This window comes from Artibeus jamaicensis, unplaced genomic scaffold (genome assembly GCF_021234435.1).
Source record: "Artibeus jamaicensis isolate MK-2021 breed Jamaican fruit bat unplaced genomic scaffold, CSHL_Jam_final scaffold_1689, whole genome shotgun sequence".
NCBI classification, from domain to species: domain Eukaryota; kingdom Metazoa; phylum Chordata; class Mammalia; order Chiroptera; family Phyllostomidae; genus Artibeus; species Artibeus jamaicensis.
Window position 1 is genome coordinate 6787353 of NW_026522029.1, and position 136329 is coordinate 6923681.

The 136329-nt window shown below is 50.2% G+C and overlaps 7 protein-coding genes across 10 annotated transcripts; 3 read left to right on the forward strand and 4 right to left on the reverse strand.

Moving 5' to 3' along the window:
* Positions 1-10482: 10482 nt before the first annotated feature.
* On the forward strand, positions 10483-14090 carry ADORA3 (adenosine A3 receptor). Its single transcript, XM_037152545.2, has 2 exons — positions 10483-11351; positions 12992-14090. Exons 1-2 carry the CDS (start codon positions 11005-11007, stop codon positions 13596-13598), a joined length of 954 nt encoding a protein of 317 aa, XP_037008440.2. The 5' UTR covers positions 10483-11004; the 3' UTR covers positions 13599-14090.
* Positions 14091-26957: 12867 nt separating this feature from the next.
* On the reverse strand, positions 26958-37556 carry CUNH1orf162 (chromosome unknown C1orf162 homolog). 2 transcript variants are annotated; one of them, XM_037152546.2, is made up of 6 exons: positions 37440-37556; positions 33813-33891; positions 33007-33055; positions 29877-29974; positions 29537-29586; positions 26958-29293 (listed from the first exon to the last, which is right to left on the reverse strand). In XM_037152546.2, exons 2-6 carry the CDS (start codon positions 33847-33849, stop codon positions 29162-29164), a joined length of 366 nt encoding a protein of 121 aa, XP_037008441.2. In that variant the 5' UTR covers positions 33850-33891; positions 37440-37556; the 3' UTR covers positions 26958-29161. The 2 variants fall into 2 exon arrangements, with proteins under 2 accessions (XP_037008441.2, XP_037008442.2); XM_037152547.2 differs by lacking the exon at positions 37440-37556 and adding an exon at positions 37132-37344.
* Positions 37557-45118: 7562 nt separating this feature from the next.
* ATP5PB (ATP synthase peripheral stalk-membrane subunit b) lies at positions 45119-56905 on the reverse strand. Its single transcript, XM_037152426.2, has 7 exons — positions 56765-56905; positions 56452-56488; positions 52529-52674; positions 50137-50300; positions 49693-49818; positions 46428-46607; positions 45119-45526 (listed from the first exon to the last, which is right to left on the reverse strand). The coding sequence occupies exons 1-7, from the start codon at positions 56802-56804 to the stop codon at positions 45449-45451; spliced, it is 771 nt and encodes a 256-aa protein (XP_037008321.2). The 5' UTR covers positions 56805-56905; the 3' UTR covers positions 45119-45448.
* A 127-nt stretch (positions 56906-57032) lies between these two features.
* Positions 57033-63770, forward strand: WDR77 (WD repeat domain 77). The gene is made up of 10 exons (XM_037152425.2): positions 57033-57272; positions 57519-57704; positions 58673-58814; positions 58999-59048; positions 60289-60359; positions 60497-60551; positions 61029-61100; positions 61845-61953; positions 62386-62454; positions 62978-63770. The coding sequence occupies exons 1-10, from the start codon at positions 57158-57160 to the stop codon at positions 63135-63137; spliced, it is 1029 nt and encodes a 342-aa protein (XP_037008320.2). The 5' UTR covers positions 57033-57157; the 3' UTR covers positions 63138-63770.
* A 5983-nt stretch (positions 63771-69753) lies between these two features.
* OVGP1 (oviductal glycoprotein 1) lies at positions 69754-79464 on the forward strand. The gene is made up of 11 exons (XM_037152392.2): positions 69754-69778; positions 70322-70351; positions 70766-70970; positions 71964-72020; positions 73461-73626; positions 74068-74192; positions 75427-75535; positions 75625-75810; positions 77306-77422; positions 77827-77962; positions 78953-79464. The coding sequence occupies exons 1-11, from the start codon at positions 69754-69756 to the stop codon at positions 79462-79464; spliced, it is 1668 nt and encodes a 555-aa protein (XP_037008287.2).
* Positions 79465-91792: 12328 nt separating this feature from the next.
* Positions 91793-103877, reverse strand: PIFO (primary cilia formation). Of its 3 annotated transcripts, XM_037152557.2 has the most exons (7): positions 103801-103877; positions 103096-103300; positions 95436-95578; positions 94698-94796; positions 93826-93956; positions 93034-93151; positions 91793-92032 (listed from the first exon to the last, which is right to left on the reverse strand). In XM_037152557.2, exons 2-7 carry the CDS (start codon positions 103262-103264, stop codon positions 91964-91966), a joined length of 729 nt encoding a protein of 242 aa, XP_037008452.1. In that variant the 5' UTR covers positions 103265-103300; positions 103801-103877; the 3' UTR covers positions 91793-91963. The 3 variants fall into 3 exon arrangements, with proteins under 3 accessions (XP_037008452.1, XP_037008453.1, XP_053511856.1); XM_037152558.2 differs by lacking the exons at positions 103096-103300; positions 103801-103877 and adding an exon at positions 95815-95877; XM_053655881.1 differs by lacking the exons at positions 93034-93151; positions 103096-103300; positions 103801-103877 and adding an exon at positions 95815-95877.
* Positions 103878-105695: 1818 nt separating this feature from the next.
* Positions 105696-120186, reverse strand: CHIA (chitinase acidic). The gene is given in 9 exon segments (XM_037152556.2): positions 105696-105757; positions 105760-105948; positions 106678-106759; positions 106761-106823; positions 106925-107044; positions 107470-107655; positions 118440-118563; positions 119051-119175; positions 120028-120186. Coding segments are annotated over 9 exon segments (1107 nt in total). The 5' UTR covers positions 120184-120186.
* Positions 120187-136329: the final 16143 nt, after the last annotated feature.

The window sequence follows — 136329 nt, forward strand, 5'->3', positions numbered from 1 at the left end:
CTCGCCAGGAAGTGCGGGCTTCGCTGATGCAGGGGCACCCCCGCCCTGCGCGTTGGGTGGGAGGCTGTGCTCTTCACTGGGCAGAAATGCTCTTCTGAGTTCACTAACCTGGCTGTTCAAATAGAGGAAACAGATGCCGCTTGGGCGGAAGCCCCGGAGAAGATGGGCTCCTGGCGGTGGCTTGCTGATAAGGACGGGCCAGGGTCCCTGGGGGGGGGGGGGCTCGCGAACTTGCCTCTGGGCCTTTCTGAGCCACCCTCATCACCCTCATCGGCACTTGGCTCCTCCACACACTCCTCCTGACTGACAGGGAGAGGGGGTTATTTTTAAGCTGATCTTTGTGACTTCCTTTGGCTTTCATCCTGCTCTCCTCTCTCAGAGGCCCTGGCAGCAGCTTCCTGCTTAGGCCGCTCAGCTGGGGTGACGCCAGGAGGGTCCGGGGAGGGGAGGGCCAGCTGTGCATGGACGGTGACCTGGTGGAGGAGGGTCCTGAGGTCGGAGTCCAACCCCGACTAATGTCCTGGTGGGACAGTCAGGGGACACCCAGACTCAGGCTCAAGTCCAGGTGGAGACGGCGGGGCAGGGCCCCGATCAGTCACCCTGGGGGGGAGGGGTCCCATGAACCTGCGGATTCTCTGGGTAGGAACGGCCCTGAGCACAGGCATCACGGGTGGTCCTGACTTGGGGGGCTGCCCTTTCCAGGCAGGGCTGTCCTGAGAACAGCTCCGCTCCGTGGTCTGCGGCAGACACCCTGCAAGGAGCACGCCCGGAGTGTGTGCCACCAGCATCCTCACACTGTGTCCCCGATGAATCACGCCGACAGTCCCTCTGCTCCACCCTCGCCTTAGAGCAGGGAGCTGAGCTGACCGCGCTGCTGCTGCTGTTGGGGGTGTCCAGGAGACACACCCCATCTCTGTCACCTCCGGCTTCCTTCAGTGCTTGGACCGACCGTGGGGCCCCTCGAGTGTGGCCCGAGCCCAACAGCTCCTGGCAGGAGGGACAGTCCCGGGTTGGCGGGCACCATCCCCAGCTCCCACAGGGGAGCGCGCAGCCCCTGCCCTCTGCCCATCTCCTAGGCTGGCCCAGCAGCTGGGGCCTGAAAATGCCCATCCACCGGGGATTCCGGCATCGGTAAAGCAGGGCTGGGGGCCAGCCCGCCGCAGTTTAGGGTACTTTCTGTCTGAGGCACAGGGGAACTGAGAATCAGTCATCCCCAAACCAGGGGCGTCCTGGTTCCAAGGCCCTGGGAAAGCGGGGCAGGAAGAGCCAGTGTGTCTCCCACGGGCCAGGGCCAGTCCACGCCACGCTCAGAAAGGCCGGTCCAGGTCAGAGCTGGGCCTTCACAGTACAGGCTCCTGCTTTGGGGGAAGAGCAAACCCTGGGGCCATCTTCCTGTTGAATTAAGGATTCTGGAGTCTCCGCCTCTGTCACTCATTAGTGGGGACTGGCCGCAGGACCCCAGTACCTGCTGGGGCAGGGAAGCTTGGCGGCAGAGTGAATGGCTGCTAGGCTGGAGGCTGGCTCCCCGGTTCATCAGCCTTGGGCAGGCAGGACCCAGGGAGAGCCCGCAGGAGGGGCAGTCGCTATTTCTGTATGACTGTAGAGGAAAGTCCCGGGCCCACACGGCACATACACATGAGCATGCATGCATAGGGGGCCTGGTGGCGCTTTAGACTTTGCTACTGACAGGCTCCATCTAGTCCCTCTTTGGGCCTTTGTCAGCATCTGTGAGATGGGGGGCTGGACTTACTGCGTTCTAGAGCCATTTCAGCTTCGACACGGAATGGAATATTTAATATGACATTTATAGAAGGCTATGTGCGTAGACTCCCTTCATTTCCAAGTAAAAGGGAACAGAAGCGGGGATCTGGCAGGAGTCTCAGGGCCTGCTGGGCTGAAGCCGTGCCCTCCTCCCTCCTCCCCGAGGTCCTGGCATCTTCCTCCCCCAGCTCCTTCTACCCTTTCCGCAGCCTCAGCCTCGCCCCCGCCAGCCTCCCCGCCGAGGTTTCCAGTTTGTAGATGGCCTGGAGTTCACAGTGGTCACTTGCTCCACTTGCTCCGAGACAACAGCCAGCATTATTGGCAGGAGAGGGAGAGGGTGCCAACTCCATGACGGCACAAAAAGCCCTAGTCATGGGCCCTGGGGGGACGGCGGGTGGGGCAGGGAAGGCAGTGACCCAGGGTCCTGTGGCTCCAGCTGAAGTCTCGGTCACTGAGGCAAGGTCCAGCTTTCTTGTGGGAATGGTCAGAGCAGGCCAGTCGATGTCTCTTGAAGGGACAAGGAGAGATGCATGTGATTCTTGCCACCATGGACGCCAGGGCTGACGGGAGCCTAGCCCAGTTCTGAGGCTAATCCCTTGACCTAGGACAAATTCTATTTCTCTGTTTCTTGGAAATCAGGAAAGATTCTGGGGTTAACGGAAGACTAGGTGCAGCTAGGTGTTTAGGGTTGAGAGCAAGTACAAATACATGTAACACCGATTAAGTCGCAGGCCTCGAGTGCCCCCGTGTCTGCCCTGAAGCAGTTTGGGCAAGAGCTGGTAGCCGTACTCGGCAACATTCACATCCTGTGCAGAAGGGGCCCCTTAAGAGTGAACAGTGCCCCGTGGACTGCTGGGACCTCCAGAATGAATGACGCATAAGAAACAGGAACTATGACGATCACTGGGCATAATCTGGTGCTTAAGATGCACTGGGGTTTTAGCCTGTGGCAAGTGGGGAGCCCAAGCGGCTCTCAGGGGCTGGTGACCTGGGCCGCATGTCAGAAACTGAGTGCCATCAGACCTGGGCTGCCTTTCCCCGGGCTCACACAGGAGCCTTGAGGGGTAGGGAGCACTGCCGGGGAGCCCATCCAGCAGGCCAGCAGGTGGGTACCTCCCCAGTGCTGACAAACCACTCACAGTGGGGAAGCAAGTGTGGAGAACTGAGAGGAAGATGTTACTGCTTCCCCCAAATCTCCTCGGGACACTACCCATTTCTGAAGCCAGGAGTAGGTCGAGGGGGGGTGGGTGGGGGGTATAACAGGAATAAAACCCCTCCAGCAAGACTGAGAGTCAGGGCTGAGGAATCTCAGGACCCGGCAGGCGGGCGCTTCCTTACGGATTCCCAGCCATTTCTGTTGGTAAAGAAACCTGGCTGCTGGCTGCAGGCTTGACTTTGACTAGCCACCCCGGGCATCAGTCATCTCTGGTGCTCTGATTCACCCCAGTCACGTGTCCAGGAAGCCCCATGTCAGACACAGGGATCTGAGGCAAGTCCCCCGACTTTGTGAGCCCCGTTCTGTCATGTGTGAGATGAAATGGGCCGGCGAGGCCCACAGGTTGTAGGTCCTGCAGGCAAAGCAGCGACCGGACAAGTGAGGGGACGGATGGACCAGCTCTGCCTGTGAGCGGCGTTAACACAGGGGGTGGAGTGCGATGGTGGGGAGTGTGCGGGCGTGAAGGTGTGCGTGAGAGGGTGCCATCCTAGATACCTCACAGAGATGAGAGGCTGAAATGGGCTTCATTGTGTAAAAACGCGCGGGTTAGCATCAGGTGTCCCTCCCAGGGTCCCTCGGACCAGCCCTTGACTGGCCACGTGCTCTCTTTTATCCATACTGGTCTGGGATTGAAGTCAGATGCAAAAAGCTATTTTTGGTCCAAGAGGGTGTCTTTTTAGAGCTCTCCCAATGGCTGGTAGAGAGGTGTGGCTAACATTCCTACCTACCAGGTGAGGAGAAGCAGACTTAGGACAAGGTGCCATATATTCCATGAGAACTGATTGCAGCTCTTCCACGTGTCCAGTGCAGTTTGAGCCTGTTGCCACTTTGGGGAGGAGGAGGGTGGGGTGGGAGGGAGATAGAGAGAGAAATAAAGCATCTTTTCTTACGGGGTTTACAGAAGCTGTTTATGAGCCAGTGGGCGTTGACTAGCTAGTGGGAGAAGCAGTCATGTAAACCAATAGCTACAAAACGGTGTAATAAGTGCTCAGATAGAGAACCGTGCAAGCTGGTGGGGGCACACAGAGGAGGAAGCTGCTAACGTGGCCTGCTAGTAATTCCAGTCCTTTGTGGAAAGAGGTGGTGTGTCCACAAATAAAAATAAAACTCCACCCGGGGGAACCACAAAATTCTGCCCTGTTCTGCACCCTTCCTGAGGGTGCATTTACTGGATATTACTGGGTCCTAATGGTTCAATGATCATATTAGAAACTTTCCTCAAAGGGCTCACCCAACTCCAGAGGGTGTTTTTAGTGTCATCTTGGGTTCCTTCTTTTGCCCAAACTGACCCTCACCCTGGACCACTTGTGGAGGAAAAGCTTCTCACCCCGAAGTCATGGAGTGGTGGTGGGGGTGGGGAAAGAGGGGCAGGCAGACATCTTTATGTAACAGCCGGGACTAATCAACCTGCAGACATGCCTTGGGAATAAATGCCAATGCCCCTTCTAGTGCTAGTTCTACGTGTTGATCATTTCTGTCCTGCCTGCTTCCAAAAAGGATGGGGAGCCACTAAGAGTGAAAGAATGGGGGCACGATAGAATCGCTATCAGACAGGAGCCAGGGGTGGACATGGGGCAGACTGATGTCACCAAAGCAAAGCGTGACTGCGGGGGCAGCACAGCAGCTCCCAGCCTCGGGGCTGCCCAGGCAAAATCAGTCCAGGGCCCCCTCGCAAAGACTGCCACAGTGCGGACTGGTTAATGAAGAACAGCAACCTCTGCTGCGGCACCAAACTCTCCAGAGAAATTTATCCTCAGACGCTTTCTGTTAGTGATGCAGTGACAGAGAGGGTCCTCGGCTGGGACACAACGCTGAGACAAACTTCAGACGGCAGCTTTCCACACTGCCCTTTAATAGACGACAGAGAGAGTAAGGTTTCAGCGGGGAGCCGAAGTGTTTGGTTTCATGACGCCATTGTCTGACCGCGGACTCGATGCCCGAGTGGCACACGGAGAACGTGCCGGCAGAGGTGGCTGGCTGCTCTCCGCCGGCGGAGCCACAATCTCCGTGGCCTATCTTCGACAACAGCTGGAGAGCAGGCAGGTGACACAGGAACACACCGCCCCCAAGAGCTGGCCTGACCTGTGGAGCAAGTCTTACCCATTCGGACACAGAAGAATTACTGCCCCGAGTGACAGTTTGGCTTTTGGCACAACTGGCATGCGGCTATTCTCATGGGCCTGGTTGGAAAGAGCCGCGGCTTTGAAGTCAAGGTCGACTGAGTTTGGGCCCCAGCTCTGCCCTATTGCTCGGAACCCATCACTCAGTCATCACCAAGCCTCAGTTTCCTCACCTGGGAAATGGATCTAGTAACGGCTCCCTGCCAGGTGGCTATGGAGTTGTGCATGAAGTGTGTGAAGCACTGGGCAGCCCAGAGGGCCTGGCACGTGTCCGCTGGCCTGCTGACAATGGCAGCTCTCATGAGGGCGACTAGCAGAAGTCACAGATGGCGTCAAAACAGGGGAGGTGACGGGAGGCGTTGCACACAGGTCGCTACCAAATGTCGTCCCAGTCACTAGGTGGAAGGTAAAAAGAAGGGGGCCAGCACATGGGCCCGTGTGTGCACTTGGGGTCGGCAGTTTCTCTGTCCAGGATTCGTCCCTGCCCTCGGAGTGTGGGTAAAGGGCCAGAGCAAGAATGAAGTCAAAAGGATGGACTGTGGCACTACCCAGGAAGAGTCTGGAGGGTGGGCTTGAACTGAGGCAGTTGGCAGCCGATCCTCGTCTCCCTTGCCCTTAATTCTCACTTTTTTTCATTTTCTGCGATGCCTGAGGTCGCCAGCCAAGGAGGGTTTAAGAGGATGCCATTCAATTATCCTTTAGTGCACGTCCTGCGTGCCAGTGGACATGTGCTGCCATCTCCTGGTCACTGCTGAGCATGGCGCCCAGCAGAGACACCAATAAACTGTGACGCTGATGCCTAGAAGCTTATACTCACTGTAAGACTCGTGTAGTTTGAATACCCCCTCACTTTCTGAGTGCCTAAAGCCTGGAACAAATTTTGAGTTAGCTGAACCCTTCTCTGGATGCTCCACTAGGGCCTGGAGACTTGGGACACACTGATGGGGGGAGGGGGACAGGTCTGGTGACCGCGCCCCTTTACCGGCAGGATTTCCTGTTACTCCGAGTGAGGGAGCCCTGACCCTCCCCTGCCCCGCACACTGGCTCTGAATCTGCTGAACTCTGCAGGTCTCAGGAGACCCTGGCTCCTTGGCCACAGTTGGACTGGCTCCAATCACTGGGCCCTAGTAAAAAGTCCCCTGGGAACAGTGGCTCCAGCTCAGCCCCTGGAGGAAGCCATCTGAAGGGCCCAGCCTCTTCCGTCTGGTCTGACCTGTGGCTGAGGAGGGAGGGGTGCTGGGAGGAGGGGAGCAAAGGGCTGGCCACCTTCCTGGGCTGACCCTGGGCTCTGGGTCTTTCTAAGACTCTGCAGTTGGCCAGCAAGCCTAAAGCTCTGTAAAGCTAGGAGGCTTTGGGGAAGTCGCCACGGAGCCAAGAGGAAGTGAGCAAACTGATTTTGTGCAACTCTGCAGTCCAGGAGAGCCAGCCCCGGCACGAGGGGCCACCTTCCGCCTGCCGACATCCTGTCTGGGCAGCCACCTGCGCCAGTGGCAGGGCTCAGGGGCCCTTCCTTAGCCTCCACCCCCCTCCCCCAACACTGCCTCCTACCGCTTTTGCAGGCTGGTTGCTGGGGCTTCCCAGACTTTTCTGAGAAGCTGCAAAGAATCAGATGAGTCTCTGGCCAACCTCTCACAAGACATTGAGCAGAACTGCAAGGTGAAGGCTCCAGCCTTGCGGTTGAATGGATGCATCAGCCCAAGGAGACTCCTGGCTGGGGTTGGGGACAAGCGAGGCCTCTCCTGAGGACTCCAGTGGCCTTTCCTGTGATTCAGGCCCAGATCCTTGCCTCCTCCTCGAAGTTCAGGTTCTTCTAGAAGAACTGAAACAGACACAACCCTCCTTTTAGATGGGAACATCCCCTGAGAAACGTTTCCCTTATAATTTATTTTATTATTTTAAAAAATCATTTGGACACTTTGGTCCTATGAACGTTTCTCTTTCTGGCCCAGGGCTCCCCTTGGGGGCCCAGCACCACCAGTGGCCTGCTTGTGCAAGTGTCTGTGGGCTCCCCCCTCTCTTCCCAACTCATTTGAGCTGGGGCTGGACCTACTTTACACTTGTGCTTGGCTCCCACGGTCCAGGCCACTTCTTTCCCAGACATAAGCTGAGAACCCCCTACTGATAATACAGCAGCATCAGATCTGGGGACTCTGGTACCTGTGGGAACTTCTGTGGTCACTTACTTTCTCAGAGCAAAGGCTGTGGTTTGGGACCTGTGCCCTGTAGCCAGGAGTCTGGATGTGAATGCCAGCCAGCTCTGCCGCATCCTGGCTGTGCAAATGCCCGGCAAGTCGCTTGACCCCTCTGAGCCTTGGTTGGCTCAGTGGTAGTGACAGCATGTCTTTTATCAGAGAGCCTTGTATAAGAACTTGTAAGGACAATGCGGAGCGCAGTAGCTGTTACAATGGAAGGTGCTTCCTGGGTCCTAGCGGCTTTACAGGTGTTGGTGCCTCTGCTGAGTGTATGCCCCTGGCTCGTTCACTTCTCATTAATTAGACGGAGCCCTACTACCCGCCAGGCATTATGTAGGGACTGGAAATGCAGACATGAAAAGTAGACGTCCCCGCCCTCCAGAGCTAACGGGCTAAGCACGGCATGTTGGGAGCCCAGAAGGGGGCGGTGTCTGGGGCCCTTTCTTCAAGGTTGGGTTTCGGAACAGCCTTGTTTTCCAGGCAGAGGCGGGGGAAGGGCACCGGCACTGGGGAGAGGAAGTGAGAGAGCAGCCTCAAGCCACAGGAGTCAGCGGGGAGGACTGACGTGTCTGGGGGAACCAGGTGACAGCAGGCTGCAAGATCTGGAGGGCCCCACCCACCATTCCCAGAAGCCTGGCCTTCACCTGGGGGGCAACGCACAGGCTATGGGCGGGGCTGGCCCCTGGGGACGGGCTAGGAGGTTGAGGTGGGTGGTCTTCGAGGCTGTGTGAGGGGATGAGGAAAGCCGCCTAACCCAGAGTACCTGTGGCCTCTCCGCTGCCCTTTGCTGAAAAGGACAAAGGACGTTGAAGGCCCCATCCCGGGCCAAAGCGACCGGGAAAGACTCTTCTCCGACCCCCAAAAATCACTGCCTACCCCCCAGAAGCTATGGGCTTTGTGTACTCAGAAAACGTAAGGAAGGGCTTCCTTTGTCCATGGGAGCAGCAGAAATCCCAGGTGAGAAGAGGGGGCTTGGTCAGTGGCCCCAGGTGTGTCCCTACCTGTCCTTTGTCCTGTGGGTCATTCTCTCCCCAAGGGCTCTCCTGTCCCTCAACACTGCTCTTGTGACTGCTGCTCGGACACAGACCCTGGCCTTGGCTTCCCTCACTCAGCCAAGATGGCTGTTTCCAAAAGGACTGGACTGGGCACAAAGAGAAGAAAGGAGCAAGAAGCTGAAAACACAGCAGTCAGGTTTCGGCCACAGCTGTCACCTGGGTCCCCCGGGCCTCTTCCAGTGGCTCGCTCCTTGGCTAGGGCACTTCTCCGGGCCCTGCCCCCTTTGCCCTCCTCCCAGCTCCTGGCCCACAGCCAGGTGAGGGCCACGGCTGGGTGTCTTTCTAAAAGCAGGAGCTGTCCATCCTGACCAGCTCTGGAGCACTGAGGGCCCACACTCCACTCCCCCAGCAGGCCCCTCCTCCCTCAGCCACCCCAGGCTGGGCTGAGAGCACACCCGAGGCGGCCGCACCCCCCAGGAAAGCTGCACCTCAGCAGTGCCAACCCCACCACCAGACACCTCGGCTCATCCCTCCAGCAGAGGGTCTTTTGCTCACAACGTGCCACTGGGTGGGAGGGTGCATTTCTTAGAGTGATTTGTCCAAACTCGAAGATGGCTAGAGCGTGAGAATGACCGTTTCCTGAGCCCGTGGCCTCTCAGAAATCACTCTGTGACTTCCTTCTCGGGAGCAGAGATAAAGAAAGCTGTTGCAGGAGAGACATGAGAGGTGGCCGAGCTGGAAGCCGCTGTAGGGTTGGGGGCACAGTGAGCGCTGGAGTGTGGAGCCTGGAAATGCAATCGGAGAGGCCTGGGGCAGGTGATCCTTCAGGGAGACGGGGCGAGTCCCGCAGGGATGAGCAAGGTGCTCAGGTAGACCTGGACCTGCCTGGGGGGCGGCGGGGATCAGTGGCTGAGGAAGGAGCAGAACCGCCAACGAAAACCCCGGCAGGCCCCAGCCCGGGCAGCTCTAAGACCCTGGAACGGCACTTGATTGTTGCTGAATTTTACTTTTGGTGATACATAGCTTGGTGCCTTCAGGTAGACATGACAAACTCCCAAACCCACTGTGTGGGCTTAGGTTCAACTGTTTCTCTCAATAACCCCTTTGGCCCTGGCCGGGTAGCTCATTTGGTTAGAGCGTCGTTCCAATACACCGAGGTTGAGGGTTTGATCCTTGGTCAGGGCACAGAAAAGAATCAACCAGTGAATGCATCAATAAGTGGAAGAACAAATTGACGTCTCTCTCTCCCCCTCCCTCCCCTTCCTTTCTGTCTTTCAAATCAACAATAAATAAAGCCCATGGGGCGGCACTGAGAAGCAACTGAACTAGGTTGCCCTCAGATAGCAATTGCTTTTGAGGGTCTGGTTCCCGGGAGGTGAGACCAGGTGAGCAACTTCAGAGAAAGCTGCTCTGACTTCCAGACAGAAGACACCTGTTGCTGCAGGGTGGGGGTGGGGTTTGGGGCATGAGGGGCGGGGGAGTGCCCTGAGATCACATGCACACAGTGCGGGTTCCCTCCTTTCTGCACGGCCAGTACCCTACTGTCCTGCTGAGCCTCGCACAGATCTGACGAGTGCAAGGGTGTGCTGGGGAGTGGGCTGAGAAGAGGGGGTGGAGGGGTGGCCGCCATGATGCCTACAGGAGGTGCCGAGTTTTTGCAGCTCTGAGCGGAGAATCTTAGCTTGTCACTTTGGCAAAAGGTCTTCCATGCAAAGGCAGGGTTCCCGCTGTGCCCAGCAAAAAGTGGGTGCTTTATAAACAACAGACATTTATTTCTCATCATTCAAGAGGATCCAAAGTTCAAGATCGAGACACAGGTGGAATCCGTGTCTGATGAGGACCCACTTTGTGGCTCATGGTTGGTGGGAGGGGCGCGGGATCTCTGTGGGGTCTCTTATAAGGACACTAGCCCCATCGTGAGGGCTCCATCCTTTGACTCAATCTCCCAGAGGCCCCACCTCCAAATACTGTCATCTTGAGATTTCTGTTATGAATTTGGAGGCTCACACACGGTCTGTCTCTATGCTACATGCACCGGGAAGAGTAAATTCTGGCAAAAGTGAGAAGCCGGCCAGCAAAATCTATTTCCTATTCCCTCTTTGTCTTGGAAATTTTTGCTACGCCAGCAAAAAGCCAGGCCATCACGCCACCACGTCACCAGTGCTCCCAGCTCCTCTCCCCGCCGGTGCTGCGCTAGCCTCCGGTCTGATTGGACGAATGGAAGGCTGGGCCCTCTCCCTGCCGCTCACACCCCCTCCTCCACTCTTTCCACCTTTTAGCTGAGCGCTCCTGGCTCAGTGCTTCCTCTCGGCTCATCTCACTTCCTGAAACACCCCCGAAGAGCCTTGCTTATCTTGATGGCGCTTCATTAGCCCTCGGGGACAGGCGAAGGCGGGGTCCTTAAGCATATCTGTCTGGGGAACTAAGTGCCACAGCTCTTTCAGATTCAGCCCACGTAGAAGTGTCCTCCAGGCTCTTGGAGGGAACCTGGGATGTGTGGCCGGCAGGGGGACCAGGACTGATTGCCCCGTGATGGGCTCTCTCTAAGGAGAGGGGCCGTCGGAGAGAACGCCCCAACAGAGGCGAGAAGGAATGGGTAAGCTGTGAGTCTGAGACGGCCACTGCCGCGCCTGGACCTCCAGCAGGAGCGGGCACTTGCCGGCCCACACGGATCCTGTTTGTGCGCCTGTCACCTGCGGAGGCTCCTCAGGGGAACCAAGATGGCTGTCAACAGCACCGACCCGCTGGTCAGAATTTCCTACATCACCGCGGAGGCTGTCATCGGACTGTGCGCCATAGTGGGCAACATGCTGGTCATCTGGGTGGTCAAGCTGAACCCCAGCCTGCACACCACCACCTTCTATTTCATCGTCTCTCTAGCCCTGGCTGATATCGCTGTTGGGGTGCTGGTCATGCCTTTGGCCATTGTCATCAGCCTGGGCATCACCATCCACTTCTACAGCTGTCTTCTCATGACCTGCCTGCTGCTGGTCTTCACACATGCCTCCATCCTGTTTTTGCTGGCCATTGCTGTGGACCGGTACCTGCGGGTCAAGCTCACAATCAGGTAACCTGTGCAAAGAGGGGCGGTGTGGGGCCGAGAGAGAGGTGCCTGGGAAATGGGGCTTACAAAGTCCAGACCTCAGACTTTTTGATGAAAACACATCCAAATTGACCTCTGCACTTCAAAGAGGTTCTTTTCACCATTTGGTTTGTGAAGGGTTTAGCCATGATGAGCTGAGACTTGAGCACAAGAAACAAAGGAATCCCACCCTCCCCCAAAGAGCTAAAGGCATGGCTGCTCTATCAGCCAGAGGATCTAAAGGTGATAAAAGCCTACCACAACTTTAGAGAGAAAAAAAAGGCTCTTGACTTTCAGAAATGATAAGACTCCTACTAGATAAGATAAAGAACCGACAGATAAGAATAAGAGATAAACTCACAGGTCTGTTCTCTGCAAATGTAGGTTATTTGAAAGTTGTTTTAATTTTGCTTCCTCTTCCACGTTGATAAGGGGGACAAAAAAGTTCTCCCTTGCACAAAATAGTAACACTCTTTCCTGTGGCCAAGTGAACAGACAGATTGCCAAATGGAGAAATCCAATTCCCCAGGTGTCCTGACTACATCGGTCTCGTGTTTCTCCTCTCTTCTCTTGGGGACATAAGGTGGTGAGGGAGCTAGAGGAGAAGTTTTGATACAAACAAGCCCCAATTCCGGATCTTGAAATCTGACCTTGGGCACGTGGTAGAACTTTCTGTGCTTTAGTTCCTCTCTTTGCGCAGTGGTTGAGGTGCTCTGGACCCAGCCTTGTCTCTTCTCAGTCTGGGCTTCACCACTTCTGTAACTTTGCAAGTAACTTGTACAAGTTACTTGTCTGATCCACTTCTCTCGCCTCTAAAATGGGGACAATGATCACACCTTCCTCATCACAGTGAGCGAACACATGCGAGACTCTTAGAAAAAAAAATGCCCGGCACACAGGTCTCTGCTCAAGAAATGGAAGCTGTACCATTTATGTTTGCTATTGTCATCAGTGAAATGAAAGTTATCATAAAAAATGTCTCCGGTTTATTGTGTGTTTTCTGCTTGCGGTCTGGAGAATGTTGTCAGGAAGGGTGATTTAAGGAAAAATGAGGACTCTCCCTGAATGAGGCTTTGATGGACCCGGAAGCATTTCCACATGACCTTCCCAATGCCACGCATTCCTGTCACTCACACACCAAGTGTGGGTGTCAGTGCAAGAGCAGAAGCAGGGCATTCAAGGGAAAAGGGGGTGTGGGGGAGGCATAGTATAACTAAAGGACATTGGTACCGAAAAACAAACACAACAAAGAAAACGGTGCAGGCAAACATGCTTTGAGATCATTTCCCACCAGGGAGGCGATCCCAGGAGACTGAGGTGAGCTGACCTCCCAGGAATTGAAGAATTCTTGGGCTAGAAATGGACTGTGAGTAGAGCATGCAAGCACCTGAGTCTAGGTAACTTCCTGATCCATTACAGATCGTACTTCTTTCGAAAGGTCCCCCAGAGAAGTTTGCGGATTTTCCTTGAATGATTGTCTGCTCGTCTTATCTTCACATCCAGCAGACTTTTGTGGACATGGTCAGAGAATACCAACATTCTCCCCTGCTCCCCTAACCAGCTCTTCCCCCACCCCCTCTCTTAGCAAATGCTGAGAACTCACCCACTCTCTTCCATTCAAACAGATACAGGAGGGTCACCACTCAAAGAAGAATATGGTGCGCCCTGGGCCTTTGCTGGCTGCTGTCATTCCTGGTGGGACTGACCCCCATGTTTGGCTGGAACAACAAAACATCCTCAGGGTTGCCCGGAAATGTGACCCTGCTTCCTTGCAAATTCCTCTCCGTCATGAAGATGGACTACATGGTCTACTTCAGCTTCTTCTCTTGGATTTTCATCCCCCTCGTGGCCATGTGCGCCATCTACATTGACATCTTCTGTGTCATCCGGAACCGACTCAACCAGAGCTCTTCGACCTCCAAAGAGACAGGTGCATTTTATGGGCGGGAGTTCAAGACAGCCAAGTCTCTGTTCCTCGTTCTCTTTCTGTTTGTTCTGTCCTGGCTGCCTTTATCCATCATCAACTGCGTCATCCACTTCAAGGGCGACGTGGTACCAGAAGTGGTGGTGAACTTGGGCATCCTGCTGTCCCATGCCAACTCCATGATGAACCCTGTCGTCTACGCTTTCAAAATAAGAAAGTTCAAGGAAACCTACTTCGTGATCCTCAAAGCCTGTATGACCTGCCAGCCCTCTGATTCCTTGGACTCGGACGTTGAACAGATTTCTTAGTAGTTGTCCCTGAAAGACGACTGTCTCATCGGTCTTCAGATTCGACATCAACACACACACTTTAGGCCCAGTCCCCCCGGGCCGAGGTCTTTCACATCCTTGATTCTTCCACGGGTGTCTCCAGGTGATCTTCTACTACCCTCGTCCCCAAATTTGATTTCTTTTTTTTTGGTCTTTTATCTCTTACTCGGTTTTCTGATGCCTGACTTAAGGAGCATGTTATATTGTTAGTATTGCCTGTATCCTTCCTTCTCAGACAAAAGTCACGGAATCCAAAGGATACCTCTTCGACTTCACAAAAGCCCCCTTCAGGCCGCGCCCCTGTGTGATCAGGGCACAGCTCCACACCACGTAAAACTGAGCAGAGAAGCCGGCTCCCAGCAGAGGCCTGGGAGCCAGTGGGAACAGAAGGAGGGAACGCGGTTGAAGCGGGTACTTAAACTACCGAATTCGCGTGTAAATGTGTTTGAGTAAATAAAAGATGATAGCCACCTTCTGTGAAGCTCTCTGATGAGGGTCACAAGGGCTTGCAGCCTGCTGGCCACCTGGAGCCACAGGCGTGTCCATCTGTTTGAATCCTGGGCACCTGGCTCTTTGCTTCAAAAGACTCTGCTCCTTCTTTACCTGGGCTGATAGGAGAGCACTTGCCAACTTTGTGGTTCCTTCATTGATTGAAAAAGAATGATTCTCCCTCTTGAGCTAAGTCCTAATTTCTCCTCTGGTGTTGCATTGTAGGAGGACTAGTGAGGGTGGGGCAGAAAGAGACGCTGCATGGTTACTCTCCATTGAGCGTTTTCTGTGTACTGAGCACTTTGCACACATCCATTTTGCAGACAAAAGAACGGAGGCACAGAGGTGCTGGGTACTTTTTCTAGAGTCACACAATTAACGTGTAGGAGAACCGGGATTTAAACTCACCCCTGCCTCATAGGAGAACCCCAGCTTCTCACCACCTGTTCTCCAACATGAAGAGGGACTTGGAACTTCTCCAAAATCCAAACTCTCAAGTTCACCTAATGTACAATTAGCAGATGCATAGGCTCATACTATTTACACATCCCAGGACTGCTGGGATGTTGTTGTTGTTTGGGGGGGTGCCTTTGTTACTAGTGTTGGTCTCTCACTAATCAGGACCCCAGGCAGGCATAGAGTTTAAGTCACATCACCCAAGCACAGAGCGTGGCTTTGGAGATTCAAGGTGGCATCTCTGGTGTGGTCTATCCAAAATTGCACCTGTGGACACTGATTCCCAAGACAATAAACATGAACTTGACAAAGAGCAGAAAGATGGGGACTTCCATTACACCACGCCCAAAAGGACAAAAGCACTGAGATGAATAAAAAATTAATTCATAGCCAGTCCTGAAAGTTTATCCTAACTGCTGTCTGAGGTGGGAGTCTGGTAACCCTGTTCGTCCGGTTAAAGTCTCAGGGGAGTTTTCTTGTTCCTCCTCTTGTCACCCCAGGAAGAGCCAATACTTCCCATCTGGAAAGTTTAAGTGGGTCACCCCACCCACTTCCTGGCATTACTCGCAATCATATCTTGGGGGCAGAGATGAACACAGCCCCCAAGTTCCTGTGGGTCCCTGGGAATGGGGGTGGCTTTATTCCTGACACTCCCCTTCAACCTTTTGGGGGATGTTTTTCCTTAAGAATTCCACCTGCTCCCCAGCTTTTTTCTTGGTGGTGTTCCCTTATTTGAGTCAAGGAATTTTTGTGTCTAGTTAAAATGTCCCTCCAGGACCAGGCACCTGGTCCACCCTGGGGCTGCTGGTGACCCTGGCCCACTGTTCCGCCCAGAAACCGCTTTGCCTAGGGGGCAACTTGAGGGAAGTTCTGGTTCGTTCTCAGTTTCTGGTGATCTTCACTCAAGCTTAATTTATAATCTTGAACTTCGTTGCTACAGCAACACTCAGCCGCGGCCCTTTCTGGAAACTCGATTTAAAGGAATCACTTCCCCGAGAACAAATCAGCAGTCTGTCCTGCGTCATCAGATGTCACCCTGAGAGCCATAGGCCCTGAGTTTCAAAAACTCAGTGTTTTCTTTTCTCCCTTTCTCCTCCTCCCCTCTCTTCTCTTCCGGATGGAGTTGATTTTTTTGTTTGTTTTTTTGTCAAATGGGCATCTCCTGAGCTGAGGTGCTCCACCTGTCCAGAAGAAGCCCTTAAACTGAAAATGTCCTTTGGGGAGAACTTAAAAAAGATGAACCAAGAATCACGCGTGAGGAGCTTGGGTAGAAGTGGTGAGTTACACCCAGGTTTCAGGTTTAGAGATGACGTCGGGGTTTCCCTGAATCTCCTCTCCTGGCCAGCTCTCCTCTGCTGAACGGGAAAGGGCGATGTTGGACTTTCATTCTAAAGGAAGAGAGTGAAAAGCCACCCTGACAAAACCGAGGTTGCTTCCTCTGCCCGCTTATGGCTTCACTGGGACAAAGATACATGTTAAGTAGCTGGGTTTATCTATCCAGTCTTTAAAAATCAAGTCAACTATGAATATAGACTAAATGAGAAAAGGCTATCTGTTCTGAGTTCACTGCAGCCGGGGAGTCAGCCTCGTCCCTTATGTCTGGGCGGAGACTCCTAGGTGGTCAGGGGAGTGGGGACGCCCTGACTGGGGCTGATGTCCTGGGGAGGCTGCTGTGGCCGGCTAACTACAGGGGGCTTCCTGTAGTTAGAGGGGCCAATTTGACTTTCTCTGGTCGGTCCCAGTTTGGAAGCAGGACAAAAAAAGAGGGAAGCTGTCCGTCATCATCAAGTCCTGGCCGTGGGGCTGGTCGTTTACAGGGGTGCTGTTTGGTGGTCTGGGCTACTGGTGGACAGGATGGCCCGACTTCCTGCTGGTCTGGTGTGCAGCAGGCTGGCGTCCTGGGCCTCTTCTGCAGATAAGGGGCTGGTTTCCTTGGCTGGCCGTGGGCCTGCTCACATGTTGCAGGTCTGTTGGGACACATCTGCTCCCCACAGCTTCGTGGTCCACCCCCAACCCTGCCCCCAGCAAGGTTGCAGCCTCCACTCCGGAGTCAGGGAGGTTAGGTGTCTCCTTACGAGCCTTCCTCTCGGCTAAAGAGGAGTTGGCCCCCATCGTGGGGGATGGGCCACACGGATGGCCTCTGGGGACACCGGAACAAACGCAGGCACAGCAGTGTGTGGGAATGTGTGCCTCTGGCGGTGTGTGTGGGCAGGGCTTTGTGTCAGGTGGTCTTAACCCCAATGGGAGTCTCCATTCCTGTTTTGGAGCCTGCAAGGAAGCCCAGAATTTTCTCAGTTGCCCCATTTTATTCTGTAGTTTGTGTCCGTGAATGGTGTCCCTCCAATGAGGTGCCCTGTGCAGTGCACGGCCTGGACACTGTACATGGTCACACCGCCTGGACACCACACACGGTCACACAACTGTACACCATATGTTGTCACACAGCCCGGACACTGTATATGGACCACTGCCTGGATTAACTGGTTGTTCCCTTGTCCCCGGTTTCTCCCTACAGGACAAAGCCTTATTAAGCTCAAAGAAACCTGTTTGCCTTAAACAGACCCAGGATTCCCGAGACCCCTGGATATAACTCGGCCTTCCAGTTGAAGGCTTGTTTCCCCCCAGTCATGGGGGTCTTCGTTCTGCTCTCCCTGGCGGTCTTCTCAGGTGAGGCGTGGGGAAGGACCCCGTCAGCTCTCCTGACCTCCCAGAGGCCTGTTTGCCTCCTCCTCTCCTACTTAGTAGTTCAAACCGCCAAAGGAGTGGGACAGGGAAATAAAAGGAGGTGAAAATCAATCTTGTCCAAAACAGTTGTTCTGATCTCCGATTGCAGGGTAGTGGGGAATTTCAAACCCTAGGCTTCAATGAGGGCTCTGTGTTCTCTCTTTTGGTTTAAGTTCCTCTCATCCCCTTACAAAGATTTGTGCAGATATATTAGGATGGGACTTTTCTATTTCTGCCCACTGCTGACTCCGAAGACGGCGCTGAGCTGGCCCTGGCTCTGCAGCCCTCCAGCCATGTGGCCCTTGAGAGTTGCTGCACGTCTCGGCCTCAGCGCCCCCACCAGTAAGCTGAGCGTCACACCATCTTCCTTGTGAGGCTGATGTGAAGACAAAAGCTCATATGCCATCCATTGACCTCAAGGACGTGAGCCTGCTTCGTAGGATGGTTCCACTCACCATAAGCTTCCCTGGGGGCAGCATATGAGGGGAGCCGGGCCCACATCTGGAGGCTGAGACGTGGACGGGCTGCTGCCCCCACCTCTTTTCCTCGGTTGGTCACTTCCCCAGCCACGGTCAAGCTGGATGTGGTTTGCATGACTTCCTTGTTGTGCAATATCCTGAGACGACAGAGATACTCCAGCTGGCCTTGCAGCCAGGAAATAAGAAGTTCTTGCTCCCTAAGGACAGACAGAGCCTGACTCCCCATTTTCGCCCCATGCAGCCAGCAGACACCCCCGAACCTTTCCGCTTTCATTTTCAGGGTGCAAGGTGGAGGGGGTGTTGGGAGCAGAGATCTATGAACAGTGAGCCTGAGGCTCCTCAAGCCCCCTGCTGAGCTGTGGTGGGAGAACTCCACAGTTTCTGCGGAGGGGGACCCATATTTTATGCACCCTTCACCTGGGGTAGAAGACCCCTCCAGGGCTGCTGCATTAATTGGCTGGGCCGACTGCGACAGACACCACAGACTGGGAGGCTTAGACCAGAGAAATTCACCTCCGTACAGTTCTGGAGACTAGAAGTTCAAGATCAAGGGTTTGGCGGGTTTGGCTTCTCCCAAGGCCCCTCTCTTTGGTTTGCAGACGGGGCACTTTTCCTGGTGTCCTCCTCACATGGTCCTTCCCTCTGTCGTGGGTCCTAATCTCCTTTTTGAGAAAGACAAAGGTCAAGCACAGGGCCCATTCTCACAACTCCATTTCAACCCAGTTGCCTCTGTAAAGTCCCTGGCTCTAAACACGGTCACATTCTGCATTACCCGGGGTAGCGTTTCGACACACAAACTTTAGAGTGCGCTTCTCAGCCCATAACAGATGTGGCCCCAAACGGGCGAGGATCAGCCTCCCAGGCTTTAACTACTTTTCCTCCAGGAGGGTGGGAGCTACTACGTGTTTAAAAGAAAAATGGCGTTTTCACGTGTACGTGTGTGTGTTGTAATGACTTTATCGGGGTGACATTGGTTCATAAAATCATACAGGTTTCAGGTGTACAATTCTATAATGCATCATCTGTATGTTGTATTATGTGTTCACCACTGCAAGGCAAGTCTCCTGCTGTCACAGTTTATCCCCCCTTTACCCTCTCCTCCCTCCCTGCGTGTGTGTCTTCTGACAGAAGCCATGGTCATGGACAACAAGGTCAAGGAAAGCTTCGTGCTGGACACAGCGTCTGCTGTCTGCAGCTACGACGCCCACTACAAGGACCACCCCAAGTACTGGTGCCGGGGCTACTTCCGGGACTATTGCAACATCATCGCCTTCACACCCAACAGCACCGGCCGCGTGGCCCTGACGGACACGGGGAACCAGCTCATCGTCACTGTGTCCTGCCTGACCAGGGAGGACTCCGGCTGGTACTGGTGTGGTATCCAGCGGGACTTTGCGCGGGATGACATGGACTTCACGGAGCTGGTTGTGAGCGACAACAGAGGAGCCCTCGCCAGTGACTTCTGGCCTGTGAAGGGTAAGGGGCGTACTGGGGGTCTTCTTGGGGGTACCCCACAGTGGTGGCTGTTCACTGGGAAATGCCCGCTGAAGCCCGTGGGCACCAGCTCAGGTCCCTCCAAGGTTGTCTGCTCTCTTCTTTGCTCCAGAGTATGGTGGCTGCTGGTGGTGCTGGGGGTGAGCTTGGACTTGGGGGGAGAGGTAGCTGTCCGGGCCCCAGAGTGCTCCTGGCACCGGGGGAGCCCTGTGGGGGCCAGCAGTGTGAACGCTTTGTGCTGCTGGTCAGGAAAGGCGTTGAGGTCGTGATGAAGCCCCTGTGCTCCTTGGCCGGCCTGGCAGGTCTAGGATATTGTAGACTGGTTTCTTGAGATGCAACCGCAGTGGCAAAAAGGGACCCAGGCACCCCCCCAAAACTGCCCGCTTAGACAATTTCAACACTGACAGGGACACACATCCTGTTCAAAGGCCTGCAGTTCACACCAGGGGCTGCTGGTGGGTGTCGGTGGGCGGAGGAGTCCGCCCAGGCCAGTCCCTTGCTCTGGAGCCCCAGCAAAGCTAAGGATCTCCAGAGGCTCGCAGAATTCTTCTGTCAAATGCCAGAACCGTCTGACACCAGAAAGCCTTTCCTGCAGGCAGAGAGCTTATGGGAAGCACTGGGCTTTCTCTTTTTTTCTTTGACGGTCCCTCTAAATTTCCATTTCTAGAAGGGGTGCCTTTGTCTATCACGACCCAGAGGACCGGGCCAGGGGAACACGAGCCAGAGGACAGGGAAGGGGGGTGCAGGGGGGGGGGTGGCTGCGGGCAGGCTCCTCCTGGTGCTGGAAACAGCCCTGAGCCCCTCGACCAATGGTCCCGTGTTCCTCAGGCACCTCCCTGCACGTGCGGTGCCCTCCGCGCCCACGGCCTTCCTGCTTCCTGCTTTCTGCGGTTCCTCTTTCCTGTCGCGGTGCAGCCATAGGCTCAGGATGAGAGAGGTCCCACCTACATGTGCTCCTCAGTTTAAGTGAAACACAGACCCCCCAGCTGGCCTTGGCAACGTGGGTGCTCATGATGGAACTCCTCCCAGTGGGTTTTGGTAGCTGTCAAAAGCACAAGGTGGCAATTATGCCATCTATGGACCAGCTCCGTAAGGATAGGACTGGCCCTCTGGTGCCTCTGGTGTCCCCTCCCAGAGCCTGCAGCCTGGGGCTCTCTCACCAGGAGCCGCTTCATTGCCCATCTGCAAAGGTGCCCCTCCTCTTGGCTTACAGAGCCCAGTCAGCGGCAGAGGGCGTGGCTCAGTGAGCACAGTGGGGGCTGTATTTCACCCCCACTTGTTCCCTCGGGCGTCACCCCTGTGTGGGGACACACCGCTGTCCTTGGTGTCTCTGCCTGACCCAGCATTCCCCGTTCTCTGCAGACCGAGGGAATGACAGACTGAGGTGAGGGATTGGAGGTGAAGGGTGGGTCTGGGATGGGGCCTCACTCGACTCTCAGCAACTCCCTTCCTATGCAGACCCATCAGGGAACAAGAGCAGAAGCTGCAGGGCTTCCAGAGTTATGCACAAGGCCGATCACTCCAGGTGAGCAGTAACCTAGGAGACGAACCCACTGGGCAGGGCGTGAGGGCCGACCACCCAATGTGACCACTGGCCTGCCTCTGCCCCTCAGCTGCATGTTGTCCCCCACCGCAGCTCGGTCTCGTCCACGTGACCAGTTGGTTCTTTCAAAAGGGTATAGTGGAGGGCTCTGGGTCAAAAGCAGCAGAACTGCCTGTCCCTGTTTTCATGAGAAAGGAGAGCTCATCGTAAGGATGGAGCATCGTCTCATAAATGCAAGGGAGGGGATGTGGCCGGTGGCCCTCAGAGGCCGCCGGGGGCATCGGCAGGACTTTCCCAGAGCCGCCTATCTGCTGCTCCAGTGGTGTTTGCCCCTCCCCAGTACTGCCCTTTATGCTTTTTTTTTTTGCCCTGGGAGAAGATAGATACCAGTGCCTAACTGTTGATTTCATGGCCCCCCTTCAAAGGCCGAGCCAGTCTGAGACTGGATTCATCTACTCCAGGTCCCAGGTTCATTTCCAAAGAAGGGGGTCAGCCCCGTGCAGCCGGACACCTCACCCGGGCCCAGTGAAGTGTGCTCTGGAGGGTGGGGGCCAGGCGCTGGCTGGGCACAGGGACAGGGCAGGGGTGCTGGTCTCAGACAGGGGGATCCTGCACCGAGAGCCAAAGGTGGTTCCTTCCAGGATGTCCATCCTCGTCTTCTGCGTACTGGTCACAGCGGTGGGGATCATCTCCATAATCAGTCATCTGTTCCAAAGGAGGAGAAGTCAGAGAGCCAGGAGGGGTGAGCAGCAGCTGAGGGCAGGGAGGGGACGTCAGAGGGACAGAGGTACAGCTTTCCAGTGATGGAGAGGGACCCTCCTCTTGTTGGCTGGACTCTGCCTCGTGGCAACCGAGGCACCGGGAGAGGGGACAGAGAGGGCCCTGCACCCTTCCTAAGCAGAGGGCTGTGCAGATGAGGGAGGAGAGAGGCCCTGAGACAGCCACGCCGCTCGCTCCTCGTCCGCAGGGCGCCTGCCTCCCGCACACACACTCTGGGAGGCAGCCCTACTCCCCGAGTGAAACCTCTTGTCCACCTGGAGGGACTAGAAGCCAAGCCTCTTATCAATGGAGCTTCTGGGGCCCCCGGGGGAGCACACCTAGAAAGGTCACCCTGAGAAGGTCAGCAGGGGAAGAGGACGTGCCTGAGGGCTGTGACCCTAGCTGCAGGGGGAGCAGGCTCTGAGCTGTGCGCCTTCTCCCGCCTTCGGGTGATTACAGGTAAAGGCCTGAGTAGAAGCCAGAAAACCAGCCAAGCTTCTCCTGTGATCCCCACACCTCTGGTAGGTTGGCTCTTCTGCCCTGAGCCCTGTGCCCCAAAACTACCTGAGCTGGAGGGGTCCCCATTCCCAACAGAGAACAGGAGCCTACTTCAGGAGGGGCTGGGAGGGTCTGTCCACCTTTCCTTTGGGGCAGCATCCAAGAAACCAAAGTCCCCAAGGCCACCACATGGGGATTCTGCTAGCCTCTCAAGTGGACACAGGGTAGGAAGAACATCAGACACGAATACCACTGTTTGGCCAGAAGTTTTTCTTTCTTTTTTTAAATGCTCAGAAGCCACAGAAATACTTGAGCAATGGAGAGACCATAGGTATAATTACAAAAGAGACGCCAGCCCCCTCTGGCTATGAAGATGTAGAAAAACAATATTTCAGAAAGTGGGAAAAACAGACCTCGAGACTCTTGTTAGTGAAACATGAAGGCCTAAGGCCAGAAAAATCTCAGACTCCAAGCTGAGGCTGACAGACCTCATGCTTTCACTGTGACAACCTGACCCCGTGGCCATAGCGGGGACCCCTGAGAAATAAGAGCCCCGGCTCCCCCAGCATTCCTGGTCTTTTGTCCTCTAATTGGGGAACTGTACAGGTGATGAAACATCACTTTTCTCTGTTTTGCCCGTGGGGGAAACAATCGTAGTCCAGCTTTTTGCAAAAACCATCGTCACCGAAAGCACGACCTTTTTAACAGCATGGGAGACTGTTTTACTTCTCTGACCTGCTTTCTTCTTCCGTCCTTGAGGACCTCGTTCTCATACTCCCCGGGATTTTTATTCATATATTCAATTCCTCCGTTTAATAAACGGAGACCATGCTAGATGCTGGGGCTACAAGGGTGAGCAAAGGAAATAGCATGTGTCTCCATGGAGCTCATAGTACAGAGAGGGAGGGAGACAGGCTACCACACACACACACACACACACACACACACACACACAGCAAAATCGTCACCAGAGTGAGTAAAGGAGAGACACGGAAAGTGGTGGCTTGGGACCCGACCCTACGCCTTCTCAGCGAGGAGTGGCACAGCCTGCGCTCCCGTGGCCCACTTCCTCCCACTCAGGCTGTGGAAGCGTGGCAGCCTGAACCCAGGTCCCGCCCGGCTTTGACAGTCCTGGGCTCTGAAAGAGCCCCGTAGCCTTCATACCCCAGAACTCAGGGAGCGCTTGGGCACCAAGTGCTCCTACTGACCGAGACGAGCTCGGACTTCAGCCCTAAAAACGAACGCTGGTCCCTGGAAGCCCTGGTGAGAGAGGTGGCCGCTCAGGCCACAGAAGCGCTCCGCAGGGGCAGGCGACGGATCTCAACTCAGGTTTTCCTTTTTTGTTTCCAACGAAGTAAACCACTCTTTGAAGCCCCTCCCGTGCGTGTCCTGACCCCAAAGGAAGTGGCTCAAACCGGACAGATGTGACTGAAGATTTCTTTTATTTAGTTTATAAGCAAAGTGAGGCTCCAGTAGAATCACCATGACGACTGGCCCACAACCGCAGCTAGGTAAGGACAGCGGTCGCCAGAGCGGCCACAGCAGGCCACGCCTGAGCAAGGCCAGTCGGAAAACACTGGAGGGGGGCAGAGTCTCTGTCAGGGGGCCCTGGAGACCACTTGCATTTCATTTGTGAGCCAATAAATTTCTAACCGCTGTTGAATGAACTCCAAAGTATGACTAACTTCTCCCAGGACGTCACTGGAAAAGTATTTCTGGAGCAGTTTCTTTTTAAAGTACAATATTCTGATTTACCCCCGAATTGGTATTAGGGGCTGTCTTACCCAATGCAAGGGAGGCAGGCTAGACCGCGCCTCTCAGATTCTCTCGGGGAAAGGCTGTCCTGTAGGGAGTCTGCCACCAGACTGAACACATGCTGCTTTTGATCAACAAGGAACCGAAGTTCGAAAACTTGAATGAAATCTTCATTCATATCAGGGAACACAAATCAAGAGCGAGGCATCAGCCTCTGGGCGGGGAAGCGATGTTCCATTGTCATTAACACCCGAATTACCAGAGCACTCAGCTCCCACTGCACACCTACCTCCTCTCTCCCCACGTGGCCGCTCTCCTGCCATTTCAGGGGGTGCCCAGGGTCTCCCCATGCCGCCTCTGCTACCCTCGTTAAAACCCTGCTCTCCTGGTCTCTCCTGGTAGGGTGCTGGCCAGTCTCGGTGCTCAGGATACTCAGGTGGCCCTTTGGCCCGAGCAGAGCTGCGACCGGGAGTTTGGTCCTGGCTCAATCCTGCGCACACTCTGCACGTGTAGGTCCGGGCTGTCAGGAAGCCCTTCGTGAGCACAGGTCTGCAGCATCCGCCCTCAAGAACCCCTCTCTCCGTAGGCAGGGAACTGGGAACTCACAGCCAGTCAGCAGCCTGATGGGACAGGGAGGGAGTGTGGACCTCGACCCAGTCCTACGTCTTCCGAGTGTCCACACAGCCAGTCCCCCTTCCTCCCAGAATCTCAGGTCAAATGTCACAGATGCTGTCTTATCCCACAGCCACAAAACACGCCCAACCCCTCGCCTTGGGCCATGTACTGAACCTACACAGAGGAGCCACCAGCCCACGGGCTCCGGCATAGCCTGGGCTGGGTCGGGATCTCCTGCAACCCCAGGCCAGAGAACAGACAACCATCTTCCCGGACACACAAAGCCTTTTCCAGGTGCTTCTGGAAATGACTTCTCTGGCTTGTTCCGCTTCCGTGATCCTGGGCCTTGTTTCTTCCCTTGCCTACAAAGACCTTTTCAATCTATGGCCACTCATTTCACTCTCCAGCAAGATTAGTTGCACACTATTTCTCGTGACAGGGAGAAAAAACCGAACCTTGTAAACATGGAAGACTATGCTGCTAAAAATGGGACGCTTCCAGAAAACAGAGGGCAGAACCCTGAGCCTGCTATTTCACGTACAAGTAGACGGCCATGGGACAAGGCCCGCCCCCTCCTCTCTGAGCTGTTCGTAAGGCCCTGGCTCTCGTCTGGAGAGCTGGCGTGGCTTCCAGGGTCAGGGTTGGTAGAATTGTTTGCAGAATTGTTTGCAGCCGGCCCAGAGTTTGGGAACAGCTGAAAGCAATGGAGGCCTCTAGCTGGGCGCCTCCCACCACCGGCCCAGGGAGGAGAGCGTTTTCCGTGGGGCTCTGCTGCCCTCAAGCGGTGGCTGCTCCGCGGTGCTGCGGCCTCCGCCCGAGACTCTCTCCCCACTGAGCTTTCCCCTGCACCTGTTTGCTCCCACAGCGGGCTCGCTCCATCCAACCCCAATTCCCCTGTCTCCTCCAAAGCCAGCTGTCAGGAGCAGCTGCTCCATCTCAGAGCAAACACGCTCTCTTGCTCGTGTGGGGACTCAGCCCGTCTGGGTTTTCGTCCACTCCACGTGCTCTGGGGAGGCCGGGGGGTGAGGTGGGGGGCGGGCAGAGCCCGGATGCCAGGAACCTGCAGTCAGAGGCTTTGGTTTCAAGTTCGTCCTGCCACTCACTAGCTGGAGGTCTTGGGTACATTACTGCAGCCCTTTGAACTTGAATTCCCTTACTTTGACTTTTTAAAACATTACTGATCGTATTTTTTAGAAGAGGTTTGCGGAGGATGCTCCCTGATCCCCACTCCCGATTCCTTCCCTGGTGACATTCCTCAGAGACACCCCATCGCAGATGGGTGACCTGTGTGCTGTGGAAGTTGGGGGGTAGCAACTGGGCGAATCTACTGTCCTTCCTCTTTCTTTTTTAATCGTTTGCGTGCAGCTCACAAAGAGCATGTGACCTCTTCTGAAACTCGTGGGAACTGCCAAGCACTAGCTGGGTGGTGGGGCAGGGAGGGACCTGCTTGGGTGCGGCTCCGTCAGCATGGGGTGAAGCCCACGTGTCCACAGCACCAGCACGCACGGCCGTCTCACGCGGGGACTCAGTTTACGATAAACATGACGCTTGGTTCTCGGCCTGCCGAGTCCTCTCATTTCTCGGTGGGTTCAGAATTCAGATGGGGAAAGGCAGCACCGGGTATCAGTCCCCGAAGATGCCGGACAGGCCAGGGAGGGACGTTCGAAGTTGCAGGAGGATTTCAAGGGAAAGCCGACGTCCTTGCACCCCGCCCCTGAGCCCCTGCGTTCTCAAGAGGTTACAGGCGGTCACTGAGACCAGTTCACAGTGTTTCCTTCGGGAGGCATGCTAACCGTACAGAAATACGAGTGCGCACGCGCACACACACAGGCATTTTCTACTTGAATAAAGAATACGCAGCCCTGGCTGGTGTGGCTGAGAGGACTGAGCGCTGGCCTGCCGACTGAAAGGTTGCCGGTTCGATTCCCAGTCAGGACACATGCCCAGGTTCCCCAGTTTGGGGTGTGCAAGAGGCAACCGATCGATGTTTCTCACCCTCTTTCTCCCTCCCCCCTCTCTAAAAATAAATAAATAAATAAATAAATAAAATATATATAAAGAATATGCAGAATCCCGTTCCATGGTGTGCCCCTTTCATTCAACAATCCCACTTGGAGAAGTCTTTTTTCTCACAACCGAAGCAAAGAGCTGCTTCCTCTGCTTTAATGGCTACCTCGTACTCCGTCGGCAAGTCCCTCCTCGACAGACACTGAGGGTCTCCTGAGTCTGCCGCCATCTCAGGGAGTCGAGTGTGATGGGTAAAAGCACCGGCTCGAGGGCCAGCTGACCTGGTTCAACTCCCAGGCAAGTGACTTTGCCCTGTCTGTGCCTCCATTTCTGGATTTGAATGACAAGAATAATACCTGTAACCTGGTTTTGTGAGGACTCCACGAACACACGCCAAACACTGAGATACTACTGAGAGTGTCCCAAACCTCCCTAGGTTTTAGCCGATTTGCTGTAATGAGAATCCCATGGTGCCGAGGGGGGAGGACTGTTCCTCTACCCTTCGACAGGAGACAGATGAACGGAAAAAGTCAAATTTAATTTTGTGCGCACGGGAACCCCACATGCATGAGAGAGGCACGGGCCCCGCACACCTGAGAGGTTCGGAGGCAGAAAGGGGAAACCAGGAATTGGAGACACCCGGACAAAGGAGCGAGGTAGGGAGCCTGAGGGTGTCAGGGGAAGGCATCGTCCGTAGGGCGGTAGGAAGAACAGACCTGCAGTAACTGGATGTTTGCCCTGCCACAGAAATAGGTCATAAAAAGTTATTTCTGGTGACAACTCTCCTTGTGAGCACGGGCTTTCCTTTAACTTCTCCAAGGGAGAGGTGAATGCAGGGTCTCAGTTACCTTCAGCTCGAACTAATCCCCGTGCCAAGGAGTGCACCCCAGGGCCATCGGCTCTGAACCCTCACAGATGACTTGCCACGTGTTTCAGTCGGATACGTTCTTCGAAGAGGACTTGCAGATGGTGTTAGCAGTCGCCACGTTGCCTCCATGGTAGTTCTGCCCAGCTTCTCCCTGACCCAGAACGTGCGTGTGCCTTGGCTCCCCACAATCTTGCCCCGTTTGTCAGCAAACACGGTGAATTTTGCTGATCTCATTGATGGAAACTATCTAAGTGTATTTCCCATCACTCTTTCTCTTATGATGAAATGATTAGTTGAGCATCTCTTCATATATGTAAAGCCATTTATATTTCCTTTCCTGTGTAACCCCAAACCTTCTCCTTTGTCCCCCTCCTTTTTTAACTGAGTCCTCGAAGTGCTCCTACTACACTAAGAAAATCAGCCTTTGTCAATGAGATGCTTTGCAAATATTTGCTAAGCTTTTCCTTTGTCTCCTTTGCCTATGAAAGGCATTTCCTAGGTCAAGTTAATCAATCTTTTTTGGTTTCTGGGCTTTGTGTCATATAGTCAAAAGGCATGCTTCATTCTGAAATTATTTTTTAAATTATTTTGTATTACCTTCTAGTACTTGAATGATTTTTTTACAGTTAAAATTTTGACACAGCTGGAGTTTATTTTTGTGTAAGGAGGGAATGAGAAATAGGTCCAATTATATTTTCATCTACATGGCTACCGGCTTGTCTCATACCGTTCACTATATAAACCATTTCCCCCAAATATTTGGGTGCAATTTCATCACATCTGAATTTTGCTACACATTTTGGTCTATTTCTGGTCTTTTTATTCTATGCCATTGACTTGTTTATTCATGTACTATTAACATATCACTTTAATTTGTCTCCCTATGCTTAATAAAAATAGGACTTCCAATGAACTGTTGGGGCCAGGCTTCCCATATTACTTTCACCTGTTTACTTATTTTTATAAACTTTTCTGGATTTGCTTTTTTGGGTTATTTTTAACAGAGTAACTTTAGAGTCATCTTGCTGAGTGAAAAACAATCTTGTTGGTATTTTCACTGGGACCATCTGTGGAATTATCCATTGGGCCTCGGGGGGATTAATAGATTAGTCTCTGGTTCCCAGCAAACATTGCTCTGCAAACCTCAGGCTCCTGGAAGGAGATGAACGTCCGCATCTGAACAGTGCTGCACACCGCAGGGACCTCCTGAGTGTGGAACTCTGGGATATGCAGAGGGCACGTGTATGTTCCATCTCATTTATTCTCACCCTAAGAGGTGTTTTCAGGTCTAAATAAATGTAGCCTGGGGGTGGTAGAGGCTGAGACCTGTGCCTGGATTAGCCCTGAACTTAAGGACCATCACCTCTGCTAGTCCCTTCTGGCTGGGGACGAGCTCCGCAGGTTTGGCCCCAGTATTTGGAGGTAACAGGGAGATATGATGAAGAAGGAGCCAACATTGCCCGGGGTTTGATTTTATTTGTAATTCTTGCTAGACTGTTCATTTGGTTGCCTCCTCCCAGGTGGGCCCATGACACTGAGTGAACACTCTTGGTCCGTGGAGTCTGTGCCGTGTACTTTGGGAGGGAACGAAGGGAGGCAGACTTGGCCTTGAGGGGGCTCACAGTGCTGTCAGTACAAGTGGGAAGGCCAGCAATCTTTTCTTGAGCCAAGCAAAAGCCTGGCCTGGAACACAAAACTGCAGGCTGGGATGGCCAAATCGCACCCAAACAGCTCCATCTGCAGTTTCACCCAGACTATGGTTCCAAATTCCTAAGAAGGGAAAGTGATGTACGAAGATGACGCTGATGAGAGAGGAACAGGATCCAAGCCTTACTGGAAATTCAGGGTGAGCTCGTCACACGATCTGAGCGTAGACAACAGTATCTGTGTTTGCTGGATAGTTTGCTCTGCACTGGTCTGTCGTTTCTTCCGAAATTTTGAAATCCATGCCAGCAGAGGTGAGTGCCTTGTCTGGGGTGGATGGAAACTACAGAGAAAGGGAGAGGACGATGAGCTAATTCACCTCGTCTCTTTGCAAGCGAGAGCCTCTTTAGAAACAACTTGAAAGCTTTGGTCAGAGAAGACCCAAAGAGAGCAGAAGAAGCCCGCAAAAAAGCACTTGCCCAGCGACCACAGAGCAATTCCTAGTCTAGCGGGTAAGGCATAGCACAGAGGGAAATTCCAATGGCAGCGGGTTTTCGTGGTCACAGAAACAGCACAGTCATCTTACCTCGGCCAGAGAATCTGAGTGAGGATCCAGCGCCTGGCGACTTGAGTGACCTGCCAAAGTGCCAAGAAGAAAAGGGACAAATCTCACTGGTGGGGTCTGGAGGAATGGGAAGCCTCTCCTTTCAGTCTTGGGTGCATGGGTGGGCTGGGAGGAGATGTTGGTGGGAAAGGTGGAGGGTCAGGAAGGCAGGTGAGAGGAAATGGAGGGACTCCAACCTGCGGTGTGCAGAGAAGGTGAGCTGAGCAGGTTTTACCCCCTCCTTTCTGTTTTCCACTCCAGGCCACCTCCATTCTCAATGGCAGAGAAAGAAGCGCTGCCCCATCTCCCGGAAGCCACTTACATTTCCTGTAGCACTTTATGATAAGGAGGACAATCGTCATCAACAGTAGTGCCAGTAGAATCCCACCAAGAAAGGCTAAGACCAGTTGGAGTTCTTTTCTGTTGTGGCAAAGAAAGGGAGCAGATGACTTTCTGGGCTCCTTGAAGACCGTTTCTAAAGACCCCAGTGTAACATTTCCCTTTTATGGGCAAACCCCTGAAATAGCTTTCACACTTGCCACTGGTTTTCAACTTTTTGGTTTCAGGTTTCAGATCCGTTTGAGGCCTCAATGAAACCTATGGACTCTCTTTCCCCTTAAGAAATGTTCATAGTTCTCAAACTATTCCAAACAATTGAAGAGGAGGAAAGGCTCCCAAACTCATTATATGAGGCCAGCAATATGAGGCATGAAAACCAGACAAAAACACTCCAAAGAGAGAGAGAGAGAGGGAGAGAGAGAGAATTATAGACTGTAAACCTAGATGTAAAAATCCTCAACAAAATACCAATAAGCTGAATTCAGCGATACATTGAAAAGACTTTATCCCATGATCAAGTGGGATTTATTCTTGGGATGCAAGGCTAGTTCAATATCCACAAATCAGTTAACATGATACACCACAGAAGCAAATGAAAAAGTCATATGATTATATCAATAAATGCAGGAAAATGCATTGGACAAAATCTAGCATCTATTCATGATAAAAATTCTCAGCACAGTGGGGATAGAGAAAACATACTTTAACATCATAAAGGCCATCTACGACTAACCCACCTATAACATCGTCAATGGTGAAAAGCTACAAGCTTTTTCTCTAAGATCAGATACAAGAATGTCGTCCACTTTCCCTACTTTTATATAACAGTATTGGAAGTCTTAGCCACAACAATCAGACAAGAAAAAGAAATAAAAGGCATCCAAATTGGAAAGAAAGAAGTAAAACTGTCATTATTTGCAGATGACTATATAGAGAAAACCCTAAAAAATTCACCAAAAAATAATTAGAATAAATGAACTCAGTAAATCGCAGGATACCAAATTAATATTCAGAAGTCAGTTGCATTTTTACACACCACTAACAAACTATCAGAAAGAAAATTATGAAAATCCCATTTAAAATTGCACCAACAAGAATGAAATACCTAGGAAAAAATTCAATAAAGGAGGCAAAAGACCTGTGCTCAAAAACTGTAAGGCGCTGAAGAAAGAAATTGAAAAAGACAGTAATAAATGGAAAGCCATACCATACTCATGGATAGGAAGAATTAACATTGTTAAAATATCCATACTACCCAAAGCAACCTACAGATTCAGTGCAATCCCTACAAAAATACCACTGGCATTTTTTCACAGAACTAGAACAAATAATCCTGAAATTTATATGGAACAACAAAGGACCTTAAATAGCCAAAGCTGTCTTGAGAAAGAAGAACAGAGTTGGAGGTATCACATTACCTGGTATTAAACTATACTACAAAACCATAGTGATGAAAACGGCATGGCACTACCATAAAAACAGACATATAGATGAACAGAACATAATAAAGAGCCCAGAAATAATCCCATGCCTACATGGTCAATTAATCTATGAGAAAAGAAACAATAATATATAGTTGGGTAAAGATAATTTATGCAATAAAGGATGTTTAGAAAACTGGACAGATACATGCAAAAGAATGAAAATGGATTACTTTCTTCCACCATATGCTAGAATAAACTCAAAATGGATTAAAGACTTAAATGTAACACTCAAAACTATAAAACTCCTAGAAGAAAACATAGGTAGTAAACTCTTTGACTTTGCTTTTGGGAGTAATTTTTTGGATATGTCTCCTCAAGCAAGGGAAACAAGCCAAAAAAATGAAACAAATTTCACTTAGTTTGGGACTACATCAAACTAAAAACTTTTTGCACAGAGAGAAAACCATTAAAAACAACAATGAAAAGCCAACCTACGGAATGGGAGAAGATATATTTACTAGCGATACATCTGATGAGAGGTCAATATCCAAAATATATAAGACACGCATACAACTTAACACCAAGAAAAATGGACAGAGGACCTAAGTAGACCTTTTTCCAAAGAGGACATACAAATGGTCAATAGACATATGAAAATATGCTCAGCATCAGGGAAATTCAAACTAAAATCACAATGAAATGCCACCTTACACCTGTCAGGATGGCTATCATCAGTAAACGCACAAATAAGTGTTGGTGAGGATGTGGAGAAAGGGAACCCTCGTGCACTGTTGGTGGAAAGGTAAATTGGCGCAGCTACGAGGGAAAAGAGTATAATGTTCCTCAAAAAGCTGGAAATGAAACTGCCTTATGACCCAGGGATTCTACTGCTGGCAATTTATTTGAAGAAACTCAAAATACTAATTTGGAAAGACATATGCACCCTTATGCTCACTGCAGCATTGTTTACAGTAGTCAAGATATGAAAGCAGCCTAAGTGTCCACCGGGAGACAAATGGATAAAGAAGACATGACATACGTGAAGCCTGGAAAGGAGAGGCAGTGGAGGGAGCAACTGTCATCTCAAAATAAGAGCAGTCACAATGAGAGAGGCAAGCTGTGGGCAGATGTTTATATCACGGAATGTTAGTCAGTAAAAAAGAGTGAAATCTTGCCATTTGCAGCAACGTGAATGGACCTAGAGGGTATCATGCTAAGTGAAAAAAGTCAGAGAAAGAAAAATAGCGTATGTTTTTACTTGTATGTACCCCCAAAAATAAAAAATAAAACAGAAACAAACTCATAGATACAGAGAATAAACTGACAATTGCCAAATGCGAGGGGGTTTGGCAGAATGAGTTGTAAGTCATATAAATGTCTAATTACTATGTTGTACACCTAAAACTAATATAATATGGTATGTCAACTGTAATTTTAAATATATATTCATAGGTGACCCCATACAGCAAGTTTTATTTATAAACCTAGGAGATTCACGGGTCTCTTGAGTCTTGGAGGTCCCTAGGTTAAGGAAAACACTAATAAGGATAAAAAAATGATTTAGTTCTTCCACTCTTTCTGACCCTTTCTCCCCAGATGTCCTTCCCCAAGTCCCTACAGCTGGGCTGTCAACACAAAATCAAGCACCACGTGGTACAAGGTGAAATGGGTGTGAGAATGGTCACTTACTTGGGGTAGTCACAGGTACAGGGTGCAGCAGTAGTTGGTGTGGTTTGGGCTATGAGAGAACATGAAGGGAATGAATTAGTGTATCTGCCACTTTCCACCCGCCTTTCCAGCTTAAGTGTCCCAGGTGCCCCACCCTCTCCAAGCACCCAGCAGAGATTAATGTTGTGGGCTAGAACCCAGCAGACGGAGAGAACATTGTTCCTTAGATCCTGCATTCTTTAACGTGGAAATTAGAACCAGAACTAAAAAACCACCAGCCACACAAACAAAGGAAAAGCATAGTGTTTCTATAGCCCCATATGTCCCTTTGATAAACAAAACCTCTGTGTCTCCCTCAGAGCTTTTAATAGGACTCTTAGGGAGATATGCTCCCTCTGCTTTAAGCACAGAATCGATCTCAAGGCCAGGAAGTCAAGTACGAAAAGCGAATTCCAGAACTAGTGTTTCTCCAGACCCTTGGCGATAGATCTGACCTTGCTGCTTTCTTGGTTTGTTCATTCGTTTGCAGGGAAGTGAAAGGACCCACAGTGAGTTTTCCCAACACCTACAGCACAAATGGGGTGGGTGCTAAGGGACATAAACTACATTTCCCCAAACTACCCAGCTGGTCTAGTACCAAGCACAGAGACACCCTTTACTCAAACGTGGAGGGTCCGTTCTCTCTGACCCCCTTTTCACTCTTCACCACAGAGAAACAGGGCTCCTCCAACTTCAGAAATGCTGTGTTATTACAGCACACTTCCCAGTCACTGCAGTTCCTTTTAACTCAGCGGGGAGGCAGGTAACGGTTTCTGTCCTGAACTTACCAGTGTTGCATTCAGGTTGGGATGAACTTCCTCCCATACTGTCTTCCCCTGAAAATGAAGAAGGTCCCTCTGAGAAAGCCTGGAAGAGAGAAGAGGCGGTGGAGGGGTTAACTGCGATCTCAATATACGAGCGGTACCAAGGAGAGAGAGGCAGGTCACAGACTGTGGTGTGGCTGCCTCAGCTCAGCAGCCCGTCCTCAGCTTTGCAGGACTAGAAGTCTGATCTTATCAGGGAACCTAGAGCTGACTGATTACTCCAGAACCAACTCCCACCGACCAACTCACAGGCGACGGAGGTATGAACTGAGATGACAGAAGGAACATGTTGGTGTAACATGTCGCATTCTATCGGAACACGTAAGAAAGCCAGTTAAGACCACACTCCTGAAGTAAGGATGGGAGAAGACAAATGGGTACTTTTTAATAATTTTTAAAATATTTATTTATTTATTTATTCTTTTTTATTGATTATGCCATTACATTTGTTCTATTCCCTCCTCCATTCCCCTCCACCCAGCACACCCCCTCCCCCACCATTCCCCCCTTTAGTTTATGACCACGTGTCTCAAGTTCTTTAGATTCTGTATTTTCCCTACTATTCTTACCCTCCCCCCATCTATTTTCTACCTACCATCTATGCTACTTATTTTCTGTACCTTCTCCCCCCTTCTCCTTCTCCCACTCCCCTGTTGCTAATCCTCCACGCGATCTTCATTTCTATGGTTCACTCCTGATCTAGCTGTCCTCTTAGTTTGCTTTTGTTTTAGGTGTGGTTGTTGATAACTGTGAGTTTGCTGTCCTTTCACTGTTCATATTTTTTATCTTCTTTTTCTTAGGTAAGTCCCTTTAACATTTCATATACTAAGGGCTTGGTGATGATGAACTCCTTGAATTTGGTCTTATCTGAGAAGCACTTTATCTGTCCTTCCATTCTAAATGAAAGCTTTGCTGGATAGAGCAATCTTGGATATAGGTCCTTGGTTTTTCATGACTTGGAATACTTCTTTCCAGCCCCTTCTTGCCTGCAAGGTCTCTTTTGAGAAATCAGCTGACAGTCTGATAGGAGCTCCTTTGTAGGTAACTGTCTCCTTTTCTCTTGCTGCTTCTAGGATTGTCTCCTTAATTTTAATCCTGGGTAATGTAATTATGATGTTCCTTGGTGTGTTCCTCCTTGGGTCCAACTTCTTTGGCACTCTCTGAGCTTCCTGGACTTCCTGGAAGTCTATTTTCTTCACCAGATTGGGAGAGTTCTATATTATTTGTTCAAATAACTTTTCCACTTGTTGCTCTTCCTCTTCTCCTTCTGGTACCCCTATGATTCAGATGTTGGAACATTTAAAGATGTCCTGGAGGTTCCTTAGCCTCTCCTCACTTTTTTGAATTCTTGTTTCTTCATTCTGTTCTGGTTGAATGTTTCTTTCTTCCTTCTGCTCCACACCCTTGATTTGAGTCCCAGTTTCCTTCCCATCACTATTGCTTCCCTGTATATTATTTTCCTTTACTTCACTTAGCATAACCTTCATTCATTATTTTATGTAATTTGCAACCAAATTCAACCAATTCTGTGAGCTTCTTGATTACCAGTGTTTTGAACTGTGCATCTGATCAGTTGGCTATCTCTTAGTTGCTTAGTTGTATTTTTTTCTGGAACTTTGATCTATTCTTTCATTTGGGCCTTTTTTTTTTTTTTTGCCTTGACCAGCCTGTTATGTACTGAGGGGCAGAGCCTTAGGTGTTCACCAGGGTGAGGCAACCCACGTGGCTGCATTGTGATGCCATTTGTGGGGCAGGGGTCCGAGAGGAAACAGTGCCGCTTGCTCCGCTCTCTGCTAGATTTCAGTCACTTTCCCCACTTCCCACCAGCAAATTGGGCCCTTCTGGTGCTGATTCCCGGGTGGGCTTTTATACGTTCTAGGACCCTGTGGGTCTTTCCAATGAGCTTTCCTGTGAGGCTGGGAGTTTCTCCCACTGCTGCCTCCACCCCCACAGGTGTTTTCAATCAGTGGTTTGAGGCTTTATTTCCCTGCGCTGGGGCCCTGGGTTGTGTGATCCATCCCGCTCCCCAGTTGTTCCTCCCGGTTTATCTACACATGAATGTGGGATCACCTGCTCCACCAGCCACCGCCTGGCCTGCCCCAGTCCTCCAACCACCACCTTGCTGTGAGTCCTCTCCCCCTGGCCGCCCATCTCTGCCCCTCCTACCGGTCTGGATGAATGTGTCTTCTTTAACTCCTTGGTTGTCCGACTTCCATACAGTTCAATTTTCTGTCAGTTTGGTTGGTTTTTGTTTTTAAACTGTTGTTGTCCTTCTTTTGGTTGTGCAAGGAGGTACAGTGTATCTACCTATACCTCCATCTCGGTCAGAAGTCCTTAAAAAAAGCTTTTTATCACAGGCATTCTCTCATGCCACTAAGAATTTTCTGTAAGCATTTTTTGTGGTGACAGGTCTTTCTGTTACAGTTATGTACTACAGTTTGCTTCCCATCACTATTTTCTTAAAAAAGAAAGAAAATAGAAAAAAAGAAAGCTCCCCACCTGTACATCTTCTTAACCAGTTCCCTGCTTGTTCATAAATGTCTCCACTTGTATTATTATTTATATTTCATTACTTTATAATAAACCAATTTTAGGAGGCCACGATTTTATTTCATACTTAAGTAAACCCATGGTAAGAATTTTTGGCTCTGCTATATCATTATATTTCAGGGTGATTTATTTAGACAACAGAAGCCACCAGTTGTTTAATTGTCCAGCTCTCAAAAAAGAAGCCATTTCCAAGTCCCCGGACATGGGGGAGGTTGGGAGCAGGACCGCACCACCACGGAGCAGCAGCAACAACTTCATACCCAGTGACTTACAACGCGACCCAACTTTTTTAGTTCATGCATTGGGACACTAAGAAAGACACAGATGGGAAATGTGTGAGAACTCTGAGCCAGGAGAACAGAAAGCCACCATGCATAGCAGAACCAGCAGTGGTAACAATTTTTCTAGCACTTTTTTGCATTTAACAATTGATGATGCTCTGTAAAGCACCATAAAATATTTATGTAGCATTTTAAGTATATTGAAAGGCGCGTTTATGCTAAGCAAACACAGTATGAACTTATCTTACAAACTGGTACTAGACCCTACACCTGGGGAGGTGGAAGAGAAGATCTCCACAGGTTTCTGGAAAATCTTAAGCTTCGCAACAGTGGCTCTGAATTTGCAACTGTCCCCAAAGAAAGGTTACCACAGCTGCCTTAAAAAAAAGTCGGGCCACCCCACCCTGAAAGACAAAACCATTACCCAGCACCATGGGGCAACAGCTACTTACAAATCCAGGCGGAGGGAAGAAGGAAGCACATTGTCCTTGAAAAACAATGCTCACGCACTTGACAGAAGCATAAATGCAAATAGAAACAATGCTATATATACTTTGCCACACTCTGTCCAGCACCGCAGAAACTTCCTGGTTGCGTTTAAATTCACCCACTCAGTGCAGCCATTCAAACCCAATCCTTTTCCCACCAAATAAAGTTTAGAAGACAAAACATGAGAGAAACTACTAACAATTAGACGACATTCCTCTTTGGTGAATGATTACTTTGCCTAGATTAAAAGCAATGGGGTAAATCTATTTACCTTTACAGAAACCGTCCAGTCATGAGGAGACACTGCCTAAACTGAACTTGTACTTGCTTCCGCTGCTACTCTTATTTTTCAAAAATGACTAAGTAACTACTGTCACTGTCGTGGTCTCATCCAGCTGTGTTGCAAATCAATGAAACTCGAGGGCAGACTTCCTCTTTGAGGCCAACAGTATTTTTTTAATCCCATAAGCAGGGAATTTCTCTCATATCTTTTGAAACATGAACGTCAAACCACAAGGGATCAGACAAATTTATTTCTAGTTCAGTACATGTTGAGTATTTAACCACATGCCAGGTACTGGTGTTGGGGGCGGGGTCAGCCGTATGGCATGATCATTGTCATGAAACATCTTATGGTGTCATTTACTCTAACCGCGGAGATGAGGTGAATAATAAAACACAAACTGAACATCAGTGTGAAGAGTTAAGCGCTGCCCTGGCTGGTAGATCAGTTGGTTGGAGCAATGTCAGCAGCAAAAGTTGTGGGTTTGATCCTCAGCCAGGGCACACACCTAGGTTGTGGGTTCAATCCCCCTTCGGGGTGTGTACGGGAGGCAACCAATTCTCTCTCTGCCTTCCTCTCTGTCTCAAATCTATAAGTGTGTCCTCAGATGAGGATTAAAAAGAAAAAGTTAAGCGCCAGCTGTGCGAACGTTGTGTTAAGAGTATGGAGAGCCCTTCCAAGAGAAGGCAAATCATTTATAAACACCTATTCATAACACGATATTAATAAACATACTCATTAAGTAAACACAGTGAATCATACAGCGGGCGGGGCGCTGTGGGTAATTCTGGGAAGCCCCTCTCGGACCCTACCGCCTCACGGAGCAGAAACCAGCCAGACGAGTGAAGAAGAGGCTAATCACAGGCTGCTTTACTGCCATGAAGAAAAGCAGCCGACGCCATCCATACCTGAGAGCAAATGGGAGAGACTCTAGATAAAATGATGAGTAGGGAAGGTCTGTGCAAGGAGCAGACAGGTACGGGGACAACCAGAGGACAGGACAGAGTTGACCAGGCAGAGAGCCCGGGAAGACAGAGGACAGGGCAACTCCCAGGGCCTAGCAGAGTGGGTGACATCAGGAGCGGCTGTGGGCGGACAGACCTGGGGCCGGAGCCTGGCCGGGTGGGGTGGGGATGGAGGGAGAAAGAAGAAAGTGTGCCAGGAGTGCCCCAGGCCCAGGACTGGTTGCTGGGTCTGAGTGATGTATTTCCGAGATCTCAGCACCGTCCCAGGGTGGGGCATTTGTAAGGGGTGGGAAGGGAAATTCAGTTTCATGGGTGGAGTTCAGCCAGACGGTTGGAGGTCTTTCAATCCAAGCAAGGAATATATTTTCAGTGTTAATAAGGAACCATTAAAGGATTCTGAATTGGGATATAATAAACATGGCCATTAAGGAAGACGATACCACATCACAAGATAAACTGCGGGTAGAGAAAGAGGCTCGGAAATCTTCTAGGAGGGTAGGGCAGTGTTTGAGGTATTTAATGAAGGCATGAGCAGCGGTGGGGAGGGGCCCCCGGGAAACCTGCCGGGAGACTGGAAGTGGTAGAACTGGGCACTTGGGTCTGGGAAGGACGTAGCAGATGAGTCAATGACGACGCCAAAGATTTTGAATCTCAGTGGCGGAGAGAATCCGCTTTTTCATTCACTCCACAATGAGCACATATTTTGTGCCATGACTGAGTCTAAGTTCTGAGGATGTCACAGTGAGCACAAAACGGCCTGTCCTTCCTTCGTGGAACTTACAGATGCAAAGGAGGCTGTGACCGCACCAAGACGTGGTGGGTGGTAGCCGTTCCGTGAGCTGTGAAGGCGCAGGGCCCCCGCCTGTGTGCGTCCGTGACCCAGGGAACCAGGGCGGGCTTCCTGGAGGAACATGAGCTGAAATTGAGTTGCGAGTTGGAGTTTCATTGGGCCAAAAGCAGCGGGGGTCACAGTGGGTGATGACCACACGGAACAGAACATTAAAACCCCAAAGTCCTGTGTCAGAAAGGGGAACAGGTAGTCCAAACAAACTAGTGAGAGGGATAGTTTTTCAAGTACAGAGTGTGCCGGAGCGGTGCGGGCTGCTGGGACGTGAAACACGGAGGGGAAGAAGCGGAAGAAGCAGGAAGGGGCCAGTTTCCTCAAAGCTTCTGCCTTCTTAGAAGAGAAGTGGGTTATCTGCACCAAAGACACTTATTTAAACAAGGGGAACATGATTGAACTTGCAGTCTGAGAGCACCCCTAAAACTGGGGGCAAGAACAGGTTGGGAGGCAGCCGGAGCAGCTGTGGAACCCCTGGCTGAGGAGGGGTTCCTGCCGTGAGCCAGTTGGGGGATGCGAGGAGCCTGGACCAGCCACAAGCAGACGCAGGCAGACGCAGGGAGAGAAATTCATCTGAGCGACATCTAGGAGAGTGGTGGCAAAACAAGGGAGGAAAAACTGTCAAAGACTGTGAGCAAAGGTGTCACCAAAGGGCAGGAGGAAGAGGAGCCAGAAAAGGAAGCATCAGATGATTGAGAGTGAGGATTAACTGATGAATCGATGTTCACTGAGCACCCACGCACAATGCCACGTTCTGGGGTACGTAAGCGTAACAAAATGTCATAGAAGTGACATCAGACGTCTCTACAGGATGGAGTGGGACCCAACAGAGAAGGGGCTCAGGCTACCCAATAGGGAGGGAGAGTGGGTGTCAAGACAAGCATCATGAAGATGACATTTCGATTGCATCTTGAAAGATGACTCACGTGTTCCAGGCAGAGGAATAGCGTGAGCAAAGGCCTGCTTTGTCACGCTCAGGGAAGTGCAAATACTATTTCACCATTGCTGGTGCTGTGGGTTATGAGGGTGGGGAGGGGATGGGAAATGTAAGAGATAAGAAAGGCCGGAGAGGAGGGCAAGACCCTAAACGAACTTGACCTTAAAGGCTGCAGAGAGAGTGCGGAAGAGCAGTAACATGATCACATTTGGGCTTAGGCAACAGCGCGCAGGGGGAACTGGTGAGGGCCAGTCAGCAGGTGGTTTGCTGTTGCAGCTGTGACGAGAAGTGGGGGTGACGTGACCAGAGGCCGTGGCCGTGGGGAAGAAGAGGCAGGCGCACTGGCAAATGCACTCATTTCTTAGGTGTGAGAAGGGAAGGGAGACAGAGAACTCGGGATAACTCCTGGCTTTCTGCCTCATCTCATTGGCTGATAGAGAGAATGTGGGGGGAGGGGATGTAATGAGTTTGCTTTTGGACACAGAGTTTAGGGTCCCTGTGGGACACTGTGCCAGAGACTTAGCCAGGGGGGTTGGACGCGCGGGTCTGGGGCTCACAAAAGAGAACTAGACCTGCACAGCAGACACTAGCGCTCGCCCCTAACCAGTGGTTGGCTCCTCTTGTCACAGAGCCACCTGTGGTTGGGCAGTACCACGTGACACATTCTGCCCAATGGACGAGGTGTGAAAGTCATGGCTATTCTTTCTAGTTGAATCACTTCACTGCTGAAGCAAGACCTCCTCTGACCCCTCCCCTGCAGGACGAGCATGGAGATTCGTGATGAGGAGATGAGGTTGAAAGCTCTGAGGCTGGGCAACAGGGTCACCATACAGGGGACAGCCTCTCTGGAGAGTCACCAGAACCTGGACTGGATTCTGTACGAACAAGAAATAACCTCTCTCCATGTTGCTCTGTTGAGATGTCGGGGGACAGTTTCTTAAAGCACTTAATCTAACCTCTCCTGCTTAACACAACTCGAGACACAGGTTAGAAGTCATCATTATACATGTGACACGTAGAAGCCTAGGGAGTGGACGAGGTCATCCAGGTACAATTTGTAGAATGAGAATAAAAATCCTTAGTCCAGAACTCTGGGGAACACCAACATTTAGGGGGGAGGCAAACCAACAACCAAAAAAAGTCGCCTAAGGAAACAAACAGTGACAGTGAGCAAATGCGGTCAGAGGACAGGGAGGAGAGAGAGGAAGGAAAAGCTGTGGCCAATATTGCCAGTGTGCTCAGAGGTCAAGGCAAACGAGGACTGGGAAGAGCTGATTGGATTTGGAAATGAGGAGAGCATAATCTCTTTTGCTAAAGCAGCTCGGGTTCGGTAGTGGTGGGAAGAAAGACTTTGATGGGTTGAAGAGTGAATGGAAAAACTCCAGACAGCAGAATAGATCTTTAAAGAAATCTTTGTTAAAGAACACGAGCAAATGCTGGATAAAATACTTTAAATGCCATAATTTAAAAATGCGTGGCTGAACTAAACGTTGGAAATCCTCCAAGGTCAGAAAGGAAGAGAGCTGAGTGAGACCCGGAGCTGGCGTTTGCTCTGGGAACAGCACCAATGTATGATGGCCTGTAGCTGGGGTCTCAAGGCTGCGTGCGTGAGGTCAGGAGACCAAGTCCAGAGCCTGCTCAAGGATGGAAGGTACATCGGAACCCCAGTGGGTGAACTAGGAATCCCCACAGCACAGATGGAAATGCAGGGATCCTTGCCATCTCGGTTTTATCTTGCAGCGTAACAAACAATCACAGATTTAGAGGATTTTACCAACACTCATTTATGATCCCAGTGTCTGGGTGAGAGGCCTGGGCAGTTTCCACAGGGTTCTCTGCTTCAGGATCTCACCAGGCTGAGGTTCACATACTGGCTGTGGTGTTATCAGAGGCTTGACTGGGGCAAGATCCACTTCCAAACTCCCTCTCTTTGTTGGATGAATTTGTTTCCTTTCAGCTGCATGACCGAGTCCCAGCTTCTTCCTGGCTGCCAGCCGGGGTCTGTCCGCAGGGCCTCCTCTCTGTAGCCACAGTGCTGAACAGAACACTCCCACTAAGAGCAGCAACGGTCTCGCCGTGGTTGAGTCAAATGGGCACATCTTGGCCCTTGTCTACCTTGACCTCTTAGCATCAGCCTTTCCTCCCTGGCCTGCTTGACCTCCCTCTGACCTGAGACAGCCCTCCCTTCCCACTCCACACTATTTTCCTAGGTTGTTTCGCCCACTCCCAGGACCTGACTATCTATATGCCACAGATGCTGTAGTTTGTGACTCCAGCCATAACGTCTACCAGTACATAAGTTCATTACCCACATGTCACCACATGGCTGTCTAACTCACTCATATTCAATATGATATTCACTACTCACAGCCAAGAATAAAACTGAAAGCAGAACCTTTCCCCGGGAAACTTGCTTCTTCTCATCTATCCTCTATCTCAAGTTGTAGCACCACCGCAAGCCAGAGACCTAGGAGTCGACTTACACGCATCTCTCGTGCTCACTCCACTTGCCCAGTGACCAGCCGTCCCCCTCTGCAGAACCCTTTCTCTGCCTCCCCTCCGGCATGTGTTCCTCCGTGGCTCTGGTCAGCCTGCCTTTCTTGAGACAAACTCCCTCCAATATTCCAAATCACAGAGAACAGTGCCTTCCTTTTCCCTCTCAAGAAAACTGACCCAGCTCCTCCCCTCTCCCACGTTCTCCCTACTTAAGCATCACTAATGTTGCCTTTCCTATTTCTCACCAATTCCTGCCTTTCCAGCCACACTGCCAAGGTCTTCAACGCCCTACAGTTGAAGAAGCCAATATGCTCTCTCCAAACTGCCCTCTAGTTGCTACTGATGTTCGGAAACAAGAATCTAGTCATCAGTCCTCTGCTTACGACGTTGTTCATTGGCTTCCCTGCCCTCAGAACAAAATCTAACTTCTAAGCATAGCATTTAGGGACCCTAAGGTTAACTCCTTACTTTTTATAGTTCCCTTTTAATGTTTTTAAGACATTTTATTTATTTCTAGAGACAGGGGGAGAGAGGGAGAGAAACTCCAACGGGGTGGTTGCCCATTGAGCGCTCTCTACTGGGGACCTGGCCCACAACCCAGGCGTGTGTCCTGACTGGGAATTGAACCGGCAACCCTTTGGTTTGCAGGCTGGCACTCAATCCACTGAGCCACACCAGCCAGAGAACCCTCTCAATTTCTTGGGCTTAAAAAATGTTCCTCTCCTACACTGGCTTCTCTACAATCACCCATGCTGGCTGCTCCATCTTCCCAGACTCCAATCCCAACACTTCTGGCTTACTTTCTCTTTCAAATGCCAGGTCAGACATTTCTTTTCTGACCGGTTGCTTTCCTGCTTTCTCTGTATTTTCCTGGATGCTGTCATTGCTTTCTTGGGACTGGAGATTTTGCTTTACTACTCACTCAGGTTAATACTTGACAGGACAGTTGTGCTGGTTCACAAGAAGTCAATCTGTTTAGGTGGGACTTTCTGGAATTCTATTCCAGGAATATTCACATGAGAGTGAGCTGCTAGAGACTCGTGAGCAATTTCGGAGGGTGCCTGCGAGGCAGCCACTGCTGTGCAGCCCACACACGTTGTGGTCTGTTGGATCCCCAGCTGTGGCCGGGGCCTCCCAGCCGAGCCCTCCCAGACTTTCCCCGGGTCAGCCTTTGGCTTCTCCAACCTTTGGACCAGGCGCGTGTGATGAAGGGCCTGGGGTTTTGTAGGCCCTTCATCGCAACCTTACCATTGAGGTCAAAGGTAATAACACTGGCAATGTCAGCCTGTGTGCTTGTGACCTCCACTCACTCCTGCTCTCTCCCACTGTACGTCCACCTTCCTTCCTCAATGGCCTGTTCTGTGAGCCCCAAGCTCCTCATCAGGATCAGAGACAACGGCCTCCAGAGACTGTGGCCAGCTCCCACTCGGTGTGTGGGCAAACCACTGAACACACACACACGCACGCACGCGCGCACATGTCCCAGGGGAACCGCTTCTCTGATGTTGAGTGGAGTATTCTTAGTGCTTTTCTAGCCAACTTTTAACTCTGCGTTAGGAACTGGCATCTCTAGAGGATCGGTGTAAGATGGGGCTTAGTGCAACCGTAATTGTTAAATAATCTAGAACACCTGTGTTGACTCTACCAGCAGCTCTTTTAAGAAACAGTACAGATGTCAATGTGATTTCCATTGTAGATGGATACATTAGCCATCAGTAAATACAGACCCAGACGATTGTTACATAAATTAAAATCCTAAGAAGTCGAGAAAATAGCAATCATCCATACAATACATAGTTTCAAATATTTCCTATTATGTAAGTTGTGCGTTTGTGTACAATTAAATCTTTATACAAGTATGGAAGAACTAAATGCAGAAAAACCTATGGAAGGGCAGAATTTTCTGATTTACCTGCTGGATTCTCTAAAAGACTTTATTTATTTATTAAGAGAGGGAGAGGGAGAAAGAGGGGGAGAAACGTCAATGTGTGGTTGTCTGGTTGTCCCCCACACGCTCCTTACTGGGGACCTGGCCTACAACCCAGGTAGGTGCCCCAACTGGGGAATCAAGCTGGTGACCGTTTGAGTTGCAGGCCAGCACTCAACCCACTGAGACACACCAGCCAGGGAAGGGCTACCTGCTAGATTCTTAAGAATGAATCCACAACATATTGAGTCCCTAATATTTTCTATAGACATATTATAAAAGTGATAATAAAGTCAGTAATATGATTTCATGTATAGTATTTCCTTTAGTTATTTAAAGAATACTAAAAAGCTCTACATTTCCCACAACCTACCAGGTAGCCAGAAGCAGCTCACCGGTAACAGTCTTCTACACATGGTTATCAGTTCAATGGCATCTTTAATTCTTACTGACATGACAAATGTCACGATATTATTTCATAAGATTACACAATCTGACAAACCTTGTTCAACTGTCACTTTATTGTAAGGCGACAGAATTAATTACAAATTTAAATGGTAACTCAGTAGTCTTTCGCCAGGTACCAAATATTATTAAAAGCACACTGCCGATTCCAAAGCGATCATCGGACAACTCCAAATGCGGAGCAAGGACAAAAAACACCTCCCTGGTGAACAGACCATTTTAATTCTCTCATCAGGTGGGACTGGCGCCTTTCATTTTTAGGGGGGTGAGCGGGACTCCAGGAGCAGGTGACACGGACAGCTTTTGTCACGGCCTGGCTTCCACTCAGCCGAGTGTTTCTGGCTGTCTCAGTCTCGGTCGGTTCATTTACATGATTGGCTGGGCCTGGGCCTTCTTCGCAAGCAGCTTTAGATCTGCGATGCACTTGGCGATCGTCTCCTTTTCCTGGGACGAGGACAGAGGAACCAGTTAGACCTTTCCAAAGCAGCACCAACACCGTCATTCCACAGGTGCTTCCTGCGGGGCCTGGAGGTCCCTCCGCAACCTCGAGATGGCTCAGTGTGACAACTGCTAGGAATTATTTAATGGTTTACACAGAAAAGATGCGATTTTGAGCAAATCTGGGGACTTAAGAGTCATTCCTCAGAACACGTCAAACCCTGTACTTGTGGCATTTTGACGAGAAAAAATGTTTCAGCCCTTAGTGCTTGCTCAGGACTTGCCAGGTCTGCCAGAACCTGTACGAGCCATGCCGCCGCCCCACAAGAAAAAACGCCTCACACTGTGTACACCTTAATAGGTATATGGTACTTTTACATAAAAAATGGTTTCTCAGAAAAACTCATTAAATATACTATATATCTGGAAAAAAGGAGATCAGGTCATAAGTAAATAAAAAATGTATACTTTAAAAAGGAAATCAAATTCAGGTAAATAACAGAAAACGTTTCTGCCCCAGACCGATAAATCAAGTGGCAGGAAGAGGAGACGGAATAATCGCCAAGGAATTAGGATGGAAGAGGCCTCGTCCGGTCGCTGCGTGTTGCAGAGAAGTTAACTGTTCCCGAATGAGGGAGCCTGAGCACAAGTCCATAATAAGTGGAGTTCTGAGCCACCTGCGGTTCTGACCTGTGAGGTATGAGACCCCACACAAGCTCCGAGGAAGGAGGAAGCCAGCAGGGCAAACCCGCAGCCTTTCCTAGGTTCCGCTGTGCAGGGAAAGCAACCAGAGCCCATCTGTGGGCTGAAGTCTCCCGGCCAGCCCCTCTGATCTTAACAGAGCCGTCAGCAGCTGCACAGCAGAGACCTGCTACAACTCCAGAAGCTTCCAAGGCCGCGTACGTACCTGCTGTGCAGAGATGCTCTGCACCACGTGCTTCTCCACCCAATTGATCATGTGCTCTTGCTCCTTCCGACGCATCATGTTCTGCACTGAGATGTGGTAGTCCAGGCGATTCTTCACTTCCTTGTAGACTCGATGCAGCCGTTCCCGGTAAGTGACCTCCAAGGCCATGGCAATGTTATTCTGAAGCAAAAGTAAGAGATGATGAAGACTGTTTGCACAGCTGACAGATCACTTCCACTCTGAGGATTCTGCCTCTCACAGTTTCCAAGTTTTCTCTGTTTCACTCGGTGTAACTGCCATACAACATTAATTTCCCATGTACAAATGACGACTCAGTATTTGTATATACTGTGAATTGGTCGGTGCAATGAGTCCAGTTAACATGTTACCGCACACGTACTTCTAGACTCTGTTGGTTTTATTAGAAAGGCCCAGCAGTGCCAAGGGTGCTGTGTTGCTTCTCACGTTCTTTTTCTACTTTTATGGTTTCATTTTTCAAGATCTTTAATTCACTTGAAACTTGTTTTAGTATTAGGCGGAAGGCAGGAAACCAACTTTTATACTATCAACAAAGGTGCCCACCTGTCTCTCCTCCCCCAAGGTGAAAACACCTCCCACCTAAACCGCCTTCTGTGTGTAGGTCCCTCTCTGAACCGCCTCACCTGTTGGCCAATCCATTTGCACCGCACTGTACTGATTCAAGTTCATAATCTATTACTGAAGAATCACCAAAACAGACCCTTTGTTACAAACCACCCCCCCCCCCACCTAAATGAAGAAAAGCCAGTACTTTACAAAGTAAAAAGACTACTAATTTCTAGTTAAGTTTACTCTTAGACATCTTTTCCTGAGTTTGCTTCCTGTTTCAAGAGTCATGATGATTCTCTTCCGTTTTCTAGGTATATAAACAGGTAATCTATAAGAATAACCGCCTTTCTTCATCTTTATACCTCTTCTTTCTCTTCTCTAATATCAACTACTGCCTCCAGAACAGTGTCACATTAATACTGGTGACAGGGATATTTTCATCTAGTTTGTGACCAGATTCCGTACAGGCCTGCCTGTCAAATATCCAGGCTTGATACGTTCACCTCCGCCAGGCCCTCACTGCTTCTCAGTGCAGTTCTTCAGTTCACTCGCCCTCCTGCTCTTCCACTCACACCTCTTCTGTCCCCTTCACTACCTTCACCTCCCAGCGATTGACCTTCCTTCCTACGTCACTGGGAAAAGGAAGCGATGGAAGAGTCCCACAAACTCCCACCACCACGTAAGACGGGCTACCCGAACCCACACTCTACTCCGGGCCCTCTGGTCCACCGAAGGACATCGTTCCAGCATTTCTTCCCTCCCCTTCCCTGCATTAACTTCTCTCTCTACTAACTTGTCAGATGCTCACAAGTAATGACGCTTTCCATCTTTAAAAAAAAAATCTGCCTTGACTGCTGCACCCTCCTCCTGGCTAATCCCTTCGCTCACCATCACAGTAAAACTCCTCGCAGTCGTCTATACCGACTCCAATTTCTTCCGTTTTTTCCGATCTACTGCCATCACTTCACTAAAATAGCCCTTACCAAGGTCACCAAGAACCTCCATGTGGCTCCATCCTATGGCAAATTCCTAGCCCTTTATCACTTGCCCGTAAAGAGGTGACTACTAATCAAAAAGTCGTGTTTTCGCCCACTGTTTCCCTGTGTGTCCCAGTCTCACAGCTTTAATGCCACCTGTAAACTCGGGACCCCTGCGAGTGCAGCCTGGACATCTCCCCGTCAGGCCCAGACTCACACACTTGAGGTCCTAGCAGCTCTGCTTCACCGGGTCCCGGCCTTCAAACAGAACTGAAATCCTATCACTTCTTTGCTTAACACCGTCAGTGACTTCTTCTGCTCACGGCGAAGCTCTCACGGAAGCCTGTGGGACTCTACGTGAGCTTGCCCCTGGCCACACCCCCCACTTCGATTGTCTAATTCTCCTCACCCACTCTCTTCAGCTACACCGGCCTCCTTACTTTGCTTCCACTACTCTGAGCAAGCTCCTGGTGCGGGGACCTTACAGCTGTCCTTCCCTCTACCTGGATCGCTGTCCCACACAGCCTGCACCACTGCTTCTTCAGGTCTCTGCTCAAAAATCGCATCAGAGGCCTTTCTGGACCGCGCGTGAAAGCCCCAACTCCCTCCTCGTAAAATCTGTCCCTGTAACGACGTCCTTTACTGCTCTACGCAGCACTTACCGCCACTTGACACCCATGTCTGATCAGTTTTCCTTTCTGCCCTCTCACACCGTGGCTAACAAGCAACGACCCCACGAAGGCAGACTCTGCCCTGCCCTCTGCTGGAATCCCAGAGCCCTGCCTCGCCTGTCTCCACAGGGGAAGAACTCAATGAATGTCTATTAAGCAAATAGGAATGTGAAAAACTATCACTCGATTCCTTTGAAAAATACTACATCCTCAAAAGTCAGATTTTGTTTGTGTGTACATATTACACACAGGGCAGAAAGCATTCTATGCTTATAACCTAAATACGCACGGAAAGAGGTTTTCAAACATTCACACGCTTAAGAATTTTTTTGGATCCTGATTTTAAAAAGATAGATTTTTGGATAGCTCCTAGCAGAGGTTCTGACTCCACAAGTCTTAGAATACACCGGCACCGAGTGCCACCCTCAGGTGGCACCAAGACCGCCCAGACTGCCACGGGACCAGAGCCGTACCCTTCAGACCCCCCCTTCACCTCGGGCTCATGTCGTGGGTGCTCCTGCAAAGTAACGCTCCCCCATCAGGACGCCTCACTTTAAATATCAGGCGGGAAGTGCTGTGCTCAAAGCAATTAACAACAAAACACTTGAACATGTTCCTGAAGTTAATGTCTTAGAATCTAATTAAGCTCTGACCATGGTAAAAGTTCTACCCGAATGTGCTTTGTGAATTTGGAACACATATTATAGCAAATACGTGTCCTCATGATATGCCTTAGACATGAATACTATATTTTAATCAGCTGTAAATGAATGACTATTTCCTTTTGTGTGGATCCAAAATGTGTTTTTATAACTTACAATCTTCCTAATTTTAATAATCCTAATCAGTTATCCACTGGACAGGTCTTAAATGTCTACACAGCAATAACCGCCAGACCCCAACCTTATCTTTTTTCAATGAAATACGCTCCATCTATTCAGCCACTCCTCACGTAAGAGACTCTGACTTTCTGTTTCAAGTGCGCACGGACGAGTAGCTTCGTTCTCCTCGGGAAGCCCCGACACCCACCCTCTGGACATCGAACAGGTAATGGCGCTTCTGAACCAGCGCCTGCTGGGACTTCTCCAGGTCAATGGCGTCCTGGATGCCTTTGATGGAGGCCTGCTTCGCTTCTTCTAGTTGGGCGATTTTTTGCTGCAATTATGATATTTATAACAAAGATCAGTAAAAGCATCAAGGTTAATAAAAACAGATTCATTTTATTCTTCCTCAAAGTTATACCCCTCAGTGATAAAATCACCCACAAGAAACATACAAATGTACAGGAAGAAATGCACAAATCCTTAAACTTCTGATCTCGAATTAGTAACTAACAATGCCTGTAAGTGTACACATTATAATTAGGCTAATTTAATTATACTGAATATACACATTCACATAAAAGAACATCACTTGACGGCCTTGATGCTTCTAGTGTGGCCTGGAACGGGACACGAGGCCGGCAGCTCTTACCTCGTTGAGTTTGTCAGCAAACTCCCCAATAGAGGCGCCGTACTTTTTAACCATAAAGACAAGCAGCCCTATGGTTGATATGGCAGAAATGGTCTCCGGAGTGACCACGTATATTTCTTTGGACAGGAAATACAGGATAAGCCCAGTTCCGAGCACATAGGGTCCTAGAAGAAGCAAATGTTACTTTACGGTGGACGTGCTAGGTTTAGGAGGGGAAGATGCGGAGTACTTCTGTATTTACTTAGCGGACGGCAACGTGAAGGAGGGACTGAGCAATGAACGACGGACTGGAAAACACTCAGCAGAGCTGAGAGAACAAGGATCTGGACTCAAGGAAAGGGGGCTCTGCAACGTGTACGAGCTGATCAACACGAATCATCTCGGAGTCCGGATTCCTCCTCTGTAAACCGGGAATGGGCCTTCTCCACAGGGTTGATGAACCAGAAATAACGGTGTCAAGTGCCTGGCGCAGCTGCGCAGCAAGACGCACAACTCACTGAAAGGGAACCCTGCTTAGGGCAAAACTTATCCACGCCTGCTCATTTTTACTGAACAGGAACCTGGCACCGAAGGTTAAGAAGAACCTCACAACTGTAAAATAGTATATATATATATAAAAAATGAAGAATGAAGTATCAGGATTCTCAATTCCTGGAGCACCTAAGTACAATGCTTCAAATCCGTGTAGCTATCTCTTTTCTCCCTCACAAAATCCTGGCAGAGACAAGGCAGGCCCCCGGGGCAGCTCTCCGCAGGTTTCCCAGCAAGACTAGCACCTCAGGACGTGAGGCTCTGCGGAGAATAAACGGTTGTCCTGCGGACCCTGGAGCAGTGTGGTGGGGGATGGGGCAGTCAGGGCTGCTGCCCCGCCATGGGGACCAAAACCCGCACGTAACTTCTGACTCCCTCAAAACTTAACTACTAACAGCCTGCTGTCAACAGAGGCCTTACCAGCGAGTAACATAAACAGTCACGCAACACATACTTTGTGTGCTGTACGTATTATACACTGTATTCAGCAATCAGACAAGCAGGAAAAAAGGAAATCATAAGGAAAAGATTTACAGTATTTACGGGAAAATATCCACCTATGAGTGGACCCCTGCAGTGTGAACGCATGTCAAGGGTCAACTGCAGTCTCAAATATATATTACCTGAGTTTCCCACATGAAGTTGCATGTTATCTTTTTAAGATTTGCCCTCACATGGACAATGGTGAGGGGACTGACTGTGGAAGCGGTGGGGCGGGCTGCGTGGGGGGTGAAGGGCAAAAAGTGAGATGACTGTCACGGCATCAACAATAAAATATTTTTTAAAAAACCTCAAACTATTTCCCCTTCAATTTATAGGTTGTAAATGTGAATTTGCAAAAAGGCCCATCATGTGTAACATTTAAATCAGCCATGAAGCGCTGAGCACACCGATGTCCCCTGCACGTTTCGGTCAGGGGCCTGCTATCTGAGGCCAGTCCCTGGAGGGTAGAAACAAAGCTTCTGGTTTCCAAGGTCCCAGCCACAGTACTTGACAAAGCGAGGAAGGCAGTGCACGTAGTGGGAAGGCCACTTGGTACTCAGAACACCTGGGTTCAAGTACAACTCAAGAAGTGAGAATAAACCCTGGCAAATTCTTAGTTCTTTTTTTTTAAAGACTTTATTTACTTATTTTTTAAGATGGGAAGGAAAGGAGAGAAGGCAAGAAACATCAGTGTGTGGTTGCCTCTCACACGACCCCACTGGGGCCCCAGCCCACAACCCAGGCATGTGCCCTGACTGGGAATCGAACCAGCGACCCTTTGCTTCACAGGCCGGCACTCAGTCCACTGAGCCACGCCAGCCAGGGCAGTTTCTTAGTTCTTCTGGGTAATAAAAATGTCTTCATAGGACTATTGTAAGCATTAAATAATGTTAAATGAAAACACATTACATTATGAAAATGCAAGGTTTCAGAACAGTTTATGCTTTTCTGAGAGGGGGAAAAACAGATAAATATGGCCCGATTTATCTTTTCATGCTTTATTTTAACCCGCCGCTCTTCCCACCGTTATCTGCAGTACAGCCTATGGTCCCCCATTTCTTTACTGTGTATCCTGCAATCGAATCTGTGACCTGTGGTGGCCGGCCCCTTGGCTCACCACTGGGTGCCTGGACCAGCGCAGGCATTTGATGAACTTGGTACATCAACAGATGGAGGAGACACTGCTAAAAATCAACTTCAAATCCCAAACAAATTTATTTCACAGACAAGTTAGAGCAACTCAAGGTCCTGTTACACTGAACCATCCCACGGCTTACTTTTACAACAGCTGCCTGGACCTGTGTGGCACATGTGAAGAAGGGGCCACAAACGCCCTGGGTTCACTCAGACCACGCCATCCAAACGGGCAAAGGCTCACCTGTTACACCGGTTTTAGGATAAAGGAACTGGAAGAACTCCTCGGGAATCAGCCCGTGGCGAACTTTCCCTCCATATTCTGGAAGAGGTGGTACAGGGGCCAGGCTTGGCTGTCCAGTGTGGAAGATCCTTGTTGCCTGCAATACCCTGCAGGCAGCAATTGTACAAACTCAAAGCCCATTCTTCAAAAAAGAACTTGATGTATGAACAGTTGGCAGAAACAATGAATGGGGGTGAGAATAGAGGCAGTTTCCCAGGGTCACAACAGGAAGAGAAGAGACCAGGAACAGGAAGGTTAGGGCTGAATGATCAGCTGTGTGACAAGGGCAAATGACTTGGTAAAGCCATACGCCATCTCCTACCCAATACTAGGATCCCGTCGGTGAGTCTCACCAATCATCTGTCTGGCACTCTGTATGTCTACTGTTAGCACTGAAATACCTAAGAACATAGATGGCAGCCATAGCACCTGGGTTCAAGTCCTAAACTTGCCATCTGACTCTGAGCAAGTGATTTAAACTTTTGTACTGTCCAATTCCCATACGTGGGAATAAAGGGTATAACCTTGCAGGGCTGTGGTGAGAACTGAGCTAGTACACGTAGAGTGTTTAGAATGGGACTTGGCATATGGTAAAGCCCCACGCAAGCAGTCAGCTATTACACACCCGCTGTGTTGTGAGCTCCCGGCCAAAACTTTGACCTTTGAATATTGTCTGTGATGGGGTGCTGACTGACAACACTATGTGAAAGAGGATTTTTAGGTGTCAGGTAGATCTAATTACATTCACCTTTGAATAGCTACGTGTGTCCTTGAAACCTCCCTCCACTGGTTCCAATACTATTCCCCGTAAGAAAAATGATGCTCGTGCATCTGGGTTAAACATCTCACTCCCCTCATGTTCCTGACTGTCCACCACAGGGCGCTGGGTGGTTCTGCTCACAAAAGCGAGGTATACAGACTGATCATAACTCACTAACACAGCGTGACCAAATCATTCATTCTCCAAATACACATTTTGAACTTGCTATTGCTGTTTCTGGGATTGAACTGTTGCACTACAGATTTGCACGTTACTCTTGTATTGAAGTAGTCCAAGAATGCATTTTTAGCAATTACAGCAAACTGGTATCTCATTAAGTTTCTGATGAAGTAAAACACCCTAGTCTTTTTCCTGCTGCTGTCAAGCTTAGTCTCCTTCTAATACGCTCCTGCTGCTGTCAAGCTTAGTCTCCTTCTAATACGCAGTATGTTTTTGTCCACCCTCCCCACTCTGTACCTATTTCCCCTTGCAATGTAAGAGTTTATGTTATTTCTTTGATTTTGGTTAACTGCTTGTCTTTTGAGTAGTATTTTTTTTCAATTACAGTTTACATTCAATAGTATTTTGTACTAGTTTCAGGTACACAGCATAGTGTGAGTATTATTTCTGCCTCCCAGTCTATTAGCTACCCCATTAAACTTTTGAAATCTGAGAATCATGCTTGAGATTCTTTCATTTAAATCAGGGTTTTCTCAAGCTCAGCACCACTGACATTTGGGACTACTGACAATAGTCTTCTAGAAGACTACTCTGCGCACTGCAAATGATCAGCAGCGTCTCCACGGCCTTTATACACGGGAGGCATCTAGTATAGCATTATCCCCCACCTTCCCATCCAGGGGTGACAACCAAAAATGTTTCCGGACTGCGACAAGTGTCCCATGGAGGGAACCACTGATTTTAATCACAGCACTAAAGAACTTGCTTTAGGCTGACACAAATCCCTTCCCACTTGGCTAGCTTAGTCCAAGCCCTTACCTCCTCTCTTCTTCTGGTCAAATAACCCCTTAAACCCAGCCCTCTCCACACTGTCACCAGTGTTTTTAAAATGCACATTTGACTTAGAAACTCCAGCAGGCTCTCTTCTGCCTACAGAAAACCAACTAATATAGCACACAATTGAGCACCTGTCACATTCTATACCCTGACCTCTCTTCTTTATCCTACCCTCTAACCAAACAAAACAGTAGAAACATGCCTCGTGCTGCTCCTTCTGCCTGGCACGCCTCCCAACCAGCCTTCAGAACACCTTGAGTACATCCTTTACGAAGGTCTCTGCAATCTTGGGCTAACGGTCATTCATTCCACAAACCATTCACCGACTTTGCACTTATGTCAGACCCTGAGATCACAGCAATGAACAGACCAAGTCCTGACTTTGAACTATCAGGGGTGTGGGGCGTGTATGCATAGGTCCACACACAATTTCACGCAGCTGTTTTAAATCCTATGGAGAAAGATGGAGCAAGGTAAGGGGAGAGGGAGCAACAGAGTGGGGTAAAGGCTTTTTTGGTAGGAGGCCTGAGGACATGTGAGCCAAGGACCAGGGGTAAGAGAGAAGAAAAAGTAGAAAGATCCCAAGGCAAAAATACACTAGTAGTTTTCAAAGGACGAACAGGAAGATCATGATAACCACAGAATGAGCTAAGATGGGGGGGGGTGGAGATAAATAAAGAGGTAGGAAGGGATGGATGCATTTTGGGTCTTCTGGATTATGTGAATTTGGATTTTATTTCAAGTGGGATGGGGAACTCCAAAGGATTTGTGGGGGGGGGGCGGGTGAGGGGACGGACATAATCCCTGTGGTTGCTGTGAGAATGGGCTGTACTGGGCAAGAAAGAGAGGCAAGGAAACTAGTGGAGACTCCTGAAAGAGCCCAGGTGGAGGCCAGTGGAGGTGCACGCCCAGTAGCACTGGCGGTGGAAGAAGGGGTCCCTCAGCTGGTGGAGAGCCTCGCTGATGGATGAGATGTGGACTGTGAAATTCAGTGAAAAGATGTGGAGCGTGAAATTCAGCAAGATCAAGGATGTTCCTCGTATGTTATGTGTGTATCTCATGTATTTTATTTATTATCTGTATAATGATTATTTATCTGTGTGGAGTCTCTTACTTTTTTTTCTGGTAAGTTGGAAGCAGTCAATTATGGTCTCACTTCACTGCGTACAGAAAAATAATTGCAGGTAGATGAAAGCCACTTGTTCAAGCCATAGTACAGTTATCAAACTTGGCAAAATTTAGGGCTAAAACCAAAAAAATCCCTCCCCCCAAACTGACATGTTTGTGAAAACGACAAAACCAACATATTTAAGAAAAGTCTTAACATCATTACAAACCCATCTTCCACCCACCACCCTCTAAGGCAATACTTAGCCTTACCCACCTTTCTATCTCTGGTTCTATGATGGCAAATAAATACCTACTGAATCAATAGATTTCTCTAACTCTTCTGATCTGGCAGTGAAAATTGGAATCTGGGATACAGACCAAAAGCAATGTACACTTCATAATAAAACCTGCTCTCTCATATGTGTGATATGAAACAGAAAGCCATGATGAACTAGCAAACAAAACAAACTCACAGACCCAGACAACAGCATGAAGGTTACCAGAGGGGAAGGAAGAGGAGGGTAAAGGGGCCCGATATATGACCGAGGGAGCACACAGTGCAATATACAGACGATGCACACAACAGAATTGTGGGCTTGAAACGTAGTGTTAACCAATGTCACCCCAATAATTAAAAAGAGAGCAAAAACGTGTTCTTGGGTATGCAAAAATTCTTACTCTAGGAACTCCGATCGGGGCTGTGGCAGTTGTATCTAGATGAAGGTCACAGGGAGATGGGCGGGGCTTAGAAGACATCAAAACCAGTTTCTGGTCCAGTTGGAACGCATCATTTAAACCCTTAAACTTTGCCATTATGTGTACGACGATGATGTTCCGGGCAGTTACAAAAGCCTCAATGTTTGAATGATGCTTTACAAGTTCCAAAATTACTTAAAGAAAAATAATTCCTAGCCCAAAGCTAAGAGAAGGCCACCGAGAAGCGAAAAGAGATGCTAAAACAAGGACGAAGGGGCGTTATTACGCCCCTCTTACTTACCCTGGCCCGAGGAGGGCTGCGTTCTTCAGAGAGGGGCCTGCAAGTCAAGCAAGGCGCAGGTCAGCAAGGTCAAGGTGAAATCTGATTTGCCCTCTCCTCGGTCCCCCCGAGGCCCGATCACTAAGGCCATTCTCCCCTCTTTCCTGTCCGCCGAGACTCCACGCTCACCTTCCGAGAGGCTCTAATAAATCCCCATTCAGGCCCAAATCTTGCTGTGCCTTTCTTCGCCCCTTTTCCTTCCACCCCCTCCATGCATCCCCAGACGGGCTTCTTTACAGTCACTGCCAGGTCAGACCACGGTCTACACTTTTACCTGCTGCGGCGGCAGCGGAAAGTACCACTCGAGACAGCATAGTCAGCGAGGGCCCGCTCGGAGTTCGCGGCGTCCCAGTGACCTGGACCAGAGAATCTGTCAGGGGCAGGAGCAAGATGGTCGCTCGCAAGTATCGCGAGAAAAGGGAACTCTCGTTCCCTTCAATTTCCTGTCGAAATTTTTTTTCTCGCGATAAGAAGCACAAAGTGCGGTGAACCAGTTACCGAGGGCGGCAGCCGGGAAGCAAAACGGAACAGAGCAGTTCTCGCGAGATGTAGAGAGCTAGCCTGTCCAGAGGGGCGGAGGCCCAGAGAGATACCACGTGGGAACTATCCGGGCTGAATCTCCTGCGGACGTCTACTTTGGGTGTAGGTTGGCATTGAAACCGTGGACATGAGGAAGGAAACGCCGCCTCCAGTAGTGCCCCCGGCGGCCCGCGAGTGGAACCTCCCCCCCAATGCGCCCGCCTGTATGGAGCGGCAGTTGGAGGCTGCGCGGTACCGGTCGGGTGAGCCGAGAACGCGGGCCTGGGACTCCCTCACCCCGGCTTGGGAGGACCCTTCCCCAGACTGATCCTTCTAGTCCGTCCCCGCCCCGCCCCGCCTGCCACCCTGGTTCCTCCCTCGCTGAGGTCTGTCCCCAACTGTGTACCGTTTTCCTGAGCTCAAATCCAGGCCCGCGTGGTTTTCTGTGCGGTCGCCATAGAGACGAGCTCTTATGCGCCTCACGCGCTGACAGCTTGTATCTCCTTTAGATGGAGCGCTCCTGCTTGGGGCTTCAAGCCTGAGTGGTCGCTGCTGGGCTGGCTCCCTCTGGCTTTTCAAAGACCCTTGTGCCGCCCCCAATGAAGGCTTCTGCTCAGCTGGAGTCCAGACGGAGGCTGGAGTGGCTGACCTCACTTGGGTGGGGGACAAAGGCATCCTAGTGGCTTCCGATTCAGGTGAGTCACTTTCTCCTCAACCTCGCAGGTGGAATGGAGGCCAAGGGGTAAAGGTCTGGCTAGGTTCAATCCTTCATGCCCCCAACTGAGTTCTTGGGCTAGCTTGAGGGTGTAGATCCCTAAGGAGAACTCCTGTGTAGGTAGAAATGCCTTTTCCGAGATTCTAAATGCAAATTTAGAATCTGATAGAAATGTCTAGGAAAATCCATAACAAAATTAAGAAATGAGTTGCATTCATTTCTTCTTCTTCTGTGTAACATGTCCCGTATCCCCCCAGTCCAGACCAAACCAATCTGTGCTGTGTCTTCCCATTTTTTTCTTCATAAATGTTTTTACTCTGCTTTCTTTGTTTTGAATGTCAGAGTCAGCAGTGGAGACTTTGCTGTTTAAAGAAAAACCCAGAATTTGGGTGTTGGCAGGCTTCACTGAGAAGGGTAGATGTGGACGTTCAAAATTGATCCTCTCTGACAGCGTTAACACTTCATGCATTCAAGGCAACTTCTGGGGTGTTTCCAGTGTTTAGCCAGTCACTGTGCAAGACACTGAGTTATTCCATGTGTTTTTTTAAGACTCTGTGAGATGTGTATTGAAATTGTTCAGCAGATATTTATCATAATTGGGAAGCTTTAACCACACTGGACCGTGTCCTACAGCGACAGTTGTGGAGATGTGGAGATGTTGTCCTTTTCTCCCGGGGACTTATTTTCCAGTGTTTTCTCATTGGAAATGGGGTAATGGATTTTACCAGCTGTTCCATCTTTTTCTAGAAGCCTTCCCTACTTAATTGTCTGGACTGTTAACAGGAAAAGAGTAATGCCAGCATAGAGGCTAACCCTTCCAGCGATATGGACTTGGCTGTTATAGAAATAACTTACTTTGTTAGTTTAGTGACGATGGGCTCCTAGGAGTGAGTTGCTGTTTTGGTGGAATTCAGCTTGTTTCCCTCCCCCGCATCCTCTCCCTGACAGGTGCTGTCGAACTGTGGGAGCTGGATGAGAACGAGACACTCATTGTCAGCAAGTTCTGCAAGTATGAGCACGACGACATCGTGTGCAGCGTCAGTGTTCTGCACTCCGGCACGCAAGCTGTCAGTGGGAGCCAGGACTTCTGGTGGGTCCTCGTCCTCAGCACTCCTGTCGCTGGGCCTCCTGCGGGTGTCTTCACCATTCCATTAGCCTTATTATATAAAACCTTGGCCTCATCACAAGAACCCAGTGACTGATACGGCATGTCTGTAAGGTTTCCCCCGAGGGCTTGCAATCCACTGAAGTATCTGTTTCCCTTTGCTTCTTAGCATCAAGGTTTGGGACCTGCCTCAGCAGATGGTGCTGAACTCGTACCGGGGTGAGTGCCCTCTCTTCCTCCCCAGTCCTGGCCTTATCTGTGTTGTTCTTCTTTTCCCCATTGGGCTCCTTGGACTTTGCCTGGGCATCAGTCAGGGGCATCGGGGCCTTGCTCTCCTGCCTGATGGTTCTCTTCCACAGGCGTCCATCCCTTGCCCTTTCCCTTAATTCCCTACCTCTGTCGATGGCCTCACTACCTTCTTGGCCACCAAGGCTCTCACTCGCAGTCACCTTCCACGCCCTCTGCTTCCCGCTCTCAGTTGGTCACCACGTTCCTGTGCGCCTGTTTCCATTTGTCCAGTGACCTTCCCTTCCACTCCTCACGCTCCCATTTGCTTCCAGGTGTTAACCTCACACGGACGGACGGTGGCACTCATCATCTCTGCACGCGTCCCCTCTGCTGTGCCATTGGTTTCTTGTGGCCTGCAGATGAAAGTCCCACTGTCCTGTCATGGCCTTCGAGCCCTTGTACTATCACCGCCCCTTCAGGCGTTGCACAGTAGCTAGACCTGGGCCCAGCAGGCCTTCTCGGCCTTCTCCTAGTATGAGCCCTGAGGCTTAGGAATCGGTCATCTTTCTCAAGAGTCCCATTGTTAGACAGATGGAGATAAGTCGCAGAACCACACTTGTGTGTGGGGTGTGGGCGGAACAAGGCGGCCCAGAGGCTCTTTCCTTTGCTCTGTGGCTCTGGGGGGGCAAGCAAGCCCCTTTCGTGTTGCATGTTTGCTGTTCATACTCCTGCTCTGGGACAGGTGACAGCTGTGCGTTCCTCTGTGACATGGGAGAAGGGTGTCTGGAGGGAGAGGTGGGAAAGGAGCACTGAGAGACTGCAGGCAGCTACTCATTCACTTTTAGGAAAGAGAACATTCAAGAAAGTGATGCCCTTAAACCTCTCGGTGCCCAGAACGCCACTGAGGCGTGTGTCCTGCAGTGTGGAACTTACTAATCCACAGTAGGGTGCTAACTACGAATTCTCTCCCTATTCTTATTCAGCCCCTAATTTCTCTTTCATTATCTTTGCTAATTGGGTTTTTTCCCCAAGCCTTTTTAGGTTTTATAACTCCATCACCATTTCCTCTTAGGTTTGGTCTAATTCAGTATCTCATGAAACGTATTAAATGACATCCAGAGACGAGGCCTGCCTCTCACACCCTCCCTCCACCCCCTCGGTAGGATCTGGGCTATTTGGTAGCCCCCTCCCCCAGCTTCTCCATCAGATTTCCCTCCTCTCCCCTCTGCAGCTCACTCGGGGCAGGTCACCTGTGTCGCCGCCTCTCCCCACCAGGACTCCGTGTTTCTTTCGTGCAGCGAGGTGAGATACAGCCTCCACTTCCCTCCCTGCTCCCTAACCACTCTCCAGGCCTCTAGGCCAAAATCCAGTGTGGAGATGCCCTGACCTGCAGCTGCTTCTTTGGATCTAAAGCCCCCTTTCTGCTTCTCTGCTTCCAGGACAGTAGGATTTTGCTCTGGGATACCCGCTGTCCCAAGCCAGCATCACAGATGGGTAAGTCTGAGAGCTGGCTGTGGGCGGGTGGTACTGCGAACCCACCCGGAAGAGGCTTGCCTTAGCCTCCTGGGGTCATAGAAAACCTGCCTAATGCCCCACTGCTGTGGCCTAAGTTACATGATCGATTTCTTTGCCTCTGAGGCTCTGCTGACCCCGTTCTGTGCAGTGGGCACCACGGGGAAGGGCTGGGGCCTGGGTGGGCGACTTAATTTCCCTTTCCTGGGAGGGTCAGCAGAGGGCCCAGAGTTGATCTCTTCATGCTGTATGCTCGAAACCTGCCTGTGACTTGTGTCCAGAGAGGGCCGGAGGCTGATGGCTCAGCGAGGTTGTGAGGGCCAAGCAGGAGGGTACAGCTGCCTCTGTGGGCCGAGAACCGAATGCAGCGCTCCTGGGACTTAGTGGGGCTTCCTCCGCGAGGCGTCTTCTCAGAGCTGGGCTCGAGTCTTGCCCCGACCCCTCTTCTGTCCTCTGCAGCCTGCAGCGCCTCTGGCCACCTTCCTACCTCCCTGGCTTGGCATCCTCGGCAGAGCGAAGTCTTCGTCTTTGGTGAGGGTGACGGAGGAACTGCGCCTAGGGTCTGGGAAGGGGAGGGAAGCAAGAGGCAGAGCCAGCCACACACACACACACACACACACACACGCACACACGCACGAACACACGCACGCACGTGCTCCAGGGCTCCGTCCTCAGCACCCCAGGCACCGGGTGGTTATGCTAATGGAGGGCTGGGAGGGGCTTCGACCCAAAGGCGGTTTTAGTTTAGCTTTGGAGAACACGGGTGATTTTTTTCCCCAGGGGATGTGAGTCCCGGTTGTTGGTTCTGGTTCTTGTATCCTGGGCGTGGCTAGAAGCCAGTGGGCCTCAGAGCACATGGGTTACTCGCTGTAAATGAGTAATGTCATTTCAGTCCACATCATTTCGTTACAACGTTGATAGGACGTAACTCTTGTATCATTTTGCCTGCAGGCCAATCGGTTTCCTTGTATGTTGTTGCACTTAGACTCACAGAACCAGTGGCCCGCATTAGTGAGGATTTATACCATGTACAGGGTTCACTGTCCTGTGGGTAGTTGTAGTGCTGCCCTGGTGATACGGTTTGTGGTTGAAATAATAACTTCATCATCCATTGATTTAATTCCCACAACTGCCAGCGACTGCTCATCCCACTTAACTGGAGAGGGAACCGGTCTTCATCAGGCTGACTCGTCTAGCCTCAGGGGACGGCATTCGGATCCAGCTGCCCGCAGGGCCCCGGCTGCCCCCGCTGAGACGCACCTGTCTTTTCTGTAGGTGATGAGAACGGCACTGTCTCCCTCGTGGACACCAAGAGTGCGGGCTGTGCCCTCAGCTCAGCAGTGCACTCCCAGTGCGTCACGGGGCTGGTGTTCTCCCCACACAGGTACTGTTCCTTGTCACCAGGGCCTGAACGGGCCCAGCGAGGGGTCAGGGTTACACTGGCCAGGACTTAGCTGAGTGGGTTTGCTCTCCTGAGGTTTCAGAATGTCTGCAGTCCCTGAAGACTGCCACCCTTTTTTGGGTGGTGCAGCCCTGTCTGCCGATGGCTGACACCCTGCTCAGCGTCCAGATTAGTCGGAAAGCCTGCACATCCGGGCTGTTGCTGGAGCTGCAGGGAGGGACTGGGCGGGACAGTTGGTTGCCCAGTCACCCGGGGCCCCCTCTGTTTCCCTCATCTCTTCGTGGGCCTTGTGATGTGGAGCTAAGGAGCAGCCGAGCCTTAGCCCAACGTGGGGATTGGGCTGGGGCTGCCCTGCAGGGTGCAGCTGGGGTCCCACGGGCTGCATTTTTCACAACCCTCTCTTTCCTGTCCTAGCACCCCCCTGCTGGCGTCTGTCAGTGAGGACTGCTCCCTCGCCCTGCTGGACTCGGGCCTGTCCGAGGTGTAAGTGTGAGGGGGAGCTGGGGAGAGGGGCAGCTGGGCAGCAAGTGGCCGGCTCCTTCTCCTGCAGAGAAGTGCACTGTCTCCTTCAAGGGACCTGGGTGATGGCCATTGCCCTGCTCCTGGGGCCGGTGCCCAATCAGCTCTGTCCCTGGTAATGGACGAAGGTGGCAGCGGGTGGAATTTCTGGGGCTGGCATTCTGTCTCCCCAGAGCTCGGCCTGCCCTTCACAAAAAGAACCACAGTGGAATGCAGCCTGTTAGGGGACGGCAGGCACCCCATAGAATATCTGGGGTGTACTTGCTTCTTGGCCCCGATGTGCTGTCTGATCTGGGCCGTCCACGTTCCTGCCCTTGCCACAGTTGCCACTTGGGGGAGATTGGGGTGGATGAAACCCTTGGGGGTGGCTATACTGCTCTCCTGCCGCAGCCCCACACAGGTAGCATGGGTGTGGGTGTGTCGGGTTCTCCTCCCCAAGTCAGTTTTCCCTCCTGCCCCCAACTGTGCTCAAACTTTTCTGTTCCAGGTTCCGAAGCCGAGCCCACAGAGACTTTGTGAGAGACGTCACGTGGTCCCCGCTCAACCACTCCCTCCTTACCACTGTGGGCTGGGACCACCGGGTCATCCACCACGTGGTGCTCACAGAGCCTCCTCTGGCCCCCGGGCCTAACAGTGTCGCCGAGTAGGCCTGTTGAAGACAAAAAGCAAATCCCCCCCGGAGTAGCATCACCCTTTGTCCCTGCCCCTCAGTTTGTGAGACAGTGGGGAGCCCTCCGTGGTAGGCTGATGCCCCAGACCTGGGCAGTCACTAGGCATGTCTCAGCTGGGGGTGTCTGGGTGCTGGGATCCTGTAGGCACAGGGAAGAAGAACTTCCTGGAAGATGGATCAGTGTGTATGTCTGAGTGTGTGTGTGTGTGCGCGTGTGTAGTTTTTGGTTCAAGCGGGAATAAAAATCCATCTCACATTGTTCCTGGGGCTCACCCTCCCCACCACCCTAAATAAGAGTTCACAGAAGGGTTTTGTGCTTCCCGTGTGGCTGTGTGTGAGGAGTTGGCCGCATCTGGGTGGCGCGTGGGATGTGGGCGTTCCTGGACTCGAGGACGTGGCTTCCACTCACATTGGAGCTTTTCAGTAGACGGTCATCCACCGTGGACGCGGGCGATGCCCCGTCACAGAGGTCCAGCCAGCTCACCCTGGGGAAGAGCCACGTCACTCACCGCAGGTCTGCACGTTGTGCCATTGAACTGACAGAGAAGCCCACTTCCCAGCCCAATAAAACGTGACCGGTGCCTGTGTGGTGCCTCCTGCCTCCTTCGGAGTTGTGTATGTGTGAGATGAGTGTTTTCTGTCTCCGATGCCACAGGGGAAAGTGGGGGTGGCGGAGGGCTTAGAGGCATTTCGGTGAAGTGAAAGCCACTTTCCTCACCTGCATGTAGCGTGGGGCCTCACCTGTCCTGCCTCTGGGTTCCTTTCTGTGGATGCCAGGCATCGGAAGCTTCGAACTGCAGCATCAGAAAGAATCAAGAGATACTGGCTGGTGAAATAAAACGTTCAGGCTTTGTTGGCCCGCCTTTTGAAGCGTGTCTTCAGTACAGTTAGACTTCACTTGCCAAGGCATCAGTCTTACAGCTCTTTTTTTGCTTCCCAACCCCCCAGAGTAGCTGGTTGAAGCTTAAGGTGAACATGGGGTTTCTCAGGTTGGTGGACCAGCTACTCGTGCCAATTAGAAATCAAGGAGCAGTTAGTGTCCTGGCACTGAGTGTAGTCCATCCTGTGCTTTTGTCCTCTGCAAGTGTGGCTTAGCTACACTCAGAAATGGGGCAGGTGGAGGAAATACGGACACAGTGGTTTACCTAACGCTTCCCTTGCCAGGCTCCCCCTGTCTCCCAGTTCCCCTCCAGGGAAAATCTATGGGGGCTGGTCACATGACCTACCAGGTTCAGGGTGAGGTGGGAGCAAAGCGCTTGGTGTTAAGTGTAATTTCTTTGGAGGTAATAGAATGAATTAGTAGAACCCCCTAAGTTCTTCCCAGAAGTAAAAGCTTAAAGTCTGTGATCATTTAGAGAGGCCAGGGGCACGGACTTTGGCAGAGAGAAAAGCTGTAACATTAAGGATCCCAGGAAACGTAGGTGTGGGTTAAGGTGGGTAGAATGACCCGTGCGCGCAATTCACGTCTGTTAGGGACAGTAACGATCGCCACCAAGAGACGTGGAAGCCTAATCAAAAGCACAGCAGGAATGACAATCACATTTTGGTCGAATGTGAGCAGAGGAGATGATCTGATACAGGTGACTCCAAAATGGGCAGTGTGTCACATGCAGGGCTGGTCACCAGGTCCTTGAGAATAGTGAGCACAGACTTGCTGACGAAAGGTGGACTGGGCTCGTGTTGAAGACGACGGTGCGAGCGTTTACGTTCTGTCTGGTTTCACTGGTTCAGGTGTCCGAACGCTGGAGGAGATCCATGTCCCTCTTCATCGTTCTTACTCTGAAGTCCATCGACCTGATCCACCTACAGCTGTAGACCTACTTCTGCCCACCCCTGATTCCACCGCTGACTGGTGCAAAGTGCAGGGGGCTCACCCTCGGCTACTGCTCAGACCCACAGCAAACGGGAAGGCCTGAGGACAGACCCGGGGGGCACCAGACATTGGGCTGAATGGAGCCCAGGGTGTCTCACCTGCCCCCCAGGACTGTAGGAGGCCAGTTCTCGAATAAACAGCTGTGCGGGCATTGCCTATGGATTCAGAACCACCACAAAGTCACCCGGGCTCTGCCTGCTCTGGGCTTCAGTCCATGTTTTCTCAGAGCAGCGTGTTAGAAAGGGCAGGAAATCAGGGGGATGGAGCGGGGGCAGGTGAGGGTGTCCTTGTAGTTTCATTTACCTTCAGAGGGCCCCCAAACGTGCTACGGCTAGACCTGGACGTGAAGGCTGTCATTTCACATTTGCGTTTCAGTAGTAGCATGACTTAATAACTACATCTACAAACAGAAGGTTTGTTCTAAGAGATACTTGCCATAAGTGTTTCAGGAAGACATGCACTGGATGCTTTGATGTGTTCTGGGGAAGCCTTGGGGTATCGGAGGAAAGCCACCATATTCGGCAGACGCTGAGAATTCAGGACCAGTACCTCTCGTAGTGGGTTTCTTATTGCCCCTCGTGGACCACACAACACGCAGAGTCACTTGTGCAGGAAACCGGGTTTGGAAGAAAGGTGAGCCAGCTCTGGGCTCAGTGTTAATGAAAATGCCTCAAACATCGGCAGCCCATATAGCAGGATTTTGGGGGGAAAAAGTCAAGTGAGCAGACCAGTCTTGGACCCAAAACACATTTTCTTGAGTTCTCCATAAAAAATGGGCACCTAGGGAGTTTTTCATCATTATTCATGACATGGTCCCATTAGTAGCACAATCCAGAGAGGCTGAGAGCTGTGACCGTCAGCAGAGGAGTGGTTAATTTGCTCTAAGAGACAATTTGCAGTCCACGACCCTGCAATGCCCATTGGTTACCTGGAGCAAGGGTTAATGCAGTGCTCAACGTATTCCAGAGACTTTCTTGTCTCATAAATAATGTCCTGCCACTTCCAGATGGAATACATCATTAAAATCCAAAAGATCTGTACATAAAGAGATTAATCTCCAAACAACATCCTTTAGCTTTCTGGTGGGTGCCCAGCCAGTGCCTTTGGTTGGTAATTCCTTCAGCAAACACAGACATCTCACCTGTCCCTTCCGCGCTGGGTGCCAGGTTCTGGTCAAGCACGTCCCTTTGGGAGGGTGTGAGCATTAGGGACTTCATGTTGACCTTTTCCATGTCAGTAGAAACCCTCACTTGGGGACAGTGATGAAGCGTGTTTGGACGTAGTACTTACCCCTACCACTGTATTAAAATAGCCTTTTTTGAATTGCCTCAGTTTTTAAACTTAAATGATATCCAGGAAATGATGGCTGTTTGGGTAAGATACATTTTTTAAAAGATTTTATTTATTTATCTTTAGAGGGGAAGGGAAGGAGAGAAGGAGTAAAACATCAATGTGTGGTTGCCTCTCGTGAGTCCCCTGACGGGAACTGGCCTGCAACCCAGGCATGTGCCCTGACTGGGAATTGAACCGCAATCATGTGGTTCGCAGGCCCATGCTCAATCCGCTGAGCTACTCCAGCCAGGGCTGGTAAGATACATTTTTAATACACATTAAAATAAACAAAATTTAAAATTTGTAAAAATTCTTATGCACAACAAAAATTCATCTTTTATGTTAAATGTTGGGAAAAAAAACACTGCTCTAGTGTATTTTCTTCCTTTGATAGATAATAGCAAACTTAGAAGTTCACACTAATCTGTAGTTCTTACACCATCAACCAACTGATTTCATTAATCTTCTTCAATTCTTTCAACATACTCATGAAAGATTTGGTCAAAATCTTTCATCCTCTCTTCTGAGTTAAAATTTCTCCGACACCAGAAGCCCATCTAGCAGGCTTTTGGAAAAGTCAAGTGAGCAGACCAATCTCGGACCCAAAACACATTTTCTCCAGTTCTCCATCCAAAGTGGGCACTTATGGAGAGCTAGCTTACCTCCTCCAAATCCTACCAAAAAGTTTGGTCAAGACCACTACGCCTCCATCTAGCCGAGTGTTGTAAAATACAGAAGAGGCTGCACTGGTGTGAGGATTTCTTCAGTAAGTCACCCAGGAGGCATTTGTAAATGTCTTTTCTCATTTCCTGAGAACAGGCTAAGCCCCAGAGAGGAGTGTTCTTAGGATCCGGGTGGGTGCGTAAAGACAAAAAGCAATGGCTGCATTTTTTGACAGCAAGAACTCGGGGGGGAAGGATGGAGAACAAACAGAGGGACACGGCACACTGATTTTCAACACTCCCCTCACTCAGCCTCTCGCTATTCGTCATCTGGGGTACACAGAGTCAGAGCTGCCAACTCTCCGGCACGGTCATCCCTGAATGAGGCAGAGGTCACTCCTGGGCACCCATTGTGGTCCCTTGGCACTCTGCTCAGCGTTATCGGTCACTTTCATAGGTATGTGACATGCCTTGCCCGCTGCAGCAGAATAGGAGCCCACAGGACTGACCCAAGTGCAGATGAATGAGGTTCGGATAAGCAAACTTGGCTCTGAGATGGGTACAGTGTTCTAGCCAGGGCCCCTGGCAGGAGCCTGGGTAGAAGTGCACAGACCCAGTGGGAAATCTCAGCAACGTGGAATCTGGGGAGCAGGGGTGGGGTGAGGGGAGGCTCGGAAGAAGAGAGAGGCAGGCATTGCACCTCAAGGAGGTCTTCAAAGACAGCCACCAAGGCCCTGGAATCCTGGCGAGACTGAGTCAGGACCCAGGCCCTAGGGAACAGCTGTAAAGCACACAGAACAGGAAGAGAAATCAAAGCGGAGACCTGGTAACAAGAATGAGGGCCCATGGGCTAGAAACTGGGCCACAACTGAGAGCAAGGTCATCCGCGTTAGAAGCCGCACCCGGGGTAATCTAACCCAGCGGTGCCGCTGTTGCCAAGCCTGGTCCACGCTGTTCTCAGGAGGCTCCGTTACTTCCTCATTCAGGTTCACACTAACCCAAGGAACGGAGGGTGGTGCCGAGAGTGCAAGTGGGACCCCTTTTCCCCGCTGCGCCCGTCCGAGGGGGATGAGAGCCACACACTTCTCCCAGAGAGAACCGCACACTACATCCATCTGCTCACTGGACCGGAAGCCCCTAAAGGGCAGGAACTATGTCTTCATCTCCATTGAGTTAGACACTCCAGGGGTGCCTAGCAGGGCCAGGCACACGCTCCAGAAGTATTTTTTGAGAAGGGGGAGACACAGCCTCTGCTGGGTGGGCGTTCCGTGAGACTTTCCCAGCCTCAGGGTGGCATCCTCACCCTAAACATTTCTTCCCGTTCACTGATTTTATTCTGTGATACCCAAGCAAACTGCTGATGAAAAGGTTGATTCTCCTGGTTACTTCATACCAGAAGGAAAGCAAATTCAACCACTAGGCAGTGTCATTTTTCTGTCTCATTTACTCTATTGGCATCTGGTTAGTACCTCGGTGACATGGATTTGGTGACTGTCAGGCTCTGGGGTTGGACACAGAGCACATCTGACTTCAGGTCCCCACCCCTGAGATTCAGGTCCTGAAATCTGGGACCTACCCATGGTCTGAGATCTTCTGTCGGGGGAAGAGGAAACTGATGGACCGTAACAGCACCTGGCTGCAGGTCTATTTTACGTTTCCTACTGTGCTGTTCAGTTTCAAAGTTCAGCTCTCAGGTATTCCAACCGCATTCATTATACTCCTTACGTGCCTGGCATACGCTCAGCGTTGGCCCACACACTGGCTCCATCACTGCTGACTCGGACAGAAATTCGGGTTTTTGTCTTCTCTTGAGACATCGAAGAATCTTCCAATATCGGGTCTATTTTACCACGTGGCTGCCCTCGGTGGCTACTGAGCAATGTCCCTGTTTCTTCCCGTCTCTGCTGTCTCCTGACCTGAGACACTTCGTGTCAGCTGATGTGAGTCACTGAGCTTGGACCGTTATTCCTCCAGTAACTTGGAGAGTGAGCTGCCTCGTCCTGTCCCCTCCGACCGTTTAGAGCCCCTGCCTGGTGAGTGCCAGCGTCTGGGTGTGAGAACCCTGCTCTGCTGGGCGGCAGCTCATTTGCCCCCTAGTAACCGCTGCCATTCGCTGGGCCCTTATTGGCTGCCAAGCACTGACCCAACACTTCTCAGACTTAACCTCTTTACTTCCTCTAAAGGCCTATCGAGTACTATGAGCGATTATTTCTGTTTTACCAGGGTGGAAACTGAAGCTCGGAGAGCTGAGGACCTTGCCCAAGATTGTAAAATTTCTCGTCGGTAGCACTGAGACACACACTTAGTCCTGCCTGAGTCCCAAGCTGGGGCTCTAAATGTCTGTAACACATTTCCCTGCGCAGTAATCTTGTAACAATAGGGTTTCTGCTCCCATGCGGTGGTTCTCCCTCCTACCCAGGCCTTGTGGGCCGAATACCAGGAAGAGGGGCCAGCACTGCCCGGCCCTGGCCACAGACCTCGGGGACACCTGTTCCCAGCTACTGTCTGATGGAGGTTCTGCTCTGCTGGCTCTGAGAGCAGGAGAAAGGAGAATAGGAGGTGCTGGGGTCACCGTGACTCTGGGGCAGCAGCCCATTAGTCACTGTCCCCGGCTGTGTGTGCGTGTGCGTTGCTGGGCCACCCTGGGGCTGTCCAACGGTGCTGTCACCTGGGGAAGCTCATATAAAGGGCCCTGGGCTCCAGCCTTGCAGCTCCAGACCGCGGAGATGGAGAGACTGCTGCTGTGGGTTGGTGAGTGTGTCCCTCAGTCCAGGCTTTGCAAGCTTGTCCTTCCTCTGGGCCCCAGGTGGCCTGGACTAGACAGAGGTGGGGCGGGGCCAGAGGGGCTTGCGGAGGAGAGATGAAAGCAGTGGTTCCCTAACCTGGCTGTGCGTGGAACACTCTTAGGTCCCGTTTCCACCTCAGACCAATGAAGTCAGAATCTCTGTGGGCAGGAGCCAGGATATCACTGCTTCTCAGTGTGCAGCCATGTGGGGGACCACTGGCCTAGGGCTTTCGCTGGGGCTTCTGAAAGCTGTGTCGCCTTGCAAACTGCACAGTGCATGCACGTGGGGGTTATCAGAGTGCAAAGGAGCATGGGCAGGCCTGGCTGCACTGACTCAGCTTAGAGACGAGGAAAGGAGTGAACAGGGTGCGTGTCTCCACTGGCTTGTCTGCGTCTGCGATGGTGCTGGGTCGGTGGGTCCCCAGAGGGCTGGGGGGTGTGCTGGGGCTTGTCACCCACTCCGGGCACATGCTGCATTTGTGAGTGATGGCTTCCTTTGTTTCCTGCAGGGCTGGCACTTGCGCTGCAGCACCATGGTGGTAAGGACGCTGTCCCCGTGTCCTGTCCCCGTCCCCGTTCTGCCCCCACTCCAGAGCCAGGCCAGCTCTCTGGCTGAGCAGTGCCTGGCACCCTCACCCTGCCTTGGCCCTGGGTCAGGGATCACTGGTCCCATACAGTTCAGAGGCCTCTCAGTTGCCTGCTGTTTGTGGCACTCTCTGTGTGCTGGGGTGCAGGCCTGAGGACCCGTTCTGACCAGGAGTTCTAAGGCGTTCTTTTCCTTCTGGGACCTCAGCAGCGGGGGACCTCAGCATAGCTTTGGCGGGGGGGTCTGTGGAGGGTGATGTTACAGTGAGTGGCCTGGTCTCTCGGGCTGTGTCCACACTGCTCTCCGGAAGCTGAGCTCCATCCCCTCCCTTGGCCTCTGCCAGCTGACGCGTGCTCTCCCTTGCCAGGTGCTGCCCATAAACTGGTGTGTTATTTCACCAGCTGGGCACACAACCGGCCTGGCCCCGCCTCGGTCTGGCCCCATGACCTGGACCCCTTTCTCTGCACCCACCTGGTATTTGCCTTTGCTTCAATGAACGACCATCAGCTGGTGGCTAAGGACCTCCAGGACGAGAAAATTCTCTACCCGGAGTTCAACAAGCTCAAGGAGAGGTGTGTCCGTATTGAACTCGGGGGTCGAGTTCTCAGGCTTCACAGGTGGAAGAGAATCAGGCTTTTCTCCTCTTCTTTTCAGTGTTCCTCCGACTCTTCGGGTCCCACCCTCCCCTCAGGCAGGACTCCGGAACATCCGGGAGTTGGGGACTCCCTGTTGACAGACACCCCGAACTCATTCTTGCCCCCTCCCTTTGTGGTTGCTCTTGCTTCTCCCTGGAATGTCCTTCTTCCTCTTCTCCACCTAGTTGCCCCTAACTCACCCTTCAGGGCCAGTGGTGAGGATTTCACACATTAATTGTGCTAAAGTGCTTTGGAGAGGGCCTGCCCATCACAGATGCGTCACAGATGCTGGCATTTTTATTGCCGCTTGTCACCTGCAACCCCCAAGCTGTGAACCCCCAAGGGCAGGGGCAGTGTCTGCTCCGTCTTTGGCTCCTGGAGGCTAGGCCGGTGCCTGGCGTAGCACTGGCGCTCAGTAAGCACGGTGTGAGTTGTCCTTCCTGCACGGCTCCTGGGTTCTCTCTCTGTCCCTGCGTGGATAAGCACAGGGGGGCAGACAAGAAAACCCATATCCCTACATTACGAGGCCCCTGAGAGCAGGGAGGAGCTTGAGCATCTTGCTGGCTGTTGAATTTCAAGCACCGAAAGCACTCCATGGTACATAGTAATCGCTCAGGGAATACTTGTTGATTAAGAAAACAAGTGAAGAGAGCGTTTCAGCCTACGTTTTTCTTTTCCTTTCCACGGGGTCAGTATGGGAGGGGGGGAACCTGCGTGGACTTCAGACAGCCTGGGGCTTCCTGGGGCGCGGTACCTGTGGGTCGATTACTCCTCTCTTCTCCTTTGTGCCCCTTTCCTGTGCTCTGCTCTGCTCCTTCCCTCTCACCGCCTACTTCCCATTGGTCCCCCCAATGAATGACAGGAACAGCGGAGACTGCAGCTGCCCACTGGTGTGTGGACCCAGCTGGCTGACTCTCTCTCACATCACAGGAACCGCAGACTGAAAACTCTGCTGTCCGTCGGGGGCTGGAACTTTGGCACATCCAGGTGAGACTGTGCTGTCCCCATCTTCTCTCTGGGGTGGGGGGCAATGGCAGCTGGGAGGGTGGAGCAGGCAGGCTGGCAGTGAAGACAGGGTGGGGAAGCAGGGTGCGGAGAGAAACACTAGTACAGACCCTTGCCCCTGAGCCCCTCTCCCCGCTCGGGTCCTGACCTGGCCCTGCATTCAAGGGCCCCCCTGGTCTCTCCTCTGTGGTGAGGGAGAGAGACAGGGAAGGTCCCGCAGAGATCAGAAAGGGCCAGTGGGGGGTGAATGAGGGACAAAATGGGGTCCTCACAATGGTCCCCACAACCCTTCATAGGAGGCAGGGGTTCTGTTTAGGACAAGAAGATGAAACCCCAAACCTCACAGGTCCTGGGTTTCCTCACTTTATAAATGGTTGTTTATAAATATCCACCTTGCCTTGGAGGATGGAGCTTCAGGGGAGGGCAACCTGGTGGCCTGGGATTGTAAGGCCGTTTCTGGGCAGGACAGTAGAGGGAGGACAGACTGTGGGTAAGAGCTGGCCCCGCCCCTCCCAGGCCCCGCCCCTCCCAGGCACCACCCCTCCAAGACCCCGCCCCTCCCTCCAGGGCTGTGTGCAGAGGAGGGCCTGGGGGCTTTACACACACCAGCCCCGGAATACACAGAAGAGGCTCACAGAGGGCTTCTTTGTATTGCACATTTGCCGAAAAGAAAGCAAGAGTGAGAGGTATTAAGGAACTTGCCAAATTGCACATAGGTGTCCCTCAGCAATCACCCGGCTGGGAGGTGGCAGACAGATCAGGGAACCCAGGACGGCCTCACTCTGAACCTGGTGAAGTGTTTAATCCCTGCACACAGAACTAGCCAAGCATCGCTTCCAGTTCAAATCCAATAACTTACAAATTTTCCAATAACATAGAAAAAACAAACAAAAAAAAAATCAAGCAGCTGATGAATGAAAAAGCAAAGAGGCCAGAACCCCTATCAGAGGCTGGGCCTCTTACACCATCTAGCAGCCCAGGCCCAGATTAGCTCAGAGACCTTTGAGGAAATGCTGGCCCTCGCTCGGCTGGGGCTCCCTCCCTTAGTTCAGTCAGGGACAGTGTCAGCGCCTGGACAAGTGGAGGGACTGTGCGAGCAGAGGGCCTGGCCTGTGGGCCCTGTACCTTCTGCAGCCTTTGAGACGGAGCCCGCTTCCCATGCCAGGCTGGGGCTTATCGGTGCCTCGGGCCCAGGGCCAGGTCAAGGTTTCTGCACCTCCTCCCTGCTGCCCGGATGCCCCATTCCTGGGTACTTGGCCCCTGGTGCTGGGAGCAGATCTAACGAAGGTCTGAGAGCTTCAAAGACCGGCCTTCCTCTCCTCCAGCCACATCTCTGTGCTTCACAGGATGAGGACCCGGGGCCCTGTGGGAGGTCGTGGTGTGCAGGGAGTGCTCCTGGCCTCAGCCCGGGTCTCCCTGCAGGTTCACTGCCATGTTGTCCACATCCGCCACCCGGGAGAGGTTCATCAGTTCAGCTATATCCCTCCTGAGGACTCACGGCTTCGATGGTCTGGACCTCTGCTTCTTGTACCCGGGACTGAGAGGCAGTCCCATGCATGACCGGTGGAATTTTCTCTTCCTGATTCAAGTAAGCCCTTTCTGGCAGCTCCCAGGTCTGGAAATGATTCTACTTCTATCATATATGGGCTCGTGGCATGGGAAGAGCAAGCAGGAGGCCAAGGGCAAGGGCAGGAGACAGCAATAACAATGTTCTTTTCCTGCCATCAGCCTAGAGGTGCTGGGCCAAAGAGCTGCTGCACAGGCCTCCCAGGGCAGCTTCCCGGGTGCCCACAGGCAGGCGGTCTGCACTCTGCTCCTGAGCCTGCCTGCCTCCCCTCTCTTAAATTGCTGACCACATTGGCTCGTGCCTGCCTTTTTAAAGGGCCTGTGGGCAGGGCCCGTGTCAGGGCCTGAGTCTGGCTCACCTTCATGTTTCCAGAGCCTGGCTCAAGGGGCTCCTCACATGAAGGGTTCCTGGAGGGCTCCCCTTTCCCTGACTGTGCTGTCTGGTTGCTTCTCATCCCTGCAGGAGCTGCTATGGGCCTTCCAGAAGGAGGCACAGCTCACCTTTCGCCCGAGGCTGTTGCTGTCTGCAGCTGTCTCTGGGGACCCACAAGTCATCCAAAAAGCTTACGATGTGCGCAGCCTAGGAAGGTGAGCGGGGGGCCGCCTTGGAGCGCAGAACCTCAGAGGGCAGGAGGCCTCTCACGCTCAGAACCCCAGAGCCGCCCAGACCCCACCCTACAGCCTCCTGCGAGCCTGCCTTGTGGGGGATGGGCTGAGGAGCGTGGTGGGACAGGGACAGGGTCCCTTAGACCCCAGGCTTTCTTTAGGAGTCAGAGGGAGGGGAGGCAGCACCAGTCCCCACAACACCGTCTTGGGTAGTCTCCTGTGTAGCCCACTGAGAGGCATTCCAGGAGGGGGCCCACGGGCCTGGCCTCTGCTGTCCCAGAGGGGACATTTGACATTTGGCCGGTGACTGGCATTGAGAGGCAGCTGAATCACCAACCAGTGGCACATAATCAGGCACAAGAGTGCCCATTTGGGCCCAGTTTTCAGGGCCCAATATGCAAAAGTTCCAAAGCCAGACAATGAAAAGCTCATAACTCCTTCTGGCCAGGCTGGCTCTGGACTAATTTGCTCAAATTTGAAGTTAAGTATTTACAGATGGATGCTGAACAAAGGCAGGACGGGGTGCTCCTGTGTGTGGTTACGCCAGGGAGAGGTTTCAATGTGAGCGGGGCAGAGAGAGGCCCTGTGGGGCAGGGCTGGGGGTGTCCTGCCTTCACCCCCTGGGGAACCGTAGGCCAGTCACTTAGCCCGGCCAAGTCTCAGTTCCTGCAGCTTTAACACGGAGACAGCTGTGGTAGGTATTGGCCGGATTGAAATTCAATGAGAGAATCCATGGAAACTCTCATTCCAGCGAACTGGTAAGTGCTCAAGTACCCTTCGTCACTGTGGCAGCTTCCTGGATGATGGGGGTTTCGATGGTTCCTTGAGTGGCAGAGGGACAGAAGCTCTTTGACTGCTGGGGGACAGTGCCACTTTGCTTCTGACAACTTGAGCAGACCTCCGGAGGGCCTTGGTGTCCCAGCGTGGCACCTCCCTGTTTCCACGGATACGCTCAGGGTGGCACAGGTCCTGAGGTGCAGGTGTCCCTAACCAGCAGTCTGTTCTAGTGGCAGCGTCTAAAGTGAATGGCACAGCTGGGCCGGCCCCTCAGGCAGAAACGGCAGGGGAGCTTGGGTGGCCAGCGCACAGCTAGTTAGTTAGTTAGCTAGTTAGCTAGTTAGCTAGTTAGCTAGTCAGCTAGTCATCTAGTTAGCACTGTGACAAGCTGACTAGCCGGTCCACACCTTCTAAAATGCCCCCCTCCCACCCTTGACAGACTCCTGGACTTCATCAGTGTCTTGACGTACGACTTACACGGAAGCTGGGAGAAGTTCACGGGACACAACAGCCCCCTGTACTCTCTGCTTGGAGACCCCAAATCTTCGGTAAGGGACGGAAGCTCTCAGACGCAGCCTGGACATCTGCCCCCAAGCCTGCGCTGCAGTGACGGGGGGTCTGTTCTTCCTCTGTGCAGGCGCACGCCATGAGTTACTGGCGAGAGTGGGGGGCCCCCTCGGAGAAGCTCCTCATGGGGTTCCCCACCTACGGGCGGACGTTTCACCTCCGCCACGCCTCTGAGAATTGGCTGCGGGCCGAAGCTCTGGGACCTGCGCCTCCGGGGAAGTACACCAAGCAGCCGGGTTTCTTGGCTTATTATGAGGTGACAGGAACGGGAACTCCCATCAGTTGCTTAAGGCCCACCCACCTGTAGCCTGGGCCAGAGCAAGGACAGGGCAAAGGCAAGGGTGAGGGTGGAGACGGGGCCAAGAAGTAGTTTACTGGGCAGGGGAAATCCACTCTCTGGGATAGTTCCTTTCTCTTCAGGGGAAGTGATTTGAGTCCTTTGCAAGGGATGAGGTGCCAGGTGGAATCTGAATAGAGGGGGACAGATACTTCACCCCTTAAAAGACTTTGACATGTAATATAAGTCAATCCTGACTTACTCTATGGCCTAAATGAAAATTGTTAATATTTGCTATCTATCTACATATCTATATATAATTTTAAACATTTGCAAAAGTAAAAGAACAGTGTCATTTCCCTTCCCCTCCCCCATGGCCACCCCTCGCCCTGCCTCATTGGTTCACCCCTCCTGGCCCACCTCGTTCCACCTCCGCTCCCTGACCCTCTCCCTCCCCACCGGGAGACTGTTTTGAGGCAATTCCAAGACCACCCTCTAGTACAGATTCTCAGCAAAGCTCGCGATTTTTGTAGAGGAAACACACAAAGAACCAAGGTGGTGTAACACCCAGGAGAAGACAGTGAGAGGCCCAGAGTGGGCGGCGGCAGGGTCTAGATGGTAGCAGGTAGATGCTGAGCAGAGCTTCGAAGTGCAGGTAGAGCCCTGATGGGGGGGAATGAGAAGATGGGGCTGCCCTCGCAGGCGGAGGGCAGCAGATACAAAGTCGGGGTGCCAGGTGGAGGGGCCAGCGTCACTCCAGTCTTTGCTCCGCGCCGACCTGAAGGAATGTTTTTCTGCTAACCCAATGACGCATAGTGATGAAAGAGAACACAGAGAAATAACGTCCTTGGAGGGCCTTGTGGGTCAAAGAGATTTTGAAAGAACTTTTAAAGAACCAACAAACCCCGCAGAGACTTCGATACTAACTTCTGCAGCCCAGCTCAAACACCTCCGCTTGCAGGGAGACACTGGGCCCAGTTGCGTGACCGATTGCAATGACCTGCTTCTCTTTGCCTTCGGGAAATTTAAATTCCTAAGATTCAAAAGCTAGTTTGAGAACCACCTCGATGGGGCAGTTTATACCAACTGCTAATGAACAGAAGGGAGATTTGCTCACGAAAACCCTTTGGAAAAGATGTAGTTTTGGTCCAGGGTCAGGCGTGCCCCGGCGAGGACTTCGCTCCTGGCATTATTTACCAAACCCAGGCTGGGTTTCCCACGGAAGTCACTCACTCCTTGGTGCTGGCCACTTTTTCCATCGTGGACGTTGGAGGAAGGGATGTGGGATGGGAGGGTTTATTCAGAACAGAGGGAGGTTTGTCTGCAAGTGGCTCCCCCGCTTCTGGCCTGGTCCCCCTTGTCCTCGCTCCCTGGTGAGGGACTCCGGATTCTTTATTCCTGGGCAACGGGCAGGGCATCTGCGGCCGCTTCTCCCCGTGGCCCTTCGCAGAACTGACTCAGATCCTCCTGGCAGATTTGCTCCTTCCTCCGGGGGGCGAAGAAGGAGTGGATCCATCATCAGTCCGTCCCTTACGCCTACAGGGGGGAGGAGTGGCTTGGCTACGATGATGCCACGAGCTTCAGATACAAGGTGAGCCCTCCGTTCTTCTAGATCCGGCCTACAGTTTCCCTCTGGCTACCACGAGGCCCTCGTCTGTCCTGGGTGTGTGTGTGTGTGTGTGTGTGTGTGTGTGTACACTGAGTGGAGGATAAAAAGGCGAGTGTGAGTTTCAGGTGTCGTACCTGAACTAAATAAGGTCTCCGAATCCCACCTGGTGCAACCCTCTTATTTGGAAGAAAAGGAATCTCAGTCGGTCAAGATCCCACAGTTGGTAAGTGGCAGAGGCTAGATTCCAACACAGGCTGACCTTGACCTTCCTGCCTGACCTTCCCCCTGACCTTCTTCCCTCCTGGGAGTCCACCTTCTGTTCTGGGCCATGGGGCCAGCCTGGAGGGCGGCCGGGACAGTGGGTTGATGGACCACTCTCTCCCCAGGCACTGTACATCAAGAAAGAGCACTTTGGGGGAGCCATGGTGTGGACCTTGGACCTGGACGACGTCAGGGGTACTTTCTGTGGCACGGGCCCTTTCCCCCTTGTCTGTGTGTTACGTCACCTCCTGCGGCAGGCTGGTAAGTGGCTGCGACCTGGCAGCTGGGGTCGTGAGCTGTATAAGCGGCTGCACTGGGTGCGTCCCTCCTGTCAGACCTAAAGGCTTCGGTGAGGCAACAGGACACCGAGAGAAGGGGACGAGCTTTGATTTTTCCCAGGCCCATCTGTGTTCCCGGCTCAGTCTGGGTGCGTGTCCTTTGCCCTCTGTGGGCTTGGCCACCTGTGTCCCTCCTGTGGGAGCCGTCCTTAGACTGGGGACAAGCCGCAGCCACCCAATGAGATGCGGAAGGGAAACTGGCCACACTCCTAGTTAGCGCTCAGTGAACATTAGTTTATTTCTCTGCATTTTTCTCTCCTGTCTTCCTGACCCGAGGGCCAGAAAGAGAATTTGATTTCTTTTGAATCTTTTGGGTGCTTCCCCCAGCAGTCAGGCAGGGGACCTGGCACACTGGGGCTGACAGTTTACAAGGCTCATTGTATGAATGAGGAGATAGGGCTCAGAACAGGAAGGCAGCTGCCAGGGCAGAGACGGGACTGCACCCAATTCTGTAAGACTCGCTGTCCCGCTGTCCCGTCCAGAGCAGCCGCCTTGGCCTCGGGCTGTTCCTGGTGTCTCCTGCAATTTGGGGCACAGTCGGTTTCTCCTCTGCAGCGAGTAAGGAGTTAGGCCCTGGGGACACGGCCTGCTGAAGGGGCCTTCACAGAGACCAAAGCGAGGGCCTGAGGATAGAGACCTGGCAGGCGCCTTCCTGGGGTCCTTCACCGGAACGCAGCCAATCCACTGAGGGCCCGTGGGTGCCCGGGGTTGCGTGCACGTGACGAGTTGGGGGAGCAGGGCCTCTGTGTGGTGGGATTTCACCTACGCCCTCAAGTGGGTGTCTATGAGATCCTCCAGTTCTGGATTCTGAGGATAGGGACTTCGGTCCTAGAGCGGCGCTGGCCCTGCCAGGAATTATGGGATGGGAAGGAAGAGGCGGGAGATGTCATCCTTTTTTGATGATTTTCTGTAGAGTACAGCTCAACAATTTTACTACAGTTTTGGATCTCATCTGCTATGAATTCCTCAAGAACCAGCTCTGGAAGGCTGACTGAGACTGGGGTGCTGCCCACTGATTCGAGGGGGCTGCTCCCACGGGGCAGGGGTGCAGCCACTGAGACCCAGAGAAAGGCTGAAACCGTGACGACACTCCCCGGAGGCAGGATGGCGAGCCCTGCCAGGGGGGCTACACCCTTTGTGAAGCCCAGTGTGGTTCTACAAGGGAAGACAGAGACCCCTGCGGAAGGGATCGTGACCCCCACGGAAGAGATCGTGACCCCCTCGGAAGGGATCGTGACCCCCTCGGAAGAGATCGTGACCCCCACGGAAGGGATCGTGACCCCCTCGGAAGGGATCGTGACCCCCTCGGAAGAGATCGTGACCCCCTCGGAAGGGATCGTGACCCCCTCGGAAGGAATCGTGACCCCCTCGGAAGAGATTGTGACCCCCACGGAAGAGATCGTGACCCCTGTGGCCCCTGAGTAGATGGCCCTGGCCCCCATGCATCTTCAGACTGAGACCTCTGGAGGGAAGGTCGCAGTCTGTGGAAGGAAGGCCGTGGCACCTGCTAAGAGGACTGTCCCCTTGCAGGGACGGCAGTCACCCGATGGGAGGACTTTGACATCTGAGGGGACACTGACCCCTGATAGGTTGCTTTGGTCTTTAGATGGAAGCTAAGAAAAGATTTCAACACTGTAGCCTGTCATCAAGCCCCCAGGACACACGTCTCTTGTTTTTGACAACCTCTTGTTTGCCACGGACGGAAAGCATCTGTCAACTCGATGTCCCTTCCAAGTCTTCCCTCTCTGTCTAAAGAAAGAAAACCTAGAAAACTTCTGTGGATCGAGGAGCCTAAGCTCTGTTGGCGGCAGATGCTGGGGAGAGCCCTGGTCTTTCCTCAACAGAAGCCATCTGTCCCCAGCCATTCACGGGGCAAAGCAGGCCCCAAAGCCACAAAGAGCTGATTTCTTTCTATCGAATAAACTAGAAACAAAGAATCCATCTCAGTTCTCTGAAGTTCTTTCTTTCTTTCTTTCTTTCTTTCTTTCTTTCTTTCTTTCTTTCTTTCTTTCTTTCCTTTTTTCTTTGAATTGATTGGGGTGACTTTGGTTAATAAAAATTACATAGGTCTCAGGGGTACAATTCTACACCCCAACACAACACCATCTACATATTATATTGTGTGTTCACCACCCAAGCCTGAAGTTTTTTTCTTGCGGTGATCTGTGCAACCAAATTCCAGCTTCTCCTTTTCAAGGCCACTTCCCCTACTGCTAATTTTGGGGAGAGGGTGTGTATCTCGTCCACAGGATGGTTCTGCTCCATGCTTCTCTCTCTGCCACGGACAATCTCTCACGTCACTGTGGGTCAGAATCAGAATCTCTTCTGGAGTTTTCCATCACCCTTGAGGGAGGCTGGGAGCAGGAGGGAGAAGTGGAATCTTCCAGTTATGTTCCCTGCTTGTTGAAACCTTAGTTGTCTCTGGAAAGATCCCCCCACTTGTCCTTCCCACAGGCAGTGGTTGAGAGGGAGGAAAACACAACGCACTTCTGTGTGACCTGCACGCTTCTCCCAGGTCTCCTCCGGACTTGTCGGTTCTCACTGACTCCACCCAGCAGTCTGCCCTCGAGGGACTTCCTGCCCCAGCGGACCCTCATAAGTCAGTATAGACACAGGCCCAGTTTCTAGCCCCACCTTCTAGGAGACAGTGATGCTCAGAGTGGGATTCATGCCTATCAGTGATGTTACCTTTTTTTTTTTTAAATCCTCACCTGAGAACACACTTACACAAGAGAAGGGAGAGAGAACCATCAATGTCAGAGAGAGAAACATCGATCAGTTGCCTCCTGCCCGAACCCCAACCAAACCCGCAACTTAGGCATGTGCCTGGACTAGGAATTAAACCTGAGACCCTTTGGTCTACAGGACGATGCTCCAATCAACTGAGCCACACTGGCCAGGGCTGATGTTACTGTGTCTTTTGGAAGTGCAGCCTCCAGGTCTTTAAGATACGAGTCTCGAATTAAAATGCCCTTGAGGCCAGGCACCTCTCCAAAACAACTGGAACAGGTGAAGGATGCACCCACACACGTGCGAGTTCATGGCCACAGGCCCATGGTGTCATAGCACGAGTCACGAATCGGTTAAACTGCACAACAAGCCAACCCCAAAACGTAGTGACTCACAAAACAGGCTGCACAGGGAATGCCTAGAATGAGCCCTGTGGTGTTGGAACTGGGTGTTTCAGTACAAAATCGTGGTTCCAACAGTACACAGACAGGTCACCTGAAAACGTGGCATGGAGACACAGTAGGCATCGCATGAATGTGTCCCTGGCTGGGACCACCAAGAGGGCCTGGAAGCAGCGGCATCTCAGGAGCAGGAGGCCCGAGGAAGGGCACGATCTTGATTCCTAAATTTCGTTCGTTCCGATAAAAGAAACTGGGGACCGGAATATCTTGTTCCCAGAAACTAAGGCAGTCCTACAAAACGATAAGACCATGTCAGAGGGACACAAGAGCCACCTTGAAGGAGTTCCCAACAGCCAAAAGTGGGGCAGTCTGAGCAACAAGATAACGATAATAATGGGTTATAACCCATAGACTGAAGTACACACCCCGAGTTCACGTGCTATTGGTGAATAATTGAATGAACAAATGGGGAAGAAGGGGCAGCTGCTCCTAACGACAGACTAGAAGTTAATAAACATAGAAGCAAGAGTCCAGGGTGCTGACAAAGAGGCAAGAGGCCAGAGGCACAGCTGTGGGATGGGGGAAGCCCTGGGAAGCACCCACCTGCAAGGTGACTATTTGGCTGATTGACTTGGGCAGGAGGGGGCGGCCGCAGGCACCAACAGGCATCACTAATAAATGAGCCTGGTTGTCTACACTGGGAAAGTGAGTAGAGAGGTTTCTCACATTTACTTATTTACTTACGTATTTTAATGTTTTGCAGTTGTTCCAATTATTTCCCCCTCTGCCCCCCTCCACCCAGCCTGCCCCACTTCCATAGTCCATGTCCATATCCATGTCCATGGGTCTTACAAACATGGTCCTTGACTAGCTCTTCTACCTTTCAACTTTCTCACTTTTCATTTTCAAAACTGCTTTGGCAAGTGAGGAATACTGCCACCAGGTGGCAGCAGCACACAGGGCTATGTGTTTTACATAGATGGGAAGAAAACTTGGAGTACAAAAAAAAGCAATCCGAATATCTTTTTACAAAAAAGGGGGAGTCAAGTATAAATTTCTCTATTGCTATTATTGTTAAAGTTGATAGTTTCGTGCACACTGAAGCAAACAGAACTTGTTCGCACCAGGCTGGAAAGAGGAGGCTGTGGTTAGGTCGAGGTTGAGATCGGAGAAACCAGATGTAAAGTCCCCGCTCTGCCCTTTATGAACTGTGTGGTCACGGGGCAGTTAAATCAGCAGTGGGGACAAGAAGTGTGTGCCTGGGACAAAGACGATGCTCAGTGCATGTGAGTTATTGTTATAAGCATATCCATAGTAGCCCTGAAGTTTCCCTTGAAAAATTTATTCCACATGTATACAAGAAACATTAAACTACACACATGAAACTGGAAACTTCTTTTGGTCTGTGCATAGTTTAGTGACTTGGAGGGCAGATTCGTGACAAAGTTTCAGTAACTTCTCTTCTGCCAGCTACAATTTTACAGAGAGAATCATGTTGGTAACTGGCCTTTCCCCTGATGCTTCTAAAGGGCCCGCCTTACCATCTGGGCACACTATACTGCAGGGATTCTAACCATGGTGAGTTGTGATCAGTTATGAGGCATGTCGTAAGTAACCTGGTAGGGTAACAGTTAAACTACCAAACACTACTCCTTTACTGAGCGTTGTAGACGCAAGAGTATTCCTATTTTAGTGTTACCATCCTTTCCATTTCAAATGGTTTCTTGAGTAGGAAACAATTTCAAAGTTGCAGTTAATATGAGGAGAATCGGGCAGATGCATGCTGGGAATTGCTCTCCGGCTCAGCTCTCATCATGTTCTCTGCATTCATTGCACAGATTCGCTCTTGAACCCCTCCCTCCTGCCTCCAATGGCTTTTCTGCTTCCTGTACCTCTCCATCTAGCAGCCTGCAAGGCCCTGACTCAAATGCTGCCTCTTCTGGGCAGCCTTTCCCGCCCCTCCAGGAGCTCACATCCCCTCTCCCTGCTCGCTTTATGAGGACCTCATTCAACACACACTTGAGCCTAGAGTAGTACATTGCCTCATAGTTTCAGCATGCACCAATCATTTTAGCAGGCACACAGCTATTTGCATTCAAGGGCCATTTCTTAATTACCTCTGCACTCCCAGAGCTTAGTTAGGAAGTGAGCATGGAGTAGGCGTTCAATAAATGTTGGCTAATTTGTGAACTGAGACGTTGAAATGCAAGAGCAGACTGTCATGGGCTCTGAGAATCACATATGGAAAGCTGTAGATGAGGCTGGTCAGAGGCAGAGGCAGGAAAGAAGTGGAGAGTAGACTGCCAATCTCAAAAAAGCACATGCCCTTTGGAGGCAGGAGCAAACGGTTCCGTTGTTCTGGCAGAAGTTGCCAGGTGCATTTCCCAGTAGACACAGGCACGGGGAACTTTTGTCCCCAGCACACTTTACATTTGTTATCATGTCCTAATCTTTAGATTCCATCAGCAGAACCATTAACTGCTTTTTAAATAGACCACAGAGTGGATTTTAAAGACCTTCATGCATGCCAAAGGGAAGGGCAAACAGTCCCCAGATGTGTAGGGGAACAGGCTGTTACAGAGGTAGAAAAGCCCACATGCCTCAAGATTAAAAGCACAGGGAGATTAGGGTGTAAGAGAGGGACCTGACCTCCATCTGTGTGTCCCAACACGGGTCTGTCACTATGTCCTGAGTGTTGGGGGGCAGTTGAAAATCAGCACCATGAAGACCCTGGTCTTGGTCTTGGTTTTTCTACACCTCTCGGAGGGTGTGGAAAGGTGTGTATTGGGATTTGGCCTCATTGTGAGTTCCAGCACCAAGGGAGCCAGACAAGATGGGGAAGAACAAAGGGCTTCCTCTACAGGTCTCTTGGAGAGGTCAGATTGTCTCTTGGTACCACGAACTGAGCCCCAACTGGGGGCCAAGACTTGAAATGGATGGATAGATGATGTGTGTGCATGTTTAAGGGTGGGTTGGGTGTTTTGTTGGCTAAGAAGGATGAACCATCCCTGTCTTGAGCTTAGAGGACAGACTGGGAAGAGACAGACGTTTATTCTCTGGAAATAATATAGAAGCGCAAAACCCCTCAAATATTATGTAGTGCATTTCTATGCTGGGAACTCCAGAATGAATGTGGTGGTCAGAACTCGCTAAAATCCAGGAGGATTTCCTGTTAACAGCTGCCTCCGGAATTGAGTACAGGAGAGGTTTGAAAACTCCAGGTCAGATCATTGAAGAGGTGGCTTGAGTGGGGCAAGGAGAATCTTGTCCCTCTTTTTCACCCTATGTCTGCAGAATCATCCTGAAAAAGGGCAAGTCTATCTACCAGACACTGGAGTGATTCCTAAAGAGCCACCCGAAGGCTGATCCCCCTGTCAAGTGTTATTTCAACAACGATGCTGTTGCTTATGAACCCATCACCAACTACCTGGATGTGAGTGGAGGGAGAGGCGTGTCCACGACTCTTGGCTGACAGCCATCTTTAAATACTTATCTGTCCTCCTCCTCAGTTCTGATTTGGCCTCACTTCTCACTTTCACTTTCCTATGGAAAGTATCTGAATAAATGATGAGTTGGTACCACCTCCTTCCCCCTTTCCTCTCATTACCAACCCATCTCTCCAAAGCCCCACTTATGTGGTTAAGAGATTCATAGCAGGGATGTTGGACTCAGTCAAAGGATCCCAAGAAAGTCCTAGCAATGAGCTGCAGGAGGAAGAAGGAAAACACATGCAAGGTGCCCGGGAGAATCCCCAGTGCCTCCAGACTCTGTGTGTCTCCACCCTCCCCCCCCTGGAAAAATACTCTGGTGTCCAGAGAAAGTCTTCACACATTCCTGAGACTGCAGTATCTGCCCAGAGCATCTCAACTTCCTGGTGTCCTGTGGACTGTTCTTAGTGACATGTTACATAGAGAAAGCATCAGCGCTGAAAGCCACTTCAGGCACCTCACATGTTATAGATGGAGGAAGGGGAGGCAGGGAAGTGACGTGAGAAATTCACTTAGAACTTAAGCTGCCTCTCAGTGAAATTCCCTTCTGGCTTTCCACGCGACCTCTCATCCTAGACATCCTAATACCCTTTGCTGGTATGTGCCCAGGAGGGAGGAGGCAATGGAGGGAGTATCTGACACTGGAAGAGAAGGGGGAGAAGTGTGTGTGTCAGAGAGAGAGAGAGAGAAGGAGGAAAGGAGAACAAAGCAATTGCTTCTCCAGTGTTGTAGGCTCTGGCGTGGAGCGGTGAATCTATGGGGACATCACCTTACTGTGAAGAAGAAAACCCATTTAGAAGATACTGCCTTGCAAGACTATCTCAGCTGGTCAAGGATGAACAATTAGCAACAAAAAAGTAAGATGCTGAGGAGAGCTAGGTCCACACAGGAGCCTCTTTTGCCTCCAAGGAAATGACTTGAGCAAAATATGACTTCCAGTGGGTCAATTTCAGGACAAGGCTAAGCTGCTTAGTGAGGGTGACAAAGCTTTCTTCGCAGGCTTTCTATTTTGGGTAGATCAGCACTGGGACGTGACCCCAAAACTTCCTGGTCCTCTTTTGACACAGGCTCCTCCAACTGTGGGTGCCCTCCACCTACTGCCAGAGCCAGGCCTGCTGTGAGTACATTACCACCACCACCACCACCTGCCAGGGGCGGGAGCAGAGTGAGGGGCGGGGTCAGGATTGAGCCCAGCCTTACAATGTCAAGTCCAGAGTTCTCAGTGCATATCCATTGTCCAGTCCTTTTTAAACGAGGAGCACCTAGCCACCTTGCCCACATTTCAGAAGTGCTGACCCCTCTGCAGAGAGGCAGCAGAAATAGACTAAAACTTCCAATTCTTTCTATGTTGTCCTTTTCCCTCAGCTCTCTCCAATGGGCCAGAATTCCCAACAATTTTGAGAGGATCCATCCCTCGGGGCTTCTCAGGACTCTGCTTTGTATTCATGGCACTTGCTTTCTGATCTTGGAACCTGTTCTCCAAAACTCCTGTTCCCTCTAAAAGCGGCCCCAAAGCCTGGGTGTACATCTTTTTGCACAATAGGTTTTTGCAGACCAAAACCCACCGGGAAAGGGCGAAAACCAGATTTACCATCTGGTATCACCTGATTTCAGCTGGGATTAAAGACAGGCAATCTACTTGAATTGTTCTCAGCTTGGATGTGTATTGGAATCACCTGGAGAGTTTTACACTCCTGTCCCCAGAATTCTTACCTGCTGATGTGGGGTGCAGCCTGGTGCACAGGGTCTTACGGCTCCCGAGGGCCTAACGGACAGCCAAGGATGAGGACTCGTCCTCAAGTGGCCCCGAGGGGGCTGCGGTCCATGGCCTCAGCACAACACACACCTGAGGTACTCTTAACAAGAGGGTGTCTGGGCGCATGCTTGCCCAGCGTACCACAACGGCTGGGGAGGGGCCAGGAAATCAGTATTTATTTTTTTAAAGAACTCCAAGTTTTTCAACCGTAAGCTAAGATGAAGGGCATTTCTCTCATTTTAGAGTTTCTCAGGCTCTGCAGAACATTAGAATTACAAGGTAAAATTGAAAAGAACTGGATCCCAGGCAGGGATTGCCTCTTACCTTAGGGGTAGCAGTGGGAAGGTATCAGTACTTAACATTTACCAGGGGGACTTAAATATAAAGCCAAATGTGCAGGCTTCAGCTTTCAAGTATAAAGAAATGTGAATCAAGCCCTGGCTGGTGTAGCTCAGTGGATTGAGCTCGGGCTGTGACCCAAAGTGTCGCCAATTTGATTCCCAGTCAGTGCACCTGCCTGGGTTGCAGGCCAGGTCCCCAGTGGGAGCCACGTAACAGGCAACCACACATTGATGTTTCTCTCCCTCTCTTTCTCCCTCCCTTCCCCTCTCTCTAAATAGATAAATAAAATCTTAAAAAAAGAGAAAGGAATGTGAATCCTGGCAAACAGTGAAGAGAGAATGAATTAAGGGGCTAAAAGAAGTACCCGATAAACCAGTATTCTACACCACCAGCAGCGTTGCCCAAAATCAAAGGTGAAATAAAGATATCTTTAGAAAAAACTAAATCAAAACAGTCGTTAGAAGACTTAATTAGAAAAAAACAATAAGGTGAATTCTCCAACCCAGGAAAAGTTACCCCACTGATAAACGGAAATGCAAGAGGAGCAAAGGAAAAGGGTTAAAACACAGAAAATTGTAAATGAACTTCTATAAAGCAATAGTAGAGTGTCACAAAAAGATTAAGATGTGTAGAATTAAAATGTGCGACATGAATAACTTTAAAAAAGCAGGAAAGAGAAAAAGAAATGCAAAGTGTTCTAAGGTATCGGCACTATGAGGAGGGGAATAAGTAATTATTTCTATTGGACAGTATCAAGTGACAGATTCAGGACTTATTTCTGCAACTGTGAGGACATCTGTGTGTGACTGTAGCGAACAAGAGTACAGAGAGAACAATGAAACAGTGAAAACATTTCCTTGAATAAAGCCATGCAAAGAGTTATAAAGATGAAAAACCAATCCCATGTACAATAGCATCAAAAATGAAATAGCAAATAATAAACTTAACAAGGAGGTGAAAGATCTGGAAACTCCAAGACGCTGATGAAAGAAACTGAGCAACAAACACATGGAAAGATAGCTTGTGTTCATGCTTTGGACGAATTAATATTGTTAAAACGCCCGTATTTCCCAAAGTCAACTCCATAGTCAATGCAATTGATATCAAAAAGATTCACAAATCCATTAAAAAGGCTGACAGCAGCATATTAGAATATATACACACATATAAATGTGCTAGAGACACTTAATATTATATCAGAGACTGAAAACTCAGGAAATTGAAAACTTATCCAAAATTGAAGCAGAAAGAAAAACAAGTGGAAATTATGGGGGGGGGGAGCACTGGGGACACGTGCCACACTGTGAAACGCTCTGGACAAAACCTGAAATTCCACAGAATTATGTCTAATGAGAGATGGGCAGAGCCTATCCACCCACAGACTACGACGTGTACTTGAAGAGGAGTTAAAGAAAATATCGATGAATGGAGAGTTTTACCACCTTCACGCACTGCTAGAAACACTTTTTTAAGGGCATCGATTCAGAATACATTTAATAGTACATTTTGGGGGGGGTCAGATGTACTTCATTATTAAATGTATTCACATGCTGTAAATCACATCTTAATTTTGGAAATAGTAAATGTAAAAAATGAACATCTTAGGATCAAAAAACTATAGTATCTGAACCACTGGCTCTGAGAGATCCCACTAATAAAGAAAATGGACCTTTGAGCTTATGAATAAATAGAAAAAAATGACGCAATGGGTCTACTGAAGGAAGACACGTTTCAGTTAAGAACCTTTACCTACTGATTAACGTGAACACTTTTGAGTTTGTCTTAACTGAAAAAATTCAACAGGGGTTACTATGAAATGCGTAATGAAAATTGACTTCAGAGGAGATGAGAAGAGGGGTCCCGGGGAACTGCCTCACTCATCACCGTGGTCTCCACAGATGCCAACCATGAATTCTTCATGTTGTCCTTGACTTCCTTTGTCGACACAGATTGGCTGGCATTGCCCGAATATGGAATGTCCAAGCACCCAGGGAAGCCCACCTGAGGACAAACAGCAATTTACCATTTTGAATAAGGTAGGAATGAAGCACTAGCTGGGGGTCTTCTTGTGGAGAAGCTGCTGCCTCAGTGGGTTTTCTACAAGAGTTGCATTTCCCAGGAATAGCAACTCCCAGAGTGCACAGTGGTTACGATGTTCGGGGCTGCAAGCAACAGAGAGAGACTGGCTGGCTTAAGCCCCAAAGTAATTTATTGGAAGGACATAGGTGTCTGAAGGAACCCAGGGAAGAAATTCTTGAATTGAGGCAGTGGATTCATTCATTATTTAGCCAGTAAGTATTTATTGAGCAGCTACTGGGATCCAGGCCTGTGCCTCATACTGCAGATAGAGTAGCAAACGAGACAAACTCGATCCCCACCCAAAGCTCTGCGGGGGACACAGAAAAGAAATGAAGATAGGAAGAAGGAAAGGGAAGGGAAGGTGGGGAAAGGAGAGGAAAGGGAGCGAAGAAAAGGGAAGGGAAGAAACCATGAAAACATCAGATAATGGCCAATCGAGATAGGAGCAATAATGGCGGCAAACAGGGTGGTCAGGGGAGTCTTTTCAGAGTGAGTGACGTGAGCTATGATAAAAAATGAAAGGAAACCATGTGTACAAAGGATCGGAGAGTAATTTTCTAAGGAAATGGTAACAGCATTAGCAAAGGCCCAGAGGCAGAAAGGAGCTTGGTGAGGCCTTGGAAAAAACGGGAAGCTAGAGCTTAACAATAGAGAGTGAAGTCACCGTAGGCAAGACATTTCCTCAATCCCCTGCCGGGAGTTCCGGGGCTTTCCCTGTAGAATTGTCACATTAAAATGTGACTTGGATTCAAGGACTATTAGCGTCTGTACCTCTTTGTTCCAAGTTACATCTTACCTGGACCTATCCTTATATTTCAGGGGCTATTTCCAGAAACAAGGGAATTGCTATGAGCTAGAAAGCAGCCCAAGAGGTAATGAGGACAGCTCAAATCCACCCCATTTTCTCTCTCCAGGAAATGCTAGAGGGTCCTGGAGAAGAGGATAAAGAAAACAGGATGCCCCGGACTGCTGATCACAGCAGCTTTGTTTGCCGACAGAAGCACCATCAACGTGCAAGTACAGGGACTGGGGAGGAAGTGCGCAGGGTCCTCAGCCCCCAAATCCCAGAGCAGAGGTTCCTCAGCTTTTGAGGGGAGAATATCCCGGGTAGTTTTATAAACATCATGTTGGGAGAGTTGATACCTTCACTGTCTTGCTGAAGAGGTCTGGGGACTTAGTGGTTCTGGTGGCCTGTTTATTATCTTTATTATTTAAAAAATCTTCACATGAGGATATGTTTATTTGTTTTAGAGAGAGAGGAAGTGGGAGAGAGAGAAACATCAACAGGTTGCCTCCCACAGGCACCCTGACCGGGGATCGAACCTACAACCTTTTGGTGCAATGGGACAACGCTCCAATCAATGGAGTCAGCCAGCCAGGCCAAGGTGGTAGCCTCTTTAAATTGTCCCTGTGGTGGGCTTTGGGGAGAAGAAGAACACAATGTAAGACCATGGCAAATCCTTATAACAGCAATCCTCATTAGTTTCTTTTGAAAAAAGCTGTCAGATGAAGAACGCTATCGTTGGTAAAGCGTTAGGAGAGCTGGTCACCTGGGGTTCCCAGGGCCCTGGAGACGTGCCTCAGACACACACTCCTGGAACCCACCTGCCCTCACCTCCAGCTCCGGGTTTGCCCTGTTCTCCGCCCCAGGGGAGGTAAAGGAGACTTCCTATGTATCCCTATGAGGGTCACAGAACATAACCTCCCCCTGGAGACCCCCAGGAAGCCACACTGGTGGGGCCCACATGGATGTCGACCTGGCATTACAGGTTTTCCACTGCAACCATTTCTTACTCTTAAATGACCTATAGAAAAATGCCCACCAGGATCCTGAGGGGTCAGAACCTCTGTTCCGGACTCGTTGGTTTCATCTGAGGCGCCCAGATGACCCACGACTACTTCCATGGTGACTGGGACACAACCGTCCCCTGCACATAGGATCCAAGGAACAAGGTGATGTGCATTATTTTGATGGTGTACAAAAGAATAGCCTCAAATCATAAGACAAGGGGAAATTCAGGAGAGCCTGGACTCTTGGCAAAGAGGCTTTCTCTTTGGGGGACAATTAGCGAGACCCTGCTAATTAAATGGGACAAACACTGGTAAGAAATCAGGTTTGGGTTGCTTTCTCCAGACACGTCACGAAGTGCAGGGCAGACGGGGGTCCCTGCCGAGAAGCTCCTCATTGGGGCTCCCCTTTTACAGGAAGACCTTCCGGCTGTCTTGGTGCTTCTGGCCCCTCCGGCTGTGTTCCGTCTCTGGAGCGGGGTCAACTGGCCCCACCACGTATGAGGCTAGCTTCTGGGCTTTTACTACCTCGAGGCTAATTGGGGTTGAAGAGACACTGGGGAAAATTCTTTCACTCTCCAAGTCATCTTGCTACCCTCCGAGATCCCGTGCCCCGGCTCCTCACAGCGCTGAGCATCGGCAGCCTGGGGAAGGGCAGACTGATGGCGGCAGAATGCTTCTCACTTAAAAAAAAAAATCAATCTGAATTTCCTTTGGGGGTCCTGAAGCACCACTTCTCCTACAGCCCCAAAGCCAAACACAGTCCTAAGACATCTGTGTCAATGACAGAAGGATGTCAATAGTCCAGCCTAGAGATGCTAGTAATTCGATTTCTCGTCCAACTTGAATTGACTGCATTTAGTCAAATACTGTGCTGATAATTCGGAGACTGACAGACAAGTGGTCAGCCATGTTTGCCACCCCGCTGACCCTGCTGGCTCCTATTTTCCTCATAGCATGTCACCCAGTCACCATTCTTCCTGGTTTGCTGGTGACAGACCCGGCTTATGGCCACAGTCTTGGTATAATTATTAATAAGGCCCCCACTGACTCTCGGATATGTCTGTTCAGACTAATACATTTCCCCCGTTTCATCTGAGGCATCTAGGTGCCTCAGACAAAACCCCATGTGTGTCACACACCCCACAAAGCAACACATGGGCAGAGAATGTTCTGAACCGTCTTTATGCTCTCACATGTAGGTATGAGCCCCCGGCCTCTCCCTGGGCCCCCTGTGGCAGACGAGGGGACTGCAGCTACGCAGAGGCGGAGGAGCAGCTCTGTCCTCCACCCAGGAGACTCTGTGGTCAGGAGCAGCTCGTGAAGGAAGTCCCAGCTCCTCAATTGTAAAACAGGCGCAAGTAGGCCAAGCGGTTCCGGTGTCTTCTGAAGTCCTTGTCCGTGGGCAGCTGCAACGAAAGAATGTTGTCTCAGACCAACTTCTGAGCAGAGCCCCTCCCCCCCGCCCGTCTCTGGGCCATGGCTGTGCAACACAGACAGGCTGCTGTAGCAGCGTGGCCAGCTCAGCCCCACCCAGCAGCCGTCTGGCCTCAGCAATGCTCTCAACTTTTGTATGTACACTGTCTCTTTGTCGTCTTCCTCTGGTGTCTGTCATGCCAAGGATTAGTTTTTTTTTTTTTTGGTAAAGCTCTAAGAGTGAGCTGGTAAACTTCTTGAAAGCAGAAGTGATATGTTTAATCCTTGAAAGTTCCCTATAGGCCCGAGCACAATGACATGAATACAGTGGGCATTTCATAAATATCTGTGAAATTAATCTGAAATTCCACTAGGAAATAAAAGGCATATTTAGCATTATGACAGCTAACATGGGTTGAGCATTTATTACTTTGTAGACTCTGTGTTAAATGCTTTTGTACCTTATTGCAATTTTTACAACCTATCAGATTGGTTTTCTTACTCCACTCATTTTAAAGGTAAGAAAACCCAGGCTTAGAAAAATCAGGGGACTCGTCCGAGCTCACACAGCAGGTGAGCACCGGAGCTGGGATGTGAGCCCAGGCAGTCTGTCCCCAGAACCCATGCCCTTACCAGAATGCTCCACAGCCTTCTGAAGACAGAAAAAGCAGTGGCTTCATTCTGTGCAGCCTGCGCAAGTCACGTAATTTATCTGGGTCTCAATTCCTCCTGTCATATAGTTCTCCCATACCCACCATAGATTACTTGAGGATTGAATTTTGAAATGTTAACTTCTATGCAGTCATGCATACCTTTAAAAATCTAATAAAATTACGCAACTTCCCCTGCCCCCAGGTCCCCATATGCATATACACATAAAATCGTGCATGTAACCTCAGGGGAGCAAGACTTTCCAAAGCTCACTCACAGACTCCCAGTTAGGAGCCACTGTGGAAGAACCAGACAGTGCTCTACAGAAGCCCGGTCCTATTACCTCAGCTTTTAGGGTTCTTTTCTGTAGACTTGGAACCTGAGCCCAGTCTGGAGATCCAAATTTCATTGGCCAGGCGACTTTGGGGGGTGGCCTTATCTCTGGGTTGTACGTGCCAGGGCTAGAGGTAAAAATACATAATGTCACCTTGAGGTGTTAGTGACCACATGCAAACCCATCAGCACTCCTGCTCTCCCTGGGTCCAGGTCTCCCAAGGCTGGCTCAGTCTTTTCCTTCTGATTTCAGAACAAGTGTCATCTCACCCAGAAAGACCTCTCTCGACAAGCCTTGACAAAGCAGCCTCTATATCATAACATCATCCTGTACTATTTCCTCATAGCATGTCACCCGGTCACCATTCTTCCTGGTTTGCTGATGACAGATCCGGCTCATGGCTACAGTCTTGGTGTAATTATTCATAAGGCCCCTGTTGCCTCTTGGATGTGTCAGTTCAGACTAATATATTATATGGCCATTCTCCTTATTACTATTGGTATTTTCTTGTTTATTTGTTTCTCAATTGTCTGGATTCTAGAATGTAAGCTCCAAGAAATCAAGAGCCTTGTGTCATGGGTTTAATGCAAAATCTCTGGAACCTACAAAAATGCCTGCCAGATTTATCCATATTTATTAAATGAGTTTACACTTCTATGACGCCAGAGATCTGCAAGGCAAGAGGTTGAGTCTTATAAAGATAAGCAACTATTTAGCTGGCATGGTTTGGGGGTGACCCTTTCTTTGTCCTTCCTTCCCTACTGCTCTTCATTGAAGGGCCCCAGAAGAGAGGACACGTACCCAGGACGATACTTGTCCCTTGAGTATGTCCCAAATCGAGGCAACATGACATTAAATGGAGCAAAATTTTGCTTGACATTTCGCTCCTGAAGACTCACTGTCTGGTACGTGCCTGGGTGTGGTGTCACATCCTGTTACCAAGAAAAAGATCGATATATCAGAGGGTGGTACACAGGTGTACACAGGAGCCTTCCACGTACGAAGCTTTGAGCTTCGCTGTCAGGAAAATGTCCTAGAGATTAGGATGCTGTACTGAGGACTTTTAGACTTGAATCACACAAAAGGGTGAAAAAGCTCGCCCTGGTTGGTGGAGCTCAGTGGATCGAGCACAGGCCTGTAAACCAAAGGACTGCAGTTGGATTCCCAGTCAGGGCACATGCCTGGGTTGCAGGCTGGTTCCCAGCAGGGGATGCACAAGAAGCAACCATACGTTTATATTTCTCTCCCTCTCTCCTTCCCTTCCCTTCTACAGATAAATAAATAAAATCTAAAAATAAATAAAATTATTTTTTAAAAGGGTGGAAAAGCTGGAATCTGTGTTTTAACTGGCAAGATAATCTGAAGCATACAAACAAAGCTTCCAGTATTTGACCATCAGGTGTCTTGGTCGGCACTGAAGCTCTGACTTGGTTGGTGCCACTTCTTTGGAGAATTATTCCCCACTCTCCTGGACACTCACACACACATTTGCAAGGCTAACGCCCAGGCTTTTCCGAAAGTCTTAATAGCTTTTGCCTAAATGTCTATTTTTTCTTGAATTTCAGAGCATACTGTGCGGGTAACCTCCCACTCACCGCTCTGTGCTCCCCGATGCAAATACACACAACACCACGGATCACACAAACACTTAAGCAGGTGCAGTCATTACTAACCTTGTTGATTGGCTTAAACCTCGCGGCTGTTCTGGCTCCAAAAGAATATCCTTTTCTGCTGGTCGGGATCTTAGAGAGGTTGTATACCCAGTCATACCTCTTTGGGTAGAATGTATTTGTTAAAAAAAAAACAGAGAAAGAAAAACACAGAGAACGTTATGGTCACCAAAACAGAATGAACTTAGAATGATCTTATCTGAATCTTGTCTGCAAAAGTTGCTCTGTCTTGACGGCCCTGAGTCAAGGCTATTTGAACAATCACATGAGTAACAGGTAGCTTTGCAAAGGAATGTGCTGGGTAGGGAGAGTCGGTGACATTTCTATGCTGGCCAGCGAGTCCAGTCCTCTGAGGCACAGAGCCCAGTTTACTCTGATGCAAGTGTGTCTGGTCATATTATTTCATAAGCTCACACCTACTAGCACATCCCCAGTCCGAGTTTGGACTAACAGGAGGGTAACTGGCATTGGTTCGCAAGTCTCTGGAGGTGGGAATGGAGTGGGGAACTCTCCCCGTAACTCTATGAAGCAAAGGCTCAAGTTTGGTGGGAGTTGGAAGTGGGGAGCGATGACTCTTTAATTTCTGACATTGACCCTGACGGCTGGTTGCAGAGAACAAGGGCACCTTCTCATGTTGGGACCCGGAAGATCCCAAGTACTGTAGTTTTTCTTCCACGAAACCTGGCTATCTTTAAATACATGGGGGAACGGAGACCCACCTAAGAGAAGGTGAATACTCACGTTTTCCGCAGTGTAACATCCAGGCCCTCTGTGGGGTGCTCCCCTAAGAGGGAGAAACTTGTTCCCCAAAAAGTTGGGGGGATAGGAGTGAGGAAAGAGCTTCCTTTGTTGACATGTCCCAAAGGAGTAGTTAACCAGCGTTTCTGGAGGTCAAAAAAGAGGAGACACTCCACGTGAGGGAAGGCCCCTGGCTTTCAGCGAGAGCTGTGGGGGTGGGCAGGCAGAGCAGAGGACGCGGCCGGCCGGCCTGCGGAGCTCTCAACAGAAACCAGACCAAACTCCACGAAGGGGAGCGAACTGCCGCATTTCCTGCACCCCGTCTTTCCCTGCCTCCCCAGTCTTCCTCCTGCATCCTACCCTCAACCTCAACCCTCCTCACCTGCTTTGTTGAAGCACATTGCTCACGCTATTCGGGTTAGCGTTTGCAAACTGCGTTGCCAAGGGGACGGAGACGCCTGCTCGGATTGGCTCAGAGCGCGCCAGCGCAGCAAGTGGGGACGCCCGAGAAGCCGGCTTGGCGCTTCCCAAACCCGGAGCCCAGGGGAGTGTGGGCGCTGCGGCTGGGTTGGGGGTAGATGGGTTTGCCGGACCCGTGGCTGTAGGGGCTGCGGGGATGAAGGGTGCACCGAGGGGCTTTGGAAACTGGGCCACGGGGAATGCGCTGAGGAGAGAGGGGACCATGGGGCTCAGGATACCTGGAAATTAGGGCTACCAGGATCAGGGACTAGGAAAACGCAGCCGCCGCAGTTATGGCTTGAGGAGGTGGGCTCCTAGGACAACGACCAGAGCAGCAGAAACCGGAGACTGAACGGAGCTTAGGTAGTTCCGTAATAGGGGCCTCTTAGACCCAGTTTTCCTTTTGGGACAAGCCTTTCCCACCAGGTTGTCCCTTTGGCCCCCTAAACGGGGCACCATATTTTAACTTTAGGCTGGAAGCCTTAAGTGGAGCGGTAAGAATGCAACAGAATCACAGAACGGCCGAATACTTCTAAAATCTTGGGCAGTCACGTAAATGTCTAAGTCCCAGTTTTCTCATTTCTGAACTGGGAATAATAATTCCTCTGTATTTTGAGACAATTGAGGTAACAGAGTTAAAGCAACTCAGTGCCTGGTACTTGCAAGGTGCTGATGCAAACAGTTATTGTTCCCAAAGATGAAATCCAGCCAGCTCAGGTGCACACCCATCCTAACCCGGGAAGAAGCGTCGGGGCGGTATTGGCTTCTTCACCTTTGTCCTGGATATTATCACTCACTTGTTTTCACTTGGTTTTAGGATGCCTTCAGGGATTGCCAGGAATGGGAGGCAACAGAACACAGGGTGTGACTGGTCTGTACAACTCTTTGGCCCTGAAGGATGACGCTGGGATCCCCAGGCACCCCGGGCTAGTGCTGTGTGCAGACGATGATATTATACATCTAATGTAGAGTTTCCAAAAAAAAAAGGTGATACCGAGACCTGGAGGGTATTTTGGACACCTGTGGAAGCATTTTACATGTTGCAAGGAGGCTCCTGCCCTTGGGCCAGGGAGGCTGGACACCTGGCGGTGCCTTGTCTCAGATCCCACACAGCGTACAAATGTGCTGCTGGACTCTGCAAACATAACTGGTTGTACTTGACGTGTATAATAACACTGAAGATGTTTTCCAGTGAGAAGGCAGAAAGGCTAGCAACACAGGAGAAGGTGGAGACGAGCAACAAAGATGCGGTCTCAAAGGTACAGTATAATTTACTCCGAGCATTCTGTTCACTCATATGGCAGCAATACCATGGTAACTAACGTGTACAGAAATCTTGGCACCGATGGATAACTTTCCATTTTATTAATATTTTTAGATACCCGAAGTGTTTTTGAAATTAGTGTTTACAGTCCCGGCTGAGTGGCTCAGTTGGTTGGAGCGTCATCCCGCACACCAAAAGGCCGCAGGTTCAAGCCTCAGTCAGGACACATACCTAGGTTGCGGGTTTGATCCTTGGTCGAGGGCCCGCAGAAGGCATCCAATAGATATTTCCCCCGTACCTCAATGTTTCTCTTTCCCTCCCTTCCTCTCTCTCTGAAATCAACAAAACATATCCTTCAGTGATGATTAAAAAAAAAAGAAACTAGTGTTTATGTTATTCGTGACATGAAACATAGCTTACAAAGTACTTTGGAAATATGAAAACCCGTTCCCTCATTGAGTAGTTTGGTCTGGTTCCAACTGACCCTCTGGCTGAGAAGAGATTTAAAAAAAAGCTAGACTAAATAAAATATTTGAAGAGGTCAGAGATATACCAAAGAATTGAAAATTGGGCAGAGTCAAGGTCCCAGATGGAGGGCAAGTCCAATGTGGCGAACACAACAGTTGATGCTGCTCTTCCCTTTGACCATTTGCTACTAAATACAAAACCAGCTGAGAAGCAGGAGGTTTGGGCAGAACTTTGAACCATCTCTGAAAGCTGGGGAGCAAAAATGAGGCTGCCCACAGAGGAGGGAGGACGGGAAAGCACCCTGCTTTAATTCTGTTACCTTTTAGTTGGGAAGGAGAGAACCCTAGGAATGAAGGTAAGTAAGAAACAGACCAGCTCTCCACAGTCCTGGATGCAAAGCTTCAATTGCCAGTCTCTAAAGGAACGAAGGTGAGCTGCTTCTGCCTTTACTGCATACGGGGAACAAAAGGACATCACCTACGAATGTAACATTACCCAGAGTCTCAACTAATTTCTAGTTTTTTCATGCAAAGTGTTTGACATGTAATATAAAACAACCACCACCACCAACAACAACAAAGTAGAAATAAACCCGAAGGAAATCCAGACATTTGGAATGATCAAACATGGACTTTAAAGCCACAGTACTTGTCTTGGGATCTTAGAGGAAGCCTCAAGACTACAGGGTGAGGCTAGGAAGCAAAAGAAAACAAGAAAAATAGGTGGCCATGAAGTAAATTGTTGGTTTTTAAGTTAGAGGCCAAAGGAGAAAAGTAGATCAGCCCCTAAAAGCAAAGTGAATAACGATCCCTGTGTACTCAAGGGCAGAGACTTTTCCCCATCCATCTTCTCAGTCATGTTACTAATAAACCCACACTAGGCACACCTGCATCCTGACTGATGCAAATCTGTCAGCTTTTTGTTAAAGCCAACCCGAACATGGTGCAGTCAAAGATGGACTGTCTATATGGTATGTGTATCTCCTGTATAGCCCACTGTCTAATCGTAACCTTGAGAAGCTTGAGAAGTTAAGGCAGAGTGTCAGGTAGCTCTAAGGACTGTCAAGGACCCAGTGTTTGAATGATGATCATGCACCAAAAAAAGCTATTCAAGTCGCTGCTTGGTACAGAAGAATGCTTAGGCAAAATTGGCTACTGTGGACACTTTTGGTGAAGTCCTTAAGTTCCCACAATGCACATTTTAAAAATCATACTTATAACAGCATGCCTGATGTTTATAGAGCTTGTCTGTTAAGCTTTATGAGACAGTTATCTGCTTTTCTTATTTGACAACTATGAGGCTGTTATAATTATTCTAGAAAACCACCTGCTTTGTTGCAGTGTCTAATTGAACTTGGTTAAATAAATTCAATTTTTGCTATAATGTTTTAAGTAGATTTTTGTCTCATTAAAAAATTTATTAGATTAGCCCTGGCTGGTGTGGCTTAGTAGATTAAGTGCCAGCCTATGAATCAAAGGGTCACTAGTTTGATTCCCAGTCAGGGCACATGCCTGGGTTGTAGGCCTGGACCCCAGTAGGGGACCAGTGAGAGGCAACCACACATCGATGGTCCTGTTCCTTTCTTTCTCCTTCTCTTCCCCTCTCTCTAAAAATACATAAATAGAATCTTTTAAAAATTTTATTAGATTAAATGATAATGAGACAGCTCTGTAAAGGGGATAAAGCTGATTCCAGAAATTAAATGACTAGATGGAGAATTTTAGAAGCAATAAAAAAGAATGAAATAAAAATTGTAGAAATAAAAAGTGTCATCACTGAGAGTTTACTCAGTGCTTGTGTCTAACAACAATTACAGAAGCAGGAAAAAAAGGATAAATGAAATGGAAAATTAATCAGAAAAATGTACTAAGATTGAAGCTTGAAGAGGCAAAAAGGACAGAAAATACATGGGAAAAGTGTAATAGACAGAAGAGAAACAACAGTAAGGTCTAATACTCACATGTTTGCAGTTCCTTGAGGAATGGAGAGGGAGGGAGGGGGCAGAAGGAAAACGTGGCAGATGCAAGAGTTGAAGAGGTAATGGCTGAGAACATCTAGAAATTGGTAAAGAAATGGAACCACAAGTTCACAAATGCTACAACTCAAGTAAGACAAATAGAAAATTCCCTTGGTCATATTACAATAAAACTAATGAAAATCCAAAGGAGAAATTTTTGATATCAATCAGATTAAAAAGGCATGTTTATTTACTTATTTATTTTATACTTATCCCAAGGACAGGTTTATTGATTTTAGAGAGAGGGGAAGGGAAGGAGAGAGAGAAGGAGAGAAACACCAATGTGAGAGAGAAACATCGATCAGTAGCAAGCATCTCGTATGCGACCTGACTGGTACTGGGCCCACAATCTAGGCATGTCCCTGACCAGGAATCAACCCACAACTCTTTGGTTTATGAAGTGATGCTCCAACCAACCAAGCCGCACCGGCCAGAGCAAATGGTATGTTACTTTTAAAGAAGTGACAATATGCTGATGGCTGAGTTTCCAACAGAAACAATGGGAGCCAGGAGACAATGGAATGGTTTCTTCGCATGCTAAAGAAATAATGGTAAAGGATGGAATCCACATTTCATATGAAGACTAGCAAAAATAAAGTAAATGAATGTATCCCAAGATGATCAAAGATATGAAAGGCAGAGAGAAGCTGAGGAATTATTCTAAGTTGAAGGATTTTGATGAAGCATGACAATCTCATACAACACATATTCCTGGGTAGGATCCTGGATGAATTAGGAAAGGTAAGTTGCTGGGACAGCTGGAAAGTCTGAATGGGGTCTGTGTTATTTAATGGTAGTGTTATATCAGTGCTGATTTTCTGATTGGTAGGGTAATGTGGTCATAATATCAGAGAGAATCTCTGGGAAAGTTACACTAGAGTTTTTAGGGAAGATGGAAGCGTCCTGTCAGAAAAAAAAAGTTTATTCAGAGGGGGAAAGAGAAGTAGCATTTAAAAACTGAGAAATATGGGTGAAGGGGATAGTACTTTGTTCTATTTTGCAATTTTCCTTTAGGTTTAAAACTGTTTCATTGTAATTTAAAAAATAGCATTAAGAGAGTAAGAAAGTAAGCCATGGTTTGGGAGAAGATATAAGCACAAAAAGCATCTTTGGACCTGCAATTTCCAACACAGAAGCCACTATGCACATACTGAGCCCTGAAATGTGATTGGTCCAAAATGAGATGTGCATCAAGTGTAAGACATATACACCCGACTTTAAAGACTTAGAATGAAAAGAGTGCAAAAAATCTCATTAAGAAATTTTATATTGTTAATCTTGAAATGATAATATTCTAGATATGTTGAGTTAAATAAAACAATAATAGAATTTACTTCCCTTGTTTCTTTCTAAATGTGTATGTTAGAAAATTCAAAATACATTGCTCACATTATAGTGTGGCGCTAGAATACGTAAAGCATCATTACAGATTACTAAGAAAAAAGAACCTACTATAAATGGGTAAAAGTCTTAAAAGGGCACCTCCAAAAAATGACTATCCAAATAACATATAACCAGGAAACATAAAAAGTGCTCAACTTCAGTGGTTATAAAGGAATGCAAATTAAAACCACAATGAGACACCCAACAGATGGCTAAAATTATAAATACAGCAGCACTCACTGCTGCTACGGATGTAAAATGACTAGGAATCTTGAATACGCCTTCAGTGTAAGTACAAACGGACACATTCACTTTGGAAAACTGTTCAGCAATATTTCCTGAAGCTTAACAGCCACATCCCTATGGTAGATAATTTCTACTCTATGGTATTTTCACTCAGAAAATGCATCCATTTGTGTCCCAAAAGACATTTACAAGTACATTATCCAATAATTGGGACTATTATTCATAACAGTCCCAACCCGAAACAACCAATTGTCCTTAACAGCAGAATGAAAAAATAAGTTATGAGATTCACACAGAGGAATACTATACAGTAATGAAAGTGACTAAAATCCTGCATGTATAGTAATTTAGATTAATCTCAGTGTTGAATGAAACAATTCAGAGATGACCATTTCCACATTAAATTTATATAAAGTTCAAAAATAGACAAAACTCTCTCTATGTTCTGGAAGTCAGAAAGGTGATAGCTTTGTAAAGGAGGGTGAGGGGGTAACTGAGAAGGGACCTGGGAAGAGCTTTTGAAATGACAATGATGTCCCATCTTGAAGTGGGTGCTGACTGCTTATATGTCTGTGTTCAACTTGCATGTTTCATTTATCTGTCCAGTTACACTGTGGGCCTTTTTTGGTATATATGAATAATAAAATAATTTATTTAAAAAATCTGGCCACCCTAGAGGAAGCACATCAACATTATTTATTTTTACAGTACAGAATAATCACCCCCCTTTCCATTTTTTAATTAGTTTATAATTGAATGGTTTGTAAATGCTGTCCTACTTTAACTAAAGCTATTTGCCTTTTTCTGTTATTAGAACCCAGTATATCTGGAGTGTTAGTAATCCCCCTAACCCAAATTCCAGTGTCTGTTCATAATTCTGCTCTTTTATTTTCCTACACTGCTTGTATGAAATGGCATTAACCTTCTCTCCTGATTCTAGGCTATTCATTAGTCATCATACATGGCAAGAGCCCATCTGTTGCAATACCTCCTTGTCTTCTGAAGTAGCCATATCTGAACATGAATACACGTTATTTTATTAGGATTTTTTCTCTTTTACATTAAAATTATGGCATGGCATTGTTTATGAAATGATGTGTGGTAGATTATGTTACCTGTGAATTTGATTTTAGGATAAAATAATTAAGAAATGATGTTTCCAATGTTACAAAATAACCTGCTCCTCAAAGCAGGTTCTGAATCTGCATAGGCTTGAGAACCCATGACCCAGACTCTGCGGAGGGATGGACGTGCCTAGACTTGAGGAGCAGACTTTCTAAATCCCACCTGCCAGTCTTTCTTAAATACCAGCCTCTCTCATCTGGGGGTAGAAGATGACATAGGCTTTGAAGCCACTCAGAATAGGTTCCCAATAGGTCCTAGCTTGTCATTTACTAGCTAGGTGACTTTGTGGAAGTGACTCCATCTACCTAAGCCCTGGCTCATCTATAGAATGGCTGGAATCATTCTCGCCTCTTAAGGCTGCCACGAAAATTTAGGAGGCACCATGGGACAAATCTTGTGCGACAAGGGACTGACCTACAATTAGCACTTAACAAACGTCAGTGCACGTCCAATCTAGCACTTCCATGCCTGAGGCTACAGCTAACTCCAAGGGCACCTTCGTGCCTGTTAAAAAGTGGTGCCCGTGCCTGTGGGTGGGTGCCACCACGTGGCCTCATGACCTGGTGAGATGAGCGTTTCCCCTCCCCTACCTGGATCAGGGTCCTTAAGTAATCTTGTCCATATGTCACCTCTTCCCTCTTAGACTCCAATACTGAAGGGCTGGGTTGTCATAATGTCCTGGAGTTCAAGAACACGATTACCTTGGGCAAAGTTCCAGAACGGCTGGGAGACCCGTGGCTTCCTGACACTCTGTATTCCTAGGTCAATCGAGTGGCTTGGACTCAGAAGGGTTCCGAGATTCTCTGAATCAGAGCTATCTCTGCGAGGAGCTTTCAAAAGTGAACCTTTCAAAACTCCGGTTTTCTTCATATCCAATCCTCATGAGTCACCAGTGTCCTAAGTGGACTTTACCCAAGAAAATGCAGGGTGTCACTGAAACTGGCAGCTAAGCAGTAGCCCCACCTGTCAAGTCCCCTTTCAGGCCATTGTGACATGGCTTTCTGCCATCTGTCTTAGTAGTGACCTAAACAGGAAGCTCCTTCCCAAATGACTCCCCCATCTCCTATGTTCTATTTGTCTCCAAGCTTTATCATTCTTTGGCTAGAAATGTAACTACATTTATCACAACACCCAGTTTGACTGACTCTTGCCTTCTTCACCTGACCATTGTGGACCCTAGACTCCCCTACCTGTGTCTTTGATCTCCGAGGTGCACCACAGGAGTGCCCAGAGGTCAGTATGTCACAATGGGCATCGCTTTCTGTGTTCTGTGACTCTATTCCAGCCCTGTCTTGCCAAGACCCCTTTATCCCTTCCACGCCCTTCTAATGGCTTCACTTAACAATTAAATCCCAACTTGACCACTGTCTTTACAGTACCTAGAACACTAGCTGGAACATACATACTGATAATACATAATCGGCATGGGTCGAGAGCTCATGAATGGTCATTGCCCAGAAGGTTGCATGCGTAGGCCTCATCGCTCCCGGAACGCGGCCATCCCCCACCAGGACGCAGAGGTCTGTTGAGGGAGGCAGTGAAACGCAGTCACTGGGACTGTGAGCTCTGGAAGCAGCCTGCTTGGCTTTGGATCTTACCTCTGCAGCTTATTAGCTGTGTGATGTTGGGCCGGCCACCCAGTTCCTCTGTGCCTCTGTGCCTCAGTTCCTCAGTTCCTCAGTTCCCCAGTTCCCCAGTGCCTCAGTTTCCTGGAATTAATATTTTCCTCACAAGGTTGCTGGGATAATTCAGTAATTAAATACACTTAAAATACTTAAAACAATGTTGGACACATAGTAAGGTGTGGAGGACGGTGAAGGCTGGCGTCAGAGCTAAGGTTAAGTGCTTGGCAAGGCCACACTTGACTGCTTGCATCTGCAAGGCGGATCGAGCCAGCAGGGATAATGGCTGGGACCCACAGGGGTTAAGAAGGACATAGTTAACCACAAGCTTCAGCTGAATGCAGCTGTAACATTTGCAGAAGAAACATTTATCATTTAGATAGCCTGGGAACCAAGCAATTATGCCTGCAGTTTTTCCCTGAGTCTGCAGAACATCCTTGAGCTGTATCTAACCCACCTCTGTAAAATAAATGTGGAGCCCATGTCCAGGGTCATTGCCTCTCCATCAGAAGACAATGCCCCACCTGGCCCTCGCTTTTCCCTAAACTGTGTCTGTGTCTTTCTTAATCTCCTGTCACCCCCTCTCACGGACCTCCTCCCCATGCTGGTTGTGGCAGTAAGCAGGAGCCATTACATTCTTTTTATATTAGTTAAAATTCTTTTAGTCACCAGTAAAACAAAGAAACTTGAGCCACCGTAAGCAGCAATGAACGTGTTAGATGGTTACGGGGAGTTTCACAGAGCCCACCAGGATCAGTGCATCTGGGCCTTGGCAAGGAGCCAGAATCGAGCTGGAGAGCCATTGGTAAACGGTCTTTCTCCACTGTGCTGTGGCTTTCCTCTGCACTTCCCCTTTAGTGTCCTTGCTCTGTGTCCAGCCCGACTTTCCATTCTCAGTCTTTCACTACAGCCCCTGTGCTGACCTATTTCAAGCCAGCCATTCTCAGGGACTGGCAATCGGTCTTTGTTCCCGGTTGCAGATCCCAAGAGGTGGTCATGTGATTGGCCCTGTGGAGTCGGATGTCCACTCTAGTCAACCGGCCAAGCCAAAGGAGGACCTGATGCAGCCCAGCACAGTAGCTGGTGACCACCACTATGGATTCCAGGAGGGGGGCACCTGAGAAAGGGACACTGCTGGCCCATGGGTTAGGTAGACACCCCAAAAGGAGTCACTCCTTAGCACAGGTCTTTCCAAGGCGGCTGACCTGGGAGGTGCTGGGCCAGCTCTGGGACCTCAGGAGATGTGGGCAGAGCACACAGGGCTCAAGGCAGATGTGCTCTCAGCAAGCCAACGAGGCCCGTACCCCCGAGTCTCACCGAATCACATGGGCTCCTTCCTGAGGACCATCACCAGGCTACAGAACTATCTTCTTCATGTCCTCATCCCATCCTAGTACCAAGCTTTCAGACTGTTCTTCCTGACCATCTCCAACCTCTGTGCCGATCAACGCAGGCAGATTGAGAGCTGCGTGTCGTCTTTACCATGTCACTCGCCGCCGCCACTCCACCCCACGCATAGCTGGCATCTTCACATCTGGAGAGGTTTCCACCCAAACCGCCCAACACCAAGGCCACTCACGTTTTGACTGATGGACTGTATTGCAGAACTCCAGGTAGAAGCAAGACGTGCAGAACAAAGGAGACTGTTCAGAGCCCAAGGGAATGGAGACAGGTCAGGTTTAGGGCCAGTTGCAGCAACGGCAGCTGGTGTCAAAGACAAGCCCGGCCTGGCAGTTCCTCAGATACCATTTAGGCAGTGCCAGAAGGCATTTCTGTTGCCCTCCACAGGGTAGAGGCCATTGGCTTTGTCTGCACAGAAGCCAGTGCCCCCAGGGCTACCCCTCCCACTCCCGGACCCACTTCTACTTCCACTGCTGCTGCTGCTGGGAGGAGTTAGTGTTGTGATGGGCCGGGGTCAGGGGGCGGTGCAACCTGGAACAATACAAGAGCAGACCCGTGACCCGGGAGAGGCTCCCAACTTTGCCTGCAGGTGCAGAGACCAGTGGACCTGGGGCTGGGGTACAGGTGGCTCTGGATCCCTGCAGCTGAAAGATCGCAGGATGGCTCCATACTCAGGAACGGGGAAAGCTGTAGTGACAAGCCAGGCTGGGGTTTTTTTTTTTTGGTTTTTTTAATTTATAAAGTTTTCTCTCTTGCCTTACAATGCCAACATCATTAAAACAAATTTACTGAGCACCCAAATATGCAAAATACTTTCTAGGATCTGAATATCGGTCTTGAGCAAATATGCTCTAAAAAACACCTGGGGAAAGTTCAGGGCATTGGAAACATGCGAACATTGCCAAGTGTTTCTTGTTAAATCTGCCCAGGTGGCTGCAAGAGACTTAATAAGGGGACCGTAGAGAAGCACAGGCTTATATTGTGAGGTCAGCCTAATTATGTCTTGAGGCTTTGCCATGCCTTTAAGACATTTAGCACACCTGGAAAACTCACCCGGGTAGACTTGGTTTCCCATGAGAGCATGAAATTTCTGGCATGGAAATTCAAGGACAGGGAAGATCATAGCACAGGCCTCTCAAGAGCAGGGAGGTGAGATGGGAAGAGGCTTCCCGGGCAGTGGGGCGTGGGAAGATGTGAGAACTGTCTGAGCTGGAGAAGGAGCATTTATAGAGCCCTGGGCATCCTCCTGCTGTCACTCACTTCTGCTCTGCAGGCCCAGGGCCTCCTTCAGCACAGTGGTCAGGGGGAATCTGCCCTCGTGTCAGAAAGTGCCCATGAAGTCAGTCATCCAGATCGGTGGCCCAGACCCTGGTGCCTCCAAAGTTGTTCTTCTTCAGCCAGTCGGCCTGTGATAATTAGAGAGAAATCCAATGATGTGGAGACATCAAGGCCAACCAGGGACCCTGGGGCTACAGATGGGAACAAACTCACGGGCGGCACAGCCTACCTTGAATTTGAAGCTCTTGGTGTTGTCGTAACTGAGCCACTCACTGCCTTTGTAGGCGTAGGGGGCGTCCTCAGCAGCCTCCCCCACTTCAGTAGCTCCATTCTTCAGGGAGGTACAGATCTAAGAGGAGATGAAGAGGAGGCTGTGCGGCAGGAGCAGAGGGCACGGGGGCGGGCAGGATAGAGAGGAGATACTCGAAAGCCACCTGGAAAGGAAGGCCTGGAGCTCCATCAGCACATTTCTCAGTTCACGCAGGGTTTTGATCCTTTCCCCCATTTGGGAGAAGTTCTTAAACCAAAGAATGCCTTGGCAGGCATCAAGAAGTGTCTATATATTGATCTAATCTCATTGATGAAACCCTTTCTTCCTACTCTCTCTGTACTTGGAATTCAGCCTAATGTGCAACAGGAGAGCTCATCTTGCCTCCTGAAATGAGCCAACGACTTGTGCAGTGAGCCAAGAAGTACTGAATTGTTTATACTGTTAAATCCATGCCCTAGAGCAAGCCACTTTTCTCCTTCTCTCGAAGATTTCCAGGAGCATACCTCGTAGTAGGCCCAGAACCCAGACTGCCTGGTGTAGGGCCCAGCGGGGCCAGGGCCTGTGGTCAGAGCCCTGATTCCATGGTTGGAGGGGTTGCTCTGGAGGAAGGTGTGTCCATAGGTTGGGAATCCAAGGATCAGCTTCTCAGCAGGGGCGCCACTGTCCTTCCAGTAGTTCCTGATATAGTCCTGCAATGGCAGTGGGTTAGCGAGAGCGCCCCCTCCAGGCAGATGGCTCAGGGCTTAGTCATGTTAAACCCCTGTTTTAGCAGGTAAATTGTTTGGTGTTAATGACAGAGGCTTCAGTAGCATTTTTAAAAAACATTTTGGTGGAATTACAGTTAAAGCAAAGAGGACATTTATAACAAGACATTTGCAAGCGATTCAGGGCTGAAGGTGTCTCTCAGAGGTAGTTCTGTCCCTGGAGAGAATTAAAGACCCTTAGAAATCAGTGCCCTCTGCTGAAATGAAATCTTAAAGCTGCAAACTCTGACTTAAATGTATTCTAGCTGCCTCTGCACACTAATACTGGCAATCACTAATGCTCTTACCAGTACTTCTGTACCAAGCAGTGCTCTTGGTAGTTTATTGAAATGCATTCGTTAATCATCACCCAAACCCTTTGAGGTGGGTATCATTGTTACTATTCCCATTTCACTCATTTGGAAACTATCACCCAGAAAGGCTGACAGCCTGTTTAGCTCTTGTAGCTGTCTCCCTGAGGAATAGTTTCACTCAGAGGGAAATGAACCATCTGTTCTGAGTCCACTCCTGGCTTCCTGCTTAGACTCTGCCGTGACCTCCCCGTGTTTCCTGGGACAAGTCAGTGCTGCTTTAGCTCACTGGTCTGTGAGGCGGGGTGGAAATGCTCTCTGTCCTCCTCTTCGAGAAGAGTTATTTCAAACGCCGGGAAGGGGACAGACTTGGAAATGCTTTAACAGCTGAAGGCACCATGAAGAGGCCTCGCCATGTTTTTTGGGTTTTTTTAATCCTTATCATGTATTTGTTAGACCACCTGTCAAGTTGGTTTCAGCTTTAGGATTTTTAAGTCAATGATCCCAGTCCTTTAACTTGGTTGGGGAATTTTGAACCCTCTACAAAAAATTAATGAATAGTCTTTGTTTTATGAACAAGGAGAGAGGGCAGACAGTTTCCAAATGATGAAAGGGGAACGTCAGTGGTGGTTTGTCCCGAGAAGAATACATACCTGTCCCAGCCGTCAGCACGAGGAGCAGACCTTAAAGCAACAGAGAGAGCGATGACCCGGAGGACCCCACCGGTGACCACGGCAGCTTCCTACACGGTGTTAGTTTGCAGGAGGAAGGGTTTCCAGCGTGTTACTCTAAGTCCTTTTAACACTCTCTGTAGACTCCCAACCTCTGGGGCTAACAAAGTGTCACAGTCCCTCCTAGAAGCCCAATCCCCTCTACTTCTGCTCATGAGACCACTAATGCTCCCTGTGCCTTGAGGCTTGGGGTGGGGGTGGTGAGGAGGGGAACTCAGGGCTGGGGAAAGCCTGTCACCACCCTATCAGCAGGGAAGGAACCGCGCTTTGGCCCAAAACAATCATCTCAGGCAAGCTGGTTGAGTTCAAAGGTAAAAGAAAGTTTTAAAGGGGCAGAAAAACAGGAGCGGGGGAGTGGTTCCCAGGCACAGAGCGGTGGTGGGTCCTGACCAGTGAGGAGGGTGAGCTTGGCCATCTTGCCTCAGTGGCAATGACTGCCTAGTTCAGCCTGCCATTTATAGCCTGTCTCCCCCCTCCCGTGACTCATCAGATTCTCCTATCGAGAGTGCCTCTGAAGCCAATGCTGACATGGGTAGCGCTCCAAAACCTCAAACCCATCTGAGAACCCATTATTGACCGGTTAAACCATACTATCTTGATTCCAATTTGCAAGAAGAGGAGACTGGGCTCAAGCCCAGGAACCATACTAAGAAGCTGCCTAACGGAATAGCTTACATATCTCAGCGCGGTTGGTGTGCAGGGCACCATTGTCTCTGCTCAGGTAGCAAGGGATTGGCTCTCTCACACTCAGGCATTTGTAGCAAATGATTTCCATGGTCCCTTCCCGAGGCAGTTGTCTCTCTCTCCCCTGTGCCTTCGCTTCTGGTGCTGGAATATTTAATAGCCCTTTCAAGTAGAATAAACATCCAGATTCTCAAATTTCCTATTTCGGCTAGAATTTATTTGCCTGAAAACTAGTCCCCACTCTAAAGGTTTTCCTTCCTTGCTTCCCTTTTCGTAATTGGTGTTCTTATCGGTGTTCTCCACAGAGGAGAACAAGTATTTAAAATGTGAGTCAAACAGGATTTAGCTCTTTCTGTTCAACGAGGCAGCTGATCGTCAGACGTAGAGATGCAGGTCTTTCTGAGACCCTGATGGGCACGCTCACCACCCTAGAGATTGAACTGAACCCATTGACACCATCGAGAATGTTAAAGCCCAAATTCAAGGCAAAGAGGGCATCCCCCCTCGCTGGCAGTGTCTGAATTTTGTGAGCAAACAGCTGGAGGATGGCCGCCTCACTCAGCAACATTTTACCCTGAACTTGGGGCTCCGCCTGCCAGGTGGCTTTATCAAGGCTTCCCTCCACCAGCTCACCCAGAAATGCAACTTCCACAAAATGATCTGTCCCAAGAGCTTCTTCACAATCCTATGCTATCAAAGGTCACAAGCCCCCACCCACCTACCTCTCAAGGAGAAGGACAAATACAGACCACCCTGCCCTGTAGGGTGGCTTCCTGCATAAATCCCATGGCCCTGGGGTCTCAATAAAAGTTCCCTTTAGTTGTTGACTGGAGCAGCAAAATATATATATAAGTTTGAACCTAATATATTAGTAATTACATTAAATATGAATGGGCTAAATACTCTAGATTGCCAATCTATTTTCTTATTTAAAAAATGCATAAGTAGCCCTGGCTGGTGTAGCTCAGTGGACTGAGCTCGGGTCTGCAAATTAAAGGGTTGCAGTTCAGTTTCCAATCAGGGCCCATGCCTGGGTTGCAGGCCAGGTCACCAGTGTGGGACACATGAGAGGCAATCACACGTGGATGTTTCTCTCTCTCTCTCTCCTTCCCTTACCCTCTAAAAATAAATAAATAAAATCTTTAAAAAATAAAAAATGCATAAGTAGCCCTGACTGGTGTGGTTCAGTGGGTTGGGCATCATTTGCAAACCCAAAGATGGCTATTTCCGGTCAGGGCACTCGCCTGGGTTTTACGAACTGTGTCCCTGGTTGGGGCATGTGCAAGAATCAATCTTTCTCTCTCTCTTTCTCCCTCCCTTCCCCTCTCTCTAAAAATAAATAAATAAAATCTTTTAAAAAACTATTCAAGTATATGCTGAGAGTGTTCTCATGGCAGATGGGAAACCAGGTAGGAAGTAATTTTTAAAAAGTATTCTTCTAGTAAAAGGTGAGTCAGGAATTGGAAAGAAGAGAGGGAAGAGGGACAATTCCTGTTTCCTACAACCATGTAGTCAATACTGCACTTGGAGTGGATACCGTGGGAACTCCCCATACCAAACTTTTCAGTGATGCTCACTCCCCTGCTTAATCGTGGCGCAGTGAGGGCCTGTGCTACCTCAGGTAGCAAGTGCGTGCTGGGCTGTCCGAGCAAACTAGACACTGGTGCACACAGATAAATGAGTGGAAGTATGATCTGGTGAATGGAGGGCTGCAGGACAAGTTAGTCCAGAGGAAGTATCTGAGCCAAACAGAAAGGAGTCCAGCTGGATGAGTGGGCTGTTATGCATCTGGATTTAAAGATCCCAAAGAAATGGCCAGAGGTCGGTGGAGAGAATCAACAAACCAGTTTTGGAGAAGTGTGGCTCTGAGAATATCCAGCCTGGGCTGGGAATGAGAGGCAGCCTCACAGTGGGATGGGGGCAAAGGGCGGCCCAGAGTATGGGGTAAGGTCCCGGACACGGGAGCCACACTGCCAGCTCTGACGTGCATTTCCAAGCTGAGAGACCTCAGGCCACCTCTTGGCCTCTCTGGGCCGTGTTTCTCCCTGTAAAGTGGGAATAATCACCAGGACGACCTCAGGGCGTCTGTATGATGAGTCAGCAAGCTGATGTTTAGTGAGGGTTCCTGGAATGCGCATTAAGTGTCAGTTATAAACACAGAGCAGCAGGAAGGGGCTTGGAGCAAGCACTGGGGGAATACCAAAGGCGACTTCCTTCCCGGCACAGCCAGGGCCGTGCAATAAGGAGCCATTCTTGTGTGCAGACTCTTAAGATAAAGATGGCCACCAGACACGTGTACGAATGGCTGAAGTGCAAACCACAGGGACCACAGAGGGGAACCATGGGCCAGAGATGCTTGAATAGCTGTGACATATGTGCCAGATATCTCAGATTTTTGAGCAATTAAGTCCATGTTCTCGTGATTAGCTTACACAATGGCTAGGTGGGGCACTTGGCGCAAATCTGGGAACTTCTTTTCTGCTGACTTATGAGGACATTCGGGACATAGAGGGATGCCTGATCAGCACTTCTGAATCGCTTCACTTAACTCTCGTCCAAGCCCAGATGCGTGTCAGAGTGAAGGGATATTAGAATCATGTGATTTTCAAAGTATTTATTTTTGAGGGATAGTTTGCTATTCAAATAAACTTATCAAATAGTTCTATCAGAATTATTTTCAAAAGAAGGTTTTCTAAATAGCAAAAACATGTAACTGCCTAGTAACACAAAGTTTAAACTTCTAAGTGATTCTTCTTGCTACATATTCGCAAACTTCAGCTTCTTAGCCATATTTCTGGCATTTTTCTGGAGACTGAAATTTTTTTCCAGTATGGTTTTATTATTTTTAATTTTTTTCATAGTAGTGCCTGAAACCTTCTTCAAAGTTGCTTTCCACAGTTCATCATCTCAAAAATGAGGATAACTTTTGTGTTAGTCTACTTGGGGTGCCATGACCAATGCCACCGACGGAGTGGCTTAGACAACAGAAATGTATCTTCTCGAAGTTCTGGAAACACAAGTCTGAGATCAGGGTGTCCACTGGGTTAGTTTCTTCCGAGGCCTTGCTCTGTGGCTGACAGATCACATGGTCACCTCTCTGTCCTGCTCTCCTGTTCTTGTAAAGACAGCGACCAAATTGAATTAGGGCCCACCCAAATGAGCCTCACTTGACCTCTGTGACCTCTTTAGGGGCCCTGGGGGTGGCACCTCAACATGCAACTGTTTAGGGACACAATTCAGCCCCATTACACCTTCTGTCGATTGTTCTTTGCAGGCCAGAACATTTTTAGTTAAGAAAAGCTTAACTTAAGAATTTTTAGTTAAGGCCCTGGCTGGTGTAGCTCAGTGGATTGATCGTGGGCCTGCGAACCTAAAGGATCGTGATTCAATTCCCAGTCAGGGCACATGCCTGGGTTGCAGGCCAGTTCCCAGCAGGGGACGCACGAGAGGCAACCACACATTGATATTTCTCTCCCTCTCTCCTTTCCTTACCCTCTAAAAATAAATAAATAAAATCTTTTTTAAAAATAATTTTTAGTTAAGAATATCCTCTGAGCATTCGTAGAAAGATGCTCAGAGGATATTCTGCTGAATGGGAAATATTTTCAATTCCAATTTTTTCCATTAAAATGTTTGAACATTTCAACTCAAATATTTTCACAAGTGATATCTTTTTGTCTCCATTCAGAGAACCTTTCTTCAGAAAATACCTTTAAAAGGCAGAACTCACCAAGGGAGTGATCTCTATTTACGGCTCCTCCGAATGTCTCCCCAAACGTTGACGTGACAACAGGGGAGGCCTTTTGCGTCTCTTTCTAATCTAATTAGCAATTAATGGGTCCAATTAGAAATAGTAGCTAAAAAATAATGACTCCATCAAAAGATTCTTCCTACAGGTTAAAATACTCCAAAATGCAATTTTAGAATTTCAAAGTTGTATATTACAGAGTATTTGATCACTTCTCATTTTAGTTGGTCAATGCCCCTTTCAGAGTCTATTTGCAAATTCATTTTTTTAAAAATTAACATTAACTTTCTAAAACATCAGCAGGTAAAGTGTTGTGAAGCTTCATCCACTAAATACTTGGACAAAATATTTATAATTGATTTGGAATAAAATGCAATGGAAAATGCGGAAGACACATGTAAAAAGCTGCAGTACCATTGCGGAGAACTTGAATTAATTAAGAAGTAGCGCTCCAATGATGCGAGCATTTCTGAAGCCCAACACATGGAGGGCAGCAAAGAGAGAAAAGCCTTGCTCCCAGGTTGCTGTGCGTTTTCTTGTGTTTGACATCAGCATTGTCAAAGGACTATAGAGCGGTTATTCCATCTATGTAAAAACAGTAGAAAATTTGGCAACTTTTATTCTGAACAATAGAATGTCACAATTTTTTTCCGACGCATGGACAACTGATTTGTGGACTACAGCCAATCCCCAGGACACTCCTGCTCTGTAGGTTTCTTAATTTAGAAAGAATATTGTTCTCAGATGATGCGGTACTCCATCAATACTTGAATTTGTTATTATCACCACAAATACTACCACCACAATTTTGCTTTCAGCTCATTGCTGACACAAGCATTCGCTTGCAAAACAAAAACCGTTGTCCAACAGTCAGATAAATGAGTGGTCATAGACGGATGAGTAAGTAACCAACCCTGTAGCCAGAATGGGCAGACTGCACCCCTAGCTCAACGGTGGGACTGCTGGACTTCCATTTCCCTGCTCCGATTCTCTGCTCCTCACCTAGAATTCCCACAGTTCCCGCCCATCCAGCCACTGGTGACCTGCTGACTCTGTGCCTCTTGCAGTCCATGGTGAAGGCCATGGCACAAGTGGCTGGTCCACCAAAGGGCAGCGGTACCAGTGCCTCCCCACCGGTCCTGGAGACCAGAGGACACAGCCATCCCTAGCCACTTCCATCTGAGCACACGTTGGTTTATCAGCGAGCACCCTTCGAGTGGTCATTGCAAGAGGCTATCACTTAAGTTCTGTCTGAAAAGGGCCAGGAAGCGAGACATATGTTATCACGTAATCAACATTCCAATTTAACCCTGTGTCCAGGGGTTCTGCTTATCACTGGTGATGGTTTTGTCAAAAGAGCACAACCCATGGACTGCCCTCCGCCCCCGGTGAGCTGGTCGGTGTGGAAGCACTGCCCTGCTTGGTGAGCGGCTTTCTTCCTCGGCTTCTTCAGCCTGGAAACTGGCTCGGGAAAGAGCAGAGGCCATGCCACCCTGGAGATGGTGAGAGTGAGACCTCCTACCCCACTGCAATGTGCCCGTGCCTTAAAAATTTGGGGGTTCCTTCCCTAAGTGAGCTGAAGGGTACATTCATCTGTAGTGAACTTATTTTTTAAACGTGAGCTCATTTTGAAGTCAGAGCTGATGGTCTTTCTTCCTGACCTCAGAAGGGTGGAGGGAGCCCATAGACAAGCCCACCAGCCTGCAGGTGGCCCCCCTGTTCTGTCCCCAAACAGCAAGGATGTCTTGCTGGGGTTGGGAGATGAGTGAACTTGGTGAGGGAAGACTTCCTGAAGGAGGTGACACAGTAAATTAAGTGTCCTGAGTCCAGCCACTCTGGATCTTTCTGTGAAAGCTTTGGAGGCATATTTGTGGAAAAGAACAAGAACTTGGCCTCCCTTGCCTCCATTTCCTCTCCCCTCCTGCCCCAGGAGGGCCTAGAGAACCAAAATTCCCCACAGAGAGGTCCCAGCTACTGCCCCTCCTTCTCTCCCAGCCCCAACCTCTGCAGAGCTCTGGGGAGCAGGAAGGCAGGGCCTCTTGTATATCCAGGGCAATAGTCACACGACTTTATAAATCAAAATAGACAACTTGGCACTCTGAGGCAAAACTTCCATTTAATCATCCTTCGGCCCTACAGGTCCCAGTGGCTCCAATGGGTGGATGGTTAAGGCCAGTTATAGCAAGAGCAGCTGGTGTCAAAGACCAGGCCCGCCTGACAAGCCTCCGCATAGGTGTGCCCCCCCCCCCCCCGCCTTACGCAGTTGTAGAAGGCCCGCCTGCTGGTGGGGCTGGGGTAGAGACCGTGGGACTTCTGAGAAGGCTGTCTGAGCTGGAGCTTGGGTGGGTTGTTGTGTCCCAAGAGATAATAGGGCCCTTCACACAGCAAGTGTCTAGGCAAAAAGGTAGGGTTCCAGACGGGGAGGTATAGGGTCAAGGGCCCTGGGGTTGGTAAGCAGAACCGCCTGGACACAAGCATCTAAAGGCCCGTGGGTCTCTGCCTCCTGGTTTTGGTTCAGCCTGTGTACAAGGAGATTTGCTGGAAGCAGGGGAGGAGCAAAGGAGAGGAAGAACTCTGTTTGACACCGTGCTCCTCGGAGTGGGGCAGAATGTCTGCCTTGGAGAACTGCTTCAGGGCCAGAGCAGTGCAGGGAGGGGACCAAAAGGGAGTCTGCAGGAGTAGTGGGGACAGGAGTGTGCAGGAGTTGAGAGAAGTAAGACCACCAAGTGCAAGTACACAGGAACAGAGGGGGCATTCAAACTGCCAGCTCTGCAGCGGGCTACTGGCTCAACCTAAAGCCCTGCCTTCTCTTATGTGTCTCTTGGGACTGTAATTCAAATGCTCTTGGAGGGCAGGTGCCCTCCCCCTTCCAAATATGTAGAGGGAAGGGTGCAGAGGGCCTCACCTTGAGGGCGAAGCTCTTGGGCTTGCCATACCCAATCCACTGGTTCCCCTGGTAGGCGTAGGGTACATCCTGGGGGGCGTTCTACACCTCGGTGGCTCCTCTCAGGAAGGAGCAGACCTGTGGCCAGTTCCAGAGGATGGTCATGGCTCAGGTGGCCCCTCCTCTGCTCGGCCCACCTCTTCCTACTCCTTGTGTTTGTTTTCTGGATGTACATCCCACCCCACCCCTCTGTGCTGGAAATAAGAACGCATGGTTCCAATTTCATCCCAACTCCCTGGCTCTGCTTCCCTTCCAGCTGCGCAGGGGCGAGGGCCCTGGCTGGAGGTGAGACATGAGTTGCTGTCCTGTGTCTGGCAGCAGCCATCTGTGAGACAACGGGCAGTGCAGCTTCTTGGTGCCTTGTCCCGGTTCCCTCTGAAATGAATTTACCTGTTTTTATCTGAAAGGTTTCTCTCCACAAAGAGCCAACACTGGGATGAGAGTATAAGGGTTAGGGCTGGGAGCTTGAACAACTTACCCCCTATTTTCCTGTATATAATGCACACTTTTCTGCCCAAATTTTTAGGGGAAAATGCGGATGCACATTATGAGTTGGTACAATGGTTACGTACCATAGGCATAATAACCCTTGTGTATAATGCGTGCAAAAGATGGGTGCACATTATACACAGCAAAATACGGTAGATTTGAATCCTAGCTCTGCCATTTACCAGTTCTGCGACTTTGAGCAAAGTTCTTAGCTCCTCTGCCTCAGTGTAGCCTCTTGCATGACAGGATAAAATCAGCACCTCATTGTTCATGGGGGGGGTCAGAGAAGATAGTAGATAGAAGTCACTTAGAACAGAGCCTGGGTGTCCACTTGCTCTCAGTAAATGTTAACTGCTACTGGGATTAAAGATGCACATTGACTTTAAAAGGTTAAAATTTAAGATGCCTCATCAATCGGTCACTCTACCCTTCCTTCCCAACCATGTATACTCGGAGAAGTCAACACGGGATGCCCTGTGTTAGAATCAGGGTGTCTCCTCCCTCTTCATGGAGGGATCTTCATGGATCTTTAATCCTTTAGAACAGAGAGAGTGGCTCTCCCAGGTGTCCTGGGCCCTCTGGGACATTACCTCAAAGTAGGCAAGAGTCCCAGCTTCCTGAGTATATGGCCCGGCAGTCCCCGGGCCACAGGTGGGAGCATCCAGGCCGTGGTCAGGAGGGTGAGTGAGAGGGAAGGTCAGGGCATAAGCCCCGAAGCCCACCATCAGCTTCTCGGCGAGGGCTCCTTGGTTCTTCCAGTAGCTCATTGCATAATCCTGGGGACGAGGGGAGGAAGATGTTATTAAGTAGCAGCAGAACATGTCCCAGGGGCCTGTGGAAAAGCCTGCACTTCCTACCCAATTGTCTGGCCACTTTAAATATCCCATGTGGTCAAGCCAACTTCAGAGGAAGGGAAGGAACACCTTCCCCGCTAGACCTGGGAGTTAGAGGCACCTCGGTCGAGAGACACACAAGTTAGGTGGTGAATCTGGCCCAGTGTCAGCTGGGAACGAAGGGTTCTCCTGCCCTCCTGCCCCTCATTTTGGGCCGGGCATTGGTGACACAAGTGGAGTTCACCATGCACCCCCTTGTCCCCAGCCGGCAGCTCAGAATGTTCGAGCACTGGCTGTGGATCTGGGAGACCATCCCATACCTGTTTTTAATTTTTGGTTGAATTCACTGAAATCACGTCTAGCCAATTTACCCACCTATATGAATTGTTAAGTAGGTTCATTGTTACACCTGCCTACGCATTATAAGGTAGGAAGGTAAAGCTCATAGCATAGGGAGAGGGTGGAAGGGAGGTGAGGAAGAGTGGGGGAGAGGTGGGCCATGAAATGGGCTTCTAGCATCAATAGGTTTTTAAAAGTCTTCCAGCCCTAGCTGGTGCGGCTCAATGGACTGAGTGTCAGCCTACGAACCGAAGGGCTGCTGGTTCAATTCCCAGTCAGGGCTCACATCTGTGTTGCGGGCCAGCTCCCCGTTGGGGGTGTGCAAGAGGCAACCAGTCAGTGTTTCCTTCCCTTTCTTTCTCCCTCCCTCCCCTCTCTCTAAAAATAAATAAATAAAATCTTTTCTTAAAAAAGAAAAGAAGACATTTTCCATCATTTGAGACCAGCCCCGAAGCCACTGTCTGCCTTCTTTGGAATGAAAGATAAACAAATGCCATCAGTCACAGGGACAGGGAAGTAGGGAACACGAGCTGGGTTAGGAAAGACTGCCGTCTCCTTCCTGTCCATCAAGTGTCCTCGGCCAGAGACCCCATGGCCTGCTTCAAAGGCACCCAGTAGGACTGGCTGTCCTGAATCCGTCTCATCACTCACCACACTAAAGACTTTGTTGTCTCCCTGGTCACTGGGTCCTGCAAACAGGGGGCCGTTCTTGCCTGTGAAGCCCTCCCAGGAGCCCCTGAGGTCATAGGTCATCACAGTGATGAGGCGCATGTACCTTGGGTGGTTAGGGTTGGAGTACCACAGAACAGAAATGACCAATGGGAAGTCACGCTCTCCGCGACGCTCCCCCTAAAGCTCCTAGACCCTGTCAGATGTGTCGTTTGTAATTATGCCACACGGCAATTTCCCTTGTTATTCTTTATTCCATTCTCCCTCGCCTTGATCTCAAGGATACCTGACATACGAAGGCACACAATCCATCATCGATATAGAAGGCTGCGCTCAGACCTTCGGAACTGGTGGAAGTTAGAGACTCAGCTAACTTTCTCCAGTAGCCTCTTATCACTGAGAATCTCGGAAACAGGTTTGAAAACAAGCCCAGGGTTCAGGCTGGCTTCTCGTGTCGCTCAGGAGTCAGGATCATCTTATTTCTTTGGGAATGAGCCCTCTCTGTCCAGGATTCCTGGGCATTGGCCAGTCTATGGGGGAGGGACCAGGCTTGCTTAGCTCTGCCCGGGCTTCTGGGCTTGGGGCTGACTTACTTCGACATCTCAGGGGTCTGGTAGGCAGTCTCAGTGGTCCCTTTACCAGCCCACACAGCCGCAGAAATCAGCAACCTGGGTTCGTTACTCTGGGCAGCTTCTTGCTCAAATACCTCATACATTTCCTGCAGAACAGAGGACACTGGACTCAGGCTGGGGGGCCCAGGGAGCATGTGACAAGGTCCCATTCTTAGGAGGAAATCTGCCAAGTGCTTGGTTTAGAGTCCTTTGATCCCAAAACTGCCATTGGTCTCTGGGGACAGCAGTCAGTCGTCTCCCCAAAACTTGCAAATGAAGGAACATTGATGACTCTTTGAGAGCTAAACTTTAAAATGAACAAATAATGTCAAAGCAGGAAAGTAAGAAAAGAATGGTTATGTTTAGACCAAAATGGCTCCTAGCTTAGTAAACTATATGTGATTGAATCTAACAACCAGAAAACTCAGTCATGGAAAAAAAGGAAATAAGAGTATTAAAGCAAACCTTGGTGCTCAACCCAGCCGTGACCAGGGCAGGGGCCGTGCTCACCCAGTAACTTTATGTCTGGTGCTGGGGGCAGGAGCCCCCCGGGCGCTGGAGGTGTCCGCACCACCTCTCAGGGCACAGGGCCCCTGAACGCCTCGGTCTGTAGCTGGTCCATCTCGCCCTACGCCCTGCCCACTGAGGACTCTCTGACTTCCCACCGCTGTGCCTGTCCTGAGACAGGACATGAATGTTTCTGTCCCCTTGGCCATTAAATTTCTCACTGTAAGTATGATGCCACTCTTTGTAGTCTGGCCACGTGAGCTTTCCCTGAAAGAAAGATCCGATCTTGCACTAAGGAAACCAGGCATTGAGCCAGACGGCTGAGCTCTCTACCCTCTGCTGTAGCGCGGTCGGCCTCTCTCAGGAACCCCCACCAGACAGAGAGAGCCCTTCTCCCCGGATGGTTGTGGGCCCGCATCCTATGTTCTCTGGACACGGGCAGGGGGAGTCACCTTCAGCAGGACGGCGAGGAGTCACTGGGTGTCCCCGGGGCTGCCATGGTTGCTGGGATACTCCCAATCAATGTCCAGCCCATTGAAGTTGTACTTCCTCAGAAACCGGATGGCCGACTGGATGAAGGTGTGGTGGTTCTTGGCAGTGGCCACCATGTTGGAGAATCTGGGGTCAACACATCGCCATGGTCACAGTGTCATGGTCACGGTGATGGGCTTTGAAGGGCGGAGAAGGGCAGGGGAGCAGCTGGAGATGGAGAAGGGGGGTTTTGGGCCGAGGGCCCCTGCCCATAGCAGCCTCTTTACACTGAGGACTGGGACTCACCTTTTCTAGAACCAACTTCTCTCTGCTTTTCAACTCAAATGACGGTTCTCCCAAGCCGCCCAACCCTGTGTGTGCGGATGGCCCACTGACCAGTCTCCCTGGGCTGCCGGCCGGTTCAGGCACCGCCCTGGGGACAAGTTAGCGCAGGAGGAACTGCATTCGCTCTTGAAGGCTCTTCTACCTCCTCTCCAGCCCCCTCTCACCTGGCCCACAATGCATCGTCAGATAAAATCTGCCTCGTCCATTTTTCTTCTCTGCTAATTGCTCCCGTTAGCTGATTACTCCTTGGTCAAGTCCGTGCATTGAGCTCCTGCCCTGTGGCTGCCAGTGAGGGAGGGTCACAGAGAACATGAGAACGGAGGGGGCTCGCCCAAGTCTCCATCTTCCTCCGAGAGAGTTCACCAGTGTCATCCATCACCCCCCCCAGGAAGCCCTCGGCTGCTCAGTGGGCCCTTCCTTTCTTCCTGCCTCCCTCACTTCTTTCCTTCCTCCCTTCCTTCCTCACTGTGTCACGATCCCAAGGAGGCTGCAAGAGAGAACGGGGATGACACGGCGGCCTCGGAGCACAGAGAGTGCGGGTGGTGCACGGTGGAGAAAGAGCAGCTACTCTGGAAGCCGACCTGGGCCGCCTGGGAAAGACTCACCAGCAAGAACCAGCAGCTGGCCCATTTTGGCGGGAAGTCCTAAATGCGAGTTCCAGGCCTGGGAGAGCACCCAAGAGCTTTTTATAGGGAGCATGGCAGGCCCCCCCACCCTGCACCTGGCTCCCTCCCACAGGCAAGGGAGCTGGGACTAAAGGGGCAGCGGCGTTGCCTGGCTCCGTTTACCCTCTGACTCTCATCTGTTTTCCTTGTTGGGTAGCCAACCCGGGACACAATGGAGACGCCGTGAGAACAGTTTTAGAAGGCTGTCGACCTGAGGTACATTAGGGAAAATGGCATATCTGGCACTGGTATGATGCTGGCCTGGAGTTCAAAGTGATTTCAGAGTAGGCCCCACGTGTCAGAGAGACCAGCTGCACCCTAGGGGTGGAGTGTGGACCGGGGAGGCAGGCAGCCGTTCGGCCTGGCCACACCGCGTGGCTGACCCCACCCAAGCTCCAACTCCTCAGTTCTGTTGGGGCCACGGAGGTCAGGGAGCGTAGAAGCCTGGGAGGTTTCGGCAGGTTTGGAATGAGAAAGCATTACTTGCCGAGGTTGCTTCTGTCTCATCGAAGGCGTCCCGGTTGACAGAGGATGGAGGAAATTCACGGGGGGGGGGGGGGGGGGGGGGAGGGCAGACATTTCTAACGAGGCTTGGACTGAGAAGGGAGAAGCAGCGAGGCCCGGAACCAGGAGGCGTGTGAACCACAGAAGAGACGGCTGCAAAAGTGCCTGTGGATCGAGGCTGAGGATTGCAATGTTCTAGGACCTCCCTCCACTCCACTCCCAGCTTTACTACCCATACAGAAAGGGAGACACCTACAGGAAGCCCACCAGGATGCCACATCACACATGTCCAGACCACATCTGAGGGTCCCTCGGCTCTGGAAGGTGACAGGAGGAGCAAAGGCGTGGCCTGCTCTTCCCCACCGCCGGCCCGGTTTTACCTTGGGCAGGGACACCAGCCCCAGGCATCCACCCACACAGATTGTGACCCTGGTTAGGACAGAGTGGCACTGTGGGGGGCACTCCCCCCACTTAAAGACACACCCGCTGAGTCCTCAAGACTCTCTGAAAGGCACTGGTTCAGCCCCACGTAAGGACAACTTGGAGTCATGGAAAATTCAGGGAGGGGTCCTCCAGACGTCGGTACGTGTTACAAAGGATGATGGCGCTCCCAGGGTTACTGGTCACCCACAGCCTCCCCTGAGCCTCTTGGGGCCGTCAGCCCAGCTGACTTCTGGCTGAACCCATAGTCATTGGCTGCCAAGAACTTGAGGCCCTGACTAACTTGAACTGGACCCATCTTGAAAATAATAACAGCTCGTATTCATTTGGCAAATACAATGTGCCGGGAGCTAAACAAGAGGCCCCTGTCACCTTAATCTTCTGGACGTTTGCAAAGTAAATGGTTCTCTGCTCGCAGCAGGTACGAGGGATGATTCTTTAGAATTCAGGGCTTGGTGCCCAAGACACAGGACCTTTGATGGACTCTTGGGCTCCAAACAAGGCCAAGGTTAATGTCTTGGACCCCTGTCCATAATAGTCAACGTTACAACAAACACAAAAAATGTTTGTGATGTGGCAGCCACTAGCCTAAATGCTTTGCAATTAGTAACTTACTCCCTCGTGTCTCTGGGAGAGAGGCATTCTTATCGCCCCCATGTTACAGAGGAGAAGATTGGGGCACAGAGAAGGTAAGTAAATTGCCCAAGGTCACACAGCCAGTAGCTTAGTGACGGGCGGGGGTGGGAACCGAAACAATCTGACTCCAGACTGTGTTTTAAGGACTCCACCTTTCTGCTTCTTGAGAACATGATGACCAGAGGCAGCAGAGGACTGAGCCAGAGGTAGGAACCAGGGAGGTGCCCAAAAAATGCCTATCTCATAGTAAGGAGGTCCGAGCACTGGGCGGCATTCAGGGGCCCTGGGAACTGGGCTCCCCCAGTCTCCAGCGGTGCTCACCACCGCTGCTGTAGGGCAGGTATATCCAGGGTTTCCTCAGTCCTCAGAGAACGTCCGAAGCAGTTTTTAAATAAATCTCCTGGTGGTCCCACTCTTACTCCCCTCCGGGTCGAGTGGCCATCTCTCAAGCCCTCCCCTGCAGAAACGCTGGTGCTGCCCCCATTCTCCAGCTGTGTGATCTTGGGTCCCCTGAGCCCGTGAATTCACCTGTAAACTCGGCTTATGTGGCCTCCTTCCTATGCCGTGAGGATTAACAATTCACACGAAAGTGTTGTTCAAAGTGCAGGATAACAAAAATCATTTTTTTCTAGAAGGAAAGGATTGGAAGGGATGGGAAAACACAGAATTGACCCTGGAATTAAAGTGTGTGGGCCTCAGGCCGGGGTAGCCTTCGCCCCTCTGTGGCCCCGTGCTTGAGAGGGAAAGTGGCAGACTTTTCTGTCAAGGGCAAGAAAGCAGTATTTTAGGGTTCACAGGCCACGCTGGCTCTGTCTTCTCCTCCCTGCCACCGGAGAGAGAAAGCAGCCGCAGATGATGTGCGAACAAACAGGCTCAGCTGCGTTCCAACAGCATTTTGTTGACAAAGAGAGGTAACGGGCTGGATGTGACCCATGCAGTGTGCTGTCCCCTGCGTTTTTAAAAAGACTTTATTTAAAGCCCTGGCTGGTGTAGCTCAGTGGATTGAGCACGAGCCTGCGAACCAGACAATCGTGGTTCGATTCCCAGTCAGGGCACATGCCTGGGTTGCAGGTCGGTTCCCCGCAGGCCAGTTCCCAGCAGGGGACACACAAAACGCAACCATACATTGATGTTTCTCTCCCTCTCTCCTTCCCTTCCCCTCTAAAGATAAATAAAATCTTTTTTAAAAAAGACTTTATTTATTTATTTTTAGAGAGAAAGAAAGGGAGAGAAACCTCGATTGGGCCTGCAACCCAGGTGTGTGCCCTGACCGGGAATCAAACCAGCAACCTTCTGGCTCGCAGGCTGGCACTCAGTCCGCTGAGCCACACCAGCCAGGGTGCTGGCCCCCAGCTTTTAACAGTTCCACTCTGGCCCTCCTCCAGCTGCACCCCGACTCGCCATGAGGCGGGCAGACGGCAGGGCCAGCGGCACACCCACCCGGAGCCCCGTCCCTCCTCTTCTGGACCCTGACGGCAGACACCCAGGGTTCCTGCCTGTCCACCTGCGCTCACTTTCGGGGTGTGTACACCTGCCCACTTTTATTGCATTGTTTATGTTTTCTGTATTGCTGTTTAGGAGCTCTCCCTGGACTACATACATTTATCTGTTCTCTCTCCTATTTATTTTAATCTCTTCCCATTCTTTTTCTCACTTAGCGTTTTGTCCATATTGTCATTGTGCGATTTAAAAAATATTTCTTGTGGAGTTTAATCTGTGTCTTCTTTTGCAGCTCCTGCATCTAACCTGGGAAGGAGGTGCTGCGTAAGAAGTAGGATGAAGGAGCAGAGAACTCAATGCCGACAGCTCAGCAGGCGGATGGAACGGGACTGTGGAGGGTGGAAGGACTGCAGGGACCGGCCGGGACCAGGGCGGCTTCCTGCAGGAGGCGCGCTTCAGGGTCGGATAGAAGGAGGGCCTGGCGCAGAAGAAGTGTCAGAAACAAACCCTGAAGCCAGGTCTCAGGGGCAGGAACTCACGCCTGGTGAACAAGTGCGACTGATGAGAGCTCAGGGGCCTTCGGTGGAACTGAGAACTGCCAGGCGGGAAGGGGAGTGAGGGTGTCCATTGCTTGGTGGATAAGGACGGATTTGAGTGCCAGCCCCAGTCACCATGATATATTTACAGTCCTCAAAAGGCAAGATCCAGCCCTGGTCTAAACCCCAAGGAGGCCCCAAACTCTAAAAGGTGGGAAGATGATACAAGCCCAAGGTTTGGTTAGAAATGTGCTTTAGAGATTAGCTTGAGAAGGAATTTAGAACCCTGTCTTGCCACAGATAGAAATAAAAACGAAGGAGGCTTTTATTAGTGAGGAAACTGAGGCACTGTCACTGGTCCAGATGGAAGCCAGGGTCCAAGCCCCTCTCAGCACCACCCTTCATCCCACCCCGCACCCCCACCCTGCTGTCCCCCCAGGAGTACTCCGCCCCCACCCCACTCCCAGCCTAGACAGAGCAGTGACCCAGGAGGCCAAGGGGACATGGCGCCCTCTGGTGGTGACTGGTAGGCACCTACACACCTGCTGAGCACTGGGTTCTGGGCTTGTGTCCTGGGAGGGTGCTGTCTCCCCAGCTCAATGTAGAAACAGTGCACCCAAGAAAGGAGGAAGCAGAAGAACACTGAAGAGGGTGGAAGGAGAAAATGCAGACCCATTTCTCGGTATTCTGCTCTAAATATGGGGAAATGGGTTTTCCTCATTTGCCCCAACACGCGCGCATTCCTGAGGCATGGCGCCTCCCCTCCTTGCTTTCTGGGCCTGGTTCAGGACGAAGCGTGGCGTATTGAAAAGGGGCTTTGGGGACACACAGTGCGGTGTGCAGATGATGTTTTATTGAGTCGTACACTTTGAAACCTGTGTGGTTGTGCAAACGGATGTCACCTGAGTAAATTCAATTTTAAACAAAGAAAAGGAAGGGGGCTTTTGTTAATGCGCCTTTGGGCAGAGGAGATGGGCTTGTCCCACATGCCCGGGACACATGGGGCGGGCGTGAAGAGCATCCCACCCGAAAGGCGGGACGCAGGGAGCAAGGGTAATGGAGGCCAAGTGTCCAGCGTGGGAGAGAGGGGAGAGAGCAGGTTCAGAAAAGGTATTTGCTCCCTGGTGAGAGGGGTGGGCCTTCCAGGCACCCAGAGAACCTAAACAGAAAGACCCAGCCCCCAAATGAACTAGAGAGGAGGAAAACAAAGTGATGAAGACGCCCAAATACCCACCCACCTTGTCTGAGAACCCCTTTTGCGTGAGAAGTCACTATCAAACCTGAACTTAAAAAAAATCTCTCATACCTTCTTCAGGACTTTGTGTATGAGACTGGACTCCAGTAAAGTCATTTAATAATAGACTCTACCCCTTCTCCCTTCACTAAGTGTAATGTGAGGGCAAGGCTATTCCCTGCTTTCCCCCAGATCTTCAAGACTTATCTCAAACAAACTAAGTCATTGTTAAATAAACAAGTGCAATAAATGAATAAGTCCTTGTACTTCGTCTGTGTACTTCCAGCAGCTCCTGCCCTGAGCGGGTCCATCGTTGGTAGCTCATCATTGATAAATGAATGAATGAATGAATGAATGAATGAGCAACCTCCTGGGAGCCCAGGCTGGGTGGCCTCCAGGCGAGTCATAGTTGAGAAGTGTTGCATAAAAGCTTGCCTGGGCTGAACCACCGGTGGGAAATTTGCTCAAGTACAGGATGTGGGCTGAGATCTTCTCACCTTCCTATTTTCGAGGTTGGGGGGTGGGCCCTGAAAGTGCCTCTGATTTGCTGGTGGGGCCCACGCAGGGGCTGCAGAATTGAGAGCTGGGGGAGGAGAAAGGCACAGGAGGATGCAAACGGCATCTGGAGACGAGGAGGAAGCCGCTGTGTCAGGGCACATGCTGACAGCGGAGTCCGACCTTTCAGCATCTCTGGGCCACACTGGAAGAAGAGTTGTCTTGGGCCACACATTAAATATACAAACACTAACAAAACTGATGAGCAAAAACAAAGGTTTTAAATAAATTTAGTGTTTTGTGTTGAGCCACATTCATAGCCATCCTGGGCCGTATTCGGCCCGCAGGCTATAGGGTGGACACCCCTCCTAGTAGAAGGTGGGGCCCACGTCCTGGAGGGGCCTGCGGTCATCACGCATCATCCAGCCATGGACCTGCCCCAACTCTCTGCAGACAGGGCCAGGGGAGGTGCTTACAGAATGCAGATAATACGATGACCTTCTCTGTGGGGTTGTTGATGGGGATTAAGTGTGACCATGCATGTGAGTACCTTAGTATAATGGGGTGTAGGCTGAGAGGCCCCAGGGCTCCCCACAAGCCTAGTTTTGGGGCTAGGGAAGGCAGCAGCACAGAGTTGGAGAGTTATTTTGCATATCAGTAACAGCAGGCTACCTTCATAGCCTGCTGGGAGCCAGGGAGATGGGCTTGACTTTGATCTGTGATGTAGCTGGGAGACAGCTCCCCCACCCCCTTTATAGCATCTTTGGGGGCAACTCTGAGAGCTTGCAGATAGTTCACCCTGAGATGGTTCGCTCCACGCCATGGTGCCATGCCTGCCTGGACTCACTGTGGCAGCCCAGAAAGGCAGAGAATACGGGAGGGCTGGCAGGTAGGGCCCATTGTGGGAGGAGTCAGGAATGGGGCTACAGAGGAGGTTCAGGCTGGGATTTAAACAAAAAGATGGGCAGCCCTGTGGGACGGGGACAATGCAAGACCCTGCGGGAAGAAAAGGGGTGAAGGGACTCTCACCGGTGGGCGATGAGAAGGTACCATGGGGGTTCGGATTAAGAACCGGAGACCACAGCGACACAGCTGATGGCGCTGGGGACAGCAGGAGACCTGCCAGCCGAGCACGGACGACTGGGAGGAACCTGGAGAAGTGGGCTGTGAACTTCTGCTTCTGTTCCTTCTGGAAGGCAGCACCTCTGACTGGCCTTACTGGGCAAGGCAGGGAGGGTAGGACTCTGTGTTTGTGGATGTATCTTCATTTCTAAAGGGAGATTTAATGGTAGAATTTAACCATTATTCTAAACCTCTATAACTTTTCATTAGAATAGTTCCTTTCCTTCTTACCAAACTCTAGCATTAAGAGCCACAGTTCCTAACACAGCAGCGGGGAAAGAAGAACCATAGTACGGAAAGACCCTGGGGGTGATGGGTTGTAACATTAGCAGAGTGCTTCGATCAGCAGGGACGCTCAGTAAATATCTAGTATCATTTCCAACAGTCACTAGCCATTCCTTTCACTGTCCTGTCCCATTGGCAAAGAAGGAAGGCAGAGAGTTGTGAGGAGCCGTAACCGGCTGAGTCAGGGTAGGCTCCCTGCGGACTCATGGCCCACGGCCTGGCCTTGAGGTGCCGGCTGCAGGGGACCCGGACTCCACGTGCTGCCCAAGCCCGGTGGTGGTTCCCTGGGTCACAGGTCAGCTCCTCCGGAAACAGATGTGGAGTCAGGGCTGGGGCACAAGCCGTTTACTAGGGACAGGACCGGGCAGGGAGAAGCTGAGTCACGACATAGCTCCGACAAAGCCTGGGCCAGCCTGGCCAGGAGTTCTAGAACAAGCGGCGTCTACCGGAGTCGTCCTGCTCCACACCAGAACGCCAGAACCCGTACTCCCACCTCTCTCAGTGCCTGGAGGAGGGCTACCCCGGTGAGGGCATGACCTTGGGGGAGGGGGACATATGCAGACCCTGGGACAACCAGCAGCGGGGGCTCTCTGCCAGTGCACCCCAGCTGGGCAGCGGGCCCTAGAATGAGTGCTCTGGGGGAAAGGGGGCCTTCTACCTGAGACCCTCCGCCCCTGGTGGCCTGACACTGAGGCAAATGTTGATTGCCCTCATTATTTCCGATGACACCCACTGCTTAGGTGTTGCCATTCACAAGTTTCACAGATGTGTCCACAGACGTGCAAGGGGCCTTTGGGGCAACCCAGGCACCGAAGTGGGGAGAATCAGAACACCCGCCCCACTGGCCCATGGTGCAGTGGGTCTTGGTCCTCATGGTCCGAATGCACTTGGGCCTGAAAGACCTCTCCAAGCTAGTCTGAAAGAGGTGCTGGAGGGGCGCTGGCTAAAGTAGTCCATCTTCCCAGTGTTAAAAGGCAGGGACTGAGGGACAGGGAGTGCTCAGGGGATCTGGACTGGAGGGGAAACGCTACAACTTGAGCATAAAGAGCAGACCGAGCCCCGGCCAGTGTGGCTCGGTTGGTTGGGCATCACCCCATGAAGCATAAAAAGGTTGCCTGTTTGATTCCCAGCTGGGGCACACGCCTAGGTTGCGGGTTGGGTCCCCTGGGGTGCATACCAAAGGTAACCAATCAATGTTTCTCTCTCAACATCGATGTCTCTCTCACCCTCTCTTTCTCCCTCTCTCCACCCCTCTCTAAAATCAAAAATAAAATGAAATGAAAAAAAAAAGAAGAACAGCCTGAGAATGTGAAATACCTGGACACAACTTCCAGTTCCAAAGATTTCCCCACTGCGTTTCGGTTCCTCTCCCACATGGCCATGAACTCACACTCAAGTTCACACCCTAGGCACTAGCGAGGGAGCTGAAATGTGCTGCTCATTTAAGCAGTGTTCGAGGTCAGTTCCAGGTACGACTGAGGAACCCTCACGCCATAAACGAGAAAAGTCGACTAAACACGTGAAACCACTGTTTGCACACGGCAGGTACCAGGCAGGCGGCACTGTGACCCCAGAGAGAAGGGAAGGAGCCCCGCTGCTACCCTGGAGTTCTGCCCCGGGGCAATTCCCAGAGTGCACCTCGAGCGTGGGGGCTCCCTGAGATGAGAAGACAGACACTGGCAGGGGCTGAGACGAGTGGAAGTTGAGCAATAGCATGCCAGAGATAAGTGAGCCACACAGGCAAGGGGGCCTCAGAAATCTGCGTGGGGCTCCCTTGGATCTTCTGCTTAATGTAAAAGTGATCAAAGAACAATTACCGAGGAAGACCACCAGAGAGCTGAAAGTGGAGCAAACGTGAGAGCTTGCACGGTGCTGGGAGACGTTTGCTCTCCGACTGGCCAGAGAGGAAAGTCTCGGGGGAGCAGCCGGGACATTAAATGGGGACCTCACAAGGTTCGATCCTTCTACAAGGGCACCCTGGCCCTGAGGAGAACTCTAGACCTTCCCTGACAAAGCTGGCCCACAAACTTCACTATGCTCGGGCCAGTCGGCAAGTAAATGAACTGCCTGCCGCCACAATCTAAACATTTGACAACCGCGGCGATGTTCAGGCTCCAGTAAAACATGACCAGACGCGCCAAAGAAACAGGAAATGTGACTCATAACCAGCAGAAAAAAAGTGTCAACAGCAAGAGTAGAAATGACAGAGATCCCCAGATAAGAGCCTTATGCAGCTGGCTATTATAAGTAGGTGCAAGGATTTAAAGGGAACCACGAAAATCTGAAGAGAAAAATGGACATTATGTCATAGACCAGGGAAGGAGAAATGGCAAAGAGACAAAAGAGGGCCTGCTGGTTGAGTCTGTTCCTTTCTACCCAAAAAAGCAAAGCTTTCCTGGAAGCGACATCCAGCAAACGTCCGCTCAGGTCTCGCTGGTGTACGCAGCCAGCCTCAGGAGGAGCAGAGGGCTCCGTGCGGTCCAGGTGGGTGGCCATTCCTTCCTGATGACCAGAGTAGCGGGGCTTCCCTCCCCCAAGTCAAAGGGTTTCTACTGGTGGCTGAAGAAATCAAGGATCTGCCCACAGAGCAGAAGGGGCATGGCGGAGGAAGGATGTTGCGTTGGTGACGGACACTCTCTACCACAGGCTGCGCTTCGCCATCTTGCTGCAAAACAGTTACCACCCCCGCCCCCACCCAAAGTTAGGCAGGTGTACATACTACACATGTACTGCTCCGATGTTGGCACGGTGGCCTGGTGACTCTGGGAGACTTCATAAGTAAAGTGACTGAGAGACAGACACAGTGGGGACATGGAAGGAAAATGGTTGGGAGGGCATGGTTGGTCTCAGATGCTTTAGAAGTGGTCTGTGAGCAGACCAATGCCCTGTGGACTCGTGAAGTCTGCCAAAGACAGTAGGCCAGTTTGGCTGTCTCATTCCTTTTAGGTTATCTTGAGAAACAAGAAACATGGGGACTATGGAGTGAAGAACCAATATGGACAGGAGGAAAAAATGCACGTTATCTTAAAGCTGGAGGCAGAATTCCTTTTGGAGAAGACAGTTTGTGATCATTATTAGCAAACACTTGGTCTCTCAGTCCTGAAAAGTTAGGTCCCAGGGTCCAGTTTAGAGAGCAACAAAGTGCTTTGCAAAATGGATGAAGACTTGAGTTTTGGCTGGCTGTGCAGAAGGAGTAAAGAGACTGTGGGATTTGGGAAGGAGAGGGGAAATGTTCAAATGGATGGGAGAGAAAGTTACGTAGAGCTAGTGGTTATTATACCCTCTCCTCATTTTACAAGGAAGGAGTCATGCAGCTTTCAACCAGCAGAGCTGGGATTTAAGTGCAGGAATTCAAAAGCCTGGTGCTGCTCTGGGCAGGGATGGTTGTAGGGTCTCCCCATATACCAAAATGTTGTAGTTCAATTCCTGGTCAGGGGACATACCTAGGCTGTGGGTTTGATGTTTTTCTCTCTCTGAAATCAATAAATAGAACCTCAGGTGAGGATTTACCAAAAAAAAAAAAAAAAAAAAAAGCCTTGTGCTCTTTCTCCTTGCAGCCTCCCCCAAGGAAACATGAAGAGTTCAAGTTTGAGCTGGGTGGTAGGAGGCTGGCCTTTCACAAACCTTCCTGTGGATATCTACGGGAAAATTCTAAGGTCAAGGTAACAAGTCAGTGAACTGAGGCAACAGGTGCCCTGGCAGGAAGCCCCGCGATGACCTTGGGGAATAGGCAGTTTCCTCTGGTAAGTGCTGTGGGTGATGGCTCCGCCTCCTTCCCCAGAACTGGCGGTAAACAACCTCAGCCCCTCCTCCGGCCCCCAGGTCTCCTGCACCAGGCCTGCCAGCAACCCAGATTTTCAGCTTCCCGATAGGCAGCAGATTGGTATCTGGGCCCCCGGAGATGAAGTACTACACCAATTTGCATTTGTTTTCCTTTGACCATTACAAAAATTGGAGAAAAACATGAAGAAAGCAAAACAAAATCATATTCAATTGCACAGCCCCACTCACCCTGGGAACCTGAGGCTTACGGCTTCTCATGCGCCTTGATCACTTGATCGCTGCCCAGACCTCAGACCCTCCACGCGGCCCCACAGGTGCTGAGTACTGAGTTCCACTTCCTCTCAGTGGTGAGGACACTAGTGGGCTGTGTCACACACGCCATTGATGTGTGCGGCAATGAGGTTAGATCAGAGAAGTCAACTGTTCGAAGTGTTAGCGTAACTGAAATCTCCCTTGGTTTTCACAAGAGCCACGTTGGCTGTGAGAACTCCCCTAAGAGCTGAGACGGTGCCTCCTTGGAGCCAGGTTCAAGGTTGCGTGATGGGGACACAGGCGACCCTCAGGAAATGACAGCCGTATGAAAATGCGTTAGAGAGTAAGGTGTAAGCAAGCAGAGAATTAGGCTGTGGCCCTTTTCAGCCATTAAAAAAGTCTGCTGAGGGCATCCATCCCCCCAGGCTCAGACGGGCCCTTACCCTCCAGTCCGTGCGTGATTCCCAGAGTGCCAGCTCCCGGGGGCACGGAGTTTGGGTGGCTCAGAGCCCATTTTGGGGACAAGTGTCAATTTGGTATGTAGAATGCATAGACACATGGGCACCCAGGTGAGTGTGTGTGTATGTACAGACACACACCTATGTGTGCCCATCTCTTCACATGTGACCAAGATGTAAGACCAGACGACAAGGTCTGCAGGGGCCAGAGGCAAGATGAGAGAGCAGGCCCTGAGGCCCCAGCGGGCAGCCATGGTTGTGAGCAAGCTGCCAGCCCCGCCCCCAGCCACTCTACCCAGTTATCTCTCCCGGCTCCTTCCAGATCCCTGCCCTCCATGACCTTCCCCTTTTCTCCACACGCTTCTCTTTCAAACCTTTCATCATTTCCTTATGACCATGGTCCTGAGCACACAGCCCTTCTGACTAATAAGGCTGTTCAGGGTAGCTTCTTCCTGGTCAGGGAAGGGGTGGGGAGTGGGGGTAGGGGGGAATCATGGGGGTGTGAGGGTCATACCTTCTTGGGCTCTGTCATTAGAGTGAATGTGGACCCCTGGGGGCCAATGTCATCAAACAGTCAATGAGCAAGCGCATACTGCTCTCTGTGTTCTAGAGCTGTGCTAAGTGCTCGCTGCTTTCAGTTACCTGTTTGCACTGAGGGAAAAGTTGAAGATGATAACCCATCAGATCCCTTCCCTGGGCTGAAGGCAGGAGCTTGGGCAGAGGCGTCTCCTGGGTTCTGGCCCCAACAGCCACTAACTAGCTGTGTGATGACGGGCCCAGCAAACCCTCGGTCTTCACGGTGGGCTTTTCCCATTGCTGGGATCACGCCAGCCGTGGTGCCACCACTGCCCAGGGACAGCCTGGGGCACAGGGCTGCCTCTCAGGCAGTCCCTTCTGATCTGACTTCTACAGTTCAAGATCCTTTCTATCAATAAACAGCCAGAATATGATGGTTAATGAAACAAATGAGATGCAGAGGAACCGAGAGAGTGTGAAATCAAGAGATTTCATTGCCGGCGATAAGGAGGGTTCATTGCAATCCAGGTAAAGAGAAGAGAATTTCAGCTCAAATTAGTCAATTAGAATTCACATGGAAGACATCTCACTAGAAGTGTTATAAAGGTTACCATTGAAAAAATCAGGAAGGTGATAAAAGATGTACTACCTTACACAAGAAAAGGTATAGGACTAAGAATTTATCTAGAATGATCTCGGCATCAACGTGCAAACCTTGTTTTCCCCACCCAGAGTCTCGGGCCAGACCCTGATTCTGGAAGGTCAGTTCCCATGGCCATGGAATTAAGGTGGGGTTTTTTGTTTGTTTTTTTTGAAAAAATATTTTATTTACTTACTTTTACAGAGAGGGGAAAGGAAGGAGAAAGAGAGGGAGAGAAATATCAGTGTGTGGCCGCCTCTCATGTGTCCCTTACTGGGGACCTGGCCTGCAACCCAGGCATGTGCCCTGACTGGGAATCGAACCGGCGACCCTTTGCTTCACAGGCCCATGCTCAATCCACTGAGCCAAAGCAGCCAGGGCCTGAAGTGGTTTTTAAGTTCCCCTTGGTCGGGAGAGAAAAGCACGCAGTGCTAAAAACTGTACACAGGACTAGGGCTCTGAGCACTGGGCCCCTTGGTGACTCCACAGAAGATGCAGCAGCAGCTGTTGGTGACCCATCGGTGGTGCCCCCAAGAGCCTGGAGGTCAGGCTCCCATCTGAGAATGAATTAAAGATTCACTTCAGTTGCTTTGTGACTTCAGGCAGGTTTCTTAACATCTCTGAGCCTGTTTCTTCATCTGTAAAATGGGGATGTTACAGAAAACAACTCAGCTGCTTTCGGGTGTACGAAGTGGAAGTTTATTTTATGCGTGCGGACCCATAGGAGTTAGTCTCCAAATTCTGGGCACTGAGTAGCAGGGGAGCAGTTGTTTTTATACAGCAAGGGAGGGCCCATCCTTCAGACCATTACTTCTGGTGAGAAAGCAGGAGGCGGCTTACAGAAGCAGAAAGTGGAGCATTATCTCTGGTATGTAGATGATAAACAGTCCAGAGAAGCCAAAAGAGGCTTTTGGCCTCTTTGGGCCAAAACAAGCCACCGGGCTGCAAAAACAAATCACTCTCTAGTCACTGTGTTGTGTCTTAAAATAGCTATCACTTTCCCCCAACAGGGATAGTGACACCTGCTTGAAGAATTACTGCTAATGCTGATTTGAAACAAAACAAGATGCTTAGTGTAGAGCCTGGATGTAAAAGAGCTCGATCCATGACAGCTGTCCATTCCTGTTAATTGAATGGCCAAGGAGAACTGGGAAATGCCTTCTGAAGGTGTTAGAACTGCAGTTCAGCTCAACAGTTACATGCTGACCATGCATTGATGTGGCGGTCCTGATGCTGAGGGTTTATTCACATCTGTCCAACAAGTTTTATTAAGCACATGCTTGCAGGGAAATAGGTTATGCTGGTTGGTTGCTCAGAGCCTTAAATAATGCCCAAAAGACATAAAACAATTCTATTTGTTCTTTTTCTTCTAAATGTATTTAAAGAAGGTTTTTTTTTTAAAGTAAGTAGATGCTAAGTGAAAGAAGCCAATCTATAAAGTGTATGTACTGTATGGTTCCAATTCTGTGGACTTTTGGAAAAGGCAAAACTATGGAGACAGTAAAATGATGGGCCATGGTTGCCAGGGAGGGAGGGGGGAATGAGTGGGTGGAGCACAGGGGATTTTTAGGACATTGAGACCATCCACATGACACCAATGGTGAGTTTCGTCACTATACATTCGTCAAAACCCACAGGATGTGTGGGACAACAAGTGATCCTAATGCGAACCTTGGACTTCAGTTAATAATAGTGTATCAGTCTTGACTTACCAATGACAACACATGTACCACATAAATGACAGGTGTTAATAATAGGAAAAACTGTATGTGAGGAGGAGGAGGTGCATAGGAAGTCTCTCTGCTTTGCATTCAATTTTTTTGTAAGGCTAAAATCGCTCAAAGAACTAGTCTATTCACTAAAATAAAAGGAAGTAAGTGAAATTTTCACAATTCCTTTTGTCTTCTAGGGCTGACTCTTGGAAATTAGATTCGATTCTGCATGCTGAGGTGCACTTCCCTTCATGTTCCCAGACTGCCCTGTGTTTCCCTTACTCCCAGTACTTCTGTATTGTGACATCTGTCCCACCAGCATGTCAGCTCTGTGGGGACAGGGGCCATGCCTTATTCACGTTTGCGAGATCACATCAATCTTCTGTTTGAACCTCCCAATGGCTTCCCATTTCAAGCGGTTTACACACACTAACTCATATAATCCTTAAAGCCACCTTAGGAGGTAGGTAATTTTTATCCAAAAACTAAATCACAGGGAGGTTGAGGAACTTATCCAATGCGACAAAGCTAGTAACTCACCAAACTGGGGCACCAACCCAGGTAGTCTGACTCCACAGTCTGCAGGAAAACGTACCAGAAAACCCCCAGTTCTTCAGGTCACACACGTATTTTAGGTAATGAAATCATTGTAGGGTGGCTCAATTTTGTAGTTTTAAAGATGCAATCATAAAATGAGAGGCAAAGGAAAAATGCCTTGCACATAATAGAAGTGGCATTGTCTTGTGAACCACTTTTGTGGGTTTTTGTATAGAATGTGTATGGGGGGGCTGTGATGTAAAATGTATTTAGAAAGCTCCCTGTCTCAGTCCATCAGGAGGGTTGTTAACTCAGGTACGAGGCATGCCGAGCTGAGGCAGACCCTGCCGACCGTCCCTGGCTCTCGCCCTTTCCTCTGAGAATGTGTTCATCTAGCTCTGCTGTGTGTGGGAGCTTCGTCTCAGAGGTCTGGTCATCACACCCAGACTCTCTGATGTCCACAAGTGAAAAAAATGGTATCCCATTCTAGAAAAGCAGAAGTTCCTGGCTGGTTTCCCCTTGACCAGAATAGACATCTCCTGACACTTCCCTGGCCAGAGTTGAGTCACTTGGCCACTACAAATCCATCTCCAGAAAGCAGACTGAGGCTGCCCTGATCAGATTCCGCCCATCAGCTCCACCTCTGAGCAAAGGATCTACCAGCAAAGGCAAAAGGTATAGT

What these genes read in the sequence shown, in the direction of transcription:
- PIFO (XM_037152557.2), bottom strand. Translation starts at nt 103,264, where the DNA reads ATGAAGAAAACCGGAGTTTTGAAAGGTTCACTTTTGAAAGCTCCTCGC. An exon ending in GTTCTGGAACTTTGCCCAAG is followed by an intron (nt 95,579 to 103,095) that starts GTAATCGTGTTC and finishes TTTGACCTCCAG; the next exon opens with AAACGCTGGTTAACTACTCC. An exon ending in GGTTTAAGCCAATCAACAAG is followed by an intron (nt 93,957 to 94,697) that starts GTTAGTAATGAC and finishes TCTTGGTAACAG; the next exon opens with GATGTGACACCACACCCAGG.
- ATP5PB (XM_037152426.2), bottom strand. Translation starts at nt 56,804, where the DNA reads ATGCTGTCTCGAGTGGTACTTTCCGCTGCCGCCGCAGCAG. An exon ending in TCCTAAAACCGGTGTAACAG is followed by an intron (nt 50,301 to 52,528) that starts GTGAGCCTTTGC and finishes TGCTTCTTCTAG; the next exon opens with GACCCTATGTGCTCGGAACT. An exon ending in TTGCTGACAAACTCAACGAG is followed by an intron (nt 49,819 to 50,136) that starts GTAAGAGCTGCC and finishes TCATAATTGCAG; the next exon opens with CAAAAAATCGCCCAACTAGA.
- ADORA3 (XM_037152545.2), top strand. Translation starts at nt 11,005, where the DNA reads ATGGCTGTCAACAGCACCGACCCGCTGGTCAGAATTTCCTACATCACC. An exon ending in CGGGTCAAGCTCACAATCAG is followed by an intron (nt 11,352 to 12,991) that starts GTAACCTGTGCA and finishes CCATTCAAACAG; the next exon opens with ATACAGGAGGGTCACCACTC.
- OVGP1 (XM_037152392.2), top strand. Translation starts at nt 69,754, where the DNA reads ATGGAGAGACTGCTGCTGTGGGTTG. An exon ending in TGGAACTTTGGCACATCCAG is followed by an intron (nt 72,021 to 73,460) that starts GTGAGACTGTGC and finishes GTCTCCCTGCAG; the next exon opens with GTTCACTGCCATGTTGTCCA. An exon ending in ATTTTCTCTTCCTGATTCAA is followed by an intron (nt 73,627 to 74,067) that starts GTAAGCCCTTTC and finishes TCATCCCTGCAG; the next exon opens with GAGCTGCTATGGGCCTTCCA.
- CUNH1orf162 (XM_037152546.2), bottom strand. Translation starts at nt 33,849, where the DNA reads ATGGGAGGAAGTTCATCCCAACCTGAATGCAACACTG. An exon ending in TGTACCTGTGACTACCCCAA is followed by an intron (nt 29,975 to 33,006) that starts GTAAGTGACCAT and finishes TTGCCACAACAG; the next exon opens with AAAAGAACTCCAACTGGTCT. An exon ending in CATAAAGTGCTACAGGAAAT is followed by an intron (nt 29,587 to 29,876) that starts GTAAGTGGCTTC and finishes GCACTTTGGCAG; the next exon opens with GTCACTCAAGTCGCCAGGCG.
- WDR77 (XM_037152425.2), top strand. Translation starts at nt 57,158, where the DNA reads ATGAGGAAGGAAACGCCGCCTCCAGTAGTGCCCCCGGCGGCCCGCGAG. An exon ending in GGCTGCGCGGTACCGGTCGG is followed by an intron (nt 57,273 to 57,518) that starts GTGAGCCGAGAA and finishes TATCTCCTTTAG; the next exon opens with ATGGAGCGCTCCTGCTTGGG. An exon ending in CTGGTGTTCTCCCCACACAG is followed by an intron (nt 61,954 to 62,385) that starts GTACTGTTCCTT and finishes TTCCTGTCCTAG; the next exon opens with CACCCCCCTGCTGGCGTCTG.